Raw genomic sequence first — 129158 nt, forward strand, 5'->3', positions numbered from 1 at the left:
CCACAAAATTTTCTAAGAATCTGTGGGAAGGTATAGTGCCTGGCAATCCCTACTAAAACAGAAATTTACCTATTCTTTGCATTATTGTTGCTGATATGAACTTAAATGTATATGATCTCATAACTGGTAGCCTCAAAGTACTAAACTATTAAACAAACTGAAAGGATCATACAAATAGAGGACACCAAAATATTTATCTAGGATTATTAAGGAAAGCATAGCACTTTGGTAGGTATTCTTTTCAGAAAAGAAATCTAAAAACATATAAAGGTAAACATAAGCATGTGGCATTTTACATTGACCAAAGGAGTAACAATTAAATGGATACGGTGTAACCACCACTATAACTTCTTGACCAACTTTATATTTTGAAGCATCAGATCTTCCCCTTTCAACTACCATTCCAATTCTACAGGGTATTTTCCAGTGAGACAAGCTGTACAGTGACCATTCTTTTCAAAGCATTCCATACCATTCCCATTTTCTTGAATCATAATATCCTGCTTTTCCATTTTCTGTTTTTTAAACTTTATCCCTTCTTGTACAGATGAAACTAGTCCTCCCACTGACAGATATACAACACTGTTTGCTCCTACAGAGGGAAAGAGGAAAAAGTCATGACACTTCCTTTGGAAAGAAAGATCTGCCTCATAAGGCAACAGTAACAAACAGAAAAACTTAAGCCAGCATAAAAATTTCTCCTTTATCTTCTTATAAAAAAGCACGGGGAGACATGGGGAGGAGATGGAGTAAGCAATAAAATTATGGGCCTTTATTATTTTTTAAAATTTGAAATTGGAATTTAAGGGAGAATATAATTTAAAATAGCACTTGAGGCTTCAAATCTAGAATGGACTCAGAAAGTTTCTTTAGTAATTTTCTTGATTATGAAAACAGACTTTGAAGTCCGGAAAATCTGGGTTCAAATTTAATAAGCTCAAGGTCACTTACTTTTCCCAAGTCTTTTTTTCTTTTTCTTTTTTTTTTTTTTTCATTTATAAGATAAGGAAAAATATCTGTGTGATATTTAAACAGTTTATCTCACCTAATTTGAAAAGCAAATATCTTGGGGTGCCTGGGTGGCTCAGATGGTTAAGCATCTGACGCTTGATTTCGGCCCAGGTCACTGACAATGCAGAACCTGCTTGGGAATCTCCCCCCCTCCCCCCCCCCCTTACTCTTTCTCTCAAAAATAAATAAATGAACTTTAATTAAAAAAAAAAAAAAAAAGAAAGAAAAGCATATGTCTTATCCAGGATAAGCTAACCAAGTCTGCCGACCTCATTATTAAAGATAACCCTATATTAGCTTTTCACTTTTTGATTTGCACCCACATCTAAATTATTCTATTACAATCTGTGGTAAAATTGTTTTTGTCTTTCTTCAGATCTATCTGATCGTTGGGAGGCTTTCACTGATATGCATACAGTTCCCCCTACCTGGAAAGCCTTTCTTCCTTTTCACCTAATCTCATCTTGGCCTAGGTCTCCAATATAGCACTTACCATGGTGTCTATACACACCAGGCACTCTCATTATTCAGAATAGTGTTCAATGTTATCTGCTCAACATGTTACAAAACATTATTTTTAACAAATGCTGGACATTGTTTTTATTACAAGTGTAAAGGCTGACAAGCTTTCGATTTTCTCTGTTAAAAGGTTAGAGAAATATTAATACCTACCCAGATATTTTGCAAGATGTTCAAATTCAGGTTTATTGGCAATAAGCTCTTCCTTTGTTGGTATGTTTATTCCCATAAAGCATGGGTATCTAATTGGTGGTGAAGCTACTCGAATGTGTACCTCCTTTGCACCAGATTCTTTGAGCAATTTGATTATGGGTGAGATGGTATTGCCTCTTACAATTGAATCATCTACAAGAACAATTCTTTTGCCTTTAAAGTTGTCCGACAATACTCCAAATTTTTTTGCAACACCAAGTTGTCTTAACCTCATGTTTGGCTGAATAAAGGTTCTTCCTACATACCGGTTTTTACATAACACCTCCACATATGGAAGCCCACACTGATAGATAAGAAACAAAAGGACAATGAGCAGCAACATATAGAGAACTCTAGGCTATTTTCTGTAGGTCATTCTTCCATTGTAATATGTATGAAAACATTTGAAATTGCTATTCTGAACTCTCCATCAACAGATTACATACAATTTCGCTTCACTGTTTAAACTGTAGGGGGAAAAAGGCAAAAAGAAAACCCATTCAAAGTAATATACTCATTGGGAAATTGGGAAAACCAATTCATTTTGTCAGAAGTTGTAATGTTTCTCTCTTAAACAAATATTATTTCTCTGTCTTGGAACGGAACACTAAGTGTGTGAAGACATGACAATAAATCCCTGTCAGAAAAATTCATAGCAATTAAAAACTATCAGCAAGAAATGAATTAAAACCAGTATGTAGGAGCACCTGGGTGGCTTAGTCGGTCAGGTGTCTGAGTCCTGGTTTCAGCTCGAAGTCATGATCTCACAGTTTGCCATAAGCACAGAGCTCATGTGGGATTCCTCTCTCCCTCTCTCTCTCTGCCCTCCATGGCTTGCTCTCTCTCACTCTCAAAAAAAGATCCAGTATGCAAAGAACGTGCTTTTTGAGGGGCAGGAGGTGATTTATCCATCTTTCAAGGTAATACTAATCTAAAATGTGTGCATATTATTTATTTTAAAAACAAATAAACTTTCAACATAGTGAATGTTGATTAGGACACCTCAGGATCACCATAGTCATACAAATCTATTTGATTATGAAAAATGAAATTAAGCACAGTACTAAAAACAATACACAAAATGAACATAAACAGCTTTGTTATCACTCATACTAAATAGGGAACAAATTAAACCAGTGGTTTGTGAGGGATGGTACTTCAAGAAATAGGTTTTAATAATAAGTAAATATTACCACTAAATTCTGTATGTATTCATGATGTTATCTTTTTTTTTAAGTTTATTTATTTATTTTGAGAGAGCATACAAGCGGGAGAGGGGCAGAGAGGGAGAGACAAAATCCCAAGCAGGCTCTGTGCTTATGGCACAGCACAGAACCTGATGTGGGCCTCGAACTCACAAACCATGAGATCATGACCTGAGCTGAGATCAAGAGTCGAATGTTTAACTGACTGTGCCACCCAGGTGTCCCGATGATGTTTATTTTTTTAAGTGAAGTGGATCATTCTGCTCATCTTTAGGTGAATCTTGGAGTGGATTCCACTAAAATAGTGCTATTGAATAAAAAGGCTGGAAAATAACTCTTGTTGTAAAGGATCTAATATTTTCTTTTTCCTTATGATGTACTGATAAGTTTCTCTTTATATACAAGAATTTCTGATTTCAGTGCTACCAGAGCATTTCACTGCATGTCAAGAAAAAATACCTTTCCTGCATAACCAAGAGCAGCGGGTGTAGCAGATTCCGGAACAGTGCTAACCAAATCTGCATCCACTGGTGCCTCAATTGCCAGCTGCTGACCACAACGGTATCTTACTGTGTAAACCATTTGGTCTGGAATGTTTGAGGAAAAAAAACACATTATTTTTACTTAGCATATTAGTATTATTCTAAGAAAATTAGCTTGTTAGAACTCTATATATGGCATACAAAAAGTCAAGTAAAGCATATAAAACAACTAAAGTGGAGATACATAAACTGGGGAATTCACTCTTTAAAAAAAATGTGGCCTTAATACATATCTGAAAACCATAGTCCTTACTCCTAAAAGGAAAACAAAGTCCAGGAGTCAGATGAAAGGGAAAAATAGTGATCTTATGACTTGTATGTTCAGTCTCCTAATCACAACATGTAACAATGTGCCTCCAAAAGCCCGGTAAACCTCTGAACCAAGAACTGCCATGTTTCAATGAGATAAATAAGAGACTTATATAGAAAGTTAAAGATATTTTATTTACCTTCAAATATACTATCTGGTCTTGCAAAATAAACATACTCAAAGATACAAAAAGCCATCGGGTTTCCTTCAGACCTTGGTATAATATCAAGAGTTTGGACACTACGTTTGGTTATTTCCACAATTTCTCCAGGCAAGACTTCACGGAAATATCTTGGGAAACAATATTAAAGAAAGAAGACTTTAAATAAACCAGTCCATAAGACTGATAACAACACCTATTGTAAAGTACACACAAAGTCCCTTCCCTTGTAAAGGAAAAGTGGTTCAGTTTAATATAGAAATGGCTTAAAAAATAAAAAGTTAATTCTCCCAACAGTAAATCTAATACTTGTATCTTGGGGCACCTGGGTTGCACAGTCGGTTAAGTGTCCGACTCTTGATCTCAGCTCAGGTCATGATCTCATGGTTCATGAGTTCGAGCCCTGCGCCAGGCTCTGCGCTGATGGTGCAGAGCCTGCTTGAGTTCTCTCTCTCCATCTCTTTGTACTCCCTCCTCCAAAATAAAAAAAAAATAAAAGCCATAAATTTTACTGAGTTTTGGAAAAACAGAGGTTAAAGAGAACATTTTATTCTGGCTTAAATGTTTCAATCGTAAGTATTCCTTGTTGCGGAGATTCTTCCTTTCTAAAATAAGTCTCATGGTATTTTGAAAGGAAGGTGACAGTTTCAAAATTAGAAGGTATTACTGGATTATTAAAGTCAGTGCCAGTGCTAAGCAAAAAGTACAAAAGAAACTGCATTTATAGATATGACTCCTTATAGAAATAAAAAAGAATACTTTCACATAACAAAAAATTTTTTACTGATGTAGAAAAAATGCATATGCTGAGTGAAACAAAACTTACCTTGCACCAATTGATAAAAAGCTACAAGATTCTGAAGACACCACCCATCCTTCTGTTTCTGAAGATTTTTTCTCTGTAAATCACAAGATAATTCAGTTAATGGATTCAAGGAATTTTTTTTTTTTTTTAATATTTTAATGTTTTATTTATGTTTAGGAGAGAGAGAGACAACGTGAGCAGGGGAGGGTCAGAGAGAGAGGGAGTCACAGACTGAAACAGGCTCCAGGCTCTGAGCTGGCAGTCAGCACAGAGCCCAACGCGGGGCTCGAACCCACGAACCGCAAGATCATGACCTAAGCGAAAGTCGGACGCTTAACCGACTAAGCCACCCAGGCGCCCCGGATTCAAGGAATTTTACAAGAGGCTACTTATTTCAAGAAAATAGTTAAACACCATATAGATAAATAAAAAACATCCATTTCTATGACTTTAAGAACACACGGATCTTCATTAGACTTGAGCAGAAGATAAAATCAATGGTATCAAATTTCTTTCAAAAACTGATTTCACGTATTCAAATAAGGCATTGACCGGATAAGTCAAAAAGAAAATCACTAAAATCATACTACACACGTGAAAAAGCTGGGCAAAGGACATGAATAGGCAATTCAGAGAAGACAAAACAGGAATGTCCATAAAAATGACTCATCCTCAGAAATACTCAAGGAAATGTATTTTAAAAACCAAGCACTGCAGGGGAGCCTGGGTGGCTCAGTCAGTTAAGCGTCCAGCTTCAGCTCAGGTCATGCTCTTACAGCTTGTGAGTTCGATTCCCACATTGGGTTCTGTGCGGACAGCTCAGAGCCTGGAGCCTGCTTTGGATTCTGTGTCACCCCTCCCCCACTCTGCCCCTCCCCTCTCATGCTCTGTCTCCCTCTCTCTCAAGAATAAACATAAAAAAAAAAAACAAAAAACAAGTATTGCATCATTTTTTTTAAATCTAATTCCTTCTCACTCATAAGCTTCCTATACCTCATGATTTGAGGGTGTGCCAACAGTAGGACAAGAGCTTGGAAAAGCATTATGAAATTATATTTCTTCTGAAGTGCATTACCTTTATCATTTATATCAGATACTGGAATAAGACGTCCAATGCATAGAGGGCGATTTCCATAAGGATCTCGTACTGCATAAATAACATCTCTGTGCATTATAAGCAGGGAGTATGCTGTGGGTGCTTCCTTCATTAGGTTTTTAATCCTGGAATTAATTAAATAATTGAATAATTTCAGTTATAAACACAAGACACAAACTCTGCAAGACAGTTCTCATAGCAGAGCTGTGAGCTTAGCCTAGTTTTACAATTACCTTGCTACCCAGTCTGGGGTGCCATCTTGTTCCTGAGGAGGTGTATACGCCAGTAACTGGGTAATCATTTCACTATCAGAACTTGTTGACAAACCAATACCATGCCGCAGAAGCTATTTAGAATGGAGAAAAGAAGCTATTTAGAATGGCTGACAGTTTTTAATCATTGGAGGGGAAGCTCCACCTCACCCCTCACCCAGCAGCCCACCATAATGGCAAAAGATCAGGCACTGTGTGAATTTTCAGTTATGAAAATCCTGCACATGTGGAGAAGCACTGCTGAAGGCAATAGGAAGTCTCTGAAGGTTTTTAAGCAAGAAAAAAAAAGTGATCTAGGAAGCATATAGAATAGCTTTTGAAAACTAAGTTTGGAGGAATGTAAACCTGCAGTAAAGGTGGGGGAGAGTGGAGAAGGCACAAGAATTTGGAACTGTGATTCTAACTTTTTCAGTCGTTGACAATCCTGACTGACAGGACACATTACCATAAGAGTGGCATACTACAGTGGGGCCTCTCAACCCAGGTCTGTTAGTGGTAGTGCGATGGCTACCCATCCTCACTGATTATCGCCAAAAGAGTAGAAGAAAGGAATTAACTATATTGAAAAATTAACTGTAGAAGATGTAATAAAAATTGGTTGAGCACACTCATGAAAATTATAAGGTTCTGAGCCAGAGAGACTACGACAAGAACATCACCAATGATCCATACAGGCTGAGTTTAAAGTGATACTATAGAACATTTTCCGTAGGCAGCTAAATGAATAGAGGTGAAATCCAGACTCTGGGAGGTGGTTGTGTCTAGAAATAACGAGCTAGGTATATTGCATGGAATTCAATTTTTGGTGGTGATCACCAAGTGGTGAGTTTTTGTGTGTGGTTTTTGGGTGTTTTTTGTTTTTTTTTTTTTAGCAAATTTTACTTCATATTTATACTTCTTTGATTGTGTGAATTAAACAATTTTTTCACTTAGAGGCAGAAAAACACATTATCCTTTTAATACCAGAGCCTAAAAAGAGGGCAAAACAAAGCTAGAATTGAAAATAAAAGGATAATGAGTGGTACAGAAGCATAGTTCTAGATATTTTCCACCCACCCAAATCAACCATCATTTGACTTCTGTCACTATTTATCCCATGTAAAATGCCTTGTTCTAGAAGGCTAAGGAGATAATAACTGTGTGTGTTGTGTGTGTGTGTGTGTAGTAACCATCCTGTTACTGAATGTCACCTGAGATTTTTATTTCCAAGGTTACCAAATCATGATTATTATAATTCAGTGGACTGAAGAAACGTGGCATCAATAAATGAATGGCAAGAATGGATAAATAAGCTATCAGGAATAAAAAGATACCAAGGAATTAAAAAAAAAGGAAGATGAACTAATGATGAATAAAAGCACAGGCACAAATTTAACACGGAATGCTCCAAATACCATGTAAAGATCAAAAAAGAAGATAGTAAAGTCTCTTTGCCTTTTCCCCAAGTAGTTTCCTGTAATTGTTTCCAAATCACTTTCCCTTATATTTGTTATCTTCCAGTTTATATTCTGTTTTCTTCTTATGCTTTGAACATAAAGACAAAGCTAAAGGGATAGGAACAGCCCATAAACCCTAATTTCTCTGTTTCTCACAACAACCATAAACCAACTTATTCACGTCTCTACCCTAAAGCTGTACCATCAGAATCACCTTAAAAGTACATTAAAATGCAGACTGACCACCTTCCCACCAGTTTCTGGGGTGATATCTTAGAATCTGCAATTATAACAAATACTCCAGGTAATTCTAATACAGTTATCCTTTGCAGTTAGATAACAGGTGACAACAATTAGAAACTATCCTGCACCAAGATCCCCAATAACTTCATTTCATTAATTTATCCTAATCATGAAAAAAAGCATTAAAAACACTTACCTTTTTCCTTAATTGAGTAGCATTTACCAATTCGCCATTATGTGCCACAGCTATTTTCCCATGAAGTGTTTCAACAACAAAGGGCTGACAGTTTTCTAATTCACAGTTTCCTGTAGTGGCGTATCTCGTGTGTCCAATTCCAAGGTTTGAAATATATAATTTCTTCAAATTGTCTTGAGAAAAGACGTGATTTACAAGACCCATTCCCTTGTAAAGTCAAAGTAAAAGCTCATCTTAGAAAAAAAAAAAGACTGTGGCCCTAGCGAGTAAAGGCTTTTACCCTTTATACTCTGTGCTACAGCATTCTAATCTTAAATAAAGACTAGCCTAATTGTAAGAACCATAAAATATCTTTTTAGAAAAAAATTTGAGGGGCGCCGGGGTGGCTCAGTCAGTTAAGCGTCCAACTTCAGCTCAGGTCATGACCTCACAGTTCCTGCACTGATGGTTCAGAGCCTGGAGCCTGCTTCGGATTCTGTGTCTCCCTCCCTGTTCCTACCCTCCTTGCTCTCTCTCTCTCTCTCTCTCTCTCTCTCTCTCATAAACAAAAAAAATTTTGAGGTGAAATTCACATAACAAAATTAACCATTTTAAGGTAAATAATTCAATGGCATTTATTTCACAATGTTGAAGTGCTTGTTTTATGAGCTACTTTTCATTAGAAAAGATGTACTAAACAGTAAAATTTGTCAAATATAATAAACTAAACCAAATGCATTTTAAAAACTCAAACTATGTTTAAAAATTTAAAAATATGACCTGTTTCAATGAGTCGGTCTAGCCAACTATCAGGCAGTTATGCACCCTAATTGGACAAATGGAAATGGCTGATCCAGAGTATGACTTTTATATGCAAATTATTTGTTCAAATTTCCTTCCCCCACCAACATACTAGTTATCACCTGGCTATTGTTATCTTTATTACTAACATTTTTTTATATTCAAATATACCTTGTGTGTTTTGAATGTTGGTACTGAATTCCCATCACTGGTCACAATACCAGCACTCTCCTGACCCCTGTGAATATAAAAAGGCATCAACTGTTAAATTTAAATTTACCTCATCCATAAGCTTCTTTATGAAGCATACTTTTCTCAAGAGCATCCAGGAACTGACAATGCATTACATGCTACTAGTACTAGTGCCACTTCTACTCATGATGATGGTGACCACCAAGCAGCAGATGATATTATCTGAATTCTAATGAATATGCCAGGCATTGTCCTAAAATTTACAGGAAATACCTAATTTATTAGGCTCTCACAACAATCTTATAAAGTAAATACTATGATTACCATTCCCATTTTACGAATAAGGACACTGAAGAAACAGAAGGTAAGTAACTTGCCCAATGTTGCATGGAAAGCGGCAGCACAGTCAGGGTGAGAACACAATCTGACTCCAGAACTCAGTTTTCTAACCTCTGTACAAAGTGACCTCTAAATAGAGTATGGAGAAAAAAAATAAAATAATAATAATAATAATAAATAAATAGAGTATGGAGATAGAAATGGAAATCTCCAAATAAATTAGCAGATAAAATGTTTACTGTGGATACTAGAATCATGAACAAAATTCATTGATTTTTGAGGTTTTTGCTTTGCACTTTCCACTTTTTTCCCAACAAATATCTGTCACTTTAGTTATCACAAAAAAATAAATGCTGCTTCTAAAAACCCTAAATTAATCAGGCACTTGTATTTCATTTCTGCATTAATAGTTCTAGGTGACAAAATAAAGAAGAAAGCCAAAAGCTAGGCCGTAGCTTATATACCACACGTTAAGACTAAGATGATCTGTCCCATTATGGAGTAATAAAGATTCCAAATGCTCCACAATTTTTAATAGCTCTGAAAAAAATGCTATAAATACTAGATGTGTTTTAACAAATTTTTGTTCCAGAGAATATATATATAACAGGGTAGAAATAAAAAGTAAATTTCTATCATATATTTATGTATAAATTAATAATACATTGATTTGGTTAAAAGAATCTTTTTCAAAATTACATATTATAGTTGTTTAGGCATTTTTTTAAGTTTATTTTGAGAGAGAAGGAGAGAGATAGAAAGTGAGCAGGTTAGCAAGCAGAGGAGGGAGAGAGAGAGGGAGAGAGAGAATCCCAAGCAGGCCTCCATATTGTCAGTGCAGAGTACGACTGGGGTTAGAGCAGATCATGAGCCACAATCAAGAGTTGGACGCACAACGGACTGAGCAGCCCAGGCATCCCTGTTTAGGCATTTCAATAAGAAAAAAGTACAACATTAAGTGAACCTGCAAAGTAAAAATCTAAAAATTTAAAATTGAAATTTTACTAAATTATCAATGCATATATACTACCAATACATTAAATAAATATCCATAACCCTATATACCCTATAGGCCTGGATCACTTATGCCTTAGGATTTCTTTACTGAAATGATGTGGTTTTCAAGGATAACCTATGCTAGAAGACTAAATGATTCATGGCAGAGGGAAAAAGAACTAATGTTTGCCATAAATCTTGGGGCAGAAAGAACCTCTGCCGACCACTTCTAAAATAATTTTTTTTTTAATCCACAACCATTTGGTAAACCAGAGTAAATTATGTAAGAAAACAAACAAAAAAATGTTTATCTTCCCTTTTGTCTCCAGGGTAATTTCCCCTTAAGGCTGAAATGAAAAATATTAGGAATCATTTAGGTCCAGGCTTCTTTAATCACAAAGCCTGCGTATTTGGCAGTTTCTCAAGTTACTCCCCTTAGGCAGCTTGAACCAGTTAAACTAGATCTTTTCAGCTCTTTGGAGCTTATTGACAACCAGCCGTCTGGTTTCCTAGGAAACAAAACCTTGGCTAGAAATAGTGAATCATTTCCAGGTCACTTTCAACATGGAGAGTGGAGCAGGAAAGCACTGGACTGAAGAAGAGGTTAAAGCTTTGCTAAGTGTCTGGGCAGAAAAAAATATACGAAAACAACTTTATGGAACACTGAGAAATAAAGGAATATTTATTTACATTGCAAAAAGGCTGCAAGCACTAGGAGTATACAGAGATTGGAAACAGTGCCGGGCAAAGTACAAAAACCTCAAATATGAATACAGAACAGTTAAATATGCCCATAACTCTGGAGACAGCTCTAAAACTATGAAGTTCTTCCATGATTTGGATGCGATCCTGCAATATGAACCTGCCACCCAATTAACAGAGGAAGATGCAAATGGCAGGTGCCTGGCAACGCTGAGCCAAAGTACAGCTCCAGAGATCACTGAAGGTAAAAAGAAAAAGTAGCATTTCTTTTGCTTTTACCTAACAAACTGTAATAGTACAGGACTTCTGAGTCTGTATGATAAACATAGCCTGGAAGATTATGGTTGAGAAAAAACTGACTTATTACGGTATTTTGCACAATGTAAAAAAATTAGAAAGATTAAATACCTCCACTTTTTAAATCTGTAAAATACTGAAAAAAAAACCACATTAAAATGACATTACTACTAATGCCAACTGCTCCTTAAGCATGCCTGATGTTTTGTGAAAAATGGATTGGGTTTTGAAAACATTTTAGGTTTTACTTTTTTAAGCATGGCAAAAGAAAAAAAAAGTCAAATATATTGCTCCACTGTTGTTTCCCCACATCTCAAAACAAGACAGAACTTTCCGCTCTATATTTACATTCCCATTTTTCTAAATTTATCAATAAAAGCACTAAAATTCTAGGAATAAACAACTTCTTCATCACTTGCTTAGAAGCACAGCTCCCTTTAACAAAAAGTGAAACAGAAATAGATTTGATAGATTAAATGATTTATGATTAAATGATTTAGATATTAAACAAGGTTTTGACCTGCTGTGTTGTTAAGCCCAACACGATTTACATAGAATTTGCTCACTGTCTGTGGAAGCTGTATATATCACCAGGGAAAGGGGAAATCAATGGCAGTAATGTGATTTCTCCTATAGTGGAAAGTCTTACAGATGCTATTTTTAAGAGCAGAGCTGTTCAATATAAAATCTCTAATACCTACTGCCTGTGTCCACCACGTGCAAAGCACTGAGCTACTTGCTTTGTAAACTCAGAAAGGAGGGCATCATGAATAAATTTAACACCCAAAAGAAAATGGTAAGTGTTAGAACAAAGATACCAAATGAGAAAGGGGGAAACAATGACAGAAATTGAAGTTAGGTTAATTTGGATTATCTGAACTTTGTGTGTAAATCTCAATAATAAATCATTTGGTAAAAAAATCCACTTAACATACTCCCTTTACATTTTTTTAATCTTTTATTTATTTCTAAGAGAGAGAAAGAGAGAAACAGTGTGAGCAGGGGAGGGTCAGAGAGAGGGAGGGAGATACAGAATCTGAAACAGGCTCCAGGCTCTGAGCTAGCTGTCAGCACAGAGCTGATTCGGGACTTGAACCCACAAACCATGAGATCATGACCTGAGCCGAAGTCGGACGCTTAACTGACTGAGCCACCCAGGTGTCCCTACATTTCAGATACTAATCGAAATTCTGAGAAAGCTCTGTAGTCACTGTCAAGTTAACGAGCAGTAACCTTGATTGGCGGCACCTGGATGGCTCAGCAGGTTAAAGCATCTGACTCTTAATTTCAGTTCAAGTCATGATCTCACACTTTCCTGACATCGAGCCCTGAGCTGTCCGCGTATAGCCTGCTTGTGATTCTCCCCTTCTCTCTGTTCCTTCCCTGCTAGCACTACGTCTCTCTCAAAATAAATAAATAAACTTAAAAAAAAGAGCAATAACATTATTTGATTAATCACCCTGCACTCTTCAGTATTTAAATGCTTTAAATATTGGTTAATGATAAATCACAACTTCTGAAAGGCCTTGATTTTAACCAGAGGTTGGTGTGATGAAGATGTGGGTGCTGAATCTCCACTATTTTTGCCCCTCTCTTATCTGTCCGTCCCCAACCCCCATCTCGTGTGTGTATGTGTTTAATCTCCAATTAATAGGGTCTCTTTCTAATCCATTTAGGTAGTACCCCCTTGGCTCCAAATTCCCATTTTCACTCATAAGCAGAGGGCTCATAATTACTTCTGAACCTTTTATATTTCAGATATCTCAAACCCTCCAATTCTAAAACCCCACTCTCTTCCCTCCTTCAGAACTGACCCTCCTACAAATTGCCTTTACCTTACTACTCCACTGTATTTCCAATCACTTAAATAAACTTAAATAAACATTAATAAACATTAAATATTTAAGATATCCTTGACCTTTCATCGATCACTAAGTCCTTAAAAAAATCTGACGTTTCATAAATTTTCCCCTGTTCTATTCTCATTACCACCATGAAGAACTTCATCACATGGAATATTAAGATAACATCTTAACTGGTCTCCTTACTTTTCAGCCCCTTCATACACATTGTCTACAGTGCCACTGGTTGCTTTTCTTTAACTTTTTGAATTATAAAACTACAAGCACATTAGCAGTTTGTTTACTTTAAAAATTATCTTGAAATTATAACCAGAATTAATTCTAATTAATTAATTCTAATTAATTCAGGATTAAATGTTACTTAATGGTTCCATAATATTTGAGTGCATATAAGAGTTTGTCTCTGCCCCTTTAGAGAAATGATGCTACAATCAATATCTTTCGTCCATATTTAACATTATTACTTTAGAATAGACTATCAGAAGTTCAATTACTGGTCAGGAGGGGTATGATTACTTTGAAACAATGCTAAAAAATGCTTTCCAAAAGAACTGTACTTTACTTAACCTACTATAATGGTGTATGCAATTGATAACTTTAGTTTGCACTTAGTTAATTACTAATGCTATCGAACAGTTCTATATGTTTATTCACGTTTACAAACTACGTCAATTGAGGTCTTAGAAACTGCATGATCTCTTTTGCCTTACAATTTTGGGTGATTTTTATTTGATCTACAGAATTCAAAAAAGTTTTCACGTAATCAGTGTTTCATGAAAAACAAAGATTTTGATTAAAGTTCTTAATGCAATCAGTCTTTTTTAACGCTTAGAAAGTCCTCCTTTACTTTTGGTCTGATTCATTTATAATGTCTTTTGGTTTTTCTATGGTGGAACCAGCAGAATTTTTATTGGTATATGGTAAACTAAAGAAGGGAAGAAAAGGAAATGTGCCTTTTCCACTGTTGGGATCAAACTCATGCAAGTGGTAAGGAAAGAGGATCTAGTTCCCTGTCAGGCAGCAGGTAGCCTGACTGAGCCTTGGCAAAGGACTCAAATCTTAAGAGGCTTCATGTTCTAGAAATTATAATCATCCTCAACTTCAGAATACCTTTGGCCTACTATTATTGCAGAATCACATTCTTTCAGTGACCAAATTTCCACTCTATTTCCCTCCTCTTAAAATGATACAAATGCATCAGGAGTAATGACTTAAGAGTTTCAGGTTACAATCACCAGGGCATGGGGCCCCTGCATTCAATTTTGGCAATTATGCTAGGAATGACCAACCTAAGAAAAAAAATACATCCGAAGAAGTTGGGGAGAGAGCCTTTCTTTATCACGCCTACCAATATTTTCAGCTCCAGGCTGTTTTCAACAAATAGAAAACTAGATAATAGTATCTGATATAAATCAGGTAATAGACTAGCAAACTAGGGGCACCTGGGTGGTTCAGTCGGTGACTCTATTTCAGCTTGGGCCATGATCCTGGGGTTGTGAGACAGAACCCGACACTCAGTACTAAGCGAAGAGCCTGCTTGAGATTCTATTTCCCCCTCTGCCCCTCTCCCAAGTCTGCATTCTCTTTCTCTCTGGGATAAAAAAAAGTAGCCTGTGCCTCATTTTATGAAGACACCCAACCTATGAAACCAGGAAGATTGAGGTACTGTTTTCATTTTTCAAGGTTGGCATTGTTCTTTGAAATGACACATTCCTTGGTCCATTTAAGCATAACTTAGATTAATTTCTATAAAGTTTTATGCACCAATCAGCTAATTATAATAGATAAATATAAATTTTAGCTACATGACTAAATATGCCAAATAAGCCATATTTTCTGATTATGTCATTACAGGACCTCCCTCTGTTTTACATTGCTAGTGTCATTTATCAAATCCCTATTATGTTAAAGTACCTAAAATACAAAATTAAAGAACACTTTTTAATGTAATTTAATTTGAAAATGAACCACAAACATAAAATTAGCAAACAAAACTAGTGGAAGTTCAAAATAAACCATGTCATTAGAATGGTAGAAATTAAATTTTGGGACACCTGGGTGGCTCAGTTGGTTAAGCGTCTGACTTCAGCTCAGGTCATGATCTCACTGTTTATGAGTTTGAGCCCCACGTCAGGCTCTGTGCTAACAGCTCAGAGCCTGGATCCGGCTTCAGATTCTGTGTCTCCCCCTCTCTCTGTCCTTAGCCTGCTCGTACTGTCTCTCTGTCTCTCAAAAATTGAATAAATGTTTAAAAAAAATTTAAGAAATTAAAATTTTCTTTACATAGATAAGTATAGTATTTAAATCACATAAAATATTATCACAAATCTATAATCTTTCATGACTATGATCAAATTCAGCTCAAGCTACTAGCATTATCAGTCATTTAATTCAATTTTTATCTTCCCTAGAACTTGCTCTAAAAGGAATTTCGTTCTTTTTCCAGGTAAGATGTCAGTTACATTAGAAGATAAGGAAGACATCTCAGGAAATCCTTTACTTTTGGTTTCTCACATCAGACCAATGGAACGAGGTATAGTGTGGGGGGTCAAAAATACAAAGAAACTGATCAGATTCCAAAGTGGAAATAAGATTGGTTTCTGAGAAAATGGATGATTTTTCCTGACAAAAACATTTACGATTATTTTAAGTGTCCCTCTTTTTTACCAATCTATACTAAAAAAATCATTTTTAGAAATAAATGATTTCTTAACAAAACATAAATTGCCTAGATATATTAGCTTTCAAATTCACAACCTTTATTCTTTACTATAATAAGGAATATAGGGTCAAAATTATACATAGTAGATTCTTAATATTTAATGAACATGTCACTTTAGTACTCCAGAGGTCTAAGACAAACAATTTTACATGTGAAAGTAAATAATATCAAATCAATAAGGAGGTCAAGATGATTTTATTCACCCAAATTAAAGTCAATATAAATCCCCACTTGGCTTCTAAATTTTTATTGAAGGTTGTTAATCCAAGTAAGGAAAAATAGTGAAAAGCATTTCAAAACAAAGACATTAAATGTACCACAAAATAGAAACAGCTCCCTATACCTCAGGTAAATGCTTAAAAGTGGTTTTTAATAACTTACATTATAGATACTGACGTCTGAACTACCTTTTTATTAAACAGAAACATGAAATCTGAGAAAAACACAAGATAATGTGGCTGTTAAAATAAACAACATAACCTCCAGTAATGTCATTACCATAAAATTAGTTGCAAAACTGTACCAGAGATCTAACATGAAGGTACCATGCTAGGATTTCTAAGTGGGGACATTCTTCCTAAGGCATTATGAAATTTCTGGCACACTTCCTTGCATTAAAAGAATACTTCGCTTAAAATGACGTTCTTTAACGAATGGGACATCTTTTATTTTCATGAGAAATAAGAAGCACCAGTTGTTATAATATGTCTCTTCCAACCCTTTATTCATGAATAGTCTTGGTTCTCAACCCTGCCTGCACACTAGAATCACAATCTGGGGATGACAGGTGGGGGTAGCAGTGAAGTAGTGATTCATAAAATCTCCCCCAGGAGATACTGATATGTAGCCAATGGAAATAATTAGATTAAAAGGAAGAGAAGGAGATAAATTGCTTCCACCTATCCTATCACCAAAAAATAAATAAACTGTCCTCAATGAGCCATTTTCTAATTGTATTGCTTCCTACAAGTAAGTATTACAAAAGTATATATTCAATGTTCACTATATAGCTAAAGACACACCACATACCAAAGGAGTGGGATGGATGGGTAAGAAATGATAAAGGGGCGCCTGGGTGGCTCAGTCGGTTAAGTGTCCGACCTCGGCTCAGGTCATGATCTCGCGGTTGGTGGTTCGAGCCCCACGTCGGGCTCTGTGCTGACAGCCAGCTCGGAGCCTGGAGCCTGCTTCGGATTCTGTGTCTCCCTCTCTTTCTGACCCTCCCCTGCTCATGCTGTCTGTCTCTCTCTCAAAAAAATAAATAAAACATTTAAAAAACTTAAATGCTAGAGTAAAGAGATGATCAAAATGTGACTAATTAAAAACAACTATATTAAAGTCAGTCACTATCATGATAACAAACATTCAAGTTCTGTACTTCATTTATCCATCAGTTTCAGATGAAAGCTAAGCTATGATTTGTATTCCATCTCTTATGGAGAAAATTTCTTCCTTTATTAAGGTTGCATCTAATTATTTATCTTATATATATAACCTATGTGTGTGCATATATATATGTGTGTGTGTGTGTATATATATATATGTACATATATCTCTTTCCCTCCCCACCTGATACAGGTAACTCTACATCAATTATGGAGCCCCCTATTAATCCAACTTTTATTCCAACTGTAGCAAATGAAGGAGGAAAACACTGGACTGTGCCAGAAATCAGGGCTCTAATAGGCATCTGGTCTGATATAAGTATACAACAACAACTAGAAGGAACAGTGAGAAATAAAAGGATATTTGAACAAATTGCTGCCAAGCTTCAGGAATTTGGAATAGACAGAGATTGGAAGCAGTGCAGAACAAAGTACAAAAACTTAAAACATGAATATAAGATTGTAAGAATGGCTCAAGACCAAGGCATAACTAAGAGTATGAAATTTTTTACTGAGTTGGATGCCATTTTGGGACACAATAAAACAGAAAAATCACAAGAACAGGAATTCCAAGATGGAGAACAAGCTACGGGACGCGCCAATGTAAAAACAGAAGAGGATCGGACAGGTAGGAAGACAAAGAAAAATAATCTTAACATCAGGCTACAAATATAAAAATGTCAATAGAATGATAACATGTATGTAATCTAATTTAAATAGGTGTCACTAAATGTTATTCAATAAGCTAATTATTGAATTTATCATGAAACAGATTTAATGTATAATCAATCTCCTCCAGGACATAGAGAATAGTACAAAGTTATACAAAAAAGATGAAATAAAATTCATTTCCATAAGTTTAAAAATAGAACAATTTTAATAAAGTAAAAATGCAGCCCTAGATGGCAGAAATTAAAGCAAGTTTTCACATCAACTATGGTAAAATTGTGAGTGAACAGAAAAAGGGCATTAAAGAACTTAGAAGAATATAAAACCCATGAGAAGGTCTTTGAAGTGTAGTTCTTCTGGGACATATCATAAAATGCTTTAAAATGAGCTTAACCCAAAGGATTAAGATACAATACACACAAAGATATGATAGCATGAAATAAACTGGATGAGTTCTAGACCAGGAGTCAGGAAATCCAAGTTCTAGCTCAGTCTTTGTGGAACCCTAAACCAAGTATCTCCTCTACACTTGACAAAATGTTCTTAAAGACCTCTACTAACCATAAAGTTTCTAGATCTTAATATCTGCCTTAAACAGTGCAGTCTTAATTCTCAGATTGTGAGTATGTTTCTAGGGGAAAGAGAGGTAATGACAGAGTTAAGACTGAGAAATGGTGGTAAGAAGTACTAAAATCTTTTGCTGGTGGAGAAGAAAGAAACTGGCCTGCTAGATAACTATATATATCCTTCCCATAAAAAATAAAATGAGTAGTGATAAAGTAGTCCAACAGCAGCAGTATGATTCTGTTCATACAGTAATTGCAGCTAATGATAATTCCATCAATTATAAGTTTTAAGTCTAGTTAGAGACTTACGACACCAGATATCTACAGGGACCTAAGACTGAAAGATTAAGAGTGGGGAATCTAAACTAGAGAAAAGGAAACTATAATATTTAGCACCAGGTTCACTGTAAAAGGAAAAATAACATAATAGAGTTTAAAATAATACTGAAAGTGAATAAAACCAAGCCACCATATATCCCACTATGTTCACACAGTCATTGATGAAGATGAAGCTGAAAATGACTTGGTCAGTAATATGTCAGAAGACCTAAGAGAGAGAGAGGTAAAACAAAGTCCTGGCACAGGTAAAACAGTATTTTTGGTTTTGTGTATGTGAAAAAATACATAAGATGTTATTATATGATGTTGCTATGGACTGAAATATGTCACCCCTAAAGTCATCTCAACATGTGCAAAAGTATTTGGAGATGGGACTTTTGGGAGATAATTAAGGTATAGATGAGGTCACAAGGATGGGGCCCTTATGATGGATTTTATAATTATATTAATATATAATAATGTAATAGAATGCTACAATTAACTAAAATACTGTAAGATGTTACAAGAATATATACAAGGTTATAACATATGAAGTATAATACTCATATTTCCAAAATGCAGAAATGGAAGGTGAAAACTGTTAATTATGTAATGTTCCCTATGGCTGTTATTCTCAAAGTGTAGCAGCATCAGCATCATCTGGGAACTTAAGCATGCTGAAGTTTAAGAAATACTGCCTTATGGTACAGGATACTAAGGGGGTGAAGCAAAGTGAGTTCTTCCTATTTGACTGACTGCCTTTTACACCAACCAAAATGAGGGATGGGGGATAACCAGGCCCCCAAGCAAAAGCCAAGCCATCACAGACCTTGTACATAGTTCAAAGATTCATTCAGCCTTGGAAAATGTAAAGATCATGTTGATTAACAAACCAGATAATCAAATTCCCCAAACTCTAGGCAAACTTCTTTGATTTATCAGATATGGTAGATTAAAAAGCTCAGTGGAAAGCTGCTAGAACAGTGGAAGGTGAAAACAGGGAGAAATTAAGGTGACTAAAACGATAGGAACACACAGCTGACTAGGGTTATGATAACAAAGGAAAACAAAACTCTCTGCTCCTAAGGTGTCTCAGGGCATCACATGATGACCCTTGTCATCAAAGTTAAAACAACAACAAAAAAGTTAAAATCTGATTGTCTTTAATGAGATAGAAAGATTTCCATGGAAAAAGTTAAGAACCTTGGCATTCAGAAGATTTTAGCTTCTTACTCCTCTGCACTCACTTAAGTACAATACCTCAAGATAATTTTTTATATGTGAAAGGAAAACATTCAGCCAGATATAAACTGAGAGGATTTTTAAAAACTGTCTGTATGCTTATATGTTTATTTGGAATACGTTTAGAAAATATTAAACAGGAAATATTTAGTCATTCTTAGAAATTAACTTATTTAAACTTTCCCATGAAAATAAAAGCAAAGGTATAAACCCATAAGAATTCCAGCAGCTAAATACATAGGGAAAAAATTTAAACAGGCAAGGACTTTAGGCACAACTGGCAATGCACAACTATTGACGCACAAATCGCTACTGCACTATTTAGAAGATTGTTATATTAGAAGATTGTTATACTGAGGTATAAAGATACAGATATTTATCTTCAGGAAAAAAATTCATTATCAAATATTCTTTCTTTGAAAGAAAACGAAAACACAATAGGGGCACCTGGGTGGCTCAGTCAGTTGGGTGTCCAACTTCAGCTCAGGTCATGGTCTCACAGTTTGTGGGTTCAAGCACCACATGGAACTCTGGCTGATAGTTCAGAGCCTGGAGCCTGCTTGGGATTCTGTGTCTCCCTCTCTCTCTGCCCCTCCCCCACTTACATTCCCTCCCCAAATAAATGGATATCAAAAAAAAATTTTTTAATGAAAACCCAATAAAGTGATAAACATTCTTGTAAAAATAGGTAGAGGACATTTTATTTTGATTTTATATATTCTACTAATGAAATATTGTAATCTAAGTTGCTCTTGCCCCATATTGTTAACATTGACCCTTGGTCATAAAACTGATCTCCCAAAAGTAATTTTTTTTTCCCATCTTAAATGTATGCCGGGAGATTCTTTCTTATTTTAAATAAAAATCTAACTAGAGCTGTGGACCTCCCGGATTCTAGATAACTAATTAGTTCCCAATTTAGAATTCCTGGGGATTTGGTCTAGAATAGATTATAGGATGGGTTCAGATACCTGCCAGGGTTGAAAAACACAGCTAGGTTGTCATATTTAGAGATTCAGACCAGCAGAGGGCTGAAGAAAGTAATATATAAATCCAATCTGATTCCATTTAGGGGAGAAAAAATGGCCAATTCCAATTATCACTTTAAAAAATGTATGACTAATGCCATATGAAAAAAATTAATCACTGGGAAGACTCACAGAACTCGTGGGCTATGCCTATCTATTATAATAAATAAAGAGAAATGGCCCATGAAAATTGAATAACTACTTCTTTGGATCTAAAATAAATTTATTTTTCTCCCCATTTAAGGCATAGTCAAGAGAGGATAAAAGCAATCAAATTTGTTACCAGGAAAATGACTGTTGCCAAAAGAGAAATCTGTGTTTGACAATCTTGTGCATTACCTATCTCTTCTGAATAGACCTAAAATTGCCTAAATTCATCTCCAGTATCAGTGCCTATTTACATGAGGTGGAACTCTTCAATATTTTGGTAGTCTTGCAAGTCACTGCTTTCCAGTAGAGGTAGTCAAAGGTAGACTGCTTCTGGCTCTGAGGGGTGGAGAGAGCGTGCGTGCGTGTGTGTGTGTGTGTGTGTACCTATGATACACACACACATGATAGGTGTATATATATATACATGATATATATGATTGATATACATATACATATATATACATGATAAGTGTGCATATTTATATAAATGCACACACATATACATCCTATTGGGGATCATTCTTATGATCAGCTTAAAAATCACAAGTGAAAGACTACATTGTTCTTTTAGGAAGAACCTTAAAACAATCTATTTTCTTTTTGGATGTGGTAAAACACATCTCCAAAATTAAAATACGATTCATTATCCCCACAATTTTCACAAAAATTAACAATGTGATGGCCAGCAGAGGGCACTAAATTTATCTATTGTTAGTACCTCGGAGGCTATGCCAAGTTTTTTTCGTCAAATTCATTTATTTTGGTTTATTTATATTAAAACAAAAACTGGAAATAACCTTCAAACTTAAATATTTAAACTTTTGTAGACTTTGCACATAATCTGGATAATCTTAGCAGTTAAATTATAAGCTAATGTACTTTCATCACATGAACCACAATACTGAGAACCTTTCAATTTTTAATCCAATAGAAGAACCCAATAAAGATGTGATTGTTAAAATTTCAGAAAACCCAAAAATTAGAAGTGTGAAAAAAAGAAAGTTCAGACCTAGGTAAGCTGATAAATTTAAATACAGGCAACTTGGTAATTACAAAGTTGTGACCTGAGAGATTGCTTAAAAACTAGTATCTTTAAAAAATTAAAGGCTGGTCTTTGCACCCAATTTCTGACACAGAGCTTCAAAAACCTCTGGAATTTCCAGTAGTGAAAGTCTTTTTTTTTTTTAATTTGTTTTAATGTTTATTCTTGAGGGCACATGAATATGAGCAGTGAGGGGGAAACACAAGTGGGACAGAGGATCCTAAGCAAGCTCTGTGCAAGACCACAGAGACCCAGAGGGAGCGCTGCAACTCACCAAGAGATCATGACCTGAGCTGAGGTCAGAAAAAGAGTGTTTTTTTTATTCTAATGAGGTGATCCAGGGTTTCTAAAGAGCTTCAAGATAGGACTGCTCACCATAAAGACAAACCTTATGATTAAGAGAGTTGGAATTTTTGGCAATCCTGACCTCTGGCAGGGAAGTAACTTGAAAGACTGAGTTCAATCATGTGGTCAATGATTTAATCAATCCATGTCATAATCAATCATGTCAATAAAAATTGGCCTAGCAGAGCTTCCTGGTTGGTGAACACATTGCTGTGCTGCAAGAGTTACAGGCCCTGACTCCACAGGGAGAGGGACAGAGACTCTGCATCTAGGGCCCACCCAGACCTTACCCTACGTGGATCTTCTTTTGGTTGTTCCTGAGTTCTATTTTGTATAATAAAACTGTAATCCTAAGAATAAGACTTTCCTAAGTTCTAGGAGTTGTTCTAGCAAATTATCAAACCTGATGGGCTTATGGCATCCCCTGAGTTTGTAGCCAGTCAGCTGGAGTTGTGGCTGGCATCTAATGTAAGGGCAGTTTTATGCAAGATTGAACCCTTAAAGCTGTAGAGTCAGATGCTAGCTATCTCCAAGTAGTGAGGGTGAAAAGTGAATGGCAGTGTATCATCAGTTGGGTACACACATAATAAAAACTAAATGCTTCTCTTTTCTTAAAATATGCTAAGTTTAGGTACTTCCACACCACCACTCTCCAATATGGTATCTTATTTTCTGAGACTACTCAAAATTTCTATGGGATACCTAGTATCTGTAAGTATTTCTATAACCCAGAAGTAGGACATGTGCCTGAGCCTAGAACTAGTGGTTTTAGTCACTTAGGTAAAATGTTATAAATTCAGATTCTGGTGAAAGAAGGTTTGCCAAAATTTACCTTGGAGTTGTGCTCTCCAAAAAATAGCCACTGGGGTGAGGGTGGGAGAATGGCTTAGGCATGGATGGAAGAAGGTAAGTCTAGTTATAAAAGGGGAACCAGGGGCACCTGGGTGGCTCATTCGGTTAAGCATCTGCTTCTTGATTTGGGCTCAGGTCATGATCTTCCAGTTCATGAGATGGAGCCCCTTGTGGGGCTCTGCGAAGACAGTGCTGTCTATGCAGAGCCTGCTTGGGATTTTCTTTCCCTCTCTGCCCCTTCCATCCCCCCAACTCAAACATACCCTCTCTCTCAAAATAAACAAACAAACTTTAAAAAATAAAAGTGCAACCAGAGGGATTCTTATGGTTTTGGAATCATAGAGTATCTCCACCTTGATGGTGGAGACATGAACCTACAAGGTGATAAAATTATTACAAAATATAATACACATATATTTAACTCACAATGAGTGCAAGTAAAAGAGGAAATCTGAATCAGAGTAGTTGAACTGTATCAATGTCAATATCCTTCATTTATTAGTCTATTATGGTTTAACAAAATGTTACCATTGGAGAAAACTGGGCCAAGTGTAGAAGGGATCTCTATTATTTCTAACAAATGCATGTGAATCTACAATTATCTCAATAAAAATTTCAACTAAAAAAAAGTAGCCTATTAGGTAGCCTTTGTGTCTCAAAATACAAGCTGTCATTGAAGGTCTTAATATTGGTAAAAGCTAAAATTCATTCTAGTCTCACTGTGCAAACATGTCTTTAAAATAAGATCTGGTCATATCCTCATGTAAACCTCCACATAGGTATTGCTGCATGAGTTTATGGGCCTCCAAACCACCTTTGGCCTCATTTGTCTATCAATAATAACCACTGGGGGCACCTGGGTAGCTCAGCTGGTTGAGCATCTGACTTCGGCTCAAGTCACGATCTCATGGTTCATGGGTTCGAACCATGGGCTCTGTGCTGACAGCTCAAAGCCTGCAGCCTGCTTCAGATTCTGTGTCTCCCTCTCTCTTTGCCCCTCCTCTGCTCCTACTCTCTCTCTCAAAAATAAATGAGATCATGACTTGAGCCGAAGTGAGACACTTAATGGACTGAGGCACCCAGGCGCCCCAAATTAAAAAAAATAATAATGTCCCAGGGTATAGGAAAGTACAGGAGGAAAGAATACTATCATAGCATCAATACAGCAATCCAACATATGCATATGAGGAAGAGCTTTCCCCAAACTACAAATAGCTGACTTGTATACATCCTACATGTGCAGAGCTACACTACAATAAATGTATATTTACCAAGCTAATCACTATCAGTTCCTTAAAATGTTTACCTGTCTGCTGTTAACCTCTCAACATGAAAATTGCTAAGACTACTTAATCTTTTTTTTAAAGTTTATTTATTTATTTTGAAAGAGTGAGAGAGAAGGAGAGAGAATACCAAGCAGGCTCCTCGTGTTGTCAGTGCAGAACCCCACGTGGGACTCGAACCCAAGAACTGTGAGACCATGACCTGAGCCAAAATCAAAAATCAGATGCTTAACTGACTGAGCGACCCAGGTTCCCAAAGACCAATTAATCTTAAGGTCTTTCCTCTATTTATATGTACTGCAGTAAGGATCATTCTCAGTTTCAATGAGGATCAAATGAAAAAGAGATGTAAGAGCTCTTTGTCAAGCATTAAAATATAACAATGAAACACATTACAAAATTGAGTCTAAAAGTGCTATCATATTCCCAAATACTGCATACTGTGCCTTGGGACTTTTAAGACAGAATACTCCAAGATTTTCAAAGTGGTGAATCCTACAAAGGCATTTTAAAATTTGGTTAGAGATGACAAATGTTCTTAGCTGTGAGGTTACAGTTTTGATCCTGGAATCCAGCATTACTAGTTTTTCAGTATAATCTTCAACTACAAAAGTAAATTTTAGTTTTGTGAACAACAAATATAAACGGCTCTTTTCTTTGTTTTCTGACAGAGGAAGACACTGTAAGTACAGCCTCAGAAGAGGTGGGCAGCCCCACAGCTCTACAGAGTATCACTGGGTCAGGTACAGGATCTAAATTGTTGTATTAAAAAAATTTTTGTTTTGTATTTAAAGCTAATATATACCAGTTTAAGAAAGTTACACCAAGATTCTTCTATTTGTAAAAATTCAGTGAAGATTACCTATAGATAAAAGCGGCTAAATTATTCTCACCAATATTGGAGATTAATCTGCCTTATAATTTTAAAAATATCTTATTTGAATATGAACATATCAAAGAGTTTTGACCCTCACATTGAAATAATTTTATTTCTCAGTGCTTGATGTCAATCCAGGTTGTTTTAAATGAATGATATTCAAATACAAGATTTATCTATTAGTCTGTATAATTGTAAATCACATTGATTTATAGGTAATCATATTCCTTTAGAAGATGCTAAAAATCATTTACAGATTATAACAGTGAGCGACACAGAGGCTGGAAAACACTGGTGTGACAATGAGGTCAGAGCGCTTTTACACATATGGTCTGACGAAAAAATTAAGCAAATGCTTGAAAGGGCCACAAGAAACAAAGAAATATTTGAGGAAATTGCCAGAAGACTAATGCAGTTTGGAATAGACAGAGACTGGAAACAATGTCGTACCAAATACAAAAATTTAAAATATGAATACAGAGTTTTACAAAAGAAAAATGGCAACCCTCAAAGAAAAATGAGATTTTATGAAGAAGTTGACTGCATCTTAAGAGGACCAGCTCTCAGAACTGCCAAATGGAAACATGGTAACCTTGAAATTGACTTTTTAAAATAAAAATTCTATTAACTTTTTCTTTGCATGGTAACGTAGTAAAAAATTCCTCAAAAATAAAATCCTCACACTATGATATGTTCAAATGACCCCCAAAATTTAAGAATTTGAATTTCTTTCCAAAACTTATACCAAAATATTCCTAATTCTTAAACTCATTCTTATTTGTCCAACTGCTTAAATGTACTTACTTTAGTGAACTCAAATCTTGAAGACTAATGTATTTTAAATGAAGTCATATGATTCTTTTCCTATGTTCTTCTGTTTTAAGAATTATTTGAAGGTCATACCAAAAACCCAAGAACTCTGAGCATCAAGAGAAAAGCAAATGAAGATGGTAAGAGCGTGAGAATGCCAAGTTCTTCCACACTGAAAAAAACTTCCGTTGCTTTTTCCTGATAAAAGATACTTATTCCTGTCCTTGACAATTTAGACTAAATATATTGTTTATAAGCTGAGTGAGACCAAAAAAGACTGAGCAATGATTTCTTTCATAGCTCATTAGGAGTGAAAGTAACAGTAAATGGAAAATTTCCCAGAGTCAGAAAGTTCTGCACAACTGTCCATTCATCATGAGCCTTTAAATTACAATTTGCAGTGACTGCTATCAGAAGACTGGGATAGAAAACGAAAAAAAAAAAAAAAAAACACAAAGCAGTAAGTTATGAATTTTAGTTTTCTCTAAAGGTAGTGAATAGGGGATGTAACATTTTAGTAACTCAACAAATAAGTCAAATTAATTATGTGAGCTAATTCAAATTTGGTAATAATTCCAAATTGACTCATTATAGCTATCAGAAAAGGTAATACAAGGTAGTATAACATCTAAAAGAAGAAAAAATGCAGAATAAAGGAAAAAGCACTGGACTGAGACTCAGAAAACCTGAGTTCTAGTTTCTCTTTTACCCTAAAAACCCAACATAGAGCAAATCACTGCATCTCTCTGGATATTTAGCATAATCCAACTTCAGCATTTTATAAATTTATAATCTATCAAATTATTTTGAGTATATACAAACTGTAGAAGAGCTTAATATTCACAAAGTGAACATAGCCATACAACTACCACTCAAATCAAGATATAAAACATTATACCCCATCATTAATCATCTTGCTAGCTCCTATAAAGGTTATCATTCTTCTGACTTCTATTACCATAGATTAAATTTGGAATCATACAAGATGTTCTTACTTTTCTGGTATGTGTTAATGTCAAGCTACTTTCACTCAACACTGTGAGATTCATCCATGATTTTACTTGTAGTAGGAGTTTGCTTTTTCACTACTTGTTAAATATTCCATAAATGAATATATATACCACTACCTTTATTCATTCCACTCTCGGACATTTCCATTACTTCCAGATGGGGACTATTACAAATAATGCTATAAAAATTCTTGTGCCCATCTTCCAGTAAACGTATGTATGCATTTCTATAGCGTATATACCCAGGAGTCAGACAGAGGGTCATGGGGTATGCATATATCCAGGTATAGTTCTAAATAGTTTACGTATATCAATGCATTTACTTCCTACCACGACTCTTATGATGTAGGTGCTATCAATATACCCAATTTACAGAGGAAGAAATGGAGGCATAGAAAAGTCTGTGCTCCTGAACCATCTGGCTAACTCTGCCTCCCTGTGAGGTCCAGGGACCACATCTACCCTGTGCAGCACAGTATTCCTAGTACTGACCACAGTGCCTTATATATACACAATAGAAGCTTAACAAGTGTTTTTCAAATAAAGTATTAGGTAATAACTGGAGTCTCCCTACTCTCCATGACCCTTATCGTCTCAAGTGAGGTGAAAATACTATTCTCCATTTTGGACTTACGTCCAAAAATGGAGAATAAAATGAGTTGTCTGACCCTTTCCTTCTTTTCATGCCCTATAGTATATATGCTACTGAAAAGGAAAACTGCCAAGGGCTAACCACACAAAAATATCATTCCCAACCCACTGGATTTTGCCCATTGAACCTTTAAGTACATTAAATCTAGCCCAACAGATGAGAACTCAGAAGTTAGGAGACTTGCCCAAGATCAAGTTGATGTTGCTAGGAAACCTAAGACCAGATTTCAAGTCTCAACGTTATTTCCAATATTGACCAGAATGACAAAGCAGTGGTACTTCGAAACTCTTTTACGGATAGACAAATTCTGCTTCAAACTAATGCAAAAAGCAAACTTCTAAATAATAGTTATAACTGGAAAAGTTGAAAATACTTATGGCTGAAAACTGAGAATCATTAAATTATAAAAGTAATTGAAATAAAGTCTTTCAAAACCAAAGACTGGAAAAATTAGCAAGGATCGCTTTAACATAAGTCACTTCCCCAACCAAAGGTATATAAAACTACAGAAATATGACATATTTGGTCATTATTACTAAGAGATGAATATCAAACTAAAGTTATCACCAGCCTTAAATTTGGCAACTCAAAGCAATTTCTCCGACAACCTATTCCTGTGTACTCCAACAAAGCAAATGAAGATAAATGGAAACTAATTCCATAAAGGTTGTCAGAGTGCATCTGTCTTTCTCATAAGTAGCCTTTCCAGTGATAATGTTAAATACTCTGTTTACAGAACCAGTGTCTATATCTCTTAAGAAAACTGTTCCTGAGATGATTGCAAGTCAGTTTCCTCAAAGCATAACAGAACGAAAAGATTCTACAGAATGTTTCTACAAACAGGAGACCCCCTACGCAATCCAACTTCATCAGGTAAATCTCAAAATTTTTACAAATATGAAAATGTTTATCAGTTGTAGGGTTCAATTCCTAACCCAGGGAAATTATAAGTCACTAAAAGAGTGGGCATTTTCATCTCCTAATTAACCAAGGAAAGGCTAACTAGTTGATTCATGCGATAAATCTATTAAATTTTAATAATTCCTTTTATGGAATCTTCAAAATATGTCCATGTCATTCTAGCTTCCAGAAAACATGCCTGTAGTTTAAACATGAAGATTTCTTTTTTTTAAAGTTTATTTTGCGAAAGAGACAGAGAGTACAGCATGAGTGGGGGAGGGGCAGAGGAGAATTCCCAGCAGGCTCTGAGCTGTCAGCACATGGAGCCTGAGACCAGGCTTGATCTCATAAACCATGAGATCATGACCTGAGCTGAAATTACGAGTCAGCCGCTTAACCAACTGAGCCACCAAGACACCCCTAAACACGAAAATGTCTGATCTTAAAAGGTGTATGTGGTTTGTTCAGAAATCTGCAAACCACTGAACCATAGTTTTTAGAAATGAAAAGCATGTGGTGATTAAATGTATGTGGCATGAATACACAGGCACACACAGTTCACAGCTAAAGAGGACACTGAAAATGTTAAGCTAAAATTCTCCTTGATGAAAAGCAGGACTATGAAATAAATTTGCAAATAGCCAGAACTACTAGAAAGAAGTACTTCTGGATGAACCCACCTGGATTAAGTATGCAGTGCATGACTATCTAGTGATTGATGTTCTATTTGTTTTTACATGAAATACATAATATTGTAACTTTCTTGTACTCTATTATCCCCAAGACTAAATTTTTTAGATCAGAATATGCCTAAGACAAAAACAGAACCAAAATACAATGCAAAAGTGATAACAACCCCACCTTCTAGATTCCATGACTTAAAAAGATAATGCTTACGAAATTCCTTCACCAAAAAGAAAAAAAAAAAACAACGGCAGAATCGTGCTACTGTAATTTTAAAACAACTACTGAGTGGAAGGAGGTGAGGAGACAGACCTCTGCAACAGACCACCACTTGCCACTGTACAGCGTACATAACTAACTCTATATTAAGCTATGATAACAACCTAAGGCACCCAGTTCTATATTCCTTGATTCAATGCCACAGAAAAACATCAGTTCTTAATCTGTGAGTCCTACCTACTGGTTCAGAATAACAGAAGATTTTATCTTCAATACACTAGGGAGACATTCTTCCAATCAGAGTCAGTTCCTCTGAAGGGTAAGGACTTTTGCTAATTCAAAATTTTGAATTGGGAAAATTACGGGAGAGAAACGGCCTCCTCAGTGCACCTTAATGATTCTATGCCTACACAAGGAAACTCTTAAATAGTTTTCCATTAATACATTTGTTCCCCAGAAGCTACTGGTTTCCTTGCCACTGTTATTGAAAACATCACAAGGTCAATCTTCAAACACAGTGTAACAAAGACTTATTTGGTCAAATGAGCGGCCTCACTGATTCCATTTATTATTGCTCTATTATCATATAATTACATTTTATTGCTCTTATCTTGTATTGTCTAAGTGTATAATGCTTCCACATAAAAGCAACTACAGAAGAGTGCATGTACCTGGGACTCGACTTGTATTCACCTTTTAAAAAGTCCCTTTTTCTTCTAGCACATATTTAAAAGGGACCGAAGATGAACATTGTAAGTTATTTTAGTTAAAACGTAAATAATTTTAAAAAATCAAGGTCAGTTCATTTGTCTCCCAGACTGCCAGGCAACTCTATAAAGATCCCTGGTTTCTGCACACCTCTTACCTTCAGAACATCCACGGTAACTTATTCTAAGAATGTTATAATGTTGCTGCGCACTACCATAAGTATATTTTATTTTTCCCTTGGATTCTATATCTAATCTTCCCAAAAAAAAAAAAAAAGGAAGAAAGAAAAAAAAGAAAGTACAGTATTTTAAAACAAGATTTCTAATTAGGGTCAACCCGCAAATATCCAAGTTAGACTCATTCAAGTTAAAAATATTCTTTTTGATTCATAACAGACTATGTTACTCTAGTATTTAAAGAGGAGTACACAAGATGTGAAACTAAACCTCAAATATTTGTGACCCTGAAAAAAATCAAAAAGACTACTTAAATTCAAGTTTGGTGAGGCAAAGCAAATCATTTGGAACGCATTTATACTTGTTGCTCTCATATTGCTGATAAGTATTATTGCCAAGTTCCTTAACTGTTCTAAAAGTCGTTGCTGCAGTTATTGCCTTATGAAAACTTTGTAATACTGTCAGTGATAATGTTAAATCTAGATTTATATCAAATTCCAGGTAGTAAAAAAGGAAACATCACAGAAGCCAAGTTATTTTTTAACTCAAAGGGATGTACCAATTTTTCAAAATCAGTATGTATCTTGTCATACAGGTACTGCTCCCTTTGAAATAAAGAAGGGAGTTACTTTTTGGCCTCTCCTTACTACAACCTTTTCCTTCACTATCTGAAACCCGTGAATCTTTTGCAGATGCACTATTTCCTGTGACTGGTTCATTTTCAGTTAATCTGTAGGAGATCTACAACCGAGAGTTCCTTTTGAATGCCAACTAGCTGCTTCCTGGGGTATGAACTCTAGAATTCCTAAATTCTCATAGCTATGACTACATTCATATCTACAATGTGCTCAACAGCAGCTCTGCCCTTGCAAACAAAAGCTTGTGGTGGGTGGAAGGCTCCGCGCAAACACCTCAAGGTGTCGTAAGTCCTGGACCAGCAGCCACCCTACATAAACCCTTCTCAAAAGCAGCTCCAGGCTCTACAAGATTAAAACCGGCAAGTAGTCGGGGAGAAGTTCCGACCCGGCTAACCCTAGAGAACCAGAGCCTTACAAATTGGCCAGACTCATGAGAGGTGCACGCAGGGAGAAGGAGGGGAGCCCCTAAAGACCATCAAGGCTTGAGGGGTGAGAAGCAAGTCCGGGGATGCAAGGTGGTACCCGCGCACGCCTTGGCCACCTAGTCGATGCCACAGGCAGACACCAATCCAGGTAGCAGAGGTCTGGCTTCCTGGCCCTCAGGCGCGCACGAGATCGCTAACACGGGCCGCAGGAAACCGCTGGTGCCGAAGCAGCAGCACACGCGCCGCCACCCCCACCCCTCAGCCGGTTGCTCACCGGTGCTGCAGCCCCACAAGTCCCAGGGTGATCACATGCGGTACATCTAGCTGCGTGGGCCACTCTCCTGAGGCGATGCACCCGAAGACGCCACATTCCTCTCGGATTCCCAACTCCTCCAGCTCCATGTCGCTGCCGAAAGCACGTGGAGGGACCTGCCGCCGCGGCAGGGGCTTGGGCACTACACCAGCGCCTGCTCGGCCCGTAAGCCTAAAAGCTCGCTTCCTTCCCAGCCGCACGACCCTTGCTACTGCGGCGGCGCGCGCTCCCCAAAGTAAGCGTGATTAGCTTGCCCCCTGCCACCCTGCCCAGCCCCTTCAGGATCCACCAATGAGCACGGAGGGGGCTTGAGCCTCCGCAGCTAGAGGAGGAGTCACAGACGCCTAGGGTGGAGCTAGCCCTCTGCCCGAGCCCTCCGGGAAAGTACTTTGGCTGCACGTGGAAATCTCCGTTATTTTCCAACACCCAAGATTAGGGTGATGAAAGCAGTAGGGTCAACGTCATTTCTATCTCAGAGGATGTAAACTTTGTATGCTCCTCCTCACATGCTTTCCCCCGGCCGTCATTACTTGGTACGCTCCAACCTATGAACCGCTCTCGCGGCGGAGAAAGGGGCCGGTCAGCTAGCCTTTGTAGAATCGGGAGGGGCCGCCAGTGCGCGCCACTTTTCGCCTCTTCTGGAACAGCGCCGGCGCGCGGTGGGGGGCGGCCTGCGTCTCTGCGCCTGCGCGGCGGGAAGCCTGGAGGGTAGAGCTTGCTCCGGGAGTCGCAGTTCCTGCGGGGCGGCGGAGACGTCCGGTGTGAGTCTCTTGCGCTGTGGTGCTGGTGGAGAGCGTGTATCGACTCTCCGGAATACCAGGCCTGCCCGGGGCTGTGTCTGGGCCGCCCTCCCTTCCCAGGCGGGTGAGCCTCTCTGACCACTCCTCTTTTCCAGAGTCCTGTCTCAGTTCCCAGCGCGGCCGCTGACCCCAGCCCACAGAGGATAATGGCGACAGCAGAGGGTGAGTAACAGGCGTCCGCAGGAAAATACCGGGGTCTCCCTTCACTCCGTGGTCTTCCCGCCCTCCTCCCCGCCGCCTAGAGTTTGCGGGCTCGGTGCGCGCCCCGCGGCCCTCCTGGCTGCCTCTCGACCCCAACCCCCGGCGGCTCCTGGTCTCCCTCCAGCCGCCCCTCTAGGCCGCTGGACCGACGGACACGTGGCCCAGGCACCGCCGAGCGAGGCGTCCCGAACTTTCTGAAATACTCGGAACTAGCTCTGGATTGGGGAAAGGGAACAAAGTGACTGCATAGAGAGATGGTCAGGGGTTGGAGAGGTGCCCGGAAATCATGTTGGTAATCAATAGATAATTGCAAAACAATGACAGGAACATATGTATGTATTTTTCAAAGTCCTGCTTCGTATTTAATAATAACCAGCTATTTCCTAGAAGTTAAAAGTGGAATCTACTGAAATTTGCTTTTTTTTCTGTCCAGATTTTGTGTGTACATGAGTGTTTTATAGTCATTTGATGCCGTGATGGCTTTGAAGAGCTCCAAAAGCACCAGGCAAAAAGTTGTTTTTTCAACATTGCTTTTTGCATTCATCATATTTACATAATCACTTTATCTGTGAGTGATTAGATCCTAGGGAAAGATCGCTTGTGACATTTATGCTGATAAAATGTATTTTTCCCCACACCCCCCATTTTAAATTTATAGTGAATGAACTTGCTTGTGTTGGCTAGTCAGTACCTTGTCCTCCACACAAAAAAATTGAACTGAGATAAAAAATTATAGACTAAACAAAAAGATCAAGATGATAACGAGTAACAGCTCCCTAAAATCAGGGTATTAGAGCAGTTTTTTTCCTACCGTACATCCAAACTGGTAGAATCTCAATGGCAGGTTAATCTTTATCAAATGTCACTTTTTTTTTTAATGTTTTAATTATTTCTAGGAGAGAGAGAGAGAGACAGCGTGAGCAGGGGAGGGTCAGAGAGAGAGGGAGTCACAGACTGAAACAGGCTCCAGGCTCTGAGCTGGCAGTCAGCACAGAGCCCGACGCGGGGCACGAACCCAGGAACCGCGAGATCATGACCTAAGCGAAAGTCGGACGCTTAACCGACTAAGCCACCCAGGCGCCCCACAAATGTCACTTTTAGAATTTTTAAATGGCGCTTCCTTGCTCAAAATGTTCAGTGGCAACCCAAGAGCTATTAAAATTCAGTCTGAAGACCCTTTCACCTCCTGCATACTTGCAGAACCCTTCAACCCTAACTTTGATTTTTCTCTTGTGAATCCTAAGCTTACATTCCAGTTCCGTTAATTCACCAAGTTCACTCATCTGTGTTGATTTATGCTGTGTCTACTAGAACATTGCCAGTAGAAATATAATGTGAAACTCTATAACTTTGTTTTCTAGTAGTAGCATTTTAAGAGATTAAATGAAACAAGTGAAATGAATTATAATATATTGTCTGTAGCCCAGTATATCCAAAGCAATACTTTCCACATGTAATCAATATTTTAAATGTGATACTTTTCATCCTTTTTTTTCATCTTGAAATCCACTGTGTATTTTACACTTAAGTCACATTTCAATTTAGAGTAGCCATGTTTCATATTTCATGACTAAATGTGGCTAGTAACTCCCTTACTGGAGGGCACAGCCCTAGATCTTTTTATCTCTTCTCTATGGAAATTCTTTACATTTTAAGACTCTTAAATTTCAATTCTACAAATTTTCAGTCCTCATCAGTTTCTTCTGAATTCATCTACTAGTTCTTAGCAGGTGTTTTGGCACTTGTAATATATGTCTTCAATGATTATGTTTTTATCTATCCATTAATTGAAATTCCTACCCTGTTTAACAACTAGGTAATATGGATTCGACTAAATTGAGGAGATGCAGTAGTTAAAAACTTTCTTTTGCCTTGTAGCTAACCCAGGGAACACCCTTGACTTTCCCCCTCTTTTATCCCCATCTTGAATGAGATTCTTAAAACTTTTACCTTTTAAATACCTTGAGCCTTTTCACCACTGCTTTTTTCTTAGGCCAGGACACTTCTTGGGCTGCATTACTGCAACAGCGTCCTAATTGGTCTTTCAGTCTTTTGTTTTCGTCCATCCACCCCTTCCTCATTTCATTTTCCACACAGCAGCCATAATGATCTTTCTGATATAGAAATCTGTGATTTTGCTGATGTGTTTAAAAGCCACATGGTTGTCCTTAGGGTGAAATCTACATATTAACCAACATGATGTATGAGGCCTGACGAATGAATAGTGAAATGCAAGGGAAGGAAACTGTTTGGGCCAAGAGAGAGCATGTCAAAATCCTGAAAGTGGGATATAGAAATTCATTTATGGAAGTTAGAGTTCTGGGAAGGGAATCAAGAAATTTGAAGTTGGAGCACTGGGCTGAGGCTCTATCTTGAGCCTTTTAAACCTTGGCAGAGAGTCAGGACATTATAATAGGGTGGGGATTCATCCTCTAGGTACCCTGCAGTGTGAGCTATTACACTGAATTGTAACTGGTTTAATGGTTACCTCCCCTAACTGGTGTTCTGACTCCTGCCCAATTCTTGTCTTATTTCCTGCCATTCTTTTCTACTCTAAGCTGCTGCCCTCCTTCCACTAACCTACAGCAGTGTATGCACACACAGTGTTCCAACCATACTGAAATTCTGCCATGAACTCCTTTACCCCATCGTCTCCACCGCTACCTGCCCCTTTCCCTCTTCTGGCTAAAGTGTTTACCCTTCCTCAGATTGCAACCTAATCTTTACTTTGTTCCAGTCTTTCTTCTCTGAGGTCTAGACTAGGTTAGGTGGGTCTGCTGTGAACCTGTGATCCTGTAGTCTGTTTCTCACATCATACTTATTATGGTGTCCTGTTTAATTTCAGCTTCCTTCAGACTCAGGTTGCATGAAAACAGGAACTCTGTCTTGTTTACTGTTATATCCCTAGTGTACCTGGCACATGGACACTTAAAAATGCCAATACTGAGAATGAGTGCCATGTTCTGGAAGCATGAAGGATTTCTTCCCTTGCAAATTTTAAGCCCTTAAACTTGTGTTACCTGATCTTCATCTAAATCATTCTTTCTAATGACCAGAGTCTACTTTTTTTTAAAGGTCTGTGACCTGCATCAAAATTAGATTCTCTTGTCCTCACTTCCTCACAATTTTCTACATCTGTTAGTGTGGAGAAAGGATTAACAGTGGGAGGGAAGAAAGATTAAGAAATACAAGTGCCAGGGGCACCTGGGTGGTTCTATCAGTTAAGTGTACACCTTGATTTCACCTTAGGTCATGATCTCACAGTGAGATCAAGCCCTGCATCAAGCTATGTGCTGTCAGTGTGGAGCCTGCTTGGGATATTCTCTCTCTCTCTCTCTCTCTCTCTCTCTCTCTCTCTCTCTCTCTCTCTGAGCCTCTCCCATGTTCACGTGTGTGCTTGTGAACTGAAAAAAGAAATAGAGGTGCTAGGAAATGGGCTATCTTTAGTGGGTGGGGATGCCTCCCCCTGGACTTTAACTAAAAATCAAGAAACCCTTCTGGCTGAACTTTCCCATTTTGCCTACTACAGAAAGATCTGAGTTTGGAGCCTGCTTGAGATTCTCTACCCCTCCCCTGCTTGTGCTCTTTCTCTCAAAATAAACAAACGTAAAAAATTTTATTTTCTCTAGTTTACTAGCTTGTAAGAATAATATAATATAATATGGTATACATATAGAACATACAAAATACATGTTACTCAAGCATTTAACGTTATCAATAAGGATTCTGATCAACAGTAAGCTATTAATTAAGATTTGAGGGAGTGAAAGTTATATGCAGATTTTTTTACCCTAACCCCCACATCATTCAAGGATCAGTTGTAATTTACATAGTTACAATTTTTCACAAATTTAGGTGAATCAAATATGATGCCTGTGAAAATACTTTGTAGCATATAAGGTTCTATGCAGATGAATGAATTTTTATTAAAATTATTAACCACTTTGTATGTTCCTGGATTCATCATTCTAGATAATTCAGTCTTCAGTTAGGAAATTTTTCCCTTAAATCTGATGTTTCCCGCTTTATTTCCACAGTGCTGAATATTGGTAAAAAACTCTATGAAGGTAAAACAAAAGAAGTCTATGAATTGCTAGACAGTCCAGGAAAAGTCCTCCTGCAGTCCAAGGACCAGATAACAGCAGGAAATGCAGCCAGAAAGAATCACCTGGAAGGAAAAGCTGCAATCTCAAATAAAACTACCAGTTGTATTTTTCAGTTGTTACAGGAAGCAGGTAAGTGGCTCTCCCAATAGCCTCCACGTTTATGTTCTTTCTCACACATGTACTGGTCCTTTTCATGGGGAAATGACATTATTTGGATTAATAGCTTGTTGACTACTAGTTTTATTTTTCAGTTGTTATAGGAAAGCAGGTAGGTGACTCCCTGCACAGTCTCCTGCCTTTTGAGTGTGCGTGCACACGCACAGGGCACACTGATCTCTTTCATGGGGAGTTGACAGTATTTGGATTAACAACATGTTTTGGGGGATGTCTCACAAGATAAGCTTAGTTAAATCAAACCAGGAACTCTTAAATTTCACTGTAACACTTACTGAACTTAGAATTAGTAATGCCATTTAGTTAAGGAATCTTAACAGTTTGCTGTGGTCTTTCTCTGGCACACATAGGTTTTCTGTAACTTTTCTCTCCTGGATATCTTCCTAGGAGAGACTTCTCTATGAAGGAGGCCTGTTCTGGTGTTAGGCAATTGTATTGGAGAGTTGAAATTTAGTACTTGCAATTCTATGCAGTTACTTTTTGCTCTGCCTCTTGGAGATAAGACAGAATTTTAAATCCCTTTTCCACCCAAAAGCCCTGAGAAGTGTTTGAAGTGCTACCACACCTTCTCATCCTGTCCCAAGTGAGGAATTTGAACTAGATCAAAGATCTCCAAGGATACCTCATACTCTAAAACTGAAAGAAGACTGTTTCCTATAGAGGCATCTATTCAAGGATGAAATTAAGATCAGGGGCGCCTGGGTGGCTCAGTCGGTTAAGCATCCAGCTTTGGCTCAGGTCATGATCTCACAGTTTGTGAGTTCGAGCCCCGCATCAGGCTCTGTGCTGATAGCTGGCTCGGAACCTGAAACCTGTCTTTGGATTCTGTGTCTCCCTCTCTTTCTGTCTCTCTCCTGCTCACGCTGTCTCTCTCAAAAATAAATCATTTTTTAAAAATTTTAAAAAAGAGAAACTAAGATCAGAACTTTCTATGGAGGGCACTTGGAGTAAAGAAGGGGGAATTAAGGTAATGGGCTTTTCTGGAGGGATTCAGTTAACAGCTGATTTGTCTATAGTGTATGAAACCTCAGCTAATAAAAGAGTTGGGTTTTTATGGGGCACCTGGCTGGCTCAGACAAAAGAGTGTATGACTCTTGATCTCAGGGTCATGAGTTCAAGCCCACCATTGGTTGTAGAGATTACATAAATAAAGTTAAAAAAAGATTTGAGCTCTTCCCCTCCAATGTAAGAGGCCTCATTACCTAGGATCACTCAGCCTTTGAAATCTCTGGTTCCTTACCTATAAAAGAAAAGCTTAGTTTTTTAATACCCCAGTTCTATCTTAATAATTTTGTCTCCTTTTATTCCCTAGTTGCCCTTTCATTTCTTAGAGCTTCCAGTAAGCATTTTATTTATTTTGAGAGAGAATCCTAAGCAGGTTCTACAGTAACAGCACAGATGTGGGGCCCGAACTCACAAACTGAGATCATGACCTAGGCTGAAATTTAGATACTCAACCAACTAAGCCACCCAGGCACCCTAGCCCCATAAAGTGTTTTTTAAATAAGGTATGTACATTTTTTAGACATCACAGTATTGCACACTTAATAGACAACAGTATAGTACAAATACAACTTGTATATGCACTGGGAAACCGAAAAATTCATCTGATTTGCTTTATTGCAATATTTGCTTTATTGTGGTCTGGAACCGAAACCACATTATCTTTAAGGTATTGTTGCAGGTTTTTTTTTTACCACAATACCTGGAATTTGTTGTCTCACCTCTTCGAAGAATGAAGAGGTGGACACAAAATGAGCAGCAGGCAAAAGCTTATTAGAGTGTAAGATTAGAAAGTAAGAGGGGCGCCTGGGTGGCTTAGTCGGTTAAGCGTCCGACTTTCACTTAGGTCATGATCTCGCGGTTCATGGGTTCGAGCCCCGCGTCGGGCTCTNTAGAGTCTTGGTTGGGTCTCTTGCAGGACTGGGGCTTAGGCTTAGGTTTCCGACATCCCACAAAATTTTAGGTGCATTGGAGGGGCGCCTGGGTGGCTTAGTCGGTTGAGCGTCCGACTTTCGCTTAGGTCATGATCTCGCGGTTCATGGGTTCGAGCCCCGCGTCGGGCTCTGTGCTGACTGCTGGCTCAGAGCCTGGAGCCTGTTTCAGATTCTGTGTCTCCCTCTCTCTCTGCCCCTCCCCTGCTCATGCTCTCTCTCTCTCTCTCTCCTAGAAATAAATTAAAAAACATTAAAAAAAAAAAAAAAAAAAGTAAGTAAGAATAGTAGGAAAGCTCTCTTTCCAGAGAGGGAACATTCAAAAGTGACTGCAAATGAATGCCCGAGGATTCTAGGGAAGGATCCTTGTTTTATAAGGATCTGGTCAGACCTCCCCTATCCCTTCCTCCTTGTTCCTTCTCAGATTCTACCCTTATTGGCTTGCTAGTTTTAGGTGCTGGGTTATCTCTTTCTGATGGGCTCGTTTCCATTGTATGAAGGGTGGTCTATGGCCATACTTAGGTCTTTTGTCAGATTCTGGAGGGGAAACCTGTGGGGGAGTAGACGGGGTATGTTGCATTCTTAAGAGGAACTGAATACCCGAGGGGGCTCGCTTTGGTCAGACACTCCCAGCATTGTTCCAAAACACATGTTTTTCCCACCCAGGGACCTCAAGCCATAATCTTTCCCTCTCTGCCTATTGAATCCTCTTCTTCTATCATAGTATATCTGTAATTTCTCTTAAATTAATCTTTCTAAATCCAAAGGGGAATTTAATAACTTTGTTTTTAGTCAAGATATATATACCTGCCTTCCACAAAATAACAAGGTGATTCAAGTCAATTCAATTCTGTCAGTACAGAAAGGGTTCTTGAATAGTTTTGCCTCTTTCATGCTTTTTGGCTGAACGTTTTTAAGTTAGTGAGGAACAAACTTAATTGCCAGTGTAATTTGTCACCCACACCATAAATCCTTCTATACATTGAAAGTGATTATGTTGCTATAAATTTATTTATTTTTTTTATTTAAAAAAATTTTTTTTTTAATTTATGATTTCTAGGAGAGAGAGAGAGAGACAGCGTGAGCAGGGGAGGGTCAGAGAGAGGGGGAGTCACAGACTGAAACAGGCTCCAGGCTTTGAGCTGGGCAGTCAGCACAGAGCCCGAGGCGGGGCTTGAACCCACGAACATGAGATCATGACCTAAGCGAAAGCTGGACGCTTAACCGACTAAGCCACCCAGGTGCCCCTATGTTGCTATAAATTTAAAGGACCACTCAGATTTCCTAAGTAATATGATTTTAGGATTTTTTTTTTAATGTATATTTATTGAGAGAGCGAGTGCGCTCATGCTGAGGAGGAACAGTGAAAGGGGGACAGAGGATCCAAAGCAGATCTGAAATCAAGAGTTGGGACACTTAACCAACTAAGCCACCCAGGAACCCCAGAAGCTAATTTTTTAATTGTCAACAATTTGTAGTATTAAGCAACTTTTTAGAACTTATATATGTATAAGAGAATGAGATAACTTGGGAGTTTAAAAATGGGCCACTTATTTGTACTGCAAAAAGAACCTAAAATTAGTTTGATGCTTTCTATAGAAACCTGCTCAGTCACTGAGAAACCACCAGTAAAGGAAGCCTTAAAATAAAATTTCTAAAATCAGGGGGCACCTTGATGGCCCACTGTGAATTAGGGCCCCACATCGGGCTTGCTGCTGTCATTACATAGCCTGCTTGAGAATCTCTCCCTCCCTCTCTCTCAAAATGAATAAATGTTTAAAAAAAAAAAAAAAAAAAAAAAAAAAAAAAAAAAAAAAAAAAAAAAAAAAAAAAAAAAAAAAAAAAAAAAAAAAAAAAAAAAAAAAAAAAAAAAAAAGCACCTATGTACCCATAGTAATCACAGTAGGTACAGAGGTATATTTATGTATATACATATATAATATATATACACAAATACGTATGTGTATACATATAAACCCTCAAATAACAAGGTAAATACAGGCCCAAGATTTTGCTTATTCAGTAAGGGACTATTGAGTGCGCTTTTCTTACTTTCTTCCAAAAGTAAGTTAAGGTGACCCAAGTTGTCTCTCTTTGTCCAGGGCTTTCCCAGTTTTAACTTTGAAAGTCTTGGATTTGAAAAGGAAAAGTTTGTTACCCTCACTGAAGTACTCTAACAATTACATTTAAATTACTGTATTTGGGGGGCACCTGGTTGGCTCAATTGGTTAAGCGTCCAGCTTCAACTCAGGTCATGATCTCATGGTTTATGGGTTCGAGCCCCGTGTTGGGCTCTGTGCTGACAGCTAGCTTAGAGGCTGGAGCCTGTTTCGGACTCTGTATCTCCCTCTCTCTGACCCTCCCCTGCTCATGCTGTCTCTCTCTCTCTCTCTCTCAGAAATAAGCATAAAAATTTTAAAAATACATAAAAAAATAAATTACTGTATTTGGCACATTTAATATAACTAAAACTTATTTGGCTCTAGGAAATGATTTTTCAGGTTTTATATACTCTGATATTAAGGAAAACTTAAGTTTTAAAAAATCCTTAGATTTGTTTTAGAGGACAGATTTGGAGTTCTGTTGCCTTATCTAGTTTTTACTCACTGACAGGTAAATAAATAGTATGTCTAGTTGACTCCCAGTGGTCTACTTAAAATTGCTTTCAGGGGCAACTGGGTGGCTCAGTTGGTTCAGTGTCTGACCTCAGCTCAGGTTATGATCTTGTGGTCTGTGCGTTTGAGCCCCGCCTCAGGCTCTGTGCTGATAGCTCAGAACCTGGAGCCTGCTTCGGATTCTGTGTCTCCCTCTCTCTCTGTCCCTCCCCTGCTCACAGTTTCTCTCAAAAATAAACATTAAAAAATCTTTTTAATTACTTTCTTTATAAGCAAGGTTATATTTCTAATTAAGGTAGAAATTAGAGTGGGAAGGACACCAAATGGGAGTTAAATCAGGATTCTAGTTTTCTCATCATCAATCATAAGTAGACTGTAAAATACTGTACAAGTAATAGATATAAGTAATATTATTTCTCTATGGAAATAATATTCTACATACTACACCTGAGTTATAAAATGTCTGGGTTTGGTCTCAGTACTTAAAAATCAAAGCTTAACCCTAAAAGTCTCAGTTCTCCCACAGAAACCTACTGTAATTACATTTAGCTGTGTTAGTAGTCATAGGTATAAGTCTTGCAGTTGCTAAACCACAGATGAGGAGATGGACAGCCTTAATACATGGTGGCCCCAGAGATATGTGGGCTGATTAGTTGTCAGACACAGACATTTTATTTTTTTTATTTTTTAAATTTTTTTTTTTTAAATGTTTTATTTATTTTTAGGAGAGAGAGAGAGACAGACAGCATGAGCAGGGGAGGGTCAGAGAGAGGGGGAGTCACAGGCTGACATCTTATTTTATTTTTTTTATTTAAAAAAAATTTTTTTTTTAATGTTTTATTTATTTTTAGGGGAGAGAGAGAGACAGACAGCGTAAGCAGGAGAGGGTCGGAGAGAGAGGGAGTCACAGGCTGAAACAGGCTCCAGGCTCTGAGCTGGCAGTCAGCACAGAGCCCGACGCGGGGCTCGAACCCACGAACTGCGAGATCATGACCCAAGAGAAAGTCGGACGCTTAACTGACTAAGCCACCCAGGCGCCCCAGACACAGACATTTTAATTCAGAGTATGAAGTGACATTTGCTACATGGTGGGAGTTCTTTTTCTCATTCCATGCAGTCATGAAATTTGCTAAGATGATGTGTACTAGAAGCAAATATCTAAATTGATTTTTTTTTGAAAAAACATTTTTTTCTGTATAAGATTATTTATTACCTTAAATTGATTGTTGTGCCTTCAGTTCTCTTAAATGTGAGGAAAGGATTTTCCTCTGAGTAAAAGTAACAATTGTTTATGTTTAAATGATAGATTTGGACACTAGTCTTTCAAGCTTGGTAGACAACAAATATGACTAATGATTAGCAGATCTAAAAAGGAAAAACTCTTGAAGCCAGGCATGTAGTTACTACCTCAAGTTAAGGAGTGACTTAAATCATCTGCCTGTTCATGAGCATGAACCCAATCATTTTAAAAGTTAAAATGATCGTTAGAGATTATTCTTTCCCAGAGTTCCTGTTTATGTAGCATATTACAATTCCCTATTTCAGTCGAATTGTATTGGTCAAGCATGGAGGGAATACAGGTTTTGAACAGTACAGGTTTTGAGACTGTTTCAGGCACCGTATCTGATTGGCAACATGACCTAGCTTATCAAATTACTTAACTTCTTTGAGCCTTTGTTTCTTTCACTATAAAAATGCAATAATACCTACCTGAAAAAACTTTATAAATGTAATAACACCTACTTGAAAAATTTTATGTATGGTTAAATAAATAACACATAAAACACTTTTAGCACAGTGCAAGACTTCCATATATATTGGTTCCTTTCATGTATGGATATATGTATGTGTGTTTATAGTTTATACGTTTATACATATGATGAAAGATTTTTTTATTTTTTTTCTGAGGAGAAAAAATTGATCTTAGAGGATTAGGTTGGAATTGGAGGTACTAACATTACAACCTGAAGATGAGCGTTATTATGTTACACCCATGCAGGTTTCCAGAAGCTGTCTCAATTCATGTTAATGCTATAGTATTACCTTGTGCTGTGATGTAATAACACTTCTTGGAGAGGCAATATAGCATAGTGGTTAAGTGGGTAGCCCACAGAGTTGAAATAGTGTTGATTGGAAACCCTACTTTATTTAGTACTAGCTGATATAATATTATGCCTCTGTCCTTATCTATATTTTTGGATGTTTGTCCCTATTACCTACCTTCTCAGGTGTTATGAGGATTAAACAAATGAAAACAAATTTATAATGACTGATCTAAAGTAGGTCTTGCTACTTTTTAAAATTAAATTGTGGTGGAGGGTCTGGCTGGCCCAGTTAGTAGACCATGTACTCTTGATTTCAGTGCCCTGAGTTCAGGCCTCATGTTGGGTGTAGAGCTTACTTAAAAAATTAAGGGGTGGCTGGGTGGCTCATCAATTAAGCATCCAACTTTGACCCAGGCCGTGATTTTGTGGTTTGTGAGGTTGAGCCCCACATTAGCTCCGTGCTGACAGCTTGGAGCCTGCTTCAGATTGTGTCTCCCTTTCTCTCTGTCCCTCCCCTGCTTGTACTCTGTTCTCTCTCTCTCTCTCTCTCTCAAAAATAAACATTTAAATTGTGGTTAAAGATACACAACAATTTATCATCTAACCATTTTTAAGACTTTATTTTTAAGTAATCTTTACAGCCAACATGGGGCTTGAACTCACAACCCTGAGATCAGGAGTTACATGCTCTACTGACTAAGCAAGCCAGGTGTCTCTCCTATTAACTATTTTAAAGTGTAAATTCTATGACATTAAGTACATTCAGTTTCCTGTTTTTAGAACTTTTTTATTCTTAAAAACTATGACCCATTAAACAAAACTCTCCATTCTCCCTTCCCAGCTCCTGGTAATCTTTATTCTACTTTCTGATTATGAATCTGCATTTTTTAGGTACCTTATATAAGTCGAGTTACATAATATTTGTCTTTTACTTCACTTAGCATAATGTTTTCAAGGTTTACTCATGTAGCATGTATCAGAATTTTATTTCTTTTTATCTTTTTTTTTTAATATTTTTATTTATTTCTAGGAGAGAGAGAGAGACAGCGTGAGCAGGGGAGGGTCAGAGAGAGAGGGAGACACAGACTCTGAAACAGGCTCCAGGCTCTGAGCTGGCAGTCAGCACAGAGCCCGAGGCGGGGCTCGAACCCACGAACTGCGAGATCGTGACCTAAGCGGAAGTCGGATGCTTAACCGACTAAGCCACCCAGGCGCCCCATTTTATTTCTTTTTAAAATGACTGAATTTTGGTTATGTATTCATCTGTTGATGTCTGTTAAGAGTTGTTTTCCCCTTTCGGCTATTGTGAATTATGCTGTTGTGAACTTTGGTGTACAAGTATCGATTTGAGTCCCTGCTTTCAATTCTTTTCTATACTGCTATTTCTAGAAGTGTTATTACATGGTAGCACAAAGTAATACTGTAGCATTAACATGATTAAAATATCTCCTGGAAACATGTATAGGTTAATGCTCATCGTCACACTGCAGTGTTAGTACCTGGAATACCTAAAAGTGGAGTTGATCAATTATATGGTTCATAATATATTGTTACTAGTATTAGGTTATTTTCCAAGGCCCCCAAATAAAATAGCCCCCCTCACAAGTTAGCTCTTTATCTTAGTTTTCTACTAACAGTTTGAGTAAAAGAGAGGGGAAAGGAAGAACAAATGTTTTCTTTGCTCCTGGCCACATTGGCCACAGTTCCTGCTGCTACCTATTGGATACTTTTTTTTTTAGGGATTATTTTCTTCAGACATTAAAAGAAAAGGGCTATCCCGAATGTAGGGCTATATCTGATTGTGAAAAGTAGGTTGATATATTTTTTTAAATGTTTGTTTTTGAGAGAGAGAGAGAGAGAGACAGAATGTAAGCAGGAGAGGAGCAGAGAGAGAGGGAGACACAGAATCCAAAGCAGGCTCCAGGCTCTGAGATGTTAGCACAGAGCCCATTGATAGGGCTCAAACCCATGAACCACGAGATCAAGAGCTGGTCTGAAGTTGGGTGCTTAACTTACTGAGCCACCCAGGCATTCCATAGGTTGATATTTTATAAGGCCCATGTAATACTGGACTATCAAATATGAGAATCTTATAAACAAATCTGATTTAAAGATAATTAGTACCACTTAGATGAGTTATATGCCTAATGCAGTTAGGTAAGCAGTAGCAGAGAAGTTGCTCAATAAGTAATTTTTGAATGTATGAATGACTGAATGGTAAAGACTCTGAGACCCAGATCTTCTGATCCACTATATACTTTGCCATGCAACATTAAAATATTGCTAAAAATTTGATAAGTATTAAGAAAGCCATATTAATAATTTTGTTTTCCTACTTTGACTTTTAAAAAAACTACATTTAAGGGGGGGTGCCTATGTGGCTTAGTCAGTTTGGCGTTCAACTTCTACTCAGGTCATGATCTCATGGTTTGTGGGTTTGAGCCCCATGTCGGGCTCTGTGCTGATGGTTCAGAGTCTGGAGCCTGCTTTGGATTCTGTGTGTGTCTCTCTCAAAAAGAAATGAACATTAAAAAAAATTTCTTTAATTACATTTAGGGGTAACGCATTTGGCTAGATAGAGTTTTTGTTTCATTTTGTTTTGTATAAACAGAGTTTTATTATGCCTCACATCTACCTTTTATTTAAAAAATTTTTTTTACATTTATTTACTTTCTTTTAATTTTTTAATGCTTTTATTTATTTCTGAGAGAGAGAGAGACAGTGTGAGCAGGGGATGGTCAGAGAGAGGGAGACACAGAATCTGAAACAGGCTCCAGGCTCTGAGCTGTCGGCACAGAGCCCAACGCGAGGCTTGAACCCACGAACCGTGAGATCATGACCTGAGCCGAAGTCGGATGCTTAACCAACTGAGCCACCCAGGCGCCCCTACATTTATTTATTTTTTGACAGAGTGAGACAGAGCGTGAGCGGGAGAGGGGCAGAGAGAGAAGGAGACAGAATATGAAGCAGGCTCCAAGCTATCAGAGCCCAATGCGGTGCTTGAACCCATGAACCATGAGATCATGACCTGATCCAAACTCAGACACTTAACTGACTGAACCACCCAGGCGCCCCTCAAATCTACCTTTTTAAACACAAATTTAAGGGGCACCTGGGTGGCTCAGTCAGTTGAGTGTCCGACTTTGGTTTAAGTCATGATCTCATGGTTCATGGGCTCAAGCCCCATGTCGGGTTCTGTGCTGACTGCCAGCTCAGAGCCTGGAGCCTGTTTCAGATTCTGTGTCTCCCTCTCTCTCTGACCCTCCCTTGCTCACGCACTCGCGCTCCCCCCCCCCTCAGAAATAAATAAAACATTAAAACACACACACACACACAAATTTAATGCTTTTTAAAAAAATTTTTATCAATGTATAGGTATCAAAACTGCTTTCACCAGAAAATGTGGGGAGACAGCTTTCATTGCGCCTAAGTGTGAAATGATTCCAATTGAATGGGTTTGCAGAAGAATAGCTACTGGTTCTTTCCTCAAACGAAATCCTGGTGTCAAGGAAGGATATAAGTTTTACCCACCTAAAGTGGAGATGTTTTTCAAGGTAATTATTTTATATTTCTGTGTCTTACTATAACATAGCAACAAACTTAACAATTTCAAAATCAGAAGATTTAACCATCATTAAAGCTTTCGATATTGCAGTTGTTATTACAGAAATATATGTCAATAACATACACTTCTGTTAGCAATGATAAATCAGATTTTTAAAAGAAAACATTTGTGAAACTCTACTTAATCTTACTTTGGTTCAAGTTTGCTACCAAAATGAATAAAGTTACCTGGAAGAAAAGTAACAATTCAGAAACTTAAAATTTTTGTTGAAAAGTTTGAAGTAAAGGCTAACACAAGAGATCTTTTTATATTCAAATACAGAAAAAACTATTACCAATGTCTCTACAAGCGAAAACATAAAGATGTAGTAATTAGTGGTTATAAATTTGTATTTGTTTTCTGTATTGAAACTGCTTTTCTCTTTCCATCTTTCTTTATGGTGTTAAGCATAGTTCCAACATCAGAAGTAATGTCAGTGTAACTTTTTTAATGTTGTATTTATTTTTGAGAGAGAGAGAGGGAGATACAGAATCTGAAGCAGGCTCCAGGCTGAGCTAGCTGTTAGCACAGAGCCCAATGTAGGGCTCGAATGCAGGGTTATTATTAGATAATTCAAAAGACTTCATATAAAGACAAGTAAAAAGAGATTTTCATTTTATTCTAAGTGTCCCAATTTCACATGAAAGTTTTATTTTATGAATTTTTGATTTTTCTTATAACCATAATGTAAACATTTTAAGGTAATTAGTTCACTGATTACACTTGATTTGGGCCAAAAGACTGAGAGGCGATTTTAGTTAACTGTTCAAAAATGTTACACTGAGGGGCACCTGGGTGGCTCAGTCGGTTAAGCGTCCGACTTTGGCTCAGGTCATAATCTCATGGTTCATGAGTTCAGGCTCTCTGCTGTCAGTGCAGAGCCTGCTCAGATCCTCTATCTTCCTCTCTCTCTGCTCCTCCCCTGCTCACACTCTTTATTCATTTTTTGAGAGAGAGAGCAAGCAGGGGAGGGGCAGAGAGAGAGGGAGACACAGAATCTGAAGCAGGCTTCAGGTGCTGAGATGTCACCACAGAACCCACTGCGTGGCTCGAACTCCTAAGCCGTGAGATTATGACCTGAGCCAAAGTCAGACACTTAACGGACTGAGCCCACCCAGGCACGCCAATAAATAAACAGTTTTTTAAAAAAATAACTTTGAAACTTTTTTTTACAAAAAAATAAAAGTAGACAAATTAAAAATAATTGTTGGGGCACCTGGGTGGCTCATTCGGTTAAGCATCAGACTCTTGATTTCAACTCAGGTTGTGATCAGGCCTGTGGTTTGAGAGATCAGGCCTATGTTGGGCTCTGCACTGACAGCATGGAGCCTGCATGGAATTCTCTATCTCTCCCTCTCTCTCTCTCTCTCTCAAAATAAATAAACTTAAAAAAAATTATTACGAGTTAAAGGGTTATTTTAATCAAAAATTAAGTAGTTAGAGAAAAATATTTCTGAGGAATTCATGGTCAAGGAAAAAAGGACTTCATTTATCTCTAAAGTTTAAGGTTTTTATATGTAAAATAATTGTATTCTTACACTTTATTTGCAGGATGATGCCAACAATGATCCACAGTGGTCTGAAGAACAGCTAATTGCTGCAAAATTTTGCTTTGCTGGACTTGTTATAGGCCAAACTGAAGTGGATATCATGAGTCATGCTACACAGGCTATTTTTGAAATACTGGAGAAATCTTGGTTACCCCAGAACTGTACGCTGGTTGATATGAAGGTACAAATAAAATGGAAGTTTGAGAGTAAATATTGCAACTAAGAAATGTCTTTAGTTGTGGAGTTTTGAAAGCTTTTCTTTGGTGATATGCTGTTTCTAGATTGAATTTGGGGTTGATGTAACCACCAAAGAAATTGTTCTTGCTGATGTTATTGATAATGATTCCTGGAGACTCTGGCCATCAGGAGATCGGAGCCAACAGAAAGACAAACAGGTGAATGCTTCAGGGGTTTTTTATTCTTTGCAAGATCAGACTGGGATAGAAGTGAATAGGAAAATGGGAGGAAAAGAAAAGGCAATTATTGTTCCCTATGTTAAGAGCATAAGTTGACGGCTATTTACTTTTTAGGATAAATATGTCTTAAATTTCTTGTACCCTAAAAAAAAATAATAGGAATAGTAGTTTACAAAGCAGATTTCTCATTTATTATGACTCGCACATGACAAGTATTATCTTTGTTTGGCTAATTGAAAACTAAGGCAATGAGAGGATGATAGATACCTTATAAGAATAAGTGGCAGATCTGGAGCTCTGTCCCAAGTGTTCTGGATCTTATCAGGCTCCATTTCTGCTCTGTCTTATTTATAAAAAACAAAATTAGGGCAAATGTTCTCTATACTTCATGCATAAGAATTATCAGGGCAGTTAACTGTAGTTGCTAGTGTAGGAAAACACTTAATGAAATGAAATAAAAATACAAGTATACTTCACTGTCTGAACTCCTCTAGTCTAATTCAAGGAATGAATTTATAGATTCATACATTTTCAGATACATTCCTTGTTTTGCAAGCTCTACATAATCTACCCAAAACTCATAAATCAAGTAACTTCAGTTAGTAAGAATATTACTACTAGAATATTTGTATTCTAATTTTTCTATCCTATTTTCTAGTCATATCGTGACCTCAAAGAAGTAACTCCCGAAGGGCTCCAGATGGTAAAGAAAAATTTTGAGTGGGTTGCAGAAAGAGTAGAGGTAAAACTTTTGTAGTAAACTCATACTGTACTGTGTTTTTTTCCAAGAAAATCTAGCTTCAGAAAGGAAAATGAAAGTGAGAAAGTGCAGTTACTTTCTTTTTTCCATTGATTTTAACAAAAGGAGCACTTAAGGGCCCCTGGGTGGCTCAGTTGGTTAAGCGGACAACTTTGGCTCATGTCATGATCTCAGTTTGTGGGTTCAAGTCCCACATCAAGCTCTGTATTGACAGCTCAGAGTCTGGAGCCTGCTTTGGATTCTGTGTCTCCCTCTCTCTGTCCTTCCCCTGCTCTTGCTCTCTCTCTCTCTCACTTAAAGATGAATAAACATTAAAAAAAAAAAAAAAACACCTTTAAGAAATGTACACTGAACTGTCCTTGGTGACATATTAAAACCCCTTACTATAAAGCTGGCCAGTATACTCTCAAATTCTTTTGGGAAAAATTAGAATCCTTGTCTCCTCCCTACCCTTTAATTTCCCACCCACCTCTCCACTGCACCTCAGCGCTCCATTAGCATGGGTTCCACAAGCAGATTTCAGAATTACAAGTCCATCTGATGTTAAAATGTCACTTAAAATTTATGGTGTTATCATTATTGTAATTACATGGAAATTGAATGTGATTTATGGCTATCCAGTGGTCATAGTTTTCAGTGCATCATGTCCATGGAAATATGCAGTTTGAATTCCAAGCAACTAACAAAAAATTTATATCTTTTTTATAGATTATAAATTATTAGCTTAACAAGCAGGTCTAGAATATAGATTGGCTGATTAGGCCTTAAAACTTCAATTTAAACAGAATGTATGAAAAAGCTTAGGATGAAGTTATTTTATTATATTTTTATTGTTTGTTTATCTTTGAGAGAGAGAGAACAATTAAGGGAGGGGCAGAGAGAGGGAGAGATGGAGATAGAGAATCCACAGCAGGCACCTAGCTGTCAGCACAGAGCCAGACACGGCTTAAACTAACAAAAACCAAGAGATGATGACCTGAGCTGAAGTTGGATGCTTAACCAGCTGAGCTACCCAGGGACTCCAGGATGAAATATTTTATATTTCAGCTTCCTGAGTATTAATTAGGAGGGTTGAGTATTTATCCTTGCTTTGTATTATAGTAGTAGATATAATTTATCTCATTAAAAAATGTTACTCTTGGGGCGCCTGGGTGGCTTTGTTGGTTAAGTATCCAACTTTGTCTCAGGTCATGATCTCACAGTTTGTGAGTTTGAGCCCTACATCAGGCTCTGTGCTGATAGCTCAGAGCCTGGAGCCTGCTTCAGATTCTGCATCTCCCTCTCTCTGTAACTAGCTCTCTCTCTTTCTCTCTCTCTCTCTGTCTCTCTCTTTCTCTCTGTCTTTCTCTCTCTGTCTCTGTCTCAATATAAATAAAAAATATAAAAATTTTTTTTTAAAAATGTTACTCTTTATGCGTCCCTGGGTGGCTCAGCTGGTGAGCATCTGACTTCAGCTTAGGTCATGATCTTTAAGTTTGTGAGTTTGAGCCCACGTTGTGCTCTGTGCTAATAGCTCAGAGCCTGGAGCCTGCTCTGCTTCATATTCTGTGTCTCCCTCTTTCTCTCTGACCCTCCCTTGCTCACACTCTGTCATTCTCTCTCTCAAAAATAGACATTAAGAAAAAAATTTTTTTGAATGTTACTCTTTAGGTCTTAATTATGAAGACCACTTTTCTTTATATATAGAGGTTATTTTGAAAAAAAAATCCTCTATCATTTTCTCCTGTTTGTCTCTGTCTTGAATTTGGTTTATTGAGAAAGATAATATTCTGTCCAGGTGTAATTTTACCATAGCTCTGTATACTGACTATTCTTACGGTATTCATTTCTATATTTGTCCATTTTTTGCCATCTGTTTTTTACATGTCCGTGTTCTTCTTTTCCAGTTGCTTCTGAAATCAGAAAGTCAGTGCAGAGTTGTAGTATTAATGGGGTCAACTTCTGATCTGAGTCACTGTGAAAAAATCAAGAAGGCTTGTGGAAATTTTGGCATTCCATGTGAACTTCGGGTAACATCTGCCCATAAAGGACCAGATGAAACTCTGAGAATTAAAGCAGAGTATGAAGGTAAATGTCGTATAACTAGAGCATTTCAAGAAGTTTTCCTGATTTTGCCAAAAATTTTATGTTTAGACTGATAATGCCGAAAAAGAGCTATGCCACATTTCCGGGGGAAAAATATGGTAGTCTTGGCTTTGATGATGTGCACTTCCAATTTTAGTATATGTGCTGCCGAAGCGAGCACGATGATGTGCACTTCCAAAGAACGCACTTAGAAAAGAATGGCTCAGGGAGAAAGAATTGAAAATGCAACATGGGCACACCTAAAACTAATGCAACATCATGTGCCAACATTCAGATTTTTTTTAATGTTAAAAATAAGTAAATGGAAGAATAGAGCCCCCTCCTCAAAAAAAGAAAATGTAATATGGAAGGAAAATAAAAGCTGGGTCTTCACCTAATAAAAAGCTTCTCAAATATTGTTTCTGATAGCTCCAACAGAAAATAGGCCCCATATCAATTTTGGGAGGACTGAGGTTGAAGTAGCAGATCCTCTCAAGGATTTTTAATGGACAGCCTTTCCTAGGAGGCAGTTAAGCATGAAATTAAGGAATAATTTTAATTTTTGTTATTTAGTTATTTTTATTTTTTAAGTTTATTTATTTGTTTTTGAGAGAGTATGTGCAGGGGAGGAGCAGAAAGAGGAGAGAGAGAGTCCCAAGCAGGTTCTGCGCTGTCAGAGTGCAGCCCAATACAGGGCTCAATCTAATAAATCATGAGATCATGAAAGATTTGGACGCTTAACCGACTGAGCCACCCAGGCACCCCAAGGAATAATTTCAGAATTTAGTATATAAAAGAAATGTCTTGATGGGATAGTATTGATCTAAAATAATGGAGTCCCAGAAAACTAACCTAATGTTTCTCAACTGGGAAAAATGTTGATTTAAGTATTCTTTCTAAAGGTAGTTGTTACAGGAGCATAGTTAATTAAGTTTTGTGGGCAGGGAGACTGGGATAGTTTCTAGACTAATGAAAGCCTGAACTCTTTCTCCAGAAAAATGTAAATACATAAAATTTTGGATTTCAGGTTAGGAATCTGTGTTAAGTAATTAAGGAATAACTTATAAATTTATCAAAGAATGTAATGTTGAAAGGGAACATTAGAAAGTATATTGAAGAGACTTAAATATTTGGGTACTATATTATTGAGTCTGTCTGCCTTTATTCCAAATGCACCCCTGAACCTCTTCTCTCTGTTAATGAGGTCTTCCTATATACTGTTGGTTGAAGGACACCAGGACAGACCCTAGTTAGCATGGTGTCATTCTTTGTTCCAGTGAGCCTAAGCAGCCATAGTTGAAGGGGCCGTTGAGCTATCTCCTCACACACTATGATAATCCCTTTATACTCTAGGTCTCAAAGATGGCCACACCTCTTCTCCCTACCTTGTTACTTGAGATATAGTAGGCAGCAGAGTGAAATATGTATTTTGAATGCATATGTAATAATAGTGGCTTATTTTTGCTTTTTGTGGAGACTGCTAATAAAGGAACTGAAGGAGTTAAGGCACATAGACATTTTGTTTTAACCTATCTTAAAATCTTTCAACTACATGTTTGTAATTTCTCCAGGGGATGGCATTCCTACTGTATTTGTGGCAGTGGCAGGAAGAAGCAATGGTTTAGGACCAGTGATGTCTGGTAACACTGCATACCCAGTGATCAGCTGTCCTCCACTCACTCCAGACTGGGGAGCTCAGGATGTCTGGTCTTCTCTTCGACTACCCAGTGGTAAGATACATTAAATCTTTACAACTGTTAAAAATGTCTAACACAGAAAATAGTAGAGAGAGTAACATAAGGAAATCTCATGTACCTATTACTCAGCTTCAGCAGTTAACATCTTGTTACATCTGTAGCCCTTCCCTGTTGGATTATTTTCAAGCAGATCTGAGATAACAGCATTTCATACTTAAATACTAAGTATGCTTCTCTAAGCAATAAGAACTTTAGTTTTAAATCATAATCATACTATATTAATAATTAAGAAAAATTAATGATAATTTCTTAAAATCATTTAATTTTCAGTTAGTGTTCAAGTTTTTCTGATTATCTCATTTGTTTTTACAGTTGATTTGTTCAAATCCGGATCCATCACAGTCCTTACGTTACATTTAATAGATACCTCTCCTTAAGTCTTTTAATTCTCCTCCTTTTTCCCCCTTTCATTTATTCTATAGAATATTTCACATTTTGGATTTGGCTGACATTTCTGGATGTTGTTTAACATGCTTTTCTATCCCCTCTGTTTTCTGCAAACTGATGGCGAGATCTATAGATTACTTTCAGATTTGGGTCCCCTCCCCGCCCCCCACAGGAAGACATCATTCATGGTATTGAGTTTTTTAAAATAAATGTGATTGTTACTTCTGGAAAGGAATTCTGGAGAAAATTAAATTTTGTTTCTATAAATTAGGGACCAGAATAAGTAACATAAGTAAATTTGTCAATTGGCTTATTGAGCAGAATCTCATGAATTGTGGTAGGCTTATCATAGTCCAAGATAATGATGTGATCTATAAGTCCTGAGTCCGTATTATTTCAGTAAGAGCTGATTTGCTCGTTACTTAAGCCCCAAACTTTTTTCAAAGTTGTATAAATTTGCTCTTGGCATATGTCAAATATGTTAAGTGCTTGAGCCCTCCAACCTGTTTCACTATGGACTGGCTTCTCTCTGGGCCTACTGTCCTGCTATTGTCTTAGGATCTCTCTTTACCTAGACACGCATTTTGCCCTTCTTTAGTCTTGGATCTTCTTTTTCCTAGGTCCTGTGTCTTCCCCTTTCTCTGTTTACTCTTTAATTTATTGGAGCATTCTTAGTTAACTCCCTGAGGAAGGGGTACAGATGGAAAGCTTTTTTGACACCTCATATATCTATAACGTTTTTATCATAGCCTCACAGTCCACAATTTAGGAATGGAATTCAGGGTTGAAAGTTATTTTCCTTCAGAATTTTGAAAGCATTACTCCATTGTCTTCTATAATCTAGAGTTCTTGAGAATTCTGGCATCTTTCCACCATTCTGATTCTACCTTGGTTATAAATTTTGTTTCTTTCTAAAACCTTTTAGTCACTTTTTCTACCTATTTTTCTTAAATTTTGCAAAGGTGGGTCTTGAGTATTTTCATCTTGGGCTTCCAGGCTCTTTAATCTGGAATGCTGATTCTTTAGTCCTGAGAATTTTTCTTCAATTAATAACTTCATTCCCCCTGTATTTTCTCTCTTTTCTCATTTTTGGATTTATTATTCAAATTTGAACCATTCTGATTTCTATTTTTTCTTATTGCCTATTTTCTGGAGTGTTTCTTAACTTTATATTCCAGCCATTCTATTGAGTTTTTCATTCTAGATACAGAATTTTTTTTTCCCAAGAGCTGTTTTTTTGTTCTCTGGTCTTCCCCGTCCCCCATCCTTTTCTTGTTTAATCTTTGCAATAACATTTTTTATCTCTCTGAAATTACTATAGTTTGTTTGACATTCTTTTTCTCACCTATCTGGTGTCTGGTAATCCTTGGCTGTTCTTGTTTAAGAGTACAGCTTTAGAAAAGATTGGTGGTAAGGGGGGGCGCCTGGGTGACTTAGTCGGTTAAGCGTCCGACTTTCGCTTAGGTCATGATCTCACGGTTCGTGGGTTCGAGCCCCGGGTCGGGCTCTGTGCTGACTGCCAGCTGGGGCCTGTTTCAGTCTGTGACTCCCTCTCTCTCTGACCCTCCCCTGCTCACGCTGTCTCTCTCTCTCTCCTAGAAATAAATAAAACATTAGAAAAAAAAAATTCAAAAACATTGGTGGTAAGGGTGTCAAGTGAATGAAACTTGTCAAAAGTGGGCTCCACTATGGGGTGATCTGGAAGGGTTATTCTTTGAAAAACCCCTTGCATCACTATCACTTCATCTTTTCTCATGTGTGACCAGAATTACCCAAAAAATCTTTCTAGTCCCAGTCTCCTCTACCTGGGGGAATAAACCTGGCTGCCAGCATTCTGGAATTTGGTGATTTTAACACGTATATAAACTAAATTCCCTGTTTTCACTGTGGTATTTCTTAACTCAACTGTACCTGGTGCCCTCCAGTCCACAGAAGTCTGGACCAATGTCTATTTTACCTTCAGAAAAAAATTAAAGATTCCACTATTATGCAGAAAGGGTAATTGCTCATGTACATTAATGGGGTAGGGGATCTGATGGCCTAATGGCTTCTCAACTTTCAGCCAATCTTCTTTTTTTTTTTTGGCCTCATTTTCACCTCCATTTCTCCCTTCAGAGATACCTGGTGCCACTAATTCTACAACCTTTGTTGTTGTTTTTTAATGTTGGTCATATTGCTTTTCCTTTTTCCCTGCATCCAGTTGAGGATAAAATTTTCCTGTTTACTAAGTTAGTTACCACTCCATTTCCTGTTTAGCTGGCAAAATGTTATTGCTGTATCTCCTTGTTCTTACATGTTTATGTCTGTTTTATTTCCTTTACTATGTTTTTACTATTTTTAAAATTTTTTTAAGCTTTGGTAGATCATTTTTAATTAATTCAAGTACAGAAAATAGGATGCCATTAATAAAAATATTTTTACAGCTGGACATATTTGGTCTATAGTCAGGAAACATATTGAACAAACTTTTTAGTATAATATTTAGCATTTTGGTATAATATAAACTAGTATAATATTTAGCATAATAATTTACTGCTGTTTACTGTTTTGGGAGTACACCTTGTGATTAACGCAAATTTAGATCTTTAGGTAGATACCTGATTGTATCAACTACTCTAGTGAAAAATTTACTATGGCTATAAATGAAAGTATAAATAAATTTATGCTAGAGGAATAGTATAGGTGTTACCAAGGGACTTTAGAAAAGGGGGGATGTGATGAGCAAAACTTTCGCTGTTTTTATCTAGTACTGTCCAAGGAGAAAGGGAATCCAAAGGTTTGTGCATTCTGATCACCAGAATTGAGGATAATCTTTTGGGGTAAAAGTTTTACAGTGGCCTTTGTAAAACCCTGAAAACTGTATTTCTCTTTCTCTTATGGCATGCTCATTTATCTGTATTGAGTTGTTGAATCCTCACATAAGATAACCACTAGTTATCATTCTCATCTTGATAAGGACACTAAAATGAGCATTAAGTAACTTGACAGCTGTCACATAGTAAGTGATGGAGCTACACAAATTGATTTAGTAATACAAACTAATAAATTCACCTTGTGAATTACACTTTATTCTTATTGAGGGTAGTGGGAGTCAGGGCCTGATGAATTCTGAGACTATTAGAAATGAAGCTTTTGGATCTGTAAGCTAGTTAGCACTTGAGTCGAGTGACACAGAGGTAATAATACCACCCCGAGAACTTCTGCCTGAGCAAACCTGTGCCCCCCCAAGGAAGTTACTTTTTTACTATACTGTCTTTTTTAGATCTCATTAATACTGAATTTACATATTACCTGATATTTGGTAAAATTCTTCCTTGTTTGGATTATACTTTGTTATTGCTTAAGTGTTTAGAATAGTTTAATTGCAAAGACAAAAGTAGCAGCTAGGAAAAATTAACATACTTCAAATTTGTCTAAGAACAGGTGCTTCTGTCTACTTGATTCTTGTTTTATTTTTGTTGCTTTTCACCAGGAATTTAAAGGTTTATTATATGTGAGAAGAATTTTCAAAAAGGTGAATTTCTTTACAGTCAGATTCAGTAAAAAGAGTGAGAGACCATGCGTATAAAATAGCTTTTCATGGTACAGAAGTATTATCCTCTTAGAATGCCCTTTACCGCTCCAGTAGTAGATACGGAAACCCCTCCTGCAGATCCTACTTCAGACAAGGATGACACAGTAGCTTTGTATGGTCTTTGGTTAACAGGACTTCTCTGAATGTAAAATAGTTTGCTGGGGGGCCTGGCTGGCTCAGTTGGTAGAGCATGTAAATCTTGATCTCGGGGTCATGAGTTTGAGTCCTGCATTGGGTGTAGAAATTACTGTTAAAAAAATAATTTACTAATGGTGTTTTCATTATTGACAGCTTAATTTTCTGTCTTTTCCTTTTTGAACCACTAGGTCTTGGCTGTTCAACCATACTTTCACCAGAAGGATCAGCTCAGTTTGCTGCTCAGATATTTGGATTAAACAACCATTTGGTATGGGCCAAACTGCGAGCAAGTATATTGAATACATGGATTTCCTTGAAGCAGGCTGACAAGAAAATCCGAGAGGGCAACTTATAAGAACATCACTGTTTTTGTTTGTTTTTGTTTTTAGGAGAAAAACTACATTTCTTGTTTAGCTTCAGGAAAAAAAATAAAGAAAGATAAAAAGGTTTTAAGTCAATCAGAGAAAACAAAATTTACTAGTGAATAAATGCTTTTCTAGGTTCATGGGTTAGTAGACTATATGGATATAATTGTTAATATTTCTTTAGGGGAAGTGAAATTACTGTAAGAATACTTTTAAAATCTCTTTAGCTACTGTATGGTCATTGTTAGGTAGATAACATAATCAAATATATTTCTTAAATGCTAATAATGTCCTATTGTCAAGCTCTAAAATTACTACTTGACCTTCTGTATCTCAACCTATAAGTTTTAGAAAGTTAAAATACCTGTATCTTAGAGTGATAAGAGAAAAATATTGTCATCTTTTACATTATGATCTTTACAAAGTCCTAAGGGCATGCTGTGTTATTTGTAGTCAGTATCTCAGAATAGATGTGTTTTTAGCGATAGAGATGCTGCTTTGTTTTGTATCTGCTTGCTTGTTTTCTTAAGAAAAGTTGAGGTGGGTGTTGAGGGTAGGGAAGACAAATGAAGTAAGATAAAGGGATACTGTAGAAGCCATGGAAAGGGGACTTTTCTGAGAACTTCTATGATGGGTGTCAGGGCAGTTCCCCATGAGGGAGGGGAAGTAGAATATAGGTCAACTTTGCCATTCCAAATGAAAGATACAGTAAATCATACTTAGCTATAATGGGTGCCTCTGTGATCCTAAAATTCTTTTAATTCTGATAATACATGTTTTAGCCAAACTAACAATCCTCAGCCTAATATCATTTTCCAAAACTGGAATCTCCTAGTTGATAACCATTAAGTAGTTTCTCTTCTTAGAAGTCTGAGCAGGGTACCCAGTTGAGATTCACCTCTAAAGGAGCAGTTGTTACTGAGAGGTGTTATAGTTCATCATCAGTCTATAAACCACATTTGGAAATTAGGTTGTGCAGTCCTGAGGACTTTTTTATAGATCACTAAAAAATAAGTAAAATTTTACATATATGTTCACATTTATAAAAATGGGGCAATCATAGTTTTTATCCAAAGGATCTGTATCCTCAAAATGTTAAGAATTTCTTGGGTGCCTGGGTAGCTTAGTTGGTTAAGCCTCTGACTCTTGATTTTGGCTTGAGTCGTGAACTCACAGTCCTGAGATGGAGCCCCGCAGCAGGCTCAGCTCTGGGAGTGGGGTCTGCTCTCCCCCTGCCCCCACCCCACTTATTCTCCCACCCCCTCCTCCCCTCCACCTTCAAAATTAACTTTCTTTAAAAATGTTGATCCCTGCTACAGATCAAATCTGGATAAGACCCTTGCGACTGGCTTACACTGTCTATACCTTTTCACCTCCCTCTCAGCTGTTAGCAAGCTATCCTTTCATATCATTTCTTTTACCTGGTCTCCGTGGGGTGGGTTATGATTGATCTTACCTCTTCTTTCTTGGATTAGACACCAAAATACTCCAACCTCAATCCTGATGTTTTTCTTACATTATTCTTTCCCCTTAAGTATTGAGGTTTCCTACACAGCCTCTCCATTTTTGCAAGTAATCATTGGAGTAACTCCTTCAGCTAAAACTAGTATTACTGATTGCCAGCTCTGTGTTTGTAGTCTTGTATTTCTGTCTGAATGCTTTAAACTTAATTCATCTTCCAGCCAGCCTGTTAACTCTGGCTACTCTCACTGCCCCAAATCAGAAGTGTTATTTCATCCTTGGTGTTTTTCTCTTACATTTCACAGCTCACTTGTTACCAAGTTTTTAATTTACCCATCATCTATACAAAAGCAAGTGGAGGTCAAATTCTACATTATTAAGCTGATCTAGAAGGTCTTCATTCTGTTTTGAAGTTGTCCAGGACTTACAATATAAACTTGCAATCTCTTTTACAATATAGACTCCTTTGAAAATGAATGCCATTGACTCTGTCCCTAAAAATTACACACAAAATTTACCAACAGATTTCATTGGTTTTTGATGTTCCCTTGAAGCCAATTCATGGTCTGTAGTTTGTACTTTAAGAATCACTGATGAAACTTATCAAGGGAACTCTCTTTCCATAGTTTTTTGCCTATCATTTAATCTGTCTCTTAAATTCTTAGAATGAACTATTAAAATCTATTCTGTTATTAAAATCTATTTGTTAGGTACTAGTTTCATCTTCACTGTCTCCCTGAAACCTTTCCAAATCTCTTCTAGCTACAATGGCTACAAGTAGTTCTTTGTTGGGTTGGCATTTCCAAGAAAGAAGATAGAATCTTACACTTTATTTCCTTACTCACATAGCCATGTGCTATGCCTGTCTGCTAGAGATGGGAGAATTATTAAAAAATCAGGTTATGCTTCATAAAGATTTCTTCATATCATAAAGATATGATTTTAATGTCTTTAAACTTTGGCTTCGTGGCTTCTGAATAGTCATTGGCTGCAATTTCAACTCTTCTTTCCCTACCTAGCAAAAACTCCACCTATTTTTGTGTAGTACATGAAAAAATCTTAAACATTTATTTAGACTAGTGGATAGGACTGACCTTTTTTTAAAGTTTGTGTTTGTTGTTTTGTTAGAGACAGAGAGAGCGCAAGCAGTAGAGGGACACAGAGAGAGGCAGAAGCCCAGGCAGGCTCCACACTGCCAGCACAGAGCCCGAAGTGGGACTCAAACTCATGAACCACAAGATCATGACCTGAGCTGAAGTCAAGAGTCAGACACTTAACTGATTGAGCCACCCACACGCCCCAGGACTGACCATTTTTAATGGTCATTATCCATTTCGTTATTAGTTTCATAGAGTATATATATCCTCAGTAGTGTTGTTTCATTAGTACTAGAGTAAGTACTTGTTTGAAAGTATTTTAACTGTTACATAAATTTACTTCTACAAATCTACCTGTTTTGTCATCTTTGGGTGTTTGTACTTTCTGTGGGCTTGTAAATAAACATAAAAAGAAGAAAAATTTCTCCAAGTAATGTAATACTTAAACTTTGTATCATAAAGCCATGTTACAATTGCTGTTGCTTTAATGCCTTCTGAAATGTAAACACTGTAGCCAAATAAAAGACAAAGATAGGTTCTTCTGTGAAACTGTGTTAATTCATCTATTCATGAAATACATGTATTGCCTGGTTTAATTCTAGGCCCTAGGACAACAGAGGTAAATAGAAACAAGGCCCCCCACTGTCACAAAATCTTACTGGGGAGAACAAACCATGAAAGATTGATCAGGTAGAGTTAGGGAAGTATAAATGCATATGAAGATGAACCAAGGTGATAGGACAGTGTTGGGAATAAGAGGAAGCTTTCTGAGTAGAGCAAAGCAAGGATGTAAAAGAGCAAGCCATGCAAAAATGTGAGGAAATTGCTTGCTAGACTAAGAAAGGAAGCAAACCAGCTTTGCCTTTTTGCGCACCTACAAACATATTGCTGGAGCTCTGGTGAGCAAAGGCAAGAATGGAAGATGATGATGTAAGCAAAGGCTAGATCACTTGGGGCCTACACGTAATGTGAAAGGAAAAAACAAAAGCTTGAGCAGGATCATGACATTTAACGTGTTTTTTAATCTCTCTGGCTATTGTGTAGATAAGTCAGGAGATGGGTTAAGGGGGTATTACAGTCCAGATGAGGGGTGATGTGACCTTCAGTAAATTAAATGTCACGCCTCAACTGCTACAAATGTAAAATGAGACATACTACTTCCCTCATACTGTTAAGAGAATTAAATCAACATATGTAAAGTATATGCTGACACATGAATACATTTTTTAACATTCCTTTGGCAGACTAGAAGATGAGTGGAACAAATTCACCATGAAAAAATTACGTTGAATTTATTTTTTTAAATGAATTTAATATTATGTTCAGCTGATTTCATTTCTAAAAATAGGGAAAGATAGGGAATTAACATAATTGGACTGAGCCACAGTCCATCTTCAGCCCAGCAGTTCTTGGGAAGCCAGTGAAAATGTTTTAATGGTGCTTTTTTTTTTTTTTTTTTGCATTTAACACCCCACAACCTAAAATTACTTAGCATGAAGTTGTTCATCTACCATTGTGGTACAGTGAAAATAGAATGGAAATAAAAGGATTTTCTTGGGCACATCATTCCTTAAGCCTAATTTCTCATTTGTAAAGCAGGGTTAAATATTTTTTTCTGCCTGCTTCAGAGTGGCTAAAATGACCGATACTATACATGGAAGTTGCTCAGAATCACAAATGACTAAATCTATTAGTGCAAAAATAAGGTTTTGAGTACTGATGTGCAAGATACTGGGGATGCAACAATGAACAAGATTCATTTTCTGCCCTCAATCTTGGGAGTCTTCCGAGGACAATTTCAAAACACTGCATTGTCTTAACCTGGAGTAAAGGAGCAGGGATTCTGAGCTCACAAAAGAGGAGGAGATTTAAAGAACAAGTATATATTGTCAGTAAAAAGGACTCAGGAAGGATTCTTAACTCCCCACTATTCTCAATCCCTCTTACCTTAATTTTCTTCATTGAATTTATTACCACTGGGCACTGTCTATATCTCTCCCACCTAGAAAATGCATTCCATGAATACACTAGATTGTCTCTTTTGTTGTTGTTAATTATATACCTACCCAACTAGTAGAATGCCAGAAACCAGCACGTATGAAGCATTCAGTAATATTTGAAGTGGATAAATGTGCAAATTCCCATAGGTACGGCAACATGGAACTACATGTAACTAAATATCAGAGAAGTGTAACATGCAAGGGGACTAGGGAGTAACAAAAGACCTATGTGGGTTGGGGAGGTAGCAAGCAGAGGCCATGTAATATAGGGCCTTACATGATAGGCTTCTGGATTTCATGCTGAGGGTAGGAGAATGGCATCACATAAATAAATGCTTTAAAAAAAAAAAGATCATGCTGGCTTGGAAGACTTGTCTCAAAAATGGCAGACATAATCCATATATTTATATCCTATTTGCCACAAAACTCCATTAAAATTACAAAAGAAACAAACAGGAATCCATAGAATTCTGAGGAATTTCTAGAAGCTGCATAGTATATGGGATCAGACTGATGAGGAAACCAAAATTGTGAATCCTTTTGTAAAGTCAATGTTTTAAGAAGTTAGAGAATCCCACTAAAGCAGTGGTTCTTAACCTTTGGTGGTGGGGCTATAGTATTAAAAACACCTTTGGAGAATCTAATCTGATGAGAGCTGTGAAACCTTTTCTCAGAAAAGTTCACACAAAATTTCAGGCATATCAGATGTCATCCGGCACTTCCTTAACCCCCTGAAATCTAGGCATAATTAGCTTAAAATTTGTGATAGTTCCACAGTAACTGAAAGTCCACAACTCTTCCATTTTTATTAATTTACAGAGATCATATCCTCCTGAGCTCTTAGAATTCACTAGACCAATAGTGCTGTTTTTACACTGCATTATACTGACCAGACATGAAACGCGCCAGATACCAAAGGACACAACCATGAGCTGGACAATACCTTCTGCCCTGAAGGAACTCAGATTAGGGGAAACATAAGCAAAAACTCATTCACTTAAAAAGTTGAGTACCAACTATGTGCCAGGCAGTATGCTAGAGCTTAAGGATACTGCCATGAATAAGGTTAGATATGGCTTCTGGCCTCATGGAAGTGAGAGTCCATATAAAGAGATAGGCCTTAAATGCTGAGTGCTCAGAAGCAAAGGGCTATATTAGAGAGTAATGGGGAATGTTGCTAGTCTGCAAGGTCAAAGAAGTAACTTTAAGAAAAAAATTTTTTAACATTTTTTATTTTATTTTTTGAGAGACAGAACGTGAGCAGGGGACAGGCACAGAGAGAGGGAAACAGCATCCAAAGTAGGCTCCAGGCTCTGAGATATCAGCACCGAGCCCAAGGCGTCCAGCCCACAAATGCGAGATTATGACCTGAGCCAAAGTCAGACACTTAACGGACTGAGCCGCCCGGGCACCCCTTAATTTCTTTTAATGTTTATTTTACTTTTGAGAGATAGAACATGAGCAGGGGAGGGGCAGAGACAGAGGGAGGCACACAGAATCTGAAGCAGGCTCCAGGCTCCAAGCTGTTGGCCCAGAGCTCAATTCCAGGCTCGAACTCATGAACTGTGAGATCATGACCGGACTGGAGATACCATGCTTTACCCATTGAGCCCCCCAGGCGCCCCAAAGAAGTAACTTTTTTTAACCTGGAACTAGGATACAGAAATATTGAAGAATGAAAGCAGGATGCTGAGAAAGAGAAGAGAGGGGAAGTGGCAAGAGTTAGCAGGATTTTAACAATATACGAGTCTGCAGAGTAGGTGTTCAACATGTCCTGTCATTCTCAAGAGTACTCAATAGCTACTCTGTTCTGGCATTCAAATATATCCTGGTATTTAAGTTCTTACCAAAACTATAAACCTCCCATGTCTATGTATTACTTGAGATGCATGAGGTATCTTTTATCCCTAGAATTATGTTTTCCCTATTTTACGGTCAGGAAAACTGTTGGACTCATAAATAACTTGCTCATAGGCATCTATAGTGAGTCGCAGAGCCAGGAACTAAATCAAGGCATTCTAGCCCAAAACACATTATCCTTTGGCCCTTAGCGCCGACTGCTGCTGAACTGGAGCCTAAAGGGCAGTCGAGGAAGGGCACGTTTCATCAAACGGGCTTTGTACTTGGAAGTTCTTTATTTCTTCTATGCCTTTCCTCAGATTTGCTTCTCTGCCAGACCTCTACCCAGGCCCAACCCCAGGTTTTCCTAATCTTTCAAGATCCTTTTCAAATACCATTCCTTTGTGAAGTATTCTCCAGCAGCAGAGAGAACCGCCTCTCTCCCTCTCCTTCAGAGGTCTCCCTATGGTTTCTAGCTAGTATTTTAGCACCCTACAGACCTTTTATTTATCTTCCGTAGGCCGTCACTCAGCCCCGCCTCGTGGTACCAGGGTGCTGCTTCGCCGGCAGCGGTAGCCCCGGAACCGCGGGCTGCTTTGAACCAATACTGTATGGTGAATCCCTTCTGAACCCCTTTCCGGGGTACGACACTCGTTCCTCAGATCGGCTTCAGGTAAGATGTATCGACTCTACCCAGGCAGATTCCTATAAGATCTCGGCCTCCGATGCTGACTCAGGCAGGAGGCCGCTTCCCGACTCCGAAACGCTTAGCAACCACCAGCTTCCTCCTCCACTTGGCCACCTCAGAAATCCTCTTCCGGGTCAGAGGTGGCCCCGCCCCTTTCCGAGTCTCCTTCAAGATGGCGAGCGGCAGCGGCGGCGGCGGCGGCGGGGGGGTTTCGGTGCCTGCCCTCTGGAGTGAAGTGAACCGTTATGGCCAGAACGGTGACTTCACGCGCGCTCTTAAGACCGTCAACAAGAGTAAGTGTCACGGCGGGCGCCGAGGCGGGCCCAGGCCGGAGGGAGGACGCGGACCGGCGCGCGCGACCACCTCCAAGTAGACTCGGCAGGAGGAGACCCGGCCGCCTGCGGCAAGGGCCGGAACACTAGGCGGGCGTGGGTCGCAGCCCCTCAGTGACCAGCCCTAGGTCCGGGGTTGCCGAGAGCCACGTGTACTCCCCTCTTTACCCATCGCGGGAAGTGAGGGTGGAATTTAAAGGGACCGCAGCTCCAGGCGCCTCTTCCAAACCGTTTTCTTATTTGACTCTTAGGTTTTTACTCCTTAATTCGCAAATAGCCCACATCGCCACCTTTTGTCTTTCCTTTTAGCGGAGTGTTCAAGACTATTGCTGAGGGAGCTTGTTCTTTCGGGACGCAGCGGAGGGAGGAACCTATTAGGGACACGTAGTTTAGAAGCCGGGGCTGACAAGGTGGACGCTGTACAGACTCAGGAAAGAGGGAAAAGGACTCCTACTGATAAAGCTGTTAGGCCTGTCACTCCCACCGATAGACTCTGTCTAGTGTCATCAGATCAGAAAATATGTGTGAAAAATCACTAACATTTGAAATAACGTCGGAAGAAAAGTTTGGCCTCATTTTTTTTTTTTTTGGCCCTGTAACGGATGATTTCAAGTCAACTGCCTTTCATGTGAGGTTTACATATTATATTCGTTTATCCTTTACTGTGTGACTATAATATGACCAGGCTTTGTAATGCTCTCTGTCATGCTAAATTCTTTACTGAAGATGCAGCCTGTATTTGGGAGATTTGGGAAGTGATTGCCAACACAGGGTTTGGCTGTTTAAAGCAGTAATAACGTTACAAATTATGTCAGTAGCATGCAGGATTGTGTAAATAATTTTTAATATCCAATTGTTAACGTAAAAAGAAGTGATTGTGCCCACAGTGCACTTCGGTGCTTTCAGACATTAAGGAAAATAGCTACTGATTAGAGTTCATTTGATTCATTCCTAAGCTTGTTTTGAACTAACTTTAGCCTTTGGCTAGGCCTGCAACCCATACTATTCAGTAGCAATATGGTAAGTATTTTGCATGAATTCTTTAATCACCAGGTTTATCAATCAAGTTATCAGTGTATTTATCAATATAGTTTTTCTTAATTGGTAAAAACTTCTTTGGTTTTTATACAAGAATTAGGCTTTATTGTTGCCCAGGGGAAAGGCGAGTGATCGTGATCATTTTTGACACAGAACAGCTGTTTAGCTTTGAAACTTTGCCCCTAAGTCCTTCCTTGTCCCCTTTTGGTTGGTCATCTTAGGTGAATACGGAAATTTTTAATGGTTTTTGGAAATATTGCCCCCCAAAATAAGTTGTGTTTGTGCATTTCACAGCTTATAGGTTTTTCTAAAATATTCTCATTTAATCTTCTTAATAGTTTGTAAATGGGTTACACTTTCATACTCATTTTACAGATCAGAAAGCTGGTATTTGTCAGTGAAATGATTTGCCCAAGACCTCGAGACATTGATGAGAAGCTTGTACTCAAACCTAAGTCATTTGCTCCCAAATTCTGCAGGAACTTTACTTCCTCTGTGAACTAATGAAATGTGTAGGATTAGGATGTAGCATGTGTCCTAAGATGGAAAAGTCAGAGAAAATAGCTTCTTAATCCTTATTTCTTTTTTTTTTCTTTTTTTTTTTTGCCAAATGCATCTTGGGAATCTATCTCATTGAAAAATCTTACTAAATTAAAACTGTCTTTGTTGCCACTTTTTTTTGAAATATTTTTTTATTTTTATTTATTTTTGAGAGAGAAATAGAGAGCAAGCAAGGAAGGGGCAGAGAGAGGGGGGACAGAGCCCCAAGCAGGCTCTGAGCTGTCAGCACAGAGACCGCCCAGTGCCGGGCTCCAACTCACAAACCCATGAGATCTAGACCTGAGCCAAAGTCAAGACTCTGGACACTTGACTGAGCCACCTAGGTGCTCCCCTTATTGCCACTATTGTATCAACTAATTGTTGCTGCAGTAAATTGGAAATGTAGCTTCTTGAGGCAGGGGGTGGGAAAATTTAGTAAAAATGTGAAAAGGGAATGGATTTTAAAACTGTTTTCCTAAAATTGTTCTTAGTACTACAGATCAACAAGGATGATGTAACTGCCCTACACTGTAAAGTGGTATGCCTTATTCAAAATGGAAGTTTCAAGGAAGCCTTGAATGTCATCAACACTCACACTAAAGTGTTAGCCAAGTAAGTGATTTAGTTGTGCAGTTATTAGAAATACGTTTACCATAGCTCTAACCATTTCCATGGTTTTTCTTCTCTATTCATTGATTTTTGACTTTTTTTTTCTTTCCTTCCTTTTTTGTTTGCCAGTAGTATTTCTGAAACTGGAAGGAGCAGTAGTGTCTTTGTTCTTTTCTGCCATAAGGAGTGTTTTCTCTTAATTTTGTTTATTTGAGAGAGAGCATGCGAGTGGGATGGGCAGAGAGAAAGAGAATCCCAAGCAGGCTCTCCACGGACAGTGCAGAGCCCCATGCAGGGCTTGAACTCATGAACCCTGATGTCATGACCTGAGTCATTCAGATGCTTAGCTGACTGAGCCGCCCATGTGCCATAGGGACCCTTTTTCTTTACCTCTATCTTCCCTTTGAACTACTAAGAAGCAAGTAAACTGCTAAAGGATATGGGGCATAAATGTAATGATTTCTTGGAGGACATAAGGAGAACAACTTAGAAGTTTAATTAAAAAAAAAAAAAGACAGAATTGGGAGAAGTAGGGTAAGGATGTATAAGTAGAGGCCTTCAGGATAGTATGGCAATCTTAGCCTGGCCTCTGTGCCTACCTCCTTTGAGAATGGTTTAGGTGAGTATGATTTTAGGCCAGGATCATTCAGTTTTAGAGTTCTTTAGCAATCTTTAAAATGTATAGTAATTGTTGTTATTGTTAGTTTTTTCCATTTAGCATTTCATGAAATGTAAACTTACATTCTAAATTATTACTGTAATTTGATTTTCTTTATACTTATGCCTAAGTCCCAAAAGAAATGTGTATTGAATAAAGTTTGCAGCATATTTACCCTTTTTTTTTTAATGTTTATTCATTAGAGAGAGAGAGAGAATGAGCAGGGGAGGGCCAGAGACTGAGAGGAGGACAGAAGATCCAAAGCGGGCTCTGTACTGACTGCAACAAGCCCAATGCGGGGCGTGAACTCACAAACCGTGAGATAATGCCCTAAGCCAAAGTTAGATGCGCAACCAACTGAACCACCCAGGTGTCCCCAGCATATAAACTCTTTAGTGAAATATTGGTTTATAAATTTTAAAATGGTGTACAATGTACCCTTGAACAATGCAGGCATTATGGGCACCAGCCCTCCATGCAGTTGAAAATTTGCATATTACTTTAGACTCCTCAAAAATGTTACTGCTCTCCTGTTATTCACTGGAAGGACATAAACAGTCGATTAACTCCTACTTTTAGGTTATATGTGTTATATACCATATTTGTACAATAAAGGAAGCTAGAGGAAAGGAAATGGTATTAAGAACGTCGTAAGGAAGAGAAAATACACTTAAGGTTTTATACTATATTTAATTTTATTTTACTTATTTATTTATTTATTTATTTCTAGGAGAGAGAAAGAGAGAGACAGCGTGAGCAGGGGAGGGTCAGAGAGAGAGGGAGTCACAGACTCTGAAACAGGCTCCAGGCTCTGGAGGCTCGAACCCACGAACCACGAGATCATGGCCTAAGCGAAAGTCGGACGCTTAACCGACTAAGCCACCCAGGCGCCCCATACTATATTTATTTTAAAAAATACACGTATAGGGGTTCCTGGGTGGCTCAGTCGGTTAAGCGTCCAACTTCAGCTCAGGTCATGATCTCATGGTTCATGGGTTCTAGCCCCGCGTCGAGCTCTGTGCTGACAGCTCAGAGCCTGGAGCCTGTTTCAGATTCTGTGTCTCCCTCTCTCTGACCCTCCCCTGCTCATGCTGTCTCTCTCTCTCTCACTCTCTCTCAGAAATAAAAAAAAAAGAAAGAAAAAAATACACATATAAGTAGACTAATGCAGTTTGACCTGTGTTCAAAGGTCAACTGTATAGTTAATGTACTTCTTTTTATATAAGCAAAGGAGGATATAAGAATTTATATGTGTATTTTCCTGAATTTACAAAAACAAACCCTAGATGGAGAATAGTGAGTTAATCACTTGTAGGAGGTAAAGGGGAACAGGGTAGATATGAATAGCAGTGGGAATAAAGCCTCTTTATAGCTTTTTGGGCTTTAGGTTTGTTTTTTTTAACTATATATACATGCAGATAGATGGAAAACTAATTTTAAAACTTTATTAAAAATAAAGGGGAAGTAGAGGGGAACTGCTTTCTAGTAAACATGTTTATACTAAAATTCAATATTTCTTGGGTTTTGGCCATTTTGTGGGATAGGGAAATTTTCAAATAATTTTTTTAGGCAAGTAAATAAAGGATATTGTCATATACTTCATAAATATTCTTCCTCATGGGTTATGGTTAGAACTCCAAAATGAGTTTCAGGTTGTCTTAATAGTGTACTTGAGTTAAATCAATGTAGATAAGTAGTGTTTTTATTGTTGTGTGTTTACCACTTGTTTGATTATAAGCACTATGTTCTTTTAAGATTTTAGTTACCTTTGCTATTTTGATTCTTGAACAAACGTAAAACAGCTTTATAGGACTTATGATTTATTATTTAATAGATTTAAGAAACTTACATAATAACCCATTTAAAGTAGTGTTCAGGTTGTCTTTTTGTCTAAGATAGTTATTTAGCTGATTCATGATTTCATTCTTATTTTTTTAAATATCTGTTTTTGGGGCGAGCACGAGTCAGGGAGGGACTGAGATGGGGACAGAAGATCTGAAGCAGGTTCTGCCTGTGCTGACAGGCTGACAGCAGTGAGCCCGATATGCAGCTCAAACTCATGAACTGCAAGCATTATTTCATGCTTAACTGTTTGTTTCAAAAGACCAATAATTCTAATAATATCCATGAAAGGAAGAGAGCAAGGGAAATGGATTAGCATTTTCTGCCATTTGTGAACTGTTTTTCAGACATGTCACTAAATGTTGCCAGTTTTCCTCATCTGTTGTTAATGGGTATTAAATGACTTCATACAGATCAGATGCTTACAGCTGTGTCTGGCATATGGTGGGTGCTCTCCAGTGTTAGCTAATGACCAGATATTGGGGTTTTTTTTCTTTTTCAGTAATTCTCTTTCCTTTGAGAAAGCATATTGTGAGTACAGGCTGAACAGAATTGAGAATGCCTTGAAGACCATAGAAAGTGCCAATCAGCAGACAGACAAACTAAAGGAGCTTTATGGACAAGTGGTAATTACTGCTTTAAAATACCTGTTGACATTCATCCTGAGTGAGCATGATTATACCTGTAGTGAGGAGCAGGGATGAGGAGCTCCAGTCCATCCGGAAAACTTGCCACCAAACAAATTCCTGAGGTTTGAATATAGTCCCTCTTGAACTTCACACAAACCTTTGCATATATAATATTCTACCAATAAATGACTTCATCATGGTAATTAAAAAATTAAAGAAAATTTAAAACTATCCTATGAAATTATAACTTTTTAATTGGAAAGATGAAGGCCAGTCAGATACTTACACAGTTTTGAAGTTGTATTTCTGTCTAGTTTTTAACACATGATGTTCTAAGGTTAAAATGAAGTAAATCATGATGGATAAGAATTTGGATGTATTCAGCTAGCTTATGAAATCCCTAAAATATCTTATTCTGAAAGGGTTTTGAGACCTGTTTAAGCCTAATGTAAAATTGGGGCTTTTAGGGATGAGAGGACAGAAATGCTTATTAGATTTAGCAAAATCCTATTAAAGATTTTTCAAATGTCAGGGCATATATTGTTGTATTAAATGTATTGTTCCCAAGAGATAGTATGAGTTTAACAGTACATATAGGTTGGAGAAAGATTTGGGCAAGTTCATGGATTGTAGGTTTGGAAAGAACTTCTAAGGTAAGCTGGGCAAATTGAGGGTAAATTCCAGCATTTTGAGATTGATGAAGGGCACCAATCTCTGTCATACATGGTTGACTTAATTTTCCCAGAGTGGCAGTTCTTCTTGCCCTTTGAGAACAGCTTGAATGAAATAAGCAGGAATTAGGTTCTGTGTACTTGATATTACCCTTTTACTGGCTCCATTTTGGGAAAGAGAAAATGAAGATCAAATAAAGCGAACTCCTATGAAATATTAAGTCCTTTTGTTGGCATCTAATTTTGTTCTTGTTTACCAGAACTTATTACTCATTTTGTGCGTGGGAAAAATTTTTTCATTGTAAGTCAGATCTAGATAGCAGGGTGATTTCTTTGGAAAGGTTTTCTTTCACAGCCCAGTTAGGCACTTAGCCAGCCTCAGGAAGGAGGTAAATACAATGACTTTTCTTTTTGGATCATGCCTACAAATCTGTAGAATTGAAGAGATTCATTGCAAGTAACTTTTTACAAGTATTAGTAGCACACAGAACTAATTGAAAAGTTATAAAGGAAAACTGTTGATTACCCATAACATGCTAAATTAGGTTTTCTACTTAGTGATTCCAAAAATGATTTGCATGTTGTTTGAGACATAATACTGTATTTGTCTTCTCTGATTTTTTATTTGCTATTTGTCTCCTAGCTATACCGGTTAGAACGCTACGATGAATGCTTAGTGGTGTATAGAGATCTTGTCCGAAACTCCCAAGATGATTATGATGAGGAGAGAAAAACAAACCTTTCAGCAGTTGTTGCAGCTCAAAGCAATTGGGAAAAAGTGGTTCCAGTGAGTATCCCCGTGTACCCACACAACTATGAAACAATATTTCTATCTAGTGTTTGACTGTTATTTTGCTCCACAACAGGAGAACTTGGGTCTCCAAGAAGGCACACATGAACTGTGCTACAATGCTGCATGTGCACTGATAGGACAAGGCCAACTGAGCCAGGCAATGAAAATCCTACAAAAAGCTGAAGGTTGGAAATTTATTAAAATTATGTGTAGCTGTAATGTGTGTAAAACTTAAAATAATATTTCCAAAAATTGCATTCAACTTTTGTGAAGTTTATAGGTGGAAATATTGATGTATTAAGAGTTTTAAAACGTTCGTCTAACTTTATGAGGCACCTGGATGGCTCAGTCGGTTAAGCATCCAACTTCAACTTAGGTCATGATTTTGCAGTCTGTGATTTCAAGCCCCAGGTCGGGCTCTTTGTTGACCGTTCAGAGCCTGGAGCCTGCTTTCAATTCTGTGTCTCCAGCTCTCTCTACCCCTCCCCTGCTCATGTTCTGTCTCTCTCTCAACAATAAATAAACACACAAAAAAAGTTCATCTAGCTTTTCTCTTGGCATTTTAACATCTCTAATCCCTAATCCAGAGAACTTGTCCATTTTCATCTACACCAGACCTTAATTTTGAGGTTTTAATTAATTTACTATAAGTATTAAATGTAAATTGAGTTAATGTCAAGTATTTACAGAAGTACATAGCGTATAATATAAGCATCCAATAAATACTGGTTATCATTATTATTATTAAACTGGTACTCAGATGTAGTGATAATTTGATGTGCCTATGCATGTACATGCATGCATGCACAATACACTACATGTGTATTGACACTATTAAAGCACATCTTAACTCCATTTAGCATGTTTCCATAAATAGTATTTACATGCTCTGAACAAGCTTTTAGTAAAGAAAAAAAAAGAAAAAAGCTGTTAGAGAACTTATGTCTGATTTCAACTCTTACAACATGGAAACTTTACTTCTGAATACATATTTCTCTGAAAGCTATAAAAGTGATATGGAGACTGCAGTGAATGGAGAGGAAAAAATGGTCAAGGTATATGTTTGAGAATTATAATTTCTTGATTATACCCAGTGTTGACAGTAGTATAGGTAAAGGATATTCTTGTACATAGCAGATTTGAGTATAAAGTAGTACCAACTTTGCAGTGGGCAATTTGGTAATAGGTAGCAGATTTTAAAATTTGCTTACCCTTTGATTCAAGGAATTCATTTTAAGGAAATAGATTAAAAGCAAATAATTAGATAAATGATGAAATTTATTTTAAGAAAATAATTAGGTAAATTCATATATGTATTTTTATGAATGCTAATTGAAGGGGTAGTCATAAGAAAAAAAGTTAAAACATGAGTTTCTGTCCTATAAGAGGATGGCTAAGTTTTACCATAACCACAAAATAGATTACCATGTAATCATTTAAAATAATACAAATGTAGATCTACATTTATTATAATCTGAAGATATCTACAGTATATTAAATGAGGAAGGGAGGTTTCAAAACAGTATATAAAATATACCTCTTTAAAAAAATTTTTTTAATGTTTATTTCTGATAGAGAGTGTGAGGAGGGGAGGGTCAGAGAGAGAGGGAGATACAGAATCTGAAACAGGCTCCTGGCTCTGAGCTAGCTGTCAACCCAGAGCCCGATGCAGGGCTCGAACCCGTGAACCATGAGATCATACTCTCAGCTGAAGTCGGACACTTAACTGACTGAGCCACCCAAATGCTCCCCTCCTTCATTTTAAAAAAGGTATGTATTTGTATTTAGAAAATAGTAATTGAAATTAGAATAGTGATTCTCTCTTGGTGGTGAAATTATTATCTTTATTTTAATACTTTTTTGTCATTGGTTTTTTGTAGTCAACATTTGTTACATGTATATTTTTTAATGCCCTTAAAATTTTTGTTGGTTTTTTGAATGTTTATTTTCAGAGAGAGGAAGCATGTGTGTGCACAGGAGAAGGGTAGAGAGAAAGAGAGAGAATTCCAAGCAGGCTCCATACTGTCAATGCAGGGCCTTGTCCCACAATTATGAGATCATGACTTGATTTGAAGTCAGGAGTTCAGTACTTAACTGACTAAACCACCCAAGCTAAAAAAAAATTTTTTTAACTTAGAGATTACAAATGAAGGAAAAATGACAAAGAGCTAGAATAACCAGTACTTCTAGTATTTATGTAACATAGTTGATGCTAATAATAAAGTCAAATTTGCTTGTTCTTGAAATCTTCTGCCCAAGAATTTAATTCTTGCTCTTTGGAATGGTGAAAGAAATGGAAGTTACCCTGCAATGTTAATTTTTAAACCATTTTTTCCTATAGATCTTTGCCGCCGTTCATTATCAGAAGATTCTGTAAGTAATCCACTGTTGTTAAACCCAGAGTTTACACTTCTGACTAATATGAATTTGTAGGGGGCTTCTTTGTAGTGTTTATTGGCTTGTTGGAATAGATGGTGATTTATTTCATATAAAAAGAATAGAAATCCTCTTGATCAGTTGCTTTTTGGGTTATTTTTGTTTTTTTAGTTTCTTAATGTTTGCTTATTTATTTTCCTAGAGCTTCTGGTTTATTTGTCTTATCTATAAGTAATGGGCAACATGTTTATTCGAGTAAATACGCTGAAAACAATAGAGATAGGTTCCAACTATGTATTCCTTTTCATATTGGAAAGAGGATAGTGAGAAACTTCATGTCTTATATCCTCTTTTTTTTTTCTTTCATAGTTTGTCAAGTTGGTTTCCATATAACACGCAGTGCTCTTCCCAACAAGTGCCCTCCTCCATACCCATCACCCTCCTTCCCCTCTCCCCCATCCCATCAGCCCTTAGTTCTCAGTATTCAAGAATCTCTCATGGTTTGCCTAATTTTTTTTTTAATGTTTTATTTACTTCTGAGAGAGAGAGCGTGAGCAGGGGAGGGTCAGAGAGAGAGGGAGATACAGAATCCGAAGCAGGTTCCAGGCTCTGAACTAGCTGTTAGCACAGAGCCCAACACGGGGCTCGAACCCACGAACCGTGAGATCATGACCTGAGCCAAAGTCAGACGGTTAACTCACTAAACCACCCAGGCATCCCTAATGTTTGTTTATTTTTGAGAGAGACAGAGTGTGAACCAGGGAGGATCAGAGAGAGAGAGAGGGAGACACAGAATCTGAAGCAGGCTCTAGGCTCCGAGCAAGCTGTCAGCACAGAGCCCATCATGAAGCTCGAACTCACGAACTGTGAGATCATGACCTGAGCTGAAGTCGGACGCCCAACCGACTGAGCCACCCAGTCACTCCTTGATCAGTTATTTGATGGAGTCTCAGTCTGAGAAATTACCAGAATTTTTATATGCCTTATACATTTTATTTTATATTCATATTAATATAAATTCATTTTCTTATTTTAGATATAAGGCTCAGATCTTTGAATATGGGTCCTTTTATAGAATTTCATGCACATTTATTAAATGAACCACAAATAGTCCAACAGTCAACAATTTCCTGTTTTGTTAACATGCAGTACCTTAAAGACAGGTATGAAGTTGTTTCATTACAGAGTCCTTATACTGCTTTTTCACCATTCTTTTATTGTTTTCTGGCTCACACCTATTGACACAGTAATTCACTTTAGGAATCCCCTTTATCAAATTCCTAAATTTTAACAAACTGACAGTAAGGGAAATTTTCTGAAAATTACATGTTGTCTTTGAGATCATGTATCTTTTGAATGTTTGAAACACTTGGCAAATAGGAAGATCAATTTGGAAAATTTACAGGGGAAAAAAGTTTCTTTTTCTACTTAGGATGGGACTGAGGAAGACCCACAGGCAGAACTGGCCATCATTCATGGGCAGATGGCCTATATTCTGCAGCTTCAGGGTCGGACAGAGGAGGCATTGCAACTTTACAATCAGATAATAAAACTAAAGTAAGTAAATTATTGAAATGAAATGCCTTTTATAGAGGATGGAGTTTCTTTTTAAATGTTTGTTCCTTTTTGACTGTTGCTTATTGTTCACAGGCCAACAGATGTGGGATTGCTGGCTGTGATTGCAAATAACATCATTACTATTAACAAGGTATGGGCTATCCATGGGTTTCTTACATTTATATTTTACATTGAAAACATACTACCTCAGCTTTGTCCTAAGATAACTATTCTTTTTTTCCATGACACAGTCCACTTGTAGCAAAATCACAATGGAGAATGTTATTTAACTTTGATAATGATGATAATTCTGCAAGCTGTATTCAGGTATAAATAAACTTCTTTGTAGTTACAGATTCCAGACTTTAAAATCTTGGCCCTTTACCAGTTTATAATATAATAATGCAGAAAATCTGTGTGTTGAAAAATAAATTGTTTGGAATTTTTTTTTATGTTTTTATTTCTTTTTGAGAGAGAGAGCGAGCGTGCAAAGGTGGGGGCAGAAAGAGGAGGGCACAAGGATCTGAAGTGGGCTTTCTGCTGATAGCAGAGAGCCCAATGTATATAATTTTTTTTCTTTCCAGTGGTTTTATTTGGGGGGAGGGGAAACATGGACAGGGTCTCTCCCAGTACTACATGTAAAATATTACAAGTGTGTAGATAAATGGTTACAAGTGTGTTAGTAAAATTGACTACCATTTAGAACAGTGTTTTAACGGAAGAACATTCCAAGTTCAGATTTGAAATTCAGATCAATAGATAACAAGAAAAGTAACATTTGATTCCTTTTGATAAACTGAATTTTCAAGTGCCATATATTTCATCTTCACTGTTATGTTTCTCGGTAGCAGTACTTACCTCTAATTTATAGGAATATAATCTTAGGCTGAAAGGAGTTAAGTAGTTTGTATAAGGCCATGCAGTCTTTTAAAGGTAGAGCCTAGATCCAGATTCCAGTCTCTAATTGTAGAGTCCTTCATGGTACCTCTTCCCTCCTATAGCAGAAATTCAGAGGGTCCCCCAGAAGATGAGATCATAGCATTAGGTCAGTAGTAGTTATAGGAACTTGTGAGCTATCAGCATAGTTTAGGTCTCCAAAAATAGATTGTGGCATTTGAACCTTAGCATTATATATCTGCCTGTGTTTATGAATTATTTGAAATGCCAGTGAGAATAAATTCTTTTTACCTGGTATATAATTATGGAAAGGAGAGTGTATGAAACACTAAATATCTTAATCGTATTGTAATTATATGCCAAACTTTCTTTAGTCAGCAAACTTTTTATTCAGAATAGTGCTGGATGCTATAAGTAATGCAAAGAAATATGAAATTCAGTCTTAATGATTATATCATTCGAACTTTTTGACTTTTGACCACAGTATTGATAAAAGATCTCCCTGTTGGCATATTTGTAGATGACTCTTGAAAAGGAGGGTTACAGAATAAGCAAGTGAACATATGGAGAAATATTTATGACTTGTGAGAGGAAACTGCAACAACAGAAGTTAAAAGGATATGTACTGGTTTGGAGCTTCACACTCAGAAAAAGTAGAATTTATTTTAGATTTCTTCTTTGCCGCCTTTTAGTCTTCAAACTAATAGAAGACCTGGTTTAAAGCGCATAGTGATATCATTTATTTGCAAATAAATATATTATCTAACAAAGTTAGAATATTGTGCACACAGTAGACATTCAGATGCTCAGTTTGGCCTTCTCAGGATGCAATGTAATTTAATTGTCTTCCTTATCCTAGAAAGGCGTGTGACATTCTAGGACTCTTAACAGGACTTTTTAAAGGCAGATAACACTGTGCTTGCCTGACATAGAAGTTTGAGAAATTGAACTTATTTGAGCTTCTGCCTAGATGAGAAGGGGAAGAAAAAACTAGTAGTTACAGTACATTAGCATTTTTGGCTAAAAATGGGTTCAAAAGAGATGGGAATTTATTTCTGAATTTTAATAATTTCCTTACATAATGACTATTTCAAAGAGGATGAATTGCTTTCCTCATTTGTTATCTAAATTCTAAAGGGCATAGTTTGTAGATTGCAGATTTCTTTATATCTTTGTAGTTAGTCCTAATTTCCACTGTAAGATTTGTTCTGTCCATATATGTTTTTCTTCAGAAAGCTCAAGGCAAGCAGTTAAGAGTGGAAACGATAAAAGAAAACCAAGAACCTAAGACACATTTATATGCATCTTAGAGATTTAGGCAACTTAACCAGGGAGATCTGTTATCTCCCAAGCTCTCTTGTGTATTAAACGGAAGAGTAATAAAGTCTTGAAGTGTTAAAAGAGTTAAAATCTGAGATTGCTTTTTATGGCAGATGAACTTTTCTTTGTCAGGACCAAAATGTCTTTGACTCCAAGAAGAAGGTGAAATTAACCAATGCAGAAGGAGTAGAGTTTAAGCTTTCCAAGAAACAGCTTCAAGCTATAGAATTTAACAAAGCTTTACTTGCTATGTACACAAACCAGGTAGGTAACAAACTTCCAATTCCCCTGGTTACCCTTTTGGAGTATGGCATAAAGGGTGCTCAGTACAATTTATTTATATTATTTGTTTTATATTACATGTGTTCTTCAGAATGTCATATATCATAGAGTTTATTTGTTAAACAAGTAGTTTGCTCAGTTCTTTGTAAAGGTCTGCAGCTGCCTTTTAAGAGGAAGAGGACATTATTCACACTAGTAAATGAGATAATGTTCTCATTACTTTATTTCTAATATCTCTCAATTAAAGTAGAAATCATTAAAGATGTTGACCATGATTATAGGTTTAAGATCTATCTTTCATTTTAGTTTGTACATATTTACTCAAGTTATAAATGCTAAGGATGTCAGTTCTAGCTCTAACACCCATTAATTCTAAATAATGACTTTATATTCTATATTCTTTTATATTCTTCTTTATATTCTTCTATAACAGCAGTGGGAGTGAGAAGCAGTAACATTTTATTTATTTATTTATTTATTTATTTATTTATTTATTTATTTTACAAATAGTTTATTGTCAAGTTGGTTTCCATATAACACCCAGTGCTCATCCCCACAAGTGCCCTCCTCCATGCCCACCTCCCCCCCACACACACCCATCAGTCCTCAGTTTGTTCTCAGCATTCAAGAGTCTCTCATGGTTTGCCTCTCTCCCTCTCCCCCACTACTTCCCCCCTTCTTCTCCCCATGGTCCTCCATTAAGTTCCTCTTAATCCTCCTATACGTGCAAACATATGGTATTTGTCCTTCTCGAGGCAGTAACATTATTTAGAACGGAGTCTAAATACTGTAGCAAAAAATACCTATACATTTTGTTGTTTTGAAGCAAAGGCTGATACTTGTATTTTTTTTTTTTAACAAAATCCTGGAACTTAAGCATACAAATTAATGTTCAGGACTAGTCCTTTCCTAAATGCTTTCATAACTCATGGCTTAAATTCAGTAAATGGAAATTTTTTCTTATAGAAAAAAATTAAGGATATTCTAAACCACTTCTTTTACCCTAGATAGTTGTTCACTTAGTATTTATCTTTCAGCTGACCTCCTTCCTCTTGCACCCCCATCCTTCTCTTTTTGGTCATTCACTTAATGTTTAATTTCATTAACCAATCTATTGGGGGATGGGGGGACCTATCTTTTAGGCAGAACAGTGCCGCAAGATATCTGCCAGTTTACAGTCCCAAAGTCCTGAGCATCTCCTGCCTGTATTAATCCAAGCTGCCCAGCTCTGCCGGGAAAAGCAGCACATAAAAGCAATAGAGCTGCTTCAGGTAAAGGAATTACATGGATTTTTAATGAGGTGTCAGAGTTGCAGCCTTGTTTCATTTTCATTATAATAGCCTGCAAACTTGTAAATAAAATGGGAAAACTAATAGGTAATATACCACTAGACAAATTCCATAGTGTCACTTTAGTTAATTCTTGAGCTACCAATTTGTTTCTTATAAGTTTGCATTAATAAACGTTTGCTTAAACCCTGAGGAATTTGGAGATCAATTGGGCATGAGTTAAAGGTTTGTTTTAGGTTTATAATACCAGAACATACTTAATCTCTTTTTCAATACTGTATTTTCCAATGAGTCCCAGTCTAAAACCTCAAACAATTGCATAGATAACTGACTTGGTTTTTATCATCCTACACCAGCTCCTAGATTACATGTTTGAAATTCATGAGGGTATACTACATTGGAAGGTAGAACAGGGTAAAATTAGGACCCCAACCTGAAGGGCAGAGGTGCCTAGGCAGGAATCCTCAGCAAAGAGGTAGCATCTGTTTGAGTATCTTATTTAAACAAACAGAACTATGCGGCAATTATTATTTCTCTAGTAATGACTTCCTGGAACTTGATATTATTATATTTTCTGAGCATAATTTGATATTTTTTGCAGAGCATAATTTTAAAACAAAATAGATATCAAAATTTTTCAAAAATTAAAATTTTGACCTGAAACCAGAACTTTACTATCTTAAAACTGGATTTAAAATTCTGTGTAGATGTGATAATTGAAACGTGCAGCCAGTTGTGTAAATTAAGTGATTTTTTTTTTCCTCCAACTAAAACATTTTAGGAATTTTCAGATCAGCATCCAGAAAATGCAGCTGAAATTAAACTGACCATGGCACAACTGAAAATTTCCCAAGGTATTGATAGTGATTTCATCATGCTTAAAATACTATTTTAATGGAAACATGATTGAAATGATTCTGAAGTAGCTGTGAGCTATGTGACTTTAAAAATTTTGCATAATGATGGAGCATAATTATTGCTGTTTCAAACAGCCTTTTCTTGAGTTATTAAATTTTTAGAATGATTCTCAGTGTATGCCTTGAAAGTCAGTAGAAGCAAAGGATTCCTGTGTTTCAAAAGGTCATACTTACTCAAATTTCCTGGGTATGTCATGTGTAGAAATGCTTCTATCTGTCACTTGATAGTATCTACATGAAATAAGGGTTACTTTGCATTCTAGTTCTCAGAATTTCTTAACTTAGTCCTTTATCCTTTGTTTATATTTTGACCCATATCTCTGGGGAAGAAGAGGCAAGAAAATTTAATGAAATGTTTTGTTTGAAATGAAATGAAATTTAATGTTTTTGAATCCTACAGAAAATTGCTAGCGTTTTTGCCCATGTTTCTAAACAAACCTTGAGTGATTGTCTATAGCTATGTAGCTATATTCTGTCTTCACTTAGTAACCACTATCCAGTGAAACTATTTTAAGTTTAAGATTAAATGAAATTTTAAAAGTCAGTTCCTCATTTGTGCTAGACACATTTCAGAAGCTTTATAACCACGTGTGGCTAGTTGAACAGGATAGATTAGGAAATTTCCATCGTAGAAAGTTGTATCTCTGGTGTAGATCATGCATTCCCAACATTGGGTGGTGGGGATCATTTGTTTGGTGGGTGATCAGAAAAATTACAGATATTATGATGGCTGAAATAAAAATCTCATGGGTAAAGATAAGGCAAATTGACAATGGGTAGGGGGTGGGGATGGGGAAATGTCTTAAAAGGCTCCATAGTGAGAAGTAACGAAAACAGGATTGAGAAACATTGTTGGTCTTGGTGTGCCTGGCTGGCTCAGTTGGTAGACAATGAGACTCTTAATCTCAGAGTTGTGAGTTCAAGCTGCAGAGCCCCACATTGGGCATAAGTTTACTCTAAAAGAAAGAATACAAATGGGCGCCTGGGTGGCTCAGTTGGTTAAGTGTCCAACTCTTGAGACTCTTTGTTTCAGCTCAGATCATAAAGTCAGCAGTTTGTGAATTCAAGCCCTGCATCAGGCTCTGCACTGTCCTCACAGCAAAGAGATTCTCTTTCTGCCATTTCCCCATTCATGTGCACATGTGGGCATGCATACACACTCTCTTTCAAAAAGAAACAGGGGCGCCTGGGTGGCTTAGTTGGTTAAGCGTCCGACTTTCGCTTAGGTCATGATCTCGCGGTTCGTGGGTTCGAGCCTNTGGAACAAATGTGCATTCCCTGAGATGACACAGAGACTTTCATTCCCTCCTCCCTTTTGGCGCATGCTCATTCCAAAGCCCATGAAAATAAGCCTGTGAAATGGAGAGGGGAAGAAGACCCATGTAGTGAAGAGTTTAAGGGTTTGGGACTCCGGGGCGCCTGGGCGGCTTAGTCGGTTAAGCGTCCGACTTTCACTTAGGTCATGATCTCGCGGTTCGTGGGTTCGAGCCTCGCGTCGGGCTCTGTGCTGACTGCCAGCTCAGAGCCTGGAGCCTGTTTCAGTCTGTGACTCCCTCTCTCTCGGACCCTCCCCTGCTCACGCTGTCTCTCTCTCTCTCCTAGAAATAAATAAAAAAACATTAAAAAATTTTACAAAAAGAAACAAACATTATTGATCTTCTTGTTACTCATACTCACATTTCCTTACCTTCCTCCCTTAATTTTCCTTTTTCCCACCTCTCCCTTTTCTTGCTCTTCCCCTTATTTTCTTTCCTTCTCCAGTTTTCAGTTTATTTTTGAAAGGATTATTTATCATACTAAAATCACTAAGAGCTTATCACAGTTTCTGTGACAAGTCTTTGGAAGGTTATGTTAGGTTTGCAGTGAGTAAAAAAACAGTATTTTGACACCATAGGAAGTTTTCCATTGCACACCTTATCTACAGTAATCTATTTCAAGGTTTTTAGGGTAGGGCTTCCTTTAAGTTACGGTCTACAAAAGGAGAAATAGAACTTAACAGCCTGGGTGGGAGTTGGGATACTTCTTTTCTGGTAGCATCTCTGCCATTAACTCTCTTTGTGGGTGTAAGCAAGGTATATTGTTTCTTTAGGACTCTGTTTCTTTATGTATGTGTAAAAAGAGTACCTTATCCCAAAGATCCCAAAGCTTGAGTATTTAGAGATTACAAAATGACTTAAATTTCTTATATTTTTTTCATAATATGCCTTCTTTAGTGTGATGATGATGATGTTTTTGATCTCTCAAGGTAATATATCCAAAGCATGTCTACTTTTGAGAAGCATAGAAGAGTTAAAACATAAACCAGGCATGGTGAGTTTATAACTATAATATTAAGAGACTGAAAAAGTAATGGAATTATAGTCCTTTTGTATGTTTGATGTTTCTTTGTATTTAATTTCTATTTATAATGCAGTAGTAAAAATAATATTTTTCTGCTATACATTTAATATCGTTTTATGTTCTGCTTTACATTGATTTATTATTTAGGCAAATATGCCAGGCGCTATGTAGGTCTTACATTATCACTGAAAGCCAACCTTAAACAACCTAAGACCTGTATAGGGAATCTCTTAAACTAAATTATCTTTTCATGTCTTCAGTGTGGTATTTTGAGCTAAAGCAATTTAGTCGTAGTGGCCAACAAATTTAGCTTTTTAGTTCTCTGATGATTCAAGAATCACAGGTTTAGCTCTACTATGTTACTGGAAAGCATGTATTTCAGAGTAGAGACTAATGCTGTAGTTGGTGGTATGTGCATTTATTGTATAGGGACTTTTATTCATGTTTGTATCCTCTAACACCGCTTGTTAGGGCTTTCTCTTTTGAAGATTCATATTTTAAATACAGACTGGGCGATAATTACCTTATATTAGAATCAAATATAAATGTTTCTATTATTAATATCTGGCCTTTTATTCCCTTTCACGAAATTTATCCACTTCATCTAGGTTGTTGAATTTATTGGCATAAAATTTGTTCAGATATTTCTTATTTATTCCTTTAGTATCTATAGAACCTCTCTCATTCCTGACACTGGTTATTCTGGTCTTCTTTTTCTGTTTTCTGGTCAGTTTAGCCAGAGTTTTACAGATTTTCCCAAAGATCTAGCTTTTTGTTTCTCTTTCCTTTCTGACCTCATCTCATGGTGCTCCTCCCATTCTCACTACCCTCCAGCTGCATGGGCCTCCGAGCTGTCCCTCCAACATACTAGGCAAGCTTTTCGTTGGCTTTATGTAGCTTGGACCAGATACAACTTACGGGACCTTAAGCCATGCTGGAGTATACCTCACTAATCACACATTAGAAGTCCCAGCAATGTCTTGTCTTACAAACTAATACTGTAAACACTTATTCTCATCTGTTGTACTTACCTTGCCATGCACTGGTAGCAAACTGAACTGCCACTACTTTAAGAGGAAAGTTACATTTTATAGATAAACACCTTTGTATTTGGAAACCACCATTGTATACAGTATTTCTCGTTATGCTCTAAAAGGATAATAATTTTTATGATGAATTTGGTACTGGCAGAGAGCCTAGCAACCTTTATTGCTATTTCTTCAATTTTTTCATTTTCAGAAAGTTTTTTCTGGGAGACAAGGGGGAATTTTACTCATTAATTTGTACTTTTGGCTGGATAGGTATCTGCATTAGTGACTATGTACAGCCATGAGGAAGATATTGATAGTGCCATTGAGGTCTTCACGCAAGCTATCCAGTGGTATCAAAACCATCAGGTAAATAAATGGAAAAAATTGTCATGAGGGCATGTTTTTACATAAAAATAAAAAGCTGCAGGGGTACCTGGGTGGCTCAGTTGTTAGGTGTCTGACTTTGGCTCAAGTCATGATCTCATGGTTCATGGGTTCGAGCCCTGCATCCAGCTCTGTGTTATAGCTCAGAGCCCGGAGCTTGCTTTGCTCTCTATGTCCCCTCCCCTATGCACACTCTCTCTGTCTCTCTCAAAAGTAAATATTTAAAACTGCAAGTAGTGAACTCCGATTAGGAGAATTGAAATATTCCAAGTCACTCTTTAAAGAATGGAATATTATTAGACTCTCAAAATAATTTTTTAACTGTACCAGCTCCAAGTAAAGTTATTAGAAATAAAAATGACTATAAAATGAAAAAAAGAAGCCCAGTTATGGGTTGTTTTTTTTTTTACAAATAGTTTATTGTCAAATTGGTTTCCATATAACACCCAGTGCTCATCCCCACAACCACTTATGGTTTTAAAGTCCTTTATGTGTGTGTGTGTTTGTGTATGATCTCAAAAACCAGTAATACATGAATGTATTAGTAGTACTCATCTTTATTGTCGAGAGAGAGCTCATGGATGGTAGTAATTGCTGAAACAATAGACACTTGCAATAATTATATCTCATGTTTCCATCGAATAGGAACAGCTTCATTTTTTCCACTGTGGGTCATCTGCATAGGCATTATCCAACTTATAAATATACATTCACACAGGTGGTATTTATACTGTTAGCACTATTAGCAGTAGAGGGATATCAGGGTTCTAGGAAGTACTGTGAACACATTTGAGAACTATGGTGACCTATCTTTACTGTTAGATCATGAGGAAATATGTCTAGGTATAGACAGTCTAGAGATAGGTTACTCCCCAAATTCATAAATTGGTCATCACTTGTATAATTTGTCTACTTCCCTCCCTGCATGTGTGTGTTATTTTTTGTTGTTGTTTTATGCATTCAGTAGAACTTAAGATCTTAAAGGTCTAATGAATATAGTAACTTCGTGAACTTGATAGATATTTAGCTTAAAACTTTTCTTCTTCATTTTATTGAACCTGTAGCCCAAATCTTCTGCTCATTTGTCCTTGATCAGAGAAGCTGCAAACTTCAAACTCAAATATGGGCGGAAAAAGGAGGCAATTAGTGACCTAGAACAGCTATGGAAGTAAGTTCTGAAAAGTGGAGATGTAAAAATGCAAATTTTATTGCTGTTATTTAATACCAGGAAGTTATTTTTTTTGTTTGTTACTTTTTCCAATTTCATAAACTGTTTACTAACTTTCCTTTTTCCCCCCCCCCCAGACAAAATCCAAAAGATATTCACACCCTGGCACAGCTTATTTCTGCTTACTCACTTGTAGATCCTGAGAAGGCAAAGGCGTATCCTTTTGATTGTTGTTCCAGACACTTCCCAAATGCATGCTAGATCCTTTCCTCTAACTGATTTGTGCAGGGCTTTTTCTGTTATTGTTTTTTGTATTTTTTAAGATTTTATTTTTAAGTAATCTCTACACCCAGCATGGAGCTGGAAATCACACCCCAAGATGAAGAATTGCAGTCTCCACAGCTGAGCCAGCCAGGTCCCCCTCCCCAGCAGGGCTTTTTCTGTTGTAAATTTCAACAAACAACACCCTCCACTACCTAGTAAGAGCAAAAATGAGAATTTATTGATCAACATGACTGAAAAATACCATAATAGATCCATCTTGGGATACAGTTTGATCCAGAAGCAAAAATGAAGTCAACAAGATGTATCTTGTATCTCTTCAGGTTCAAGTCAGGCAGCAAAAATGTAAAAAAATAAAATAAGAAAAAGCATATTTTATTTGAGTAGTTGTGAAAGATTCTGAGATGTCATTTTGATGGAACTATCTTAGGTACATGGCTGTCTCTGGAGAGATTCAGTTCCTTCATTGGCTGAGTTTGGATCATGTGCTACTCTAGTCCATCAGGGTGTGCTTGTGAACCCAAGGTGGAGCAGTAGATGCTAGGCAGCCACAAGTCAGAACCTTTATACTGAGCAAGTTTGTGTTTTATAAGCTTGATAGTTGTTTTGGAATGGAGATTTTATTAAGCCACCATCTTGAAGTGTGTCATTGGGTTAAGGAATGGATGATTAGATTATTGCTCATTTTTCAGGGTATATGATATGTAATTGACCTTATGACCTGATTTGTTATTCTGTAGAAGATTTAAGAACATTTTCTTACTTTTGGCAAAGTACATCAAAAACTGTTTTTCTTTTGACAGACATATATACATATATATATTGTGTTCCTGAACTCTTGTTCAATCCCAGTCTTAGTAAACACCTGCCCTCATCAGATAGTATGTCTCTAAAAGTAGATGTCGAGGCTCTTGAAAATTCTCCTGGTGCTACTTACATTCGGAAGAAGGGTGGAAAAGTTACTGGAGATAATCAACCAAAGGAGCAAGGGTAATGTTTTTCATTGTAACATTCACTAATGCTGACTTTATATTAAGGACTAAAAATTTCATTCTCTGAAAATTCCATGTGAATAAAGTTTAAGTCCCCTTTGTTCCCCTTCTCTTTTGCTCTATCCAGTTCTTAGTCCTCGACCTGTTTACCACATACTCCATCCCTCTGTACCCCCTAGTTAACCTCTGGTATTGAGTGTATATCCCAGGATCTTCTTTGTGTTTACACAGAAAGCTGATTTTAAAATATTTTCTTTGGTTTATTTATTTTATTTTATTATTTTTACAGAAGGGAGTAGTATATTGTTCTTACTGTTTTCCACCTTGCTTTCTTTTACAAAGTCGTGGAGATTTTTCTATAGTTCTAGTGTACACATACTTCCTTCTTTTTTATGCATAGTATTCCATTGGCTGGATGTCCCCTACTATTTTTTTCATAAGTTTTTGATGTACATTTAGTACATCATTTAGTAATTCTATACTAGAATTCAGATGAAGTTTATTTTGTTGATTTGGAGGAAGGATTAGCCAGCTTCATTAACTTAGAAGAAGTCCATCATTCTTTTTCTTTTATTTTTTTTTCTTTCTTAAAGTTTACTTATTTATTTTGAGGGAGAAAGAGAGAGCTCACACATGTGTGCAAGAGTCAGGGAGGGACAGGAGAGAGAGAATCCCAAGTAGGCCCAATGCCACAGGGCTTGAACCCACAAACTTAGATCATGACCTGAGCCAAAATCAAGAGTTGGATGCTTAACCGACTTGAGCACTTGGGTGCCCTAGAAGTCAGCAGTTCTTATTCTCCCACATTGCCATCTCAGAAACACTGTGGAGGCCTACCGTGTAATGTTTAAAACTCTGTGAATAGAGAGTTGGGATGAATAGAGAATGGAAGGCATATAACCCTTCCCCCAGATTTGTGGCTTTCATAATTTTTCACTGTTTTCTCCATTTTTGAAAGAATGTCTTTTGAAATGTAAATTTTTTCATAACTTAAAAAATAGATTAACAGCAGTATATGATTAACTTTATTATGAACTCTATTTGGAAATAAAAAAAACACTGTCATCCTTATAATAGGTTTTTAAAACTAATATAAGGAATTATGAGTCCCAGAGATACTACATTGTTCCAAATTCCATTTTATCATGAGTCCCACCTCAAGCCTCAAGAACCCCAAAATGAAAAACTCAAGCTAGATCTTAAGGGGATTTTCAGGTAACATCTATTTTAAATATGTCTAGTAATTTTTTTCCTCCAAAAACAGAGTTGAATTATCAGTAAGAATATAATTCTTTTCTAATCCTTTATTTGTTTATTTATTTAATTTTTAACTAATTTCTATACCTAGCAGGGGGCTTGAATTTACAACCCAAGATCAGGAGTCACAGCTTTTCCAATTGAGCCAGCTGGGCACCCCTTTTTCTAATCCTAGGTCTAGCAGAAGGAAACAATAAATTAAATCCACTTAATTGCAATAAAGGTTGCATGCTCTGTGCAATCACAGAGCATAAAAGAGTACACCAGAGGGAATAGTTCTTCCTGGGGACAGTCAGGGGTTAGGAAATTACTTCATGGAGGAAGTGATTGTTTTGACTCTTAAAAAGGATGAATTAGGCAGAGTGTGAGCAAAGGCAAAGAAGTAAGAAATTGCAGAGAACCTTTGGGAAATTGCAGATCTGACTGTAGAGTGTGATTAGTAGAGAGGCAAGTTAGAATACTATTGCATGGTCTGGGTAAGAGGTGAAACTCTAAAATAAGATGCCATTGGGGCACCTGGGAGATTAAGCTGGTTAAGCATCCAACTCTTGATGTTCAGCTCAGGTTGTGATCTCACAGTTCATGGGTTTGAGTTCATGGATTTGAGCCCGACGCTGGGCTCTGCACTGAGCATAGAGCCTGCTTGGGATTCTCTCCCTTTTTCTCTTCTGCTCCACTACTTACGCTCTCCCTCTCAAAATAAATAAAAAATAAACATTAAAGGGTGCCTGGGTGGCTCAGTTAGTTAAACGTCCAACTTTGGCTCAGGTCATGATCTTGGCCTGTGAGTTCAAGCCCCGCGTTGGGCTCTGTGCTTACAGCTCAGAGCCTGGAGCCTGCTTCAGATTCTGTCTCCTTCTCTCTGGACCTCCTCCACTTAAACACACACACTCTCTGTCTCTCAAAAATAGAATTTAAAAAAATTTTTTTAAATAAAAAAGTAAATAAACATTAAATAAATAAGTAAAGACACTGTATGTTGCATTTCCTATTCTTCAGGGTACCCCAAAAGAATGTTCACAATTGAATGACTTGGTAGAATGAATTTTTGGCAGAAATTGTTGCAGTCTCAGTATTTTAGTTCACTTTCATAGTTCACATAGAGGTATATCATGTATGATTATGTACAGAGATATTTTTTATGTCTTCCTGTTACTACTGTCAGAATGCTTATTGAAGTGTCTTCATTTTTCATGCTCCTTTCAGCACCACCATCCCCTTTTTTTGGTCAGTGTACTTAATAAAGATTTTACTTAATTCTATAAACTTAATAGTTTCCAGATTTAAAAGATAAAAAAGTACAGTGTAAAAACTTTCTCCCACTTGTGTGTGCTCTCCTCTCTCCAAGGTCACAACCAATGTTACTTGTCTTACGTACCCTCCCAGAGACACTCTTTACATGTATGACACATATACATGTTCTTTTGCCTAAGAGTTTAGTTATCTGTTCTCTAGTTTTGCCAAGCATGTAACTTAACGTAGTATTATAGACTTTTATGCTTGTTCAAGTTTCTTTCCTTTTTACACAGACTTAATATATGGCAATGTAAATGCAGTCTACATTGCTAACCCTCTTTTTTAAACCACTTTCCAAAAGCTGCAGTGTGTGAAGCTTGATTAAACTTTAAAAAAAATTTTTTTTTAATGTTTCTTATTTCTGAGAGAGAGAGAGACAGTGTGAGCAGGGGAGGGTCAGAGAGAGAGGGAGACACAGAATCTGAAGCAGTCTCCAGACTCTGAGCAAGCTGTCAGCACAGAGCCTGACGTGGGGCTCAAACCAACAAACTGTGAGATCATGACCTGAACCAAAGTCAGATGCTTAACTGACTGAGCCACCCAGGTGCCCCTGAAGCCTGATTAAAATTAACCAGTATACTGAAAACAATAATACATTGTATGTTAAATGGCTAGAATTTAAATAAAAGTTTGAGGAGGAAAAAAACTCAGAGAGGAATTGAGATTATGACTTACTCTTTTTCTCTGCAAAGTGCAAATCTAACACTTGCTCCTACAGCCACTTGAAGAGCAGCAAAATTAGTGCCCCAGCATTGGTGCTCCCATCACAGACCCTTGGTTTGAAGCCAGTCAGCCTGAAAACAGTGACCTCACTCACACCATTGTTAAAAGCTTCTTTTAGGAGGGACAGATGCTCCATTGGGTGATACCTTGTTCCATCAGTTTGCATGGAATCCTCTCCACCCAAGGCCATTTTCTACTGGCAGAGTTTGTTCAGTGTATTTTTGTTTTTGAATAAAATATGCTTGAATGCAAAAGTGGAAAAAGTAAATACATACACGCACAAACCCAGTATTAATATCCCAGCTAGTTTATTGAAGTTTGGTGAGACAATATAAAATCTTAAATGCCTTTATGGTAAAATGCCCAGCTCACTCTTTTGCATGTGTTTAATGTGCTCCAAATATTTTATCATAACAGTGGTAATGATTTTTCTTCTCTTTATAGACAGGGAGATTTGAAAAAGAAGAAGAAGAAAAAGAAAGGTAAGAATTTTGTCCTTTTTTTTATCTTTGGATTCTATCTTGTAGAATCTTCAATTATAAGCTTGAGATTAGCCCTATATAAAAATCTTCAGACATAAATCTGCTGTCCTCTCTTTTTCTGTCTTTGAACACTGACTTATTGTCTTGACTACAGCTAACATTTTATTTTTTTAAAGAGTACAGCTCTAAAGAGTTTGGTTGCCAGAATTTAAATCGTTGCTCTTGGGGTGCCTGGGTGGCTCAGTCAGTTAAGCGTCCGACTTCGGCTTAGGTCTTGATCTCACGGTTTGTGGGTTTGAGCCCTGTGTCAGGCTCTGTGCTGACAGTTCAGAGCCTTGGAGCCTGCTTCAGATTCTGTCTCTCTCTCTCTCTCTCTCTCTCTGATCCTCCTCTGCTCACTCACTCTCTCAGAAATAAATAAAACATTAAAAAAAAATTTTTTTTTAATAAAAAGAAAAAATAAATCGTTGCTCTAGTTATGTTGCTCTTTTGCTGTGACTGTGAATAGGTTACTTAATATACCTGCCAGAGTTTTTCATCTATAAAAGAGTATGAGAGCTCCTGGGTGTCTCAGTCATTAAGCATCCAACTCTTGATTTTAGCTCAGGTCATGATCCTAGGGTTGTGGGATCAAGTCCCACATCAGGCTCTGCTCTGGGTGTGGAGTCTGCTTAAGATTTATTCATATTCTCTCTCTCTCTCTCTCTCTCTCTCTCTCTTTTTTTCCTCTTTCGCTCTCTCCCTCCCTCCCTTCCTCTAGCTGCCCCCTTCTCCCGTGTCTCTCTTAAAAAAAAAAAAAAAGGAGGGGCGCCTGGGTGGCTTGGTTAAGCGTCCGACTTTCGCTTAGGTCATGATCTTGTGGTTCGTGGGTTCGAGCCCCGTGTCGGGCTCTGTGCTGACTGCCGGCTCAGAGCCTGGAGCCTGTTTCGGAGTCTGTATCTCCCTCTCTCTCTGATCCTCCCCTGCTCACATTGTCTCTCTCTTTCTTTCTCTCTCCTAGAAATAAATAAAAAATATTTTAAAAAAAGGGGGGGGGAAGGAGCGGTTTGTCATTTATATCCAGCCTTTCAAAGAAGGCATTTCTGCAGTTAGCATGTCTTTCCCGTTAATCTGATAGGGCCAGCATAGGTCAGTGTCCAGCCCTGAACCATTAACCAGGAGAATGCCATGTGTTAATTGGCTTAGGCTATAGTTGATTTTAATCCATAGCAGGAGTGACCAAGTTTGGCTTTAGCTAGCCAGAGGTTATCCTTGGAGCCACCTACCTGTCCCTGAATCTGGGAAATTTGTGGTGTAAATCAGATTGTTCTTGATTTTGTTCCCTGCCGTGTTAGGATTCAGGTTTCTCAAGTCTGCTAAGTTTATTACCACTCCTCCATCTGTTTTCCTGGTTCCAAAATTTTATTGATAATATCTTTTCTCCTATTTTTCTTTCTAATGTGTTTGTTTCCATCTTAGTAGAGTTCTGGGATGGTGCAGAAACTAATGTTTGCATTCAGTCCACTATAAGTATTTGTTTTATGTTGTTTTATGTATTAATAATACTGCAAGGGAGCAGCCAATAACTGTAGGTAGAAAAACCTGCAGTTTCGTTTACTTTCTTATTTTTTGTAGTTTCCAGGTAAGTATTTTTTTTTTTAAACTTACAAGTAATATATGCTCATTCTTTTTTTTTTTTTTTTTTTTTTTTAAGTTTATTTATTTACTTTGAGAGAGAGCATGCAAGTTGGGGAGGGTCAGAGAGAGAGGGAGAGTGAGAATCCCAAGCAGTCTCCACACTGTCAGCACAGAGTTTCTCGAACCATGAGATCATGACCTACGCCAAAATCAAGAGTCAGATGCTCAACTGACTGAGCCACCCAGGCACCCCAAGATTTTATTTAAGTAATCTCTACACCGAACATGGGACTCAAATCCACAATTCCAGGATCAAGAGTTGCACTCTACTGAGCCAGCCAGGCATCTCAAGAATATTCTTTTTTTCTCTAAGTGTTTATTATTTATTGTGAGAAAGAGAGAGAACGAGCGTGCATGTCCGCAAGTGGGGGAGGGGCAGAGAGAGAGAGAGGATCCCAAGCAGGCTCCTTGTTGTTAGCACAGAGCCTGACTCAGGGCTTGAACTAACAAACTATGAGATCGTGACCTGAGCCAAAACCAAGAGTCAGACACTTAACCGACTGATCCACCCAGGCACGCCTCGAGAATATTCTTATATATAACTTTTTGTCTTATGGATATCTGCAGGATAAATTTCTAGAAGTATAAATTTTGACAGTTATGCCAACTTAAATCACTCTCTACAAAGGCTATACCATGTACACTTCTGCCATAGTGTTTGAGTGTTTCTCACTATTTCACCAATACTCGGTACTACTGCTTTTAATATTTGTTAGTTTAATAGAATTTTGTTACCTTTTTCATTTATAATTATTAAGGTAGAGCCTTTTTTCACATGATTAAGGACTTCTATTTCTCCTGGCTTACCTAATGATAGCAGTGCCAGTTTTTCTTTGCATAATTTACCCTATTAATTATCAAGACCTCTTTCTATATCATCAGTCCAGTCTGTTATATAGTGTGTGTGTATGTGTGTGTGTATACACACACCAAATGAAATTAAGAATTTTTTGTGTAGAGGTGCTTGGATGGCTCATTCGGTTAAGCATCTGACTTCAGCTCAGGTCATGATCTCATGACTTGTGAGTTAGAGCCCTACATTGGGCTCTCTGCTGTCAGTATAGAGTCTGCTTCAGCTCCTCTGTCCCTCTCTCTCTCTTCCCCTCTCCTGCTGGTTCTCTCTCTTTCTCAAAAAAAATAAGCTTTAAAAAAATTTTTTATATAGAATCATCTATGAAGTCTTTTCTTTTATGACTTTTGAATTTTGTGTCATGCTTAGACATAAGGCCCTTTTCCCTACAAGATTATACAAATAAAACATTCTCAGATGAACTGACTTCAATTTATTGAAGATTTCTTATTCCTTTATCAATTATTACACAGGAAAGCTACCTAAGAATTATGACCCAAAGGTGACCCCAGATCCAGAAAGATGGCTGCCAATGCGAGAACGTTCTTACTACCGGGGAAGAAAGAAGGGTAAAAAGAAGGATCAGATTGGAAAAGGGACCCAGGGAGCAACTGCAGGAGCTTCATCTGAACTGTAAGTCATTCATTGCTCCTCAATTGAAGTCACTCAGAGCATAGGTTGATTCTTTCTCAGATTGACTCAGGGTCATTAGTAAGAATTTTTAAAATATATTTTAAGCATAAGAAGTGTAGTCAGATATATTTAGTACATGTTTTAAAATATGCTTGTGGAAAGGAAAGAAAATATGTTTTTGGCTTGATTATATTGTAAATACTAGAATTATAGGATAGTATTATAAATGTTAGGATTCCAGTATCTTCAAAAGGAATCTCTAAATACACTTGAGTCATTCAACTGAATATGTAGATAGAATAGATGCTATAAATAAGATGACTAGAAAGATGTTATTTAAAATGTTACTAAATAAGGAGCGCCTGGGTGCCTTAGTCGGTTAAGCGTCCGACTTTCGCTTAGGTCATGATCTCGCGGTTCTTGGGTTCGAGCCCCGCGTTGGGCTCTGTGCTGGCTGCCAGCTCAGAGCCTGGAGCCTGTTTCAGAGTCTGTATCTCCCTCTCTCTCTAACCCTCCCCTGCTCACATTGTCTCTCTCTCTCTCTCTCCTAGAAATAAATAAAAATATTTTTAAAAAAAGTTACTAAATAAGCTATTTCTACATTGTATGATTATAGGTCATTTAAAAATTTTTTTTTAAACTTTCTAAAAATTGGCATGAACCATGTATTACTTTTTCTTTGAGTATAAAGCATTAAATATTGTATTAAAAAAAGTGGATAGGGAGTTGGGAATCCTCCTTTAAAAGAAATAGGATATATGTGGAAGATTGTTAGGAGTAATGTGTTTTTATAGCCTTTTCCTTTGTTGAATATATGCATGACCAGTGCTTTCCTTATCTGATGATTTTAGGGATGCCAGTAAAACTGTGAGCAGCCCACCCACCTCTCCAAGACCTGGCAGTGCAGCAACAGCAGCTGCATCTACAAGTAATATCATACCCCCAAGACACCAGAAACCTGCAGGGGCTCCAGCAACGAAAAAGAAACAGCAACAGAAAAAGAAGAAAGGTGGAAAAGGTGGCTGGTGATTAGAACATTCTTGTTTCCAGGCTGTTTTTAGTCTCACAGACACTAGGAACATAATAAAGGTAACACAGCAAGAAGCACAGAGTTCCTCCCTCTCCTATCCCCACATTTTCATAAAATGATTTTCTCATGCATCAAACAGGAAAACATCTTCCTCAGACTCTGCCTAGTCAGACTCAGCCAACTTGTACTACCTAGCTTTGCACAGGTGATAAGGACTCGAAATAATTGGGCATTTTCCCACCTTGATCTCTGTTGCATCCTTTCTCTTTGTGTGCTGATCTGGTGTTTTTTCAGTTTCACAAACAAGGCATGTTATCCAAAGTTTCCTAGGATTTAAACAGAAACTACTTATGTTTCAACTAGAGTCTGAAGATCCTTGTTCCTACCAAATCCCACTTTAAATTATGTCTTAGGAGGCCTTAGGAGACTGAAAGTGGAATCTTCTGAGCATTCCAAGTAAATATCTGCTTAGAAATATCATGTGATAAAAAGGGACCTTATTAATACACTGGTGTTCTTCACTTCATAAGTGGCCACAGAAAAACTAAAGTAAATGTCATGACTAATTTTAAACATAAATATATATAGTAGTGAAAAGCGTGTGAGTGTGTGTATGTACATATATATACACATTTACACATATATATAAATTAGGACTTCTTTGCATCCCATATTGTTTTCAGGTTATGATAACATTATGCTGATTTAGCACCATTAAAGAACTCAAGGAAATGTATCAATTTTGCAAGAAGTTGACTCCTAGCCTCAGTGTTCTGAAATTAGATGGGTTTGGACTGTTTCAATCAAAGATTTAATGGCCCTGTCAGGAATTTGAACATTGACTTCTGAAGTAGAGAGGAAATCCACCAGAGTTCAGTAGCAGGCAGTATTAGAACTTAAGAGAACTGTTTGGCCCAGTTCATAGATACTAAAATGACTCCCCTTCACCATTTGGAGTACATGCATTCATTACCCTTCTCAAAGTAATGAAGTATTGTACAGTCAGTCTGGTGTCAGTGTTGCATTGGTCTTTACTCACTTATAAGCCACTTTCCCATTGAACAGCTGTGAGGCAGACACGCTGGGATGCCCACCCTTGTGAGTATTCATTTTGTGCTGCCCAAGATAGCATTGACTCTAGACTTTGAGTATTTCCTTATGATCTTATTACTTGGTTCTTATTAATAAAGTGCTGCTGTGTTTGACTCTGAACATATCTATTGAAATTTCTTCAAAGAGATTTTTAAAAGGCTTTCCTCCTTTACAAAAGTAAGAAATGTGGTACTGCCTTTGAATCTGCAGTAACATCTAAACAAGAGACCCTCATATATGAATGATTTGTTATGGCATAATAATTTTTGAGCTCAGAATACTCTTGGTAAGAGTGATGTACTTATTCCTTCTGAATATATATACTCCAGTACAGAAATAATTGTTAGTAAATTTGTTATTTAGAATTCCATTAAATTTCTGTGGTGAAGGATAATCATTTTTAGGTTAACTGAGCTACAGAATTTTGGTGAAAATTATCCATCATTGAAAATTTTGACCTAATGCACCAAAAGTGAAATTTACATTTCTGTATTTAGTCACTGTAATTGCTAGCCATTGTCATTACCAGCCATTACTAAGCAACTGAAACCTCAGTTTAAATAAATTATAATTGTCAAATGAAGTGTAAATATCTACATTAAATTTCAAGTAACTTTCTTCTTTTGAACAGGTCTTTAATGGCATATATACTTTGTGTGTACATTTATAAAAACCAATATGGATACATCCATTCACTGGTACATTTTAAAATAAAATATTCTAGCAGTGAGTATGGATTAAGGTGTTTCGAGTGTTGCCGTTTTATAGGGACTTCCTGATTGGTATATGAAGAATTTTTTAGGCTGAATATCTAAAATTGTTTCTTGCCCCTCCCAGAAAGCTACAAAATTAATCTGATGGGACTGGGAGAACCCAGTTTTAACTTCCAGTATATAAACAAATTGAGTAGTAAACATTTTTTAAGTTATTAAGCACAGCATTTTCAAGGCTGGGTGGAAACTGCTAACCTTAAAAATTGTTGCATCACTCAAACCTGGAACCTGCCTTTGATTCACTGTTCCTTACAAGCCTATTTGAACAGTAGATCTGATGAACAAAAGTCAGTATATTGCATTGATAAGTTCATTGGATTGTAAAATCTATTTTTGAATGCAGTTTAACAAAATAAGGGTTTCCTGGGTGGCTCAGTTAAGCATCTGACTCTTGATTTCGGTTTAGTTCAGGCTCAGGTGAGATCTCCATATTATGAGATCTATATCAGCATCAGGCTTTGCAAACTGAGCAGGGGCTGAGCATAGGATTCTTTCTTCCTTTCTCTCTACCCCTCCCCCACTTGTGCTCTCAAACATTAAAGCAAAATAATAAAAACCATCCATATGCTTTTAAACCAGTTTAAAAAACAGTACACCACCTTTGAAAAGTCCAGAGGGTACCCAATTTGCTATATATTAGATCATTGTGTGCGACTATTTTTGTTTAGACGTAGTTTTAATAGCCAGCATTACTGGTATCCACGATCCTGGCCGACTACTAAATTTAATCTCCAGAATTCTTTTTTAGGCGACATGTAGTAGGAATTTAAAACGAGGGAACGGTTCACGTTTCTCTATCATTAAGCATCCTGGATAACAGCCGATGGACAAGTGTAGTTAACACGGGGCCGGGAAGATAAAAACGTGGCTTTTCAGGCTGCTAAGGACTAATTTGGAGAGGCGCGTAATCCGCTGGGACACTGGTTCCCTTTAGCGATCTCCCAAAGGGAGACCCTTGGGCCAGACTGCTCTGAGGTAGTAATACAGTAGAGGTGAGACGCGGGCATCTGGGCCGCCTTGGAAGGCTTTTCTGAAACACAGCGCCCCAGCCCACGCGAATCCTGCCATAGTGCCAACTTCCGAGGAAGTGTCTCGGTTGGGATGGGGTGGGAGGAGTCTTCCTACGAAGATGATCTGCCCCTCCGGTCTCCCAATTCTGGCGGCTGGTCCTCCCCACCCCCTCAGGGTTTACGGCTTCCTCTAGCTTCCTGGCCGTCTCCTTCCCCACCCCACCCCCACCCCCCCGCCTTGGGTTCGACGATTCTGCTGCGCGGCAAACCCGCTAGTGGGCGCGAGATGTAGGGCGGCAGCCAGCGCGCCCTGAGACTGGCCCCGACCGCACAGTGACCGCGGGTGTTGTCTACGCCGCGTGGAGCTACGTCTCCACCCTGTGTCCGCCTCCGGAGCCACAGCTGCCGGGATCTAAAACCCAGGCTCCAGCGCGCGGGCGCGCGGAAAGGGAAAGAAATCAGGGCGGTGGTGATGGAGAGGGGGAAGGTGAAGAAAAAGGGGAAGGAGCCGGAGAAAGAGAAAATTCGGGAAAAAGGAAAGGAGGAGAAAGAGAAAAAGGAAGTGGAGAAGGAGAAAATTAAGGGAAAGGAGAAGGGGAAAGAGAAAGGGAAGGAGGAGAAGAAAGAGCGGGAGACCGAGAAAGAGAAGGAACAACTTAAGGGAAAAGAAGACAAAGAAAAGAAGGAGAACCACGCCTTGGCTAAGCCCCCGCTGGAGCCTCCGGTAAGCGGCGGTGCTCCGGACTCGCTGCCCAAGGCCATTATCGGCGGTCAGGCCTAACGCCGCCGGCTCTGTTACGTCCCAGGCGCCGACCCGCGGGAGGGAATCCGGTCTCGGAGGGCATTTATCTGTGGATGGGAGCGGGTGTGCCAAGCTTGCCGGGCCCATCACTTCCCCTTCTCCCCGTCACCTGCCTCATCCTCACTCCTACCTACACCTGCCCCTGTGTCCCACCCTTCGCGTGGTCTAGCGTTGAGGAAGGAAGAGGTTCTGGTTGGTCTTCACTGGGCCGGAACAGCCCTTCCCGGGCCCCAGCCGCCTACAGCTCGGAAACCAGCCCTGAACCCTCGCCGAGCACGGGCTCTCCAGCTTAGTACTTTGTCAGAAAGCGTAGGGTTCCTGAATTCGTGCAGGGTGTGTTTTAGGGCTAGACCTTCTCCGTGGTTACAATAAAAATTGTTTTCAGACCACCAGCGCCCAGAAGGGATGGTTACAAAATTAACAGAGGTCTCAGAAACCAGGCGCTGCAATCACAAAAAACCCCTAATACCTATGATTCTACTTACAGGAGGTACCTAGAGTGGTCAAAATACAGAGTAAAACTGATGATTACCTGGGGCTGAGGGGATGGGAGGGTGGAGAGCTAGTCCCGACTACAGAGTTTCAGTTTTACAAGATTAAGGGCATTATGAATGTAGTTAATTCCACTGAATTATATGCTTAATAATGGCTAAGATGGTAAATTTTATGTGAATTTTGCCACAATTAAAAAATTGAGGGGCGGGGGCTAGGATAAAAAGAAAAAGGCACTGTTTGAATCAGCTTAATGAGGAGCTTGCTCCTGGAGTTCCTGAGGTCACAAGTGCTTTTCTGATTCTAAACAATTTGAATTATTAACTGAGATTTGATCTCTGGTAAAACACAGACTATTATAGATCCATATATAGTTAAAGGAATGACTTTTGATAGGGAACAGAGGTGTTCAGAATCACAGTTTGTGTCTGAACTCTTGGTTTACAATAATCCCAGTTTTCCTTAAGAGATTAGATAAACATGAAGGGAGCGTGTATTTTAGCATTCATTTGCCACAAATAAAGTAAAATGTAAAGTATCAATGACAGCAGAATTTCTAGAAAGGATGGGCTTAGGGACAGTGATGTGGTTGGAAAGAGTAGGGAACTGTTTTAATTCACAACACTTCATAGGATCTCAGATACCATTATTTTAATACCACTGAGAAAAAAAAGATGCTTCCAGTCAAGACACAACATACCATGAATTGTAAAATCCTCATTGCGGAGATGTTAAAATGTGGGAGGGAAAAGTACATCTTGGAATTGATGAAATACGTTGGGGTAGCCTTGAGTGTGGGGCCATATGTGGAGACTGTAAGGGAGATACAATCCACACCCTACAGCCATTTCTTGGGCCCACCTTTACTTTAAAGCATGAAATTTTAAATCATCCTATGAAGTATCTCCAGTCTATCATTCCCTCTTCCTTCCCATGACACTCCCAGAATGACACTATAACATTTAGATTCAGATGGGAGGGAACGTGGATAAAGGTAGGATATAACTCTGGAAATACCGTTTGCTTTAAGAGCCATCAAGAATTAACTCCAGGCACCCTCCTACACTGTTGGTGGGAATGTAAGCTGGTGCAACCCCTCTGGAAAACAGTGTGGAGATTCCTCAAAAAATTAACAATAGAACTCCCCCATGACCCAGCAGTAGCACTGCTAGGAATTTACCCAAGGGATACACGAGTGCTGATGCATAGGGGCACATGTACCCCAATGTTCATAGCAGCACTCTCCACAATAGCCAAAACATGGAAAGAGCCTAAGTGTCCATCAACTGATGAATAGATCAAGAAGATGTGGTATATTTATACAATGGAATACTCCATGGCAATGAGAAAGAATGAAATCTGGCCATTTGTAGCAACATGGTTGGAACTAGAGGGTAGTTATGCTGAGCGAAATAAGTCAGGCAGAGAAGGACAAATGCCATATGTTTGCACATATAGGTGGATTAGGAGGAAGTTAACGGAGGACAAGGACGATGCGGGAGAAGAAGGGGAAAAATAGTTGGGGAGAGGGAGGGAGGCAAACTATGAGAGACTCTTGAATGCTGAGAACAAACTGAGGGCTGAGAGGGGTGGGGGGGAAGGGGGGTGAAGAGCATGGAGGAGGGCACTTGTTGGGATGAGCACTGGGTGCTATATGTAAACCAACTTGACAATAAGCTATTTAAGGAAAAAATACATTAAGTATCAAGGCAAAAAATAAAGGTTCCCCTGAGGGTAAAACACTAAAAAAAAAAAAAAAAAAAAAAAAAAAAAACCAAAAACATGTACTTGGTCTTTTTTTTTTTTTTTTTAATTTTTTTAAATGTTTATTCATCTTTGAGAGAGAGAGAGAGAAAGAGTGTGAGCAGGGGAGGAGCGGAGAAGGAGAGAGTCACAGAATCTGAAGCAGGCTCCAGGCTCTGAGCTGTCAGCACAGAGCCCATTGCGGGCTTGAACCCACAAAGTGTGTGAGATCATGACCTGAGCCAAAGTTGGTCACTCAGCTGACTGAGCCACCCAGGCACCCCAACATGTACTTTTTCTAATTCTGGTATTCAGGAGATAGTTTTCATAAATCATGCTCTCTTTACAAGACCCTATTAGACCAGACCTTAAAACATCTTACTCTCAACATAGATCTAATTTTTTTTTTAAAGAAAAATAGGAACTGAAAAAAAAATCACTTTTTTCCAGAAACCCAGTCTAAATCTAATGTCAACATATAGTATTCAAGTACAAATATAAAAGATTATTGTTGGGGCGCCTGGGTGGCTTAGTCGGTTAAGCGACCGACTTTCGCTTAGGTCATGATCTCGCGGTTCGTGGGTTCGGGCCCCGCGTCAGGCTCTGTGCTGACTGCCAGCTCAGAGCCTGGAGCCTGTTTCAGTCTGTGACTCCCTCTCTCTCTGACCCTCCCCTGCTCACGCTGTCTCTCTCTCTCCTAGAAATAAATAAAACATTAAAAAAAAAAAAAAAAGATTATTGTTATTTCCAAACCAGTGCCATTAAAGACAATTACTGTATTTTGTGCATGAGAAACTTCTTCAGCAGGCTTTTTGGGAAATAGAATTGAATTCCTGTAAGCTATCTTGCTGTATTGTTAGTCATTTACTACTGATCACATTAAATTTTGCACCCTAAAAGCCACTTTTATGAGCACTCTGAACTTTGTCTTCATACCAGTCTGCCATGCTTGACTCTCAATCACTTGTCATAAAAATTTCTAAGGCTGGTATGTTAGTGGAAAGTTTGTGTCAAGTTCAACAGGCTTTAACATCAGGTTTTAAAATAAATGTCCGTTTGTGATTGGAACTGGTTTAACAATTTCTATAACCTTAGCCTTTTCATTTAATCATAATACTTACATTAAAAAGTATAAGAAGGGAACTTTGCTCTAATATCTTTTAATCTAATGATCCAATTGGGAAAACAAAACAGATCAATAATAAGAGAACTTAGATGTTTACATGCCGAATGACACAGTCAGTACATGAACCATAGAGATCCCAAGATCTCAAACAGATTGAATTCTGGTGCAACCCCAGTGGACATGAACTCAAGAAGCAAAATGAAGTGTGAAAATTGATCCTGTGATCTATGGTACCTCCTATAAATCTTGATATATATATAAAGTCTATATTTGATAGATTGGCCAGGAGTTGGGGGGTGGAGGGGCGTGGTGTGATTAATACCATAACTAATGGCTGATTATAAAATACTAACTGGTACAGTTTGTTCTAGACATATTAAATTTTTTTAAGTAAGCTTTACACCCAGCATGGGGCTTGAACTCACGACCCCAAGACTAAAAGTCCTGTGCTCTACCAACTGAGTTCAGCCGGGTGCCTCTAGACATATTAAATTTTTTGTGAAGTTTTGTTCTGGTTTACAGTTCTACAATTATCATCAGTCCTACTACAGGCAGGCACACTGCCAGGAGCCAGGAAAACAAGGCCCTGGTCGCATGGGTTTATTGTTTTGCCTTTTGTTTTCACAGGAGAAAAATAAGCAGATCCTTGTCTTGGGCCTGGACGGAGCAGGAAAGACCAGTGTTCTCCATTCTCTAGCTTTAAACAAAGTCCAGCACAGTGTGGCACCCACCCAAGGTTTCAATGCAGTATGCATCAACACTGAAGATAGCCAAATGGAATTCCTGGAGAGTAAGCCCTCTTTTTCATTAGTAACAGGAGAGGCTCGTTGTGTTATACCTTAAGACAGACATACTGTTAGCAACATTGCATCCTTATGAAAAGTAACACTGGGTCAGATTTTCCTACACTTTTAGAATGCATATATAGTTTAATAGTGCAGTGAATGGACGGGGGGGAATGAACGGACAGGGGAATCAGTTTCTTTTCTTTTTATTTTCTCTTTTTTGCAGTGCTGGTATAAGAGGGCACTGAAAGGAAGACTGTAGCACCCCCTCCTATAATAGCCTCTCTCCTCTCTTACTACCTCTAAGAAACATGCAGTCTAGGTAAATAAAGTGTACTTCCTTCTCTGCAAATGCAACTACAAGCAAGCCCCAAAGCTCTTTTTGTAACCAGATGGCAGCCCAGAAGTCTCTAAAGTAATTCTGGAGCCACCGCTTCTCTAAATATTGCTGTTCCCCGAAGTTGTGTAGATTCTCTTCTCTTTATACTCTCTCCTTGGATGATTTCATCCATCCTATTGGCCTTAAATATCATCCCTCTGCTAATGGACTTGCCAGTTTATCCATACAACCCAAACATATCCAGATACCACCTGACATTTCCACCTGGATATCTAATTGGCCTCTCAAAACTAACATGGTCAAAACTAAGTGCTTGATTCATCTCCTTATCTGTTCCTTTCCCTATAATCTACTGGTCAGTAAATGGCTCCTCACCTATCATGTTACTCAAGCCAGAAAACTAGGGGTCACCCTTAATTTCTCCTTCTGCAGCCCCACTTCCAATCCACAAATAAAACACTATGAATTTTTCTACCTGTAAAACAAATCTTGAGTTCATCAGTTATCTCCTTTCCTACTGCACCTATTTGAATTGTAACCTCTACTGTCTCTTACTTAGATTACTGCCATCACCTTTCTGTGTTTTGCTTTCATCCAGTTACAAAGAGAAAATGTGGACCAAGAAATTGGTAAATGTGTAGGCAGATCTTTCAGTTAACAACATTATTAGGAATAGAGTTTTCAATTTTTTAAGAAGCTATAGGAAAAATAATAATTTTAACCAAATATATAGCTAAGAAAATAGTCTCAAAATATAAAAAGTAAAAAGAAAGGAAAGGAGGGAGGAAAAGAGGAAGAATCCAACCAGGGGGAGAAAGGGACATATCCTAACATTGGAGTGAGGGATTTCAACATATTGTCAATTACTAAGAGGATCAAAACTGGAAAAAATCAGCAAAGATATGCAACACTTGAACATAACAAGTTTCATCCAATGGATAATATAAGATTGTCCAATTAGACAATTTTAGCTACATCCCAAATATAAAATATATGTTCTTCTGAAATACTCATGGAACATTTACCAAAATTGACCACTTAATGGACTATACAGAAAATCTTAACAAATTTTTCAGAGAAGGGGCATTATACAAACCATGTTCTGTGACTACATTGCAATTAAATTAGAAGTTAATAACAAAAAGATAAAAATCCCCTATATAGGTGACATGTCATAGTGTCACACACACATAAAAAGAACACCAATGTTCATTCATGCTTAAACTAAATATGTTATAACCATGTGAATAACTTAGATTACAGAACATTCTTTTAAAAAATTAATAACACGAAATACTTTAAGGAATTAGCATAACTCTATAAAAGGAAAACAAAGGAAAGGCAAATCAAGACCCTTTCCCGTAGTACTTTAAATGTTTTTGTTAAATTCCTAAAACACGGGTCTTCAAACTTTTTCTGTAAAGGGTTAGGCAGTTAATAATTTAGCTTTGGGCTCCACATGGTCTCTATGCAGCTACTAACCTCTGTTGTAGTATGGAAGCAGCCATAGACAATATGTGAACAAATCCACATATCTGTGTTCTGATAAAACTTTATTTGTAGATACTGAAACCAAATGTGATATAATGTTCACATTATGAAATGTTATTCTTTCTTTTTTTCCCCTAACATTTAAAAATGTAAAATCCATTCTTTGTTCATGTGGTATACAAAAATAGGCGGTGGGTCAGGTTTAAACTGTAGGCCATAGTCTGCCAACCTCTATTCTAGGAGAAAAATAAAAACTAAGTTCATTGTATATATATTATTATCATTACTAGTAAGTTTCTTCTGGGAAGAATCAGCAGAATGAAGTAATCCAAAGACATTTTTTCCCCCTCAGGCAAGTATTCCTTAATGTTCACAGGATCATATTAACTCTTAGTGAAATGTTAAGAGGAGAAATTAGTTCTGGGATTTTGACAAAGGAAAAAGATTGTGCAAGTGAGACTGGCCAGTGAATTCAGTCCATCTAAAACTTATTTTAGAGAAAGATGTGTTTTAACCCACCACCATTTTCTGAGTTTAACAGATAGAATGACAGTAGCCCCTGGGGTCGCTATGTTTACAGATCAGGAGGCATCCACTGTAGTAACTAATGTCTTTATGTTGATCCTTTGTGTACAAGAATGATTGAACCACTTGTGGAGGGTAAATATTCCCACCCACCGTTTCCTTAGTAACAGCTCTCCAGTCACTCTCCAAATTGGGTACACTCTAACACAGTGGTATTTTATCAAAACACCTGTCCAATGTTCGGATATTATCTAAAACTATCTTCCCTACCTCCTCAGTGGATGCTTCTACAATGTTTTTGGTATCTTCTTTCTCTGCTATTCTCTGTAGTTGGCGGCAGTGAACCTTTCCGTTCCTATTGGGAAATGTACCTGTCCAAAGGATTGCTGCTGATCTTTGTAGTAGATTCAGCAGATCACAACAGATTACCTGAAGCCAAGAAACACCTTCACCAATTAATTGGAACAAACCCAATCCTTCCTCAGGTTGTGTTTGCAAACAAACAGGTAAAAGTCTGTGCAAATTTAAGTGGCATTCAATAGCTTTATTATCAATGAAAGAAATAGAAATGTCTTCTTTTAATAGCTGGATATTTAACAATGTGCTGTATATTCAGTTTAGTTTATGCTTATTAGATCTACTGGATTATAAACTCCTTGATAATAAAGACGATTATACATCTTTGTGTCCCTTAGAATACCTAGTATACTGTATATAGTAGAAATTCAACAAATCTGTGTTGAATTTAATTTCAAGAAAAATTTATTGATGGTTGAATTGATTTCAGCAAAATATTTGAGTGTCTACCGTATATAAAGAAATAGTTTCTTTTAGATCAGTTAACATGACCTGAATTTATTTCTCACACATACATTAAAGATATTAAACTACCATGGAGAAATTGGAACCCTTGTACAGTGTCATTGGGAATGTAAAATGGTGCAGCCACTATAGAAAACAGAATGGCAGTTACTTAAAAAAATTAAAAGTAGAACTCCTATATGATCCAGCAATTCCACTTCTGAGTATATACTCAAAAGAATTGAAAGCAGGAACTCAAGCAGATACTTGTACATCCATGTTCACAGCAGAATTATTCACAATAGCCAAAAGGTTGAAGAAAACCAAGTGTCCTATAGATGAATGGATAAACAAAATGCAATATATACATACAATGGGATATCATTCAACATTAAAAAAGGAAATTCTGACACATTCTATTACATGGATGACACTTGAGGACATTATGCTAAGTGAAATAAGCAAGTCACAAAACGACAAACACTGTGTGATTCCACTTTTATGAGGTACCTAGAGTAGTCAAATTCATAGACACAGAAAGAAGATTAGAGATTACCAGGGAATGGGAGGAGAGGAGAAGTTAGAGTTATTGGTTAGTGGACACAGGTTTATGTTGATGATGGACCCAGGTTGCCTTGGGTTGGGGGAGAGAGAAATAGGGAGTTATTGTGTTGTGGGTACAGAGTTTCAGTTTTGCAAGATGAAAATACTTCTGGAGGTGGACTGTTGCACAAAAATGTGAATGTACTGAATTGTACAATTAAAAGTAGTTAATATGGTAAATTTTGTTATGCTTATTTTACCACAATAAAATCAGTTTTAAAAAATTAAACATCTATAGCATTATAATACTAAAACCCTCTCTCAATTGCCAAGGTTGCCAATCATTAGAGAACTTAATTCTTCTACTACTTCTAAGGGCGAATGTTTATGAAAGTAGACTAAGTAATTACAAATGATGACCTAAATTAGGAGCCTATGTTACAGTCCAGTATAGAAGCTAGTTCAGAAGTTTGTTTTTTTTTTTTGTTTTTTTTTGAGAGAGACAGAGACAGAAAGAGAATGCATGTATCGGGGCAGAGAGAGAGAAAGAGAGAGAATGGACATTTGGTTTATTTCCAGTTTTTTATTGGTATAAAAAGCGCTACAGTGACTCTTCACGCATGTGTTTCCTTGTAGATATGTATCAACATTTCTCTAGTGCATATACCTTAAGGGGAATTGCTGGGTTTTAAGATTTGTACGTACTCAGTTTTACTAGATCTTACCAAGTTTTTTTCCAAAGATACTGCACCAATTTATTCTTCCAGCAGCAGAATATGACAGTTTTTGCATCTACATTTCCTTCTCAGTACTTGGTATTGTCAAACTTTTTCATTTTTATCAATCTGATGGGGCTGAAATTTTATCCTGTTATTCTAATTTGCATTTCCTTGCTAGTGAGCTTGAACATCTTTTCAGATGTGCATTGTTTATTAGTTTTAAATTGATTTCATTCTTTGAAACTAATTTGTACATCTGTGAATTGTCTTTTAATATCTTTTCCCAAATTCCTACTAGGGTGCTCATCTTTTCTTATTTGAGTTGTAGAAATCTTTCATATCTTTTGGGAAAATAATCCTATGTTACTTCTATGCATTACATACATCTTCAACAACCTGTTGGGTATTATTTTACTTTTCTTATGGTTCTCTTTTTTATACATAGCTTTCCATTTATTTTTTTAAACCACCACATTAAAAAATTTTATTTTAATTCCAGGATAGTCAACACACAGTGTTATATTACTTTCAGTGTATAATATAGTGATTCAGTAGCTCCATATGTTACTTACTCAGTGCTAATCAAGATAAGTATACTCTTTAATCTCCTTCACCTATTTCACCTATCCCCCACCTCCACCCCGCCACCTCCCCTCTGGTAACTGTTTGTTCTCTACAGTTAAGAGTCTGGTTTTGGGTATGTCTTTTTTTCTTTCCTTTGTTTATTTCTTCCATATCTTAAATTCCACATATGAGTGAAATCATATGATTTTTTCTTTATCTGATTGGCTTATTTCACTTAGCATTATGCTCTCTAGATCCACCCATGTTTCTGCAAATGACAAGATTTCATTCTTTTTATGGCTGAATAATATTCCATTGCATATATATGTATATATATACCATATCTTCTTATTTATATTATATATATATAAAATATATGTGGCATATGTATACACATGTGGTATGTAATATCTATGGGATATATATATATATATATATATCACATATATTATACCACATCTTCTTTAGCCATTTATCTATTGATGGACACTTGAGTTGCTTTCATAGTTTGACAATTGTAAATAATGCTGCAGTAAACCCAGGAATGCATATATCCCTTTGAATTGGTGTTTTTATATTTGTTTGGAAATTACTCAGTAATGTGATTACTGGATCATAGGGTAGTTCTTTTTTTTTTTTTTTTTTTTAAGTAAACTCTACACCCAGTGTGGGGCTCAAACTCACAACCTTGAGTTCAAGAGACGTGTGCTCTACTGACTGAGACAGCCAGACGTGCCAGGGTAGTTCTATTTTTATTCTTTTGAGGAACCTCCATACTATTTTCCACAGTGACTGCATCAGTTTGGATCCCCACCAGCAGTGCATGAGGGTTCCTTTTTCTCCACATCTTCACCAACACTTGTTATTTCTTGTGGTTTTGATCTTACCCATTCTGACAGGTGTGAGGTCATATTGTGGTTTTGATTTGCATTTGCCTGGTGGTGAATAGTGTTGAGCATCTCTTCATGTGTCTTTTGGCCATATGTATGTCTTCCTTGGAGAAATGTCTGTTCATGTGTTCTGCCCATTTTTAATTAGATCATTTGGTGTTTCTTTTTCTTTCTTTCTTTTTTTTTTTTTTTTGGTGTTGAGTTGCATAAGTTCTTTATATATTTTGAATACTAACCCTTTATTAGATATGTCACTTGCAAATATCTTTTTCCATTCAGTATGTTGTCTTTTAGTTTTGTTGGTAATTTGGTTTTTTCAGTTTTTGTTTGTTTTAGCTTTGGGATTTTTTTGTTTGTTTTTGGTCTTGGTTTTTTGGTTTTTTGTTTGGTTTTGTTTTTGCTGTGCAGAAGCTTTGTATTTTCATGTAGTCCCAATAATTTAATTTTGCTTTTGTTTCCCTTGCCTCAGCAGACATATTTAGAAAGATGTTGCTATAGCCAATGTCAGAGAAATTATTACCTGTGCTTTCTTCTAGGATTTTTATGGTTTCAGGTCTCACATTTAGATCCTTAATCCATTTTGAGTTTGTTTTTGTGTGTGGTATAAGAAAATGGTCCAATTTCATTCTTTTGCATGTTGCTGTCCAGTTTTCCCAACACCATTTGTTGAAGACACTTTTTCCCCATTGCATATTCTTGCATTTTTTTTTGTCTTAGATGGAGTAACCATATAATTGTGAGTTTATTTCTGGGCTTTCTAACTGTTATATTGATCTCTGTTTTTGTGCCAGTACCATACTGTTTTGATTACTGCAGTTTTGTAGTATAACTTGATATCTGGAATTGTGCTACCTCCACTTTTGCTTTTCTTTTTCAAGATGGCTTTGGCTATATGGAATCTTTTGTGGTTACATACAAATTTTAGGATTTGTTTTTTAGCTCTGTGAAAAATGCTGGTGATACATGATAGGAATTGCATTAAATGTGTAGATTGCTTGGGTAGTATAGATATTTTAACAATATTTGTTCTTCCAATATATGAGCATAGGATGTCCTTTAATTTCATTGTGTTGTCTTCAGTTTCTTTCATCAGTGTTTTATAGGTTTCAGAGTACAGGTCTTTTATGTCCTCAGTTAGGTTTATTCCCAGATATTTTATTATTTTTGGTCCAATTGTAAATAAGATTGTTTGCTTAACATCCCTTTCTGCAGCTTCATTATTAGTGTATAAGAAATGTAACAGATTTCTGTACATTGACTTTGTGTCCTACGACTTTACTGAATGCATTTATCAGGTCTAGCAGTTTTTTGGTGGAGTCTTTAGGGTTTTCTATATATAGAATCATGTTTTCTATATATAGTATCATGTCCAATTTTCTATTTGCAGATGACCAATTTGGATGCCTTTTTTTGTTTTCCTGGATGATTGCTGTGGCTAAAACTTCCAGTACTATAGAGTGGACATTCCTGTCTTATTTCTTTTTACCGCCCCCCCAAGATTTATTTATTTATTTACCTATCTATTTATTTACTTGTTTGTTTTCTAGGGGGAGGCACAAGGAGCAGAGAGAGAGGGGGAGAAATAGATAGAGACAGAGAAGTGGAGTTCACCCAAATCGGGGCTCAAGCTCACCTAATGGGGGGATCACCCAAAACAGGACACAAGCTCCTCTGAAGTGGAGCTCAAGCTCACCTGAAGCGGGACTCGAATTCACAAACAACGAGATCATGACCTGAGTCAAAGTCAGATGCTAAACTGACTGAGCCACTCAGGTGCCCCATCCTTGTCTTATTCCTGACCTTAGGGGAGAAGCTCTCGGTTTTTTCCCATTGACTATGATGTTAGCTGTGGAGTTTTCATTCAGGATTTTTATTATGTTGAGGTATGTTCTCTCTAAAACTACTTTGTGTGTGTTGGGGAGGGGGGAGGTTATCATGAATGGTGTTGTACTTTGTCCAATGCTTTTTCTGCATCTACTGAAATGATCACATGTGTTTTTGTTATCCTTTCTCTTATTGCTGTGATGTATCACATTGATTGATTTGCAAATATTAACCACTCTTGCATCCCAGGAATAAATCCTATTTGATTATGGTGAATAATTTTTTAAATATATTGTTGAATTCGGTTTGCTAATATTTTGTTACAAATTTTTGCAACAAAATCAGAGATATTGACCTGTAGTTCTCCTTTTTTGTGGTATCTTGCTCTGGTTTTGGTGTCGGGTAATGCTGGCCTCATAGAATTAATTTGGAAGTTTTTCTTCCTCTTCTATTTTCTGGAATCGTTTAAGAAAAATAGATATCAACTCTTCTTTAAATATTTGGTAGAATTCACCTGTGAAGCCTTCTAGTCCTGGACTTTGTTTGTTGGGAGTTTTTTGATTTTTGATTTGATTTCATTGCTGGAAATTGGCCTGTTCAAATATTCTTTTCTTTCTGATTCAGTTTTGGGAGATTTTATGTTTCTAGAAATTTATCCATTTCCTTAGGTTGTCCAATTTGTTGGCATATTCTTTTTTTTTTTTTTTAATATATTTTTTTTTTTTTTTAGGAGAGAGAGAGACAAACAGCGTGAGTAGGGCCGGAGCAGAAACTAAGAGTTGGAGGCTCTACCAACTNTTGTCCAATTTGTTGGCAGATTCTTTTTTCTTTTTTTTAATATATTTTTATTTATTTCTAGGAGAGAGAGAGAGAAACAGCGTGAGCAGGGGAGGGTCAGAGAGAGAGGGAGTCACAGACTGAAACAGGCTCCAGGCTCTGAGCTGGCAGTCAGCACAGAGCCCGACGCGGGGCTCGAACCCACAAACCGCGAGATCATGACCTACGCGAAAGTCGGATGCTTAACCGACTAAGCCACCCAGGCGCCCCTGTTGGCGTATTCTTTTACAGTCATTTGTATTTCTCTGGTGTTGGTTGTTACTTTTTCTTTTCTGTTTCTGATTTTGTTCATTTGAGTGCTCTCTCTCTCTCTCTTTTATTTTTTATTTTTTATTTTTTGATGAACCCAACTAGAGGTTTATCAATTTTGTTGATCCTTTCAAAGAACCAGCTCCTAGTTTCATTGATCTGTTCTGTTGAGTTTTTTTTTTTTTTAGTTTCTATATCATTTATTTCTTTTCTAATCTTTATTATTTTCTTCCTTCTGCTGAGTTGGGATTTTGTTTCATCTTCTTTTTGTAGCTCCTTTAGGTATATTGTTAAGTTTTTTTATCTGAGAGTTTTCTTGCTTCTTGAGGTAGGCTTGTATTACTATAAGCTTCCCTCTTAGAACCACTTTTGCTGCATCACAAAGATTTTGGACCCTTGTGTTTTTGTTTTCATTTTTTTCTACGTAATTTTTTATTCCTTGGTTGACTCATTCATTGTTTAGTAGTATGTTATTTAGCCTCCTTGTATGTGGTCTTTCCAGATTTTTTCTTGTGGTTGATTTCTAGTTTCATAGTGTTGTGGTCAGAAAAGGTGCATGGTTTAAGTTCAGTCTTTTTGTATTTGTTGAGACTTGTTTTGAGGGTTGACATGTAATCTGTTCTGGAGAATGTTCCATGTGCACTTGAAAAGGATATGTATTCTGCTGCTTTAGGCAGGAAATTTTCTGAATATATCTGTTAAATCCATCTAGTATAGTGCATCATACAAAGCCAGCATTTCCTTGATTTTCTATTTGGGTGATCTGTCCATTGATGTAAGTGGGATGTTAAAGTACCCTGATTATTATTCTATTACTACTGATTAGTTACTTTATGTTCATTATTAACTTTTTATGTATTTGGGTACTTTCATGTTGGGTGCATAAATATTTACAATTGTTATATCTTCTTGTTGGATTGTCCCCTTTATTATTATGTCATGTCCTTATTTGTCTCTTGTTAGTTTGGGGCACCTGTGTGGCTCAGTCAGTTAAGCATCCAACTTTTGATTTCAGCTCAGGTTATGATTTTGCAGTTTTTGAGTTCGAGCAGTTGGGCTCCTCATGACAATGAAGAGCATACTTGGGATTCTCTCGCATTCCCTCTCTCTCTACCCCTCCCTCATTCTCTCTCTCTTTCAAAATAAATAAACTTAATTTTTTTTTATGAAGTCTACAGTGTCCAATATAAGTATTGCTACCTCAGCTTTTGTTTTTACATCCATTTGCATGATTTATATTTCTCTATCCCTTCACTTTCAGTATGCATGTGTCTCTAGATCTGAAATGAGCCTCTCTTTAAATAATTTTAAGTAGGCTCTACGTCCAATGTGGGGCTTGAACTCATGACCCTAAAATCAAGAGTCACATGCTGTACTGACTGAGGATCCAGGCATCCCTGAAATGAGTCTCTTGTAGCCAGCACATACATGGGTCTTGTTTTTTTATCCATTACATCACTCTATGTCTTTTGATCAGAGCATTTAGTTCATTTATCTTCAAAGTAATCATTGATAGGTTTGTATTTATTGCCATTTTGTTACTTGTTTTGTGTGTGTGTGTGGGGGGTGCTCTTCTCTGATCCTTCTTTTTTTAAAATTTTATTTTTTTAATGTTTTTTTTTATTTCTGAGAGAGAGAAAGAGAGAGAGAGAGAGACAGTGTGAGCAGGGGAGGGTCAGAGAGAGAAGGAGCTACAGAATCGGAAGCAGCCTCCAGGCTCTGAGCTAGCTGTCAGCACAGAACCCGACGCGGGGCTCAAACCCACGAACCCACAAGATCATGACCTGAGCCAAAGTTGGAGGCTTAACCGACTGAGCCACCCAGGCGCCCCTCTGATCCTTTCTTCTGTTGTACTTTTCTCTCACGGTTTGCTGGCTTTCTTTGGTGATATATTTGCATTCCTTTTTCTTTAAATTTTGCATATCTATTACTGTTTTTGATTTGTGGTTCCCATTATGTTATATATAATACCTACATATATCATTCTATAATATATTAATAGTCACTTAAGTTTGAAACCATTCTTCATTCTTCTTCCATTCCACTCAAATAGAGTCCCTTATATCATTTCTTGTAGGACTGGTTTAATGGTCATGAACTATATTAGCTTTTGTTTGTCTGGGAAAATCTTTATCTCTCCTTCTATTCTGAATAGTAGCCTTGCTGGATAGAATATTCTTGGCTGCATATTGTTTTCCTTTTAGCCCTTTGAATATATCATGCCACTCCCTACTGGCCTGAAAAGTTTCTGCTCAAATATCTGCTGATAGCCTTATGGGATTTCCTTGTATGTAACTATCTTCTTTTCTTTTGCTGCTTTTATTTTTTTTAATGTTTATTTTTGAGAGAGAGAGAGAGCATGCAAGCAGGGGAGGGGCGGAGAAAGAGGGAGACAGAATCCCAAGCAGGCTCCACGCTGGCAGCACAGAGCCCAATGAGGGGTTCGAACCCATGAACCATTACTCGAGCTGAAATCAAGAGTCAGACACTCAACCAACTGAGTCACTCAGGTGCCTCTCTCTTCCTGCTTTTAAAATTCTCTCTTTATCACTACTTTTTGCCATATTTATTACTATATTTCTTGATGTGGACCTCCTTGGGGTGATTTCATTGAGGTATCTCTGTGCCACTTGGATCTAAATATCTGTTTTCTTGCCTAGATTAAGAAAGTTTTCAGCTATTATTTCTTTGAATAAGTTTTCTGTCCCTCTTCTCTCTGTTCTTTTGGGATCCCTATAATATGAATGTTATTACCCTTGATGGAGTCACTGAGCTCCCTACATCTGTTCTCATTTTGCATATATTTTCCTCACCTGTATAGCTTTCCACTTCTAATAATCTATTTTATGAATGCTTTCCTTTGTGATTTGTATCTCTTATCTTCATCAAATTGAACAAACAGAGCTATTTTTAAACAGAGTCAAATTTATAACTTTTATTGGGGCTTAATAATGAAAGATTTGGATATTCTAGTTAAGTTTTGGATATTAAGGCATCTTTGTTGATATTACTTCGCCAAAGTAGTCTGTGCCTTTAGATGACTCATTGGTTCAAGTTATTATATAAAGATTTTTAAAAAGTCATTTTACTATTTTTACTTTTTGAGTGATGACCTCTATTCTATTAATGCATAATTATGCAAGTATGGAATAAACTTGGGATTTATCCCTGATGTACTTTTTATTTTTAACACATGTTGACTTTTACTTTATTTATTTTTTAAGTAAACTCTATGCCCAAAGTGGGGACTCAAACTCATGACCCCAAGTTCAAGAGTTGCATGCTTTATTGACTGAGCTCTATCCCTTTTGTCCTTTTGTCATTACAAAGAGCTCCTCTTTTTATCCTACACTCTCCTCATATATATTCTTCCTCTCCAGTTCCATCAGTGAATTTATTAACTTAAGACATTGTCCACATGTTACTGGATCCATTAATACGTTTAAAAAGTCACTGCAGGGACTAAGACTAAATGAATTCTGATTTCAGACAGGCTCTATATTAGGGTGACCAACATTAGAAATGTAACCAACTCCAGCCAGATACTACCAGAAACATTTTTCTAGATATGTCTCCTGAGGCAAGGGAAACAAAAGCCAAAATAAACTATTGGGACTACACCAAAATAAAAAGATTTTGCACAGCAAAGAATCCATCAAAAAAATGAAAAGGCAAATACTGATTGGGAAAAGATATTTGCAAGTGATATATTTGGTAAGGACTTAATATCCAAAATACATAAAAAACTTAAACAATTCAGCACACACAAAAAACAAATAATCCAATGAAAACATAGGCAGGAGACATGAACAGACATTTCTCCAAAGAAGACATACAGATACCCAACAGACACATGAAAATATGCTCAACATCACTCATCATCACAGAAATGCAAATTAAAATCACAGTAAGATAGAATCTAACATCTGACAGAATGGCTAGAATCAAAATCATAAGAAATAATAAGTGTTGGTGAGGGTGTGAAGAAAAAAGGACCCTTGTACACTATTGGTGGGAAAATAAATTGGTGCAAGCACTGTGGAAAACAGTAGGGCAGGTCCAGATCATCAAAAAATTAAAAACAGAAATACCATATGATCCAGTGATTCCACTACTGAGTGTTTACCTAAAGAAAACTTAAACACTTAAATGGGTGAGGGGTATTGAGTAAGGCACTTGTTATGATGAGCACTGGATGTTATATATGTGATAAAGTACTACACTGTACTCCTGAAACCAATATTACACTATATGTTAACTAACTAGAATGTAAATAAAAGTTTGAAAAATAAATAATAAGAAAGAAAACTAAAACACCAATTTGAAAAGGTATATGCATCCCTATATTTATTGCAGCATTATTTACAATAATCAAGATATGTAAGCAACATAAGTGTCTGTCTGTAGGTAAACAGATAAAGAAGATGTAGTATATATACATATTTTGGAATATTACTCATCATAAAAAAGAATGAGATCTTTTTTTTTTTTTACAAATAGTTTATTGTCAAGTTGGTTTCCATATAACACCCAGTGCTCATCCCCACAAGTGCCCTCCTCCATGCCCATCTCCCCCGTCCCCCCCACACCCATCTGTCCTCAGTTTGTTCTCAGCATTCAAGAGTCTCTCATGGTTTGCCTCCCTCCCTCTCCCCATTTTTCCCCTTCTTCTCCATCATGGTCCTCCATTAAGTTCCTCCTAATCCTCCTGTATGTGCAAACATATGGTATCTGTCCTTCTCTGCCTGACTTATTTCGCTCAGCATAACACCCTCAAGGTCCATCCATGTTGCTACACATGGCCAGATTTCATTCTTTCTCATTGCCATGTAGTATTCCATCATATAGATAAACCGCATCTTCTTGATCCATTCATCCGTTGATGGACACTTAGGCTCAAAAAAGAATGAGATCTTGTCATTTGTGACAACAGGGATGACCTAGAGGGTATTAAGCAAAGTGAAATGAGTCATACAGAGAAAGACAAATGCCATGTGATTTCACATATATGCAGAATGTGGCAACAAAAGAACAAACACGAAAAGCAGAAATAGACCTATAAATACAGAGAACAAACTGATGGTTGCCAGAGGGGAGAGGAGTAAGGAGATGGGCAAAAAAGAAGGGGAATGGAGGTATAGGCTTTCAGTTATGGAATAAATAAGTCGCAGTGATGGAAGATACAGCACAGGGAATATAATTAATGGTATTGTAATTGCATTGTATAGTGATGGATGGTAGCTACACTCGTGGTGAGCATAGAATAACACATTGAGTTGTCAAATTACTATGTTGTACATCTAAAACTAGTGTAACATTGTGGGTCAACTATACTTCAATAAAAAATTAGATAATTTATCCTATTGAATATGATTTTGGGCAAATAAAGAAATGGGGAAAAACAAAATAAAAGATTGCAGTGCTTAGAAAACTGATTAAAATGTTAGAAAGGCTTAACTTAATTCCAAAAATTCTTTTTTGATGATAGCTCATAAATGCTGGTATAATTCTGCTACCTTTTCTTTTCTTTTTTTTTTATTAAATTTTTTAAACGTTTATTTTTTGAGAGAGAGAGACAGACCAGGAACAGGGAAGGGGCAGAGAGAGGGAGACACAGAATATGAAGCAGGCTCCAGACTCCAAGCTGTCAGCACAGATCCCAGTGCAGGGCTCGAACTCACAAACCGTGAGATCATGACCTGAGCCTAAGTCGTACACTTAACTGACTGAGTCACTCAGGCGACCTACCCCTCACCCCTTTTTAAAAAGTAATCTCTATACCCAGTGTGGGGTTTGAACTCATGACCCCAAGATCAAGAGTTGCATTCTCTACCAACTTAGCCAGCCAGGCACCCCATTGCTGGTATAATGCTGATTAAAATCTTGATATTCAAACAACCCCTGGAGTGACCCCATAATAATGGGGTAGCAATGTCCTTCACATTAAAATGGAGGTGGTATCATTGAGAGCAATGAGAGTAATGAATTTTTCTATCGAAAAAGATTGCAAAATAACTAGTTTTTTCCTATCCTTTTTCTATTCGGGATGAAGGATCTTGAAGCAGCCTATCATATTACAGATATCCATGAAGCTTTGGCATTGTCTGAGGTGGGAAATGACAGGAAGATGTTCTTGTTTGGAACCCAAGTGACTGAAAATGGCTCAGAAATACCCTCTGTCATGCAAGATGCCAAAGACTTGATTGCACACCTGGCTGCAGATATGCAGTGACCAAGCCCAGGCCCACTGTTCAGCTTTCAATCTAAATGTCACCATGGAGTGCTGAGTGATAGGTTTGAAGCCAAAGGTTTCCACTGTCGAATAAAAAATAAGTCATTTCCTATTTTCTCAGTGCATGACATATATACAAAGATAATGTTAAATTGATGAAGAGCCTCTCTGTGTTTAGATTTTGAAATATTGGTAAAATACTGGTAAAATAATATATTTTGGAGGATTTGGATTTTTCATCAACAAAATTAAAGTGAACATTAGGAGCATGCAAACCATTTGTCGTTTTCAATGACATGAGATTTATAGGAAAATATTTTAATAAACTTCCTCTTTTCAGGTAAAAATCTAGGTGTCTTTCCTTAGGTAGATTAACACTGTAAGGAAAGAAGTATCAGAACAGGGCAATGAGGAAAGTAAGCACTATCAAATGTGCATAAAAATATAAATTAACAACATTCAGAAAGATTTAGGAAATGCTTCCCTTTTAGGAGCCTGATATACTAGATGATGATATACTGTGAAGAATTCACTTTAATTTTATTTTATTATTTTTTAAGTTTATTTAAACTTAAACCATACTCAGCTATGGCAGAGATGTTGAGATTATCAGAACAGGAATTTAAAACAACTATGATTATGTGATTAATGTGCAAAGAGTACTAATAGACAGCATACAAAATCAAATTGGCAATGTAAGCAGAGATGAAAATTTTAAGAACCAACGAGAAATCATAGAGATTAAAAAAAACTACTGTAACAGAAATGAAGAATGCCTTTGATGAGCTTATAAGTAGACTAGACACAGCTGAGCACAGAATCTCTTGAGCTTGAAGATATTTCAGTAGAAACCTCCAAAACTGGAAACAGAAAAAAAAAAAAAAGACTGAAATAAAACAGCAGAACAGAATATCCAGGGATCATAGGACAACTACAAAAGGTATAAAATGCATGTCCTGGGAGTACCAGAAGGAGAAAAAAGAAACAAAAAGAAGAAATATTTGAAAAAATAATGACTGTGAGGATTTCCCCGAATTAATGTGAAACAACAAACCACAGATACCAGAAGCTCAGAGAACACCAATCAGGATAAATGCAAAACAAAACAAAACAAAACAAAGCCCAACAAAACAAAACAAAAAAACAAAAAACCCCAAAACAAAAAAACCTACACATAGCCATATCATTTTTAAACTGCAGAAAATTAAAGATAAGAAAAAAATTCTGAGAAAAACCAAAGGGGAAAACCACCTTACCTATAGAGGAACAAAGATAAAAATTATGTCCGACCTCTCCTCAGAAACTATGCAAGTAAGAAGAGAGTGAAGTTCATATTTAATGTGTTGAGAGGGAAAACACACCAACCTAGAATTCTGTACTCTGTGAAATTATCCTTCTAAAATAAAGGAGAAAGGCTTTCTCAGATGAATAAAAATCAAGAGAATTTGTTGCTAGTAGACCTGCCTTGCAAGAAATATTAAAAGAAGTTCTTTAGGGATGCCTGGGCGGCTCAGTAAGTTGAGCATCCAACTCTTGATTTCAGCTGAGATCATGATCTCACACTCAACTCTCAATGAAGATATAACAAATATGTATGCACTTAACAGTGTATCAAAATCCATGAGGCAAAAACTGAGAGAACTTCAAGGGAAAAAAATAGATGAATCTACTATTATACTTGGAGACTTCAAAACCCTCTACCAGAAATGGACAGATCCAGCAGACAGAAAATCAATGAGGACATAGTTGATATAATGGGTATCTATAGACTTCTTCATCCAACAAAAGCAGCATACACATTCTTCTCAAGCTCACATGGAATATTCACCAAGGTAAACCACATTGTGGGCCATAAAGCACACTTTAACAAACCTAAAAAAATAGAAATCTTACAATATCAAGTTTCAGACCACAATGGAATTAAACTAGAAATCAATAATAGAAAGAGAGCTGGAAAATCCCCCAAATACTTGGAGATTAAACAACATGCTTCTAAATAACACATGAGTCAAAGAAGAATTCTCAAGAGAAATTTTAAAGTACTTTGAACTAAATGAAAATGAAAAACCATTATCAAAACTAGTGGGATGCAGCAAAAGTAGTGCTTCGAGTAAATTTTATTGCACTGGATGTATATATTAGAAAAGAAGACAGATCTAAAACCAATCATCTAAGTATAAAATGCAAAACTATAAAACTCCTGGGTAAGGGAAAGAAAAGCAAAAATGAACTATTGGGATCTCATCAAAATGAAAAGCTTCTGCACAGTTAAGGAACAATCAGCAAAACTAAAAGAAAACCGATGGAATGGGAGAAAATATTTGCAAATGACATATCAGATAAAGGGTTAGTATCCAAAATCTATAATGAACTTATCAAAACTCAACACCCAAAAAAACAAATAATCCAGGGAAGAAATGGGCAAAATACATGAATGAATACTTCTCCAAAGAAGGTATCCAGATGGCCAACCGACACATGAAAAAATGCTCAACATCACTCATCATCAGAGAAATACAAATCAAAATCACAATGAGATACCACCTCACACCCATCAAAATAACTAACATTAACAACTCAGGCAACAACAGATGTTGGTGAGGGTGGAGAAAGAGGATCTCTCTTGCACTGCTGATGGGAATGCAAACTGGTGCAGCCACTCTGGAAAATAGTATGGAGGTTCCTCAAAAAATTAAAAATAGAACTACCATAAGACCCAGCCATTGCACTACTAGGTATTTATCCAAGGGATACAGGTATGCTGTTTCAAAGGGGCACAGGCACCTCAGTGTTTATAGCAGCACTATCAACAATAGCCAAAGTATGGAAAGAGCCCAAATGTCCATCAGTGGATGAATGGATAAAGAAGATGCGGTGTATATATACACTGGTGTATTACTCAGCAATCAAAAAGAATGAAATCTTGCCATTTGCAACTACATGGATGGAACTAGAGGGTCTTATGCTAAGCAAAATTAGTCAATCAGAGAAAGACAAATATATGACTTCACTCATATGAGGACTTTAAGATACAAAACACATGAAAGTAAGGGAAGGGGAAGAAAAATAATATAAAAACAGGGAGGGGAACAAAACATAAGAGACTTAAAAATAGAGAACAGACAGGGTTGCTGGAGGAGTTCAGGGAAGGCGGATGGACTAAATGGGTAAGGGGCATTAAGGAATCCACTCCTGAAATCATTGTTGCACTATATACTAATTAACTTGGATGTAAATTTTAAAAATAAATAAATTATTAAAAATACACACACATATGCTGAGCGAAATAAGTCAGGCAGAGAAGGACAAATATCATATGTTTGCACGTATAGGAGGATTAGGAGGAACTTGACGGAGGAACAAGGGGGAGAAGAAGGGCAGAAATGGTGGGGGAAAGGGAGAGAGGCAAACCATGAGAGACTCGAATGCTGACAAAAACTGAGGACTGATGGATGTGGGGGGGAGGGGGGGATGGGCATGGAGAAGGGCACTTTGGGGATGAGCACTGAGTGTTATGTAGAAACTAATTTGACAATAAACTATTTGTAAAAAAAATAATAATAATAAAATAAATAAATAAAAAAAAAATAAAAATAAAAATACACAAACACAAAATATAAAACTCCTAGAAATAGCATAGGAAAAAAACCTAGATGACCTTGGGTATGGTGATGACTTTTCAGATACAACATCAAAGGCACAATCCATGAAAAAGAAAAGAACTGATAAGCTGTACTTCATTAAAATTAAAGTTTACTGCTTTGCCAGAGACACCATCAAGAGAATGAGAAGACAAGCCACTAGGATAAAATATTTGCAAAGGAAATATCTGATAAAGGACTATTATCCAAAATATACAAATAACTCTTAAGACTGAACAATAACAACACAAATAACCCAATTAAAAAATGGGCCAAAGACCTAAACCAAAAAAGATATACAGATGGCAAATTAGCATATGAAAAGATTCTCCACATTATATGTCATAAGGGAAGTGCAAGTTAAAACAACAGTCAGATGCCACTGTACACCTATCAGAATGGCCAACATCCAGACCACTGACACCACCAAATGTTGATGGGGATGTGGAGTAACAGGAATTTTCACTCATTATTGGTGGGAACACAGAATGGTACAGTCACTTTGGAAGACAGAATGTTAAATATATTCTTACTACATGATTGCACTCCTTGGCATCTACCCAAAGGAGATGAGAATTTATGTTCCCACATATACTTTCATATGGATGTTTATACTAGCTTTTTTCATAATTATCAAAACTTGGAAGCAACCAAAATGTCCTTCAGTAGGAAGGATAAATAAACTATGATACATCCAGACAATGGAATATTAATCAGCACTAAAAGGAAATGAGTTATCCATTTATGAAAAGACACTGAGGAAACTTAAATGCATATTACTATGTGAAAGATGCTAATCTGAAAGGACTACATACTGTATGATTCCAACAAAATGACATTCTGGAAAAAGCAAAACTGTGGAGACAGTAAGATCATTGGTTGCCAGGGGCTAGATGAGTGGGTGAGTGGGGGTAGGGGGAGTGAATGTGTGGAGCACAGAGGACTTTTAGGACAGTGAAACTGTGTGATACTATCATGATGAATACATGTCACTATATACTTGTCTAAACTCATGGAATATACAACAGGAAGAATGAAGTCTAATGTAAACTATGGACTTTGGGTGATAATGATGTGTCAGTGTAGTTTTGTCAATGGAAACAAAATGTCCCACTCTGGTGGGGGATATTGATAATGAGGGAAGGCTGTGAGTGAATGGGGGATATACAGGGATTCTCTCTATGTCCTGCTCAATTCTGCTGTGAACCTAAAACTACTTTTAAAATAGTCTATATCACTCTTACAGAAAGATGAAGAGGACCAACATGATACTGGTGGAGGAATTTACTCCCTTGCTTCAAAAACTGAAGGGAGAGAGCTTCCACCAGTCAAAACAAGAAGGGGGACAGGAGAGATGCTAAAATTGCTCAAGCATCTAGAACCAAAAATGAGAATCAGCACATCACAAGGAGCTTTCACATTTCCAGATTACCCAAAGCCAAGATCTGATGGACCCTTCCTGAGGAGTATGCCTGGGTCCTAAAGCAAGGCTGCTCCCTCCCTTAAACTGAGATCCCCCCCACCTGCCAGGCTATGTTCACCCACCTGATCCATCAGAGGGTCAGTGTGGTCAGTGGATTGGAGCCTGGGGATTCCCTCGCTTCGCTGGATTTCCTATACCTTCACATGCCGGACACAGTGGTCAGCTCCTGCCTGTTGATTTTTCCAATCTAAAGAATATTGGAATTACTAGCACACACCAAGAAGTATGGGACTTTCTTTTTCATCACATAATATTTGGATTTCCTCCCATTAGCAGTGGTTAAGAGACTAACCTTTCACTTAAAATGAATTTTCATCAACCTACCTTTCCCTGCATAGTATTTTGTAAATATTGATATGTTAAACTTAAGTGAACTATTTATGTGTTAAAATATTGCATTAAAGTTGTAAATATATACAATTAGCAATACAAACTTTTAGTTATCAAAAAAAGTCTATATTTTAAAAAACTCAGAAAATGTACTCTGAATTTATTTAAAATAATTTTTTATGTTTATTTATTTTTGAGAGATAGAGACAGAGTGTGAGCAGGGATAAGGCAGAGAGAGAGGGAGACACAGACTCCAAAGCAGGCTCCAGTCTCTGAGCTGTCAGCACAGAGCCCAAAACAGGGCTCAAACTGCGAGAACATGACCTGAGCCGAAGTCGGACACTTAACCAATTGAACCACCCACACACCCCCATACTCTGAATTTAAAAAAGGGGATTTGAAAAAAAGACTTGTTCTGAAAATCGTTCCTTTTAAAATTTGGAATCTGTAGCAAAATAAAAAACCAAATTTGAAGATGTTTAGCCTCTTTGAATGTTAGCACATAGCGTCCCCTATCAAGTTTTGGACTGAAATGGAATGCACCTGAACTTAGGCATACATGTGCAAAATATTAATTGCCCTCTGAGAGATGAGGCATTTAGAGTATGATACTTTAAGGTCTCTGGTTTCCTCACCTTCAGAGCTACAGAATACAGTTGAGCAGTATCATATCACAGCGGTCACTTGGGTGTCTAATGTCAGTCAGATCTTTTGTCCTGCCTATGAAGGTTGGAACACTTAATAATTCAGGATTGTCAGAAACCCTGGATTTCAGGCTCTCCCCTAAAGATTTCCATGTACTGGCCTTTGGACCAGTTTCTTAATGATATTGTGTCTTACTTGATCTTCACTCTGGAAAATAATTAAATCAAATACAGACTACTTTCAGCCCTAAACTCTGATTCCATCTCTTCCTTATGTTTTTATTTTTTAATGTTTTTTAAAATTTATTTCTGAGATTTTCCTTTCTGCGACTGTAATTCTTTGTCCTGAACATCCCCTTCCGGTTCTGTTCCCTTTTATATGCATATATGATGCTGTGAACAGAAATAAATTATTTATACAATCAAAAAAAATTATTTCTGAGAGAGAGAGACAGGCAACATGAGCAGGAGAGGGTCAGAGTGAGAGAGAGAATCGGAAGCAGGCTCTAGGGTCTGAGCTAGCTGTCAGCACAGAGCCCAACATGGGGCTCAAACCCACCAACCGTGAGATCATGACCTGAGCCAAAGTCGGATGCTTAACCGACTGAGCCACCCAGGCGCCCCTATGTTTTCTAAGGTAGTTGAGGGCGGATCGTTCCTGGATACCTAATTCAAAGGTGATGCCAACATCTTTCAGGATATGGAATGATAATTCTGTTCTTACTTGTTCAGCCCTGTTTTTTACATTCTAATTTTAGTTTCTGCAAAGTGGGGCTTGAACTCATGAACCCAAGATCAAGAGTTGCACATTCCTCTGAATGAGTCAGCCAGGCACCCGTAGTTTCTTCTGCATTTTGGCAATAAGTGTTGTGGCTGAAGTTTTTCCCTCTCAGTGGAGAGCTATCAAGTGCCAACATGGTGGTGGCTGCTTGAGTATGATTAAAGCAGGGACTTGAAATGGTCTCAGGCTAATGAGGAGGTACAAGTCACATGGGTTTCTAATGAAATGGCATCCAGCCAAGACTGGCCTTTGTATTGTCAAAGAGGCTGCCTGGCTGGCAGTCTTCCCAACAGGCCTCACAGGTGGCATGGATTACCTTGGAGTAATGTCTGTTGCCAGCCTTCCAGGCCCAGAAACTATTAAGTGTAGTTAGCACACTAAGAGTGGAATCTGTCATTTCATTTATTCATTCAGTCAACATTTATTGAGCACCAGCTATGTGCCAGAACTTTTGCAGTTAAAAATGATGGACATTCAGCTTAAATTTGTTTGTCAAAAAAGGGCACTATTATTTTTTTGGCTCATCATACTGGGAAATCTGGGCATGGGAAGATTCAGGCGTTCAAAGATAACAAGGCTGTCTCTCCATCTCTTGGTCCTGCTAACCTCTACAGTAAAACCTTGGATTGTGAGGAACTTGTTCTGCAAGTGTTCCACAAGATAAGCAAACATTTCTAAAAAATGTTAACTTGATAAATGAACAATGCCTTGCAATACAATAGTATGTGACACCAAATGTCACATGATTGATCACAACTGAGCTAATGGCTCTTCAAATTCACTGTAATAAACAAGTGCTTTGGATTACAAGCATGTTTCCGGAACAAATTATGCTCTCAAATCAAGGTTTTATTGTATTTGGCTTCACTTTCTGATTCCCTCTGCAAGGAACTGCTCTAAACACCATGTAGCTCATGGCCCCAGAGTAAAATTAATCTTCTATGTTATTCTTTTTTTTTTTTTTTTTGAGAGAGAGCCAGCTTGAGTAGGGGAGGTGTATAAAGAGGGAGAGAGAGAATCCCAAACAGGCTCCAAGTTGTCAGCATATGAAGCCCGATCTGGGGTTCAAATTCAAACTTTGAGTTCATGATCTGAGCCAAAGTCAGACACTTAACTGGCCCACAGACGCTCCATGAATTCTCTCTTTTCAAGCAACTACTCAGCAAATCTCATGGAGGGACAGGATTGGCTCTACTGGTCTCACATGTTGATCTCTGAACCAATCTCTGTGGCCAAATTGCCCAGACCTGGTGGGGGGAGCAGGACTAGTCTCCTCAAATCATATGAAATGAGTTCCCCCACAGAAAGGACAAGTTCTTTTAGAAGAGGGAAGGGTTGCTAGGCAGCAAAACAAAAATAATGAAAGGTATTCACAGCCATTCACTGTGCTTAGCACAGGTCATATACCAGCCACCAGGATAGAGAATGTCCCTGTCGTTAAGGAGCTTATATTATAGCTGGGGAGGCACACACAAAAATTTAAAAAGCAGACAAAAGGGGCGCCTGGGTGGCTTAGTCGGTTAAGCGTCCGACTTTCGCTTAGGTCATGATCTCGCGGTTCGTGGGTTCGAGCCCCGCGTCGGGCTATGTGCTGACTGCCAGCTCAGAGCCTGGAGCCTGCTTCAGTCTGTGACTCCCTCTCTCTCTGACCCTCCCCTGCTCACGCTGTCTCTCTCTCTCTCTCTCTCTCCTAGAAATAAATAAAAATATTTAAAAAAATAAAAATAAAAAAATAAAAAGCAGACAAAATAATTATAAATTGTGTTGAAGCAAGGATCTGAGATAGAAATTAATGGCAGAAAATAAAATTACTATAAGCTGGAAAGACCTGAGTGTGTGATATTTAAGCCAAGCCCTAAAGGATGGAAAAGAGCCAGTATGTGAAGAGAGGGAGAAGTGGGCTCCAGGCAGTAGGGACAGGCGTAGAAACATGCTGACATGGGAAAGAGTTTGACATGTTAGAGAAGAAGAGGGAGGCTGGAATGCAGATAGCAAGGGTGGAGGAGCCCACAGTAGACTGGAGAGAGAAGCAAGGACAAAGAGTCTGGGGCATCTTATGGTGCAAAGCTTCAGATTTATTCTAAACACTGAAGTGCACTAAACACTTAGTATTTTTTTATCCCTTGGGTAAATACCTAGTAGTGCAATTGCTGGATTGTAGGGTAGTCCTATTTTTAACTTTTTGAGGAAACCCCCTAGGGTTTTCCAGGGTGGCTGCACCATTTTATGGTTCCACCGAGAGTGTAAAAAAGTTCCCGTTTCTCCAGATCCTTGCTTGAGATTTATTCTAAATAATTTGGAGTGTCGTGATTGTCATTACATCAGTTTGAGGGCTGATGGTGGCCTGGACTGGCATTGGTGAGATGGAATCACAAAGGAGATGGAAAGAAAAGGGTGAATTAAAAATGCATTTGAAGAATAAACTGGAATTGCTGTTGGTCTGAGAGTAGTGAGGGGGATGAGGGAAAGAGAGAATCCAGATCAATTCCTAAATTTCTCCCTGGAAAGACATAAGTCAATTTCATGAGATTGGTTTATAAAACTGGAATGCAAATATACAACTGTGATGTGGACCAGAATCCATTCTGTGTGACCCTAATCTCTCTCAGTGAGCAAAATCCCTGGGAAGCTGGGTCCTGTCAGAAAGCTGCCTGGTGAGCATGGATCTATTGATATAGAGTGGTATCAGGTCAGAGATCCATCTTGAAAGGGCCTGAAGAACCAGCTGTATGTAATATTTGCAGTCTTTGGCATTGGACCCTCTCCCCTCTGCAGTTTTTGAATAGGCATAACCACTAAGATAGGATATTTGGAGGCATTCCATTTAGTGGTAGACTAGTACTGTTTTGTGGTGCCTCTTCAAGGCAAATTTACATAACTCGTGCCTGATTGTTCATGTGTTGAGTTAAAATTCGCTGATAGCTTTATTTCTCCTTTCCCCAGGTTTTTGAGATATGCTTCTTGAATTTCCATACAGTACTGCACATGTCTATGTCATGTCTGAGGGAGAAAGATTTCCTGATTGATATATGCCACTCTCTTCTTGTTCCATTCTAGATGACATCCACAATCCAAAATGTTTCTCTTTTAACTTTTTGCATTGTGAGACAAAGTATATCCAAGGAATACCAAGTAGTGTACAAAAAGTATACTTGGATTTACCATACACTTGGACATATGACTTATTCTTGAACACCTCTAGTTTCTTCTTCCAAACAAAAAACAGAAACAAACAAACAAAAAAAACCACATCAGGGAAAGCCTTCTTTTCTCTACCACACCATCATCGCCATGAAAATTAGCTGCAATCACTCCTGGGGATTGAGAGATGCCCAGAGATCAGTTGCCTCTTAAAATCTCTTTGTATAATAATGATAAAAAAGAGGGTTGCCAAAAACAAGGTTATAAAAATTTTGGTACATTGTATTTAAAAGACATCACATTTGACAAATTAGTATTAACACACACACATATCACAAGGTTGTGCTGTTCACAAGATAATACAGGGTTTACAAAAAACGATTTATAGTGCACTGTTCAGTAGCTAGTGTGCCCTATAACGAGACACAAGTTGTAGATGAATATATTTTCTTTTAATGCTGTGTTTCTTTGTGACTGTGTGTAAACTTCACGTGAAGAAAAATTTAAAAATCTAAATTTGAGATTTCTCCTGAATATGAAGTTTGGACCCAGCGACATATTGGTCTCGCCCATCCCTCACACCCACATTATGAATGTTGTGCATTTACTAGAAACTGATGGAAATCAATCTTAGGGATCTAGGGCCTTAGAATATCACTCA

The 129158-nt window shown here is 37.6% G+C and overlaps 4 protein-coding genes across 4 annotated transcripts; 3 read left to right on the plus strand and 1 right to left on the minus strand.

Moving 5' to 3' along the window:
* Nucleotides 1–312: 312 nt before the first annotated feature.
* On the minus strand, nt 313–32389 carry PPAT (phosphoribosyl pyrophosphate amidotransferase). Its single transcript, XM_039249053.1, has 10 exons — nt 32131–32389; nt 8939–9005; nt 7988–8194; nt 6074–6186; nt 5820–5965; nt 4766–4838; nt 3919–4070; nt 3387–3514; nt 1684–2026; nt 313–592 (listed from the first exon to the last, which is right to left on the minus strand). Exons 1-10 carry the CDS (start codon nt 32256–32258, stop codon nt 396–398), a joined length of 1554 nt encoding a protein of 517 aa, XP_039104984.1. The 5' UTR covers nt 32259–32389; the 3' UTR covers nt 313–395.
* Nucleotides 32390–32861: 472 nt separating this feature from the next.
* On the plus strand, nt 32862–60924 carry PAICS (phosphoribosylaminoimidazole carboxylase and phosphoribosylaminoimidazolesuccinocarboxamide synthase). The gene is made up of 9 exons (XM_039249043.1): nt 32862–33131; nt 37208–37405; nt 47420–47598; nt 49200–49379; nt 49480–49593; nt 50273–50356; nt 52261–52441; nt 54010–54168; nt 58483–60924. Exons 1-9 carry the CDS (start codon nt 33116–33118, stop codon nt 58647–58649), a joined length of 1278 nt encoding a protein of 425 aa, XP_039104974.1. The 5' UTR covers nt 32862–33115; the 3' UTR covers nt 58650–60924.
* A 4972-nt stretch (nt 60925–65896) lies between these two features.
* Nucleotides 65897–97356, plus strand: SRP72 (signal recognition particle 72). The gene is made up of 19 exons (XM_039249042.1): nt 65897–66037; nt 68146–68266; nt 71266–71389; nt 72707–72850; nt 72930–73041; nt 75198–75229; nt 76665–76789; nt 76883–76940; nt 79139–79270; nt 80431–80559; nt 81359–81431; nt 83740–83804; nt 85136–85231; nt 86314–86417; nt 86555–86632; nt 87552–87689; nt 91412–91449; nt 94450–94609; nt 95461–97356. Exons 1-19 carry the CDS (start codon nt 65917–65919, stop codon nt 95636–95638), a joined length of 2028 nt encoding a protein of 675 aa, XP_039104973.1. The 5' UTR covers nt 65897–65916; the 3' UTR covers nt 95639–97356.
* A 1630-nt stretch (nt 97357–98986) lies between these two features.
* On the plus strand, nt 98987–118589 carry ARL9 (ADP ribosylation factor like GTPase 9). The gene is made up of 4 exons (XM_039249056.1): nt 98987–99238; nt 103305–103467; nt 106149–106324; nt 118298–118589. Exons 1-4 carry the CDS (start codon nt 98987–98989, stop codon nt 118475–118477), a joined length of 771 nt encoding a protein of 256 aa, XP_039104987.1. The 3' UTR covers nt 118478–118589.
* Nucleotides 118590–129158: the final 10569 nt, after the last annotated feature.

This window comes from Hyaena hyaena, unplaced genomic scaffold, assembly GCF_003009895.1.
Source record: "Hyaena hyaena isolate Hyena2069 unplaced genomic scaffold, ASM300989v1 scaffold_329, whole genome shotgun sequence".
NCBI classification, from domain to species: Eukaryota; Metazoa; Chordata; class Mammalia; order Carnivora; family Hyaenidae; genus Hyaena; species Hyaena hyaena.

What these genes read in the sequence shown, in the direction of transcription:
- PPAT (XM_039249053.1), bottom strand. Translation starts at nt 32,258, where the DNA reads ATGGAGCTGGAGGAGTTGGGAATCCGAGAGGAATGTGGCGTCTTCGGG. An exon ending in CTTGTGGGGCTGCAGCACCG is followed by an intron (nt 9,006 to 32,130) that starts GTGAGCAACCGG and finishes TTATATTCACAG; the next exon opens with GGGTCAGGAGAGTGCTGGTA. An exon ending in CTCTTGGTTATGCAGGAAAG is followed by an intron (nt 2,027 to 3,386) that starts GTATTTTTTCTT and finishes CTTATCTATCAG; the next exon opens with TGTGGGCTTCCATATGTGGA.
- PAICS (XM_039249043.1), top strand. An exon ending in GCCAACAGAAAGACAAACAG is followed by an intron (nt 49,594 to 50,272) that starts GTGAATGCTTCA and finishes CCTATTTTCTAG; the next exon opens with TCATATCGTGACCTCAAAGA. An exon ending in GGGTTGCAGAAAGAGTAGAG is followed by an intron (nt 50,357 to 52,260) that starts GTAAAACTTTTG and finishes CTTCTTTTCCAG; the next exon opens with TTGCTTCTGAAATCAGAAAG.
- SRP72 (XM_039249042.1), top strand. Translation starts at nt 65,917, where the DNA reads ATGGCGAGCGGCAGCGGCGGCGGCGGCGGCGGGGGGGTTTCGGTGCCT. An exon ending in AGGAGCTTTATGGACAAGTG is followed by an intron (nt 71,390 to 72,706) that starts GTAATTACTGCT and finishes TTTGTCTCCTAG; the next exon opens with CTATACCGGTTAGAACGCTA. An exon ending in ACATCATTACTATTAACAAG is followed by an intron (nt 76,941 to 79,138) that starts GTATGGGCTATC and finishes TTTCTTTGTCAG; the next exon opens with GACCAAAATGTCTTTGACTC.
- ARL9 (XM_039249056.1), top strand. Translation starts at nt 98,987, where the DNA reads ATGGAGAGGGGGAAGGTGAAGAAAAAGGGGAAGGAGCCGGAGAAAGAG. An exon ending in AGCCCCCGCTGGAGCCTCCG is followed by an intron (nt 99,239 to 103,304) that starts GTAAGCGGCGGT and finishes TTGTTTTCACAG; the next exon opens with GAGAAAAATAAGCAGATCCT. An exon ending in TTGTGTTTGCAAACAAACAG is followed by an intron (nt 106,325 to 118,297) that starts GTAAAAGTCTGT and finishes TTCGGGATGAAG; the next exon opens with GATCTTGAAGCAGCCTATCA.